The 140,730-nt window shown below is 51.5% G+C and overlaps 3 protein-coding genes across 9 annotated transcripts; 1 reads left to right on the top strand and 2 right to left on the bottom strand.

Moving 5' to 3' along the window:
* Positions 1 to 4,336: 4,336 nt before the first annotated feature.
* On the bottom strand, positions 4,337 to 19,321 carry LOC119103125 (nischarin). The gene is made up of 5 exons (XM_037226577.1): positions 19,050 to 19,321; positions 13,172 to 13,426; positions 8,497 to 8,587; positions 8,056 to 8,151; positions 4,337 to 6,521 (listed from the first exon to the last, which is right to left on the bottom strand). Exon 5 carries the CDS (start codon positions 6,415 to 6,417, stop codon positions 5,014 to 5,016), a length of 1,404 nt encoding a protein of 467 aa, XP_037082472.1. The 5' UTR covers positions 6,418 to 6,521; positions 8,056 to 8,151; positions 8,497 to 8,587; positions 13,172 to 13,426; positions 19,050 to 19,321; the 3' UTR covers positions 4,337 to 5,013.
* Positions 19,322 to 26,861: 7,540 nt separating this feature from the next.
* Positions 26,862 to 39,830, top strand: LOC119103753 (citramalyl-CoA lyase, mitochondrial). 7 transcript variants are annotated; one of them, XM_037227393.1, is made up of 8 exons: positions 26,862 to 26,883; positions 27,828 to 27,955; positions 29,135 to 29,263; positions 30,020 to 30,214; positions 30,657 to 30,849; positions 33,339 to 33,452; positions 38,828 to 39,006; positions 39,647 to 39,830. In XM_037227393.1, exons 2-8 carry the CDS (start codon positions 27,851 to 27,853, stop codon positions 39,743 to 39,745), a joined length of 1,014 nt encoding a protein of 337 aa, XP_037083288.1. In that variant the 5' UTR covers positions 26,862 to 26,883; positions 27,828 to 27,850; the 3' UTR covers positions 39,746 to 39,830. The 7 variants fall into 7 exon arrangements, with proteins under 7 accessions (XP_037083288.1, XP_037083285.1, XP_037083283.1 ...); XM_037227390.1 differs by lacking the exon at positions 26,862 to 26,883 and adding an exon at positions 27,031 to 27,112; XM_037227388.1 differs by lacking the exon at positions 26,862 to 26,883 and adding an exon at positions 27,049 to 27,122.
* Positions 39,831 to 43,357: 3,527 nt separating this feature from the next.
* Positions 43,358 to 103,237, bottom strand: LOC119103127 (low-density lipoprotein receptor-like). The gene is made up of 6 exons (XM_037226578.1): positions 103,186 to 103,237; positions 90,527 to 90,712; positions 49,730 to 49,901; positions 49,365 to 49,460; positions 47,162 to 47,246; positions 43,358 to 43,405 (listed from the first exon to the last, which is right to left on the bottom strand). Exons 1-6 carry the CDS (start codon positions 103,235 to 103,237, stop codon positions 43,358 to 43,360), a joined length of 639 nt encoding a protein of 212 aa, XP_037082473.1.
* Between the last annotated feature and the right edge of the window lie 37,493 nt (positions 103,238 to 140,730).

A 140,730-nucleotide genomic window follows, 5' to 3' on the forward strand; every position in this document is an offset into this window, starting at 1 on the left:
AGGTCGCCGCGGAGGCGGGCAGCGATCGATCTCGCCTGGTGAGGGGCGGGATCAGGGACGGCCACGGCTGGTGACCAGGGACCGGGACGTGTGGTGAACAGGGGACGGACGCGCCTGGTGACCAGGGACCGGAACGTGCGGTGAACAGGGGACGGCCACGTCTGGTGCTGGGAATGGTAGCCTCTGGGTTGAGACTGAAGCCGCACCTTGAGTACGCGTGGATCAATTCACAGTTATTTATTTCGAGTCGCTGTCAGCGCTACAGGTCTATCGAACATTCATGTACGATCAGAATGTAACGGGGCGGAAGACAACAATATCTTTGGATCTTGTGAACATGCACATCTACCTATGGACCTGTTGCAACACCAACTGTGATACATATTACGCATCCTGATCTACAGCGTGAGTATGCTGCCACGGTTTAAGGGCTCGATGCCTTCGGCGATGGAGTGTACGGCGGGCTGGGAGCCGCCGCCAGCCGCCGGTTGGTCGCTGACGTGCGCCTCCCGCGCTGACTGGGCACCTCCCCCGCTGACCGTGCGCCTCTCCCGCTGACGGGGCGCCTCCCGCCGACCGGTGTCTTCCCTCTGACTGTGCGCCTCCCCTCTGACCGTGCGCCTCCCCGCTGACCGGGCGGCTCCCCCGCTGACCGGGTGTCTTCCCCTCTGACTGTGCGCTCCCTCTGACTGTGCGCCTCCCCGCTGACCGGGCGCCTCCCCCGCTGATCGGGCACCTCCCCCGTTGACCGTGGGCCTCCCCGCCGACTGCCCCCCCCCCCCCTCTGACCGTGCGCCTCCCCGCTGACCGGGCACCTCCTCCGCTGACCGTGCGCCTCCCCCGCTGATCGCCCCCCCCCTCTGACCGTGCGACTCCCCGCCGACCGGGCGCCTCCTCCGCCGACCAGGTGCCTCCCCACTGACCGTGCGCCTCCCCGCTAGCCGTGCGCCTTCCCCGCTGACCATGCGCCTCTCTCGCCGGTAGGATGTTCGACGAGGCGAGCCACAGCCCCCTGAACAGCACCGAGGTGCCGCGCGCCTTCCGCCAGAGCATCCAGCCGATGCGCGCGCCTTTAGGGGGGGGGGGGGGGGGGAGAGAGCCGCCGCCGCCCCGCACGCTCGTCGCGACAGCGGACGCCCGAACGCCGGGTGGGGTCGGCTGGGCCAGCACCGCTCAGCTGTAGCGGGCGGAGCGCCGCGCCCCGCGCTCGTCGCGACGGCGGACGCCCGAACGCCGGTGGCGGTCGGCTCGGGCCAGCACCGCCTCAGCCGTGAGACGCTGGACGGTGGGGCGGGCCGGCCTGTGGGTAGTGGTCAGATGCTGGGTGGTGGCCAGCGTTGTAAAGTGCCTTTATTAACGGGACAGGGCCGTGGTGTAGGTAAACGGCTACCGGATAGCATCGGTCGATTAGTGTCGATTACTGTCCACATCGGGTTCGTGAGAGTGAATGCGGTGGTGATTTGTTACGCGATAACTTGTTAAAGTTCGTAACGTGCAGAGCAACATGACTCGCTATGTGCAATTGTGTTGCTGGCGATGTTTCCAGTGTCAGTGACAGACCATACGGAACCAAAGCGATAGGTTAGGCTCAATACCTGTCGTCGATCAGCCGATTCTGTTCGGTTAGTGAGTGTGGTAGGATCAGTCGATCACTGGCCTTCGCGGCTTCCCTGGTGTGTACCAAAGGACCACGTGTACCCAGCATGCCTCAGTGGAACCGTCGTGGTGCTTGTATACGAGCTTGACCTTTGTCACCCGTGAACCTTTGGTGACCCCTCGAGGTGGGGGATAGTGAGTCCGAGAGGCTCACGCGTAACTCTGATTGCAGTTTGGTGGATTGCGCGAAGCATGTTATGCTCGTGCCCCGGAATACGATGACGGTGATAGTGGTACCCATGTAAGCAATATATTGGTATGATCTGGTGCCGCTTCGTGGCAGTCAAAGAATGCGGACTGGGCTAATGATGATGCGTGCGCTACTCTGGAAGACCACTTATGGTTCGCATGTCCCGCGGTATATCGATCAGTATCTGGGCAATGGACGAGTGCCGATCACGTCAGTAACTGTGACTGATGTCGTCGGCGCAGGGCACCAGCGGGTAGACTATGGCGCGCGGCGGCCCGGGTGCCGTCTACGTGAGGGAACGGCGCGCGCCTCTGCTCGGGCGCAAAATGATCACAGTAGTCGACGCGCCCTAAAACTCCAAATAACAACAACAGCACCTCTCCTCGGGCTGCTGGCGCCGTAGGACAATTAATCGGACGTATCGTGCGTTGATTCGAAGCTAACCCGACATAGTAGCTGTGAAACCAGGCTACGACATAGCAGCTACAAACACACATCTGGCTAGCTTCCTTGCATGCCGGTATGCTGCCCATAGATGCAGATGCTTGACTTAACGATGAGTAAAGCCAGGTCACCGGGGTCACGTCGGCGAGTTCAGTTCTCATTTTATCCACAGAAGCACGCGATCTACGACCCTGGGAAGCGCAGTTTTGTGCAGTCCTCTACATCGGATCATATCATGATAGTAATTCACAAGTGCATATCTCCTATGTAATGTCCGATCGGGTCATGTGGGTCAACCCGCGGGTGCGTAAGCCCATTCCGTTCTCATGTTCTGAGCATGGTTCTTACGCAATATAAACAACGCTAAACAGCACGCGAAGAACTGCATGAGATGTTATTTACGTCAAACCCGACTAAAAAGTGAGTAGTGGTCCCGTACGATGTGTCTTCATTTTGCGCAACTGACAATTCCGCCTCATATGTCGCGATGCCACGCAGGAAATCAATTTCAGCCAGTGACGTATCCAGGATGTCGTCCGAGGCGCGAAATCGCGGAATTGATGCACCTGAGTGGGACCTGTGCCTAAAGCACCTAATCCAACAATAGGGGTCCTATAGCGATGGACTGGAGAGACGAGCCTTTGGCTGAAGCGAATGCCCGTCATCCCCGCCATTGTTTCGTGCATTCACGGCTCTGCCGCCGTGCATTGTCTCTGGCGCGGAGCGGTCTCGATTGGTGATGAGAGCAGCTGACGGCTCTGGATGTTTGAGAGAGCAGCTGACGGCTCTGGATGTCGGAGAGAGCAGGCGACGGCTCTGGATGTCTGAGAGAGCAGGTGACGGCCCTGGATGTCTGAGAGCAAGTGACGGCTCTGGATGTCTGGAGAGAGCAGGTGACGGCCCTGGATGTCTGAGAGAGCAGGTAACGGCTCTGGATGTCAGAGAGCAGGTGACGGCTCTGGATGTCTGAGAGAGCAGGTGACGGCTCTGGATGTCTGAGAGAGCAGGTGACGGCTCTGGATGTCGGAGACCGGTACAATGTCTCGTCACCAGCTCAAAGACCGGCAGAATGTCTCGTCACCAGCTCTAAGACCGGTAGAATGCCTTGCCACCAGCTTGAAGACCGGCACAATATCCCGTCACGACCTCGAAGACCGGTACAACGTCCCCCACCAACTTGAAGACCGGTACAATGTCCCGTCACCAACTCGAAGACCGGTACAATGCCCCTACACCATCGTTTGACAGTAGTGAGGTCGTGGCGGGGCCATCCACGCTGGCGTCGCCGCCAGGACAGCACCGAGGGGGCGGCTTTCCCGCCTCGTACCACGCCTGTGCGTGGCTCGAGGCGTCACTGTTCTGGGTGGCAGATAGCAGTATACCTATCTAAGTCTGCCCCTGGTCGACACGCAGCTGATGCGAGCTGCGTTTCGCGGAAGTGGGACACGGTATGTTCATGTCAAGTGTGGAGACACTTGAAGGGCATGCGTTTGTATTGAGCGGCGCCCATCGTCGTGCGCACTCCCAAACGCACCTCAGAGGCGCGGTTGCCGCGAGCGTGCCTTGTATGGACACAATCGAGATTGTAAACAGAGATCTCTGCTGCCAGTACGCCCACTTCTCTACAGCCAGTCCGCCTCACTTCTCTACAGTCAGTCCACCAACTTCTCTATAGCCAGTCCGCCAACTTATCCATAGCCATTCCGCCTCACTTCTCTACAGCGTCCACCACACTTCTGACGACCGGAATGGTGTACGGGTCACTGATATGTATATTCGCTTTTAATGCCAACAGCCACATGACAAGGCCATGCACAGTTTGGGATCGGCTACCGTGACGGAATGCAGAATGGGAGCTGAAAGACAAAAGCCTTTAAATTCTCGACACGTGCTCCAGCTATACAATGGACGAAGCCAGCGGCGCAGCTTTCTACCCCGTACCGCCCCCTCTCCAGACACATGCTCCATGCTCCAGCTATACGCTGGACGAAGCCAGCAGCGCAGCCTTCTCGCCCCCCCCCCCCCCCCCCCCCCCCCCGATGCCGCCTGACAGACCGCGCAGTACGGGACACCCCGTGCACCACGCGATATACACATGTGTAAAGTTGGATACATTCGGGTCTAGGGAGCCGATCCACACACATCGATCGATGATTCGGGCTCCATTGGGCCGCGCCGACGGTCGAGACCATTTGACGCCCAGATCCCTGCAGATCACCACTTCTGCTCACGTTGCGTTGGCACCGCTCAAATCTCACCAGACGACGCCCTATAATATTAGTTTTCACACGATGCGTGCCTTATCATCGGCGAACATAAAACCTCACGCCGGAAGCCCTATGCGAAAAGGCATAGTTGTCGGAAGAGACAGCTTCATACCGCTCGCGATCGCAGGCTTGGCAGGTTCGCCCTAACAAGCTAGCGGTCCGGAACAACGCGCTCTGCGGGACCCGGCTATACATGGGCATCGCCCGGGCAACCTCGCGAGCGCACGTGTAAAACCAATGTACAAAGCGCACCAATCACCACGTCCGAAACAGTCACCGGCCGCCGAAGCCGGAACAGGCAGCTGCACCTGGCTGACCGACTGGCGGAGCGCAGACAGCCGACGTCCGCACGCCCAGCGCGGCTTTGTTGGCGGCACGACATCGGTAGTGTTCGGCCACCGCCGCAGACAGGCCCTTCGCGCCGACTCCGGCGTCCCACGACCCTGGCCCGGCCGCTCAGACGATGGTGACGACGCGGCCGTGCCAGCCGCGGCGCAGGAACTCGGGCCCGCCCTCGCGCGCCGTGCGCAGCGCCTGCATCACCAGCACGCGATCCAGCTGGGCCTGCGAGCTCTGTTCGTTGTCGAGGGTCACGTGCGGCGCGCGCGGCCCCAGTCGCTCCAGCGCGCGCGCCCGGTAGTCGATGGCCGTCGTTACCGGGTTGCCGACCAGGCTGAGGTCCTCGAGGCAGGGCAGGCCGCGCAGCCGGCCCACCTCTTCCACCTCCTGCACCTGGTTGAAGCTGAGATCGAGCTGCACGAGCGAGAAGAGGCGCGCGAACGGCGCCAGCGAGCCGATCCGGTTCTGCGAGAGTCGCAGACGTGCCACGTTGCCCAGCCGCGTGTGCAGGTCCGGCACGTCGGTCAGGCAGTTGTTGGAGAGGTTGAGCTGCCGCAGCGCTGGCAGCTCGGCCAGGTAGCCGATGTGCTCCACGGCGTTGGTGCTGACATCCAGCGAGGTGAGCTGCGGCGCCAGCGCCGCCGCCGTCTCGTCCACGCTGCGGATGTGGTTGTCGCGCAGCGCCAGGTGGCGCAGGCACGTCCAGAGCGGGCGCGCGTCGGCGGCGGGCGCGTCGCGGTGCAGCTCGCCGCACAGCAGCACGTCGCGCACGTCGCGCACGGCGCCGCCGCTGACGCTCAGCTCCACCAGCCGGTCGCGCAGCGCTGCCAGCGAGGCCAGGCTCGACACGGGCACGTCGTGCAGTGACAGTTTGCGCAGCGAACGGAACAACTCCAGCGAGAAGGCGTACGTGTGCGGCCGCACGTTGGAGCGTGCCAGCGGCTGCCATGATCCGGCCACGCGTAGGCTGGGCGTCTGCGAGGCCACGTCCACCACCTGGCTGGGCGCCGTGCTCAGCTTGCTCTCGTGGAAGAACGAGTCGGCGCGCCCCTCGCGCACCAGCCGCGTCAGCCCCTGCACCTCCATCGGCGTCATCTGCAGCTGCCGCTGGCCGCCGACGTAGGCACCCTCGTGCACGAAGCAGAAGAACGCCTGGCGGCGTAGCATCCAGCCGATGTCGTACGTCTCCAGCTCGAGGAACTTGGCCAGCACATCTGGCATGTTGAGCTGCAGCAGTGCCACCACCCGCTTGATATATGTGTTCAGATCCTGGCGCCGCCGGTCCACAAACGCTGGCTCCCGGTTGCCGATTATCTTCTTGCCGGGAAGGAGGTCCAGTGGGATCAACTTGTCAGAGACAAGCTGTGAGTTGAGGTCAGCAAATGCAGAATACCTGTGCTCCACCAGCCACTGGCATGCATCCACTGTCACCTGGACATGATAGAATGTGGTGCTGGTGGTGGTGGTGGAGGATGTTATCTCCACACACAGGTTTCCCTGGTCAGGTTCATGGAATGCCATCTTCCCAACTGGTTGTGTTGGTAAATTGTGCTAGGCAGTCTTCAAACCCTCCTAATATTGAAAGTGGCCCATTTCACTGAATCTTGAATATAGTGGTACCTTTCCTGCAAGGAAATGGCATGTCATGAATATACCAGCAACAAGGCAGAGTGCAATGTCTCAGTAAGATACATTTCAGACCTAGTTGTGTAAAACTAAGCAGCATTATGAATGACCAATCTCAAAGTAAGGTTACCTTAATGCCACAAATGCTACAACTATGGTGACTGAATAAACCATCTTCAGCTACCTTAAAATTGGTAATACATTTTACAAAGAAACTGTGAGGATATATGCATCACAACATGGCATTACAAAAGGTATCTCTGAGGTGTAAATTTGCAGCATCAAACTAAACTAATGACATGGAGCAGTTGAAAAATCATCACCTAGATATATCACACCCAAGCCACAGCCATCAGACATGACATAATTCCTGGTTGACTATGGTCATTAAATAAAGTAATGCAGTGCATAGATGACACTATGCATTTGTGCCTGCCATGCCTGGTAATGGTGGTTTATTGAGTCACAAAAGGTTGGAGTGGTAACTGGCTGGAGGTCAGATTACTAAATGTTAGAGGGTTTCTCACTCCTGCATTAAGCTAGACGGACATTGATTTTTGAGTGGCCTCTGCCCAAAACATTGTTCAGCCCAATGACAGAAGACGGGTGCCTAGAGAGCCCCACACAGAAGACTCCTAAGTACAGACTACATTTCAAAACTAGTCGATGTTTATTGTGATTGCTTCCAATTTCAAGATATTAATGATTTCTGCCTTTAATAAGTCCATGCAGCACAACAAATGAATGACACATGAATAACTAACAATGTTTACCAATATTTTAACAAGTTGACCTAAGCTTATGTCGGACTATACCAAGTCTCACATGCAGACTTGGTCCTCATGCTTATAAAAAAGTAGATAGGCTGGAAAGAGCACCATGAAAAGCTACTGGTACGACAAGTGGGATTAGTGCCTTAGAATATCAGGATAGGCTTGGACCCTTGGGTTTGTATCCATTACAATATTGTAGAATAGAGGGGGCTGAAAGAAGCATTCAAGATATTATAGAAGGATAGGCAAGGTAGGTTTACATGGAGCACTGGAAATTAGGCAGAGACTTGGAGACCAGTTTCATGGTAAAATATAGGAGTAAAACTTTCAAGAGGCAGATGCTATTTAGTCACACAGAAATGAATCACTGGAATGGACTGACCAACAAAGTGGTAGTAAATCACTCTCCGGTACCATTCCAACATCGCGTGGACAAAACATCTTTCTGTCTGAAGTTCTTATTTAAAGCCAAATCAAGGCATTAATTCAGGCAAAAATCCAGGGTAGGTGGTAAGATTAGTTTTGCAGATAGTTTTGCATTACTTGTGTGCAGAACCCGAGGCAGACCAGCCTCGATGGGCCCTTGTGGTGTTGTAATGGTTGGATGCCTTTATGTCTTAACGCCGTGATAGAAAGAAGCATCTTAACATTTCCAAAACATAATGAAGTATAAGCATCAGCTCCAGCACTGGATGGGTGCCCCAAAAACGCTAGGGTACATTCCGATAAATGAATGCATTTAAAACCTAAACCGACTTACCAGTTGCAGGATATGCCTTCCATCACAGACGGGCGACCACCCCCCACGTCTGCGCACTGACTTGACTGATCCGTTGTCATGGGTTCCTGTTTGATACTAAATGGAACAAAATTAGTTACATAACCATAACAGCCACTGATCTCACCAAAATACGTAGCGTGATCACCAGCCGTAGTAATGAGACAAAATAACCAATTTAAGACCAGAAATGTCGATACGCCACCAATTTGACTTCAAATCTGGTAGTGTACACATCAACCACGCATGAGGGCATGAGCAATTACTTCTGACCCCTGCAGTCCCATCCTGCTCGTGACGTTCCTTTTGGTCACGTCACTTGCCGTCTCATCGCGCCACGTAACGTGTTATCCTGCCTGACCCGGACGGGCTCCATCCAGTCCCATCCAGTCCCAGGTCTCGTCCAGTTCCATCCGATCTCACCAGGTCTCGTGCCGGTCCCATCTGGTACCATCTGGTTTCATCCGGTCCCGTCTGACCTCGTCCCATTCCATTCTGTTCCGGCTGGCCACGTCTGTAGCATCCCAGCCAGCATGTCCAATTGGGACCCATATGGGCACCAGTTGGACAGTCATATGGGCCCACCTGGGCTGTCCATTTCGGTCCCATGTGGGCATGTCATGGGCAAACACCTGGGTCCCATATGGGTGACCCTTGTTGGGCCCATTTGGGGCCTAACTGGGGTAAACACGGGGCACATCCAACGTTTACAACCGGGACCCATGATGAGATGGGCAACCGAATAGGGCCCATCTGGGTATGCTATCTCGGGCCCATGCGGGGAGGTCATGGGCGACCAACTGGGTCCCACATGGAAGCCCATGTGGGCCCTTATGGGGCTTAGCTGGGACAAACATGAGACTCACCTGGGCAGCCCAGTTGGGACCCACCTGGGTAACTCAGTTGGGACCCATACGGGCCTGTCCAGCCAGAACCTATGTGACCAGCCAAGATGGGATCCATATAGCTAGCCCAGATGAAACCTTTTTAGCCACCCTAGATGGGCCTCAGCTGGGCTTCACCGATCTGCCATTTCAAATTCCATCTGATTGATTGACCGCCGTGATTCCAGGCAGACCGCTTCATATCATCCATAATAAGTCAGATAAAGTTTATTCACCATGCATTTTACCGAAATTGCCTCGACAACAGCAGCTTTGCGCAGGACATACACTTCCCTGTTATCATGCCCGATGCGACAATCACTAAACCATTCAACAGATTTAAGGTGTTGCCGTTGCCACCGTTGTCAGCGCAATGTTTCCTGCTGTCGTCGCAGTCTCTCCCGCCGAATCCATTTTCCTGGTTGTAGTGTACGCGAATGCACCAGCGGTGATTTCGTAACGCTGACCTTTCTGTATATTAGTTCACCACTACGACGCACCAGCGTCCTCAGCACTACGCGAAATACAGTCTTCCGGTGAACCTTCCCTTGTGCCTTCCTGACGCCTGACGGCCTCATGAGGTACACAAGAGTCCCATTCGGCCTGGTCTCCAGCGGCAGCGCCTTCCAGAAACTGCTCAGCAGCCTGCTAGAGGGTATTCCTGGCTGTGGACACTACCTGGACGACATCCTCGTGTCCGGGAAAGACCATCAGGAACACGGCGCCCGCCTCCGACAGGTCCTGGACCGCCTCGCCCGGTCCAACGTCACCATAAACCAGGCCAAATCCGTCTTCAGGCAGACCACCACCGAGTTCTGCGGCCATAAGCTGTCCAGCGCCGGGGTCGTCCCCGTAACGTCAACCGTCCGCGCCGTGGTTGAGGCGCCGCCTCCCACCAACGTTAGGGAGCTACGCAGCTTCCTGGGGACCAATGGATGGTTCAGCCGGTTCGTGCCAGGACACGCCACGGTCGTCCGACCGATGGCCGACCTCCTCAAGAAAGGCACGACCTTCCAGTGGACCCAGGAACAACAGTTCGCCTTCAGCAACGTGAAACAGCTGACCTCGACCAGCCCCGTCATGCGGCCGTTCGACCCGCACCTGCCGACGGTCGTCACTTCGGACGCGAGTGACCGCGGCGCCGGCGCTGTCCTCACGCAGATCCAGTACAGCAGTGAGGAGCGCCCAGTCGCATACTGGTCGCGGTCATTCACGGAGGCCGAGTCCAGACACTCCGTCTCAGAAAAAGAAGCCCACAGCGCCGTGAACGCGATCGAGCACTGGCGGATCTACCTCTGGGGACGTTTCTTCAAGCTCAAAACCGATCACTCGGCACTCACGACCCTGCTCTCGCCGAAGTCGTCCAACCGAGCAGTGGCACGGATCGCCAGGTGGCAGTCATGCCTACCGCCCTACGCGTACTCCGTCGAGTACAAACCGCGACACACCATCCCTGTCGCAGACGCGCTGTCCCGGCTCCCCCTGCCGGACACGGCCGGCGCCGAGCCCGACGACGATGACATCATCGCCCTCGTCACGGACGCCGCCGCAGACGTGCTTCCCGACGCCGAGATCCAGGCAGCATCGGAAGCCGATCCAGCACTGAAGGAAGTACGTGAAGCCATCCGTACCGGCTGGCCAGAATCGGCGCGCAGGTGCTCGGCGACGCTCCGCCGGTTCTTCGGCGTCCGTCATGAACTCCAGCTGCGCGATGACGACATTATCCTGCGAGGTCCCGACCGTGTCGTCGTACCGGTCGCCCTGACCGACAAGTACTTACAGGTGGCCCACCAATCGCACGAGGGAATCGTGCGCACGAAACAGCTGCTCAGAAATCTCGCGTGGTGGCCCGGCATGACGCGAGCCATCACCGACCTCAGCCGCGACTGCCAGACCTGCCGGACCAAGGAGGCCGTCCTCTCCCAGAGTGCGCGCCCTGCCTCGCTGCAGCCGGACCGAGACCGAGCCTGGACCTCTTCCGGACCGAGCCTGGTCCAAGCTCGGCACCGACGTCGTTGGACCGATTGCAGGTGCGCCACCGTCAGCTCGCTACGCCATCACCGTGATCGACTACGCCAGCAAGTGGCCGGAGGTCGCCCTGACGCCGTCCGTCGAGACAGATGACGTCATCAGCCTTCTCGGCACCATGTGGTCCCGTGAGGGATACTGTGACGAAGTCGTGAGCGACAACGGCCCCCAGTTCACGAGTGCCAAGTTCGAGAAGTACCTGAGCCACCGCGGCATCCAACACCGGAAATCGTCCCTCTACTGGCCCCGGGGGAATGCAGCCATTGAGCGGTTTAACCGCACGCTTAAGACGTGGCTGCTGGAGGCCACCCAGCAACCGTCGCGGACGGCGCAGGCCTTCGCTGCGCACATTAAGCGCCGCCTGGCGCTGTACCGCGCAGCCCCCATTGCACCACCGGCATCTCGCCCTCTGAGAGTCTGTACGGCCGCCGCATGCGCCTTGACCTGCCGGTGATGTCGGCCAACGCGACAGACGCTGACATGCGCACGTGCGTCCAGAAACAACAGCGACGGAACGCGCACAACTACAACAGGCGCCGCGGTGTGAAGAAATCGACCATCCGACCAGGAGACATGGTCCGAGTTCGTCGACCTGGACACACGCCCAAGAACCTGTCGCGGTTCGGGGCGACACAGACGGCGGTCCGGCGCGTCGGCAGCGCGACGTTTCTCCTGTCGGACGGAACGCGATGGAGCGCGGCACACCTGGCGGCCGTACCCGCAACCAGTCCGGCCGTGACGCCTGACGGAGACTCATCTGCCTCCGGAGCCGACAGTCCGCCGCCGACAGTCCGCCGCCGACTTCAGTGGACCAGCACGAGGCTCAGCACGCAGCACCAGCGGCTCGGCCAACCCCGCCCCCGCTTGAGGCTTCACGAGCGGCTCAACCCGTCGCACCAAGGTCCCCTGCTCCAGATGGACTTCAGTCGCCCATTCGAGCCCGGGCGGGCACACCGCGTGGCGCCGGCAAAGAGCTGCCTCCGTCCTCCTTCGACCGGCGACGGTTCCAGCCGCGAAAGCTAGGCAGCTAGGCCGCTGCCGAGCCCCGCTCAGACCCGCGAACCGGTGTATCATTTGCCGTCAAAATTGTTGTCATTCCTTGTTTAAGTGCCGTACGTGCTTCAGCTTAATGTGTCGGGATATGTAGTGTACACGAGTGCAGCAGCGATGATTTCGTAACACTGACCTTTCTGTATATTATTTTACCACTACGGCGCACCAGCGTCCTCAGCACTACGCGAAATACAGTCTTCCGGTGAACCTTCCCTTGTGTTGTTTTGTACACCGCTGTCGCGAGCAAACCGCGTATGACGAACATTACACTGGTGCCTATTCCTTTCTGTTGCGGGAGACGCCGCAGCGCAGTGTGCTGCGCAGGATTGCCCCTGAAAATGGCAATATTCAGTGCCTCAGATCAGTGTCCAGCGGCCTGAGTGTGAGTGATTATTCATGTGCACCGATTTTGATACTGAAAGAGCCGACCTTTTGTTAGATCGTTTACTGAGGTTGAAATAATGAGAACATCTATGCCGAATAGCAGTCCAGAAATGCACAACACATGCACTCTTTCGGGGCATATGTATGGAAAAACTTAACGAGAGGGCACTTACATGGAGTACTTGCATGAAAGACGGCTTGAGTCATATCTTCTTGCGGTCACGATAACGAAATAAAACTCTTCATTACTAGACTGGAGCGCAGTAACTGTCAGATGTCTATATGGGAATGTGATATTGTATCGATAGATCATTTTTTGGAGTGGCTACTTTCCAATCCACTCACTAAAGGATGGGTTTGGGTCGTTTTAGGCACTTAGGCACTCTGCTCCTACAATGGATGGCCTGCGGCTGATAGCAATGAAAGCAGTCGTCGATGATTAATAGCTGCACTTGTTAAGAATGTCTGAAATAAATAATAAAACAGCAAGCTCCCCAAAAACACTGCCAGCCCACTTTCAAAAAACAATTCTGCCACTTCTTTCCTAAGTCACGATTCCAAAACTTGGTTTGCTAATATTCACCCGCGAAGGTGTTCAGAGAAATGAAATATGTAAAATGGGGTTGTCTTTCGTCATGTTAATGTTGTGGAATTACCAATAATCGTGGTAAGGAAATCCTCGCTGTAAATTTCGGCAGAAATGTACGTTAAGTGCGAGCTGAACACAACAAACCAATATGGTACAATACCTGCTTTCCTAAGCATGACGATTCTGGAACAGCACCAGTTGTCTTTGACGGAAGCGTCTGACTGCTGTGCCAGCTGGCTGGCAGACATACTGCTTCCGGGCGACCAGGAGCAGCCTCAAGCAGCGTTCCATAGAAGGGCAGCCGCAGTTCTCAGCAGCATCTCAGGAATACAACAGTAGAACTTTTTTCATCTAGTCAAGTGCTGGGGCTGATACTCATCCCTTCCCCTCGAAATCCACAGCAGCGAACCTCATCCTGCCGGAAAAACACGCAAAAGGGGCGTAAACTGAAAAATACCAATAGCACGTCGCTCGCGTATTGCAAGCAAGCGCATTAGGAGAAACGGGCGATGAGATGTCGCAAATGTATTGTCGCATATGAAAGAAGTCATGCAGGCCCAGGGCCTCGTCTAAGACCTTTCGAATGAGCGTGGGTGGGGGGGGGGGGGGGGAGACATTTCCTATCCATGCACAATGAGCCTCACATGACACTACACCATGGCGGGAAAGGAGTTCATTTAATTAAGGTTCTTTAACTAGGGTTGGGGTTTTCCACGCCACTGGGTGGGAAGGGATGCATAACACTGGAGGGATTTTCGCCCCCTATTCAACATGGGTGCACGGCACCCTGCGCGGCGCAGCACAGCCCTGCGAGTGCACCGGTCGTATCAAACACGCCAAATCAATAAAAAGGAATCCTGCCACACAAAGGCACAATGCACCAAACGGAAATGATTTTGCACAACGCACACGCACCGGTGCGCCCAGCACGCGAACGAAAACACTTCCAGGGTCCGTCCTCCCTACGTGCCAACCTGTCTGGGGAATGCAGCCACCCTTCCCGAGGTGCGCACCGGAACGGGCCCGACGCCCCCCCCCCCCCCCCCCCCCGGCCGCCAGCCGCCATCATAACGACGAGAACGCTGGCCCGTTTGTCAAGCTAGAACGATATTACACATTCACATTCGCGTGTCACATTCCATCTATTCACCAATTACAAGTGAACTTAGCTCACAGATAGAGCTAATTATACCATTGATAAATATACAAGTCATCAAGTGTGACATCCAAAAACGAACGAGTTATTAAAGATTAACATTCAATGTCATTCGAGGCGATTGCTAAGTGAACCTTCCTGGACTCGACAGATTTTAACGAAATTTTGTTTGTTGATAAAACAAAGCATTCCAATTGATAAAGTCACATTTTCCAAATGTGACATTTAAAATCACGCCCGTCAAAAACCATAGAAGTTCAAGGTCACTCAAAATCGGACGCTTTCGATTGCTTTCAAATTCGGCACAAGCATTCACATCGCCTTGCTCTACCTAGCCGCCAGATATTATAGTATGAAATTCAAACGCTCGCCTTCCAGAGGCATTCAAAACTTGAAAATGACAGCCTCGTACGTATTAACATATACACATGGTATGTGAACTAATTGGACGAGAGACTTCTTCGATCACCTTGAAATTTGGCAAAAATGTGTACCATGTACGTATACAGTTTTTCATTAAGTGAAAATTTGTGACATTTGAGTTAACGCATTCCAGAGGCTCTCAAACAACAGAATATATGACGCATCTCTAGAACGACACAGACAGCGTCGTAATATGCCACCAAGACCAAGGAATGCCTAACAATGCATCTCCTATCATGTAATTAGCCGTTGCCTCTCATATGATGTGCCATATGACGATACGGCATGCAAAATGTGACGTACAAATCAAAGATGTCACATTTGATGTCGGGTTTCACACATTGGCGGACTTCTCTGATTCCTTTGAAATTCGCCACAAATATTCACCTTACATGGTTCCACCTATCCACCAAATTTTATAGTATGACGTTCAAACTTTCGCCTTCCAGAGGCATTCAAATCTTGAAAATGACAGTTTCGAACGTGTTAACATATACAGATTGCGTAGCAGCTAAATGGACGAGAGACTCCTTCAATCACCTTTAAATTTGGCACAAATGTGTACCATATACAGTTACATATATATTTACATGCAATATACAGTTATATATTATATAATATACAGTTACATATAATGTGTATACCCACAGTTTTTCACCAGGTGGAGATCTGTGAAACCTACATTCACGCATTCCAGAAGCATTAAAATCTTGGAAATGATAGCTTCGCACGTGTTAGCATATATACATTGCATGTCAGCTAAATGAACAAGGGACTCCTTCGATCACCTTGAAATTTGGCAAAAATGTGTGCCATGTATGTATACAGTTTTTGCCAAGTGGAAATTTGCGACATTTGAATTCATGCATTCCAGAGGCTGTCAAATAATGGGATATATCACTAAAACGACACAAACAGCGTCGTAGGGTGCCACAAAGACCAGGAAAGTTGGCCAAGGTGGTCGAAGGAGTCTCTCGTCCATTTAGCTGCCACGCAATCTGTATATGTTAACACGTTCGAAGCTGTCATTCGCAAGGTTTGAATGCCCGTAGAAGACGAAGTTTTAATGTCATACTATAAGATTTGGTGGCTAGGTGAAGCCATGTGAGATAATTATTGGGGGCGAATTTCAAAGCAATCAGAGGAGTTCGCGAATGTGTGAAAACCGACATCGAATGTGACATCTTTGATTTGTACGTCACATTTTACATGCCGTACCGTCATATGGCGCATCATATGAAAGGTAACGGCTAATTACATGATATGAGATGCATTGTTAAGCATTCCCTGGTCTTGGTGAAATATTACGACGCTGTTTACGTTGTTTTAGAGATATGTCATATATCCTACTGTTTGAGCGTCTGTGGAATGCGTGAATGGAGCTGTCACAAGTTGCCACTTCATGAAAAACTGTATACGTACATAGTGCATATATGTGCAAGATTTCAAGGTGATAGAAGGAGTCTCTCTGCCATTTTAGTGACATGAAATGCATATATGTTAACACGTGCGAGGCTGTCAGTTTCAAGATTTGAATGGCTCTGGAAGGCGAACATTTGAGTGTTGCGATCTAATATTTGGAGGCTAGGTGGGGTGGCGTGATATGAATGTTTATGCCAAGTTTCAAAGCCATCAAAAGTGTCCGATTTAGGGTGACCTCGAACTTCTATGTTTTTCTGCGGGCGTGGTGTTAAATGTCACATTTGGAAAATGTGATTTTATTAATTGGAATGCTTTGTTCTATCAGCAAACCAAATTTGGTCGAAATCTTTCGAGTGCAGGAAGGTTTACTAAGCAATGACCTTGAACGACCGTAAACTTTGATCCTTAATAACTCCTTTGTTTTTGAATGTCACTTAGTGGCTGGTATATTCGTCAATGGCATAATTGGCTCTATCTGTGAGCTACATTTCATTGTAATTGGCGAGTAGATGGAATGTGACACGCGAATGTGAATGTGTAATATCGATCTAACTTGACGAACGTGACGCTGGAGCGGCGGGGACAAATGTTACCAAGCATGGGCGAGGGAACGATCGCGTTATTTGGAGGAGGGCTTAGGGGATCGAGTTCATCCCCCAACAACCGAGATAATTTAGCACTACGCTTGCGACGGTACATGGAATGAGATACTTCAAATGCTTTTGCCCCCCCCCCCCAATTCTTGACAACTTCCGTCGCTCCTGTGAACAGGAAGCGGCAGGGGATGGGTCAGCGCGGCAGAAGCGAGGGCCAAGGTCCGGCGGTGTCAGGCACAGCGGGGCGCATTGGGTGGGAGGGCGGCCTGGACAGGTGGACTGCCGGCGTCGCCGGTGTGGTGTCAGCGAGCGGCACCGTTCGCCGCTCTCGTGGTCCGGCGCAAGGAACATGCCTTGTTTATGTGGAAATCCCCATACTCAATAGCATGCATGCATAAGGCATCGCCGCTGAGCTCCAGGTTAAAATCACGGCTTAAGTGCAGTAGTTTCGAATTAAGCGACAACAGTACGAACTAGCAGGCACTGATCGCCGGTGCTGTGCTGCTGCTGCAGGCAACACTGACGTTGGAAGCATGCTATCGTTCACCGCCAAAACAAGGATTTTAGGGCAAAAAGGGTCTTGGAAAAAGGACTTGCGGATTTAGCAAATTCATACACAGATTTCTCCCAACAAATGTGCGCAATACGCATGATGAAAAGCGCATATGGTAAAAGAACGTGCGACAAGGCTATTACCAAAGATCTCGTAAGGGGATGTTTGTATGGTTTAAAGAACGCTTGCAAAATATTTGGTATGACAAAACGTTGAAGGGGAGGCAAAAGCTACTAGGAAAAGGTTCTGCATGCGTAGAGTGAAGTATAAAATTTATATCAGACAATCTTAAGCACGTTTATGCTGGGAACACAAACTTGCTTGATAAAAGCACGCACGTAAGAAGCACTAGGCGTCAGTGACGCAGCATCGACTATCTGCGTGCAAAGCACTCCTATGATGACGTTTCAGAACAAAAAAATAGATCACCCGGTTAGCAAATTATTCACGCCACCCCTCCGATGCCGCCTGAATACTGTGTGTGAGGGATGGGTTCGTCTCTTAGTCATAGAACTGCGGCCTGGGTTTTTTAAAGAAGCGTGCCTAATGTTTTTGATTTTCTCACTATACGCGTAAGGAAAGTTTGCAATTATATATAGCTAATTTTGGTTGCTTAATGCGTATTTGGGTCTTGCAACATTCTTTATCTATTCATTTTTATCGATCCCGTCGATGCCTGTGCGTGAGCAAATACAATCCTAAAAGACAAACCAATCAGCGGGCAGGAAGGGACGAACGCACTGACTTAAATGTGGCGAGTAACCGCGCGCCAGAGACATGGCCATTACTTTGGTTGCTAGAACTGACTAGAACTAACGATACCTGCTCAATGATGTCGATGTGTTAAGTAGTGTCTATTGCTTGGGGCTACCCGATGACATCGTTATTCCCTACAACCCAAAGAAAATTTGGGGCTGTAGCTATATTTCGTCAGTGGAGACGAATTTGTAGAACCCATTGCCACCAAAATTTGTAAATCAACATTCACTACCATCCTACGTGCACAGTCAAAAATCCTAACTTGACTAGCCGCACTCCCTTTAACTATCCGGTGTTCCGTTGAAACATTATAGTTTGGGAAATTTTCGTCGGCCTAATAATTATAATAAAAACCTCTGAAAGCCGAAAAACGTTCGTCAGAACGTCATTTAAGTACAAATATGAGCTTGGCAACGGCAAAGAACTGTAAATTCCTGGACTTAGTATCGCACATAACATGAAGCGGTACTTTTTTATCTTCCTTCACCGTTACACAACGATTTAAAGTTTCCTGTCGATTCTATTCTTCGAAACACGAAGTAGGCGTTCATGTGCTTTAACACGCTATCTATACTTTGCTGTGGTTTTGAGCCGTAGCAAACCTATTACATTCTGGTGCGACTATGTTAGGGGTTTCATGGAAAATGAAGTAACATGCATTTTTAACGTTATCAGGATACATGGCATGTGACATGCAACCATAGGATGCAATAATTTAAGTTAAAATACACTTTTCCCATTGTCAGGCGACGGCGTCAGTATTCCTTTGGGACGCATTGCATCCTAGATGACTGTTTGACCTGAACATGATCATGCACACATCAGGCATCTGAATTCCAATTTGTGCGTACTCATGTGAAACTGGCTTTGTCGATGAAAAAGATTCGAGGACAAGTGTTCGTGTATCCATATCATACATCTACAAAAAACTTAGGCGCAAGTAGTTTTTTGTAGACAAGCTTCATCCCTGGCAAATAAACAAACGGACGTATCCATCCGAACGTTTACGATGCATACAGTGTCGTGCTGAGCTTTTTTAGACTCCTGCTCTGCCAAGCAAGATTTTGACATAACGGTCTTTTCACACTGCGAAACTGATACCGCACGCAGCCTATCTTGACGGACTTACCGCGTGCAAACCTGTAACTTGCAAACAGTTGTCACTTGGCCTTTTCTCTGCGTACTTTTGTCCATGAGCAGAAGACACTCCTCCGGTGTCATCTGGTGGCTGTGCCATTATCTCCGCTTAGGTCAAAGGTGCGCCTAGAAGAAAATCGTGCAGCAGTTTTTCTTGAGGTAAAATTTGTAAACCTATGTACAGTAAACCAGCATAGACATGCTGAATATCTCGTCATGCAATAAGTTAATCATGCAAAGACTACAAAAGATGCAGCTTGTGTAACAAAATACTCGCCGGGAAACGGTCGCAGCGAACATATGCTGGGCGGTAAGTTAATGGAAAAGTCGCACGAGTTGTGTGTAGGCTAATCCCTTCAGCGGCAAAAATTCGCTGTAAGTATCCACACCTTGGCATGTAAAGTTGTAATGATAGTAGTATGTTTGTACGTAAATATTCATACATCTGAGCCCCTCAGGGACATAGTGTGTGATGTCCGTATTTTCCTTCAGCAAAATACGGACATCACGCACCACGTATCATGCATCACCCATATATTCAAACGATTTCAAATTAGCACGCATCATACATTAAGGCACTAATGACATATGCATAATCGGCCATGATAAGCCCTGCACGGTTAGGTCTGGTCGCCGACTTTTTTTATGAATGGGCTCACTAATTTCCCTTTCTGGGTGGTCCTGTGTTCTGTGTATGACTGAGTTCTAAAACTGACAGGGTCTGTAGCTTTCTGGATTTCAGCCTCAGTGTGTTCTTTAATGGTAGAGAATACACTACGAAATTTTCTTGTATCTTTTTTGCTCTCTCCTGGTTATTTGACGAGGAATAAGGCTATCAGCGCTGTCTCATACATGTGCAATGCTCCTCAGAGCTGCGCCCGACAAATTCCGAACTTTAAAGGTCTCTATAATACTCAACAAATGTTTATAGCGTAGAAAACGTAACACGCATGTGAATAAAGGCCACGTGAAGATGGATTGCACATAAACACATCTAAAACAGCACAGGCTTCAGAAAAAACGACTATCACAGATGTTCGGCGGCGATTTGGCTCAGGCGGCGCTCTCCCCCCCCCCCCCGCACACACGCGCACACACACAACCGCTTTTGTGAAATGGCTTCTGACTGCCCTCCTGCCGAATGGTACACGAAAAATACAGCACCGTTTATTCCTGGTGGGTCTGGATTGTACGTGAATGCATACGAATTAAGAGCATACGATAAATGAAATAAAGGCAACCCTTTGGCGGTGACAACCGATGACATATATTTTCACTCTTTGACTTCGCGGATCACTTTTTAAATGTAATGGTTTTAGCGTCGTCTGCAAAAATCCCCTTGCTCAAGAATGACTTCTAGTTGCAAGATAATATTGAAAGTTTGGCTCCAAACCTATAATAATGCACCAGCACCCTTTCAGAACAACAGCTTTAAAGTGGCAAACACTTAAAGCCATGGTTTATCATCCCTTTTTGTTTTCTTTGAATTATGCCGCATGGGAACTACCAATAAATGCTTTTCGATACGTCCATGTCAATCGCACAGTTTCATATGGATTCACAGTTATACGCTTTAACCCTCTCCTTGCTAAGGGGCACCCTTAACCCCTCCCAAAGTTTCTGAGGATAGCTCTCTGGAACATGCAATCGCGCCGAATGTTTCGTGATCGGATAGCTGTTCGTTGTGGGTGTTTTGACACCAGAAACGCTTCTCTATCAGTCTGATTTCTGAAAGGCGAAGTTTTTGTCGGAATACTGCATGGCGATTCACGGCCGGCGGGGACGGCGGGCGGCGTCTGACGGATCCGCCGATGGTGCACGGCGGCCAACACTGTTACGTCAACAGAGCCAGGCATTGTAAACGTATGCTCAAAACACATCCAACTCTTATATATATATATATATATATATATATATATATATATATATATATATATATATATCTACGATGGTAGTCAAAATCAAACAAAAGCAACGTTTCTATTAAGCTGTATTGTTACGCGCACATGCGCATGCCAAGCTGACGTCGTTCGTCGTTCTCAAGAAAAATTGACATTTGATCTATCCTAGTGGGGTAAAGTATGGACCAAGAGACATCAAACTGGCTGCCAATCGTGAGATTGGTCAATCCACTGAGGCCAAGAGAGTCGGGGTCAATCCGCTGGATTTTTCGCGGTGTCACAACGACCGCTCCCTATCTTCATGGAAAAACGGCGAACTTGGGGCGAACGTGAAACGATGCAATGTGATGCGGTGTCCGAGTACACTCCTGGCTTACAAATCCCGTTGCATACAAGTAAATCGCTTAGCTCATAAAAACTGACGGGACGGTTCAATCGTAAGGAACAAAATGATCAGGCAGCCTTCGTTAGCTAGGAGCACTGATTCCAGGCGTATGACATTGAGGAGACACAGCGCCCAATCGAATACTGTCAAGAGCCGGCTAACCAACCGCACCATCCAACCGCCAATGCCATGAACGTACAACAGCTCTCCACATGCTGAAAGTCTTAGCAGACGGTTGGTAACTGGAATATTAGCTTCCATATAGTGAAACAATTGCGTCGAGTCGCCCATGTCGGACTCCTGACACTAAAGCTGTCGATAAGTCCAAGCATGATCCTCTGGTTCTGTGTTCTTTGAATGCCAGGCAGCTGAAAGAAACTGCATCTGATCAGTTGCATGCAACCGCGAGAAACTCCGATCAACCTTATAGAATACAGTGGTTAGACAGTTAGCGGTGTGCTCGGCGCTGCCGGCCCACTTGGCCAGACGGCCCCCTGACCAGCACCTCCGCACCCCTGAAGGGGGCGCGGAGGTGCGGATCAGCGGACCGGTCATGCCAAACTCCCACTCGCCACTGCTGAGATCTCAGCCGGCGACCGGTCAGCGGGCCGGTCATGCCAAACTCCCACTCGCCACTGCTGAGAACTCAGCGGGCGACCGGTCAGCGGGACACCCGTAATTACCGGGGGAGCTCCAGACGCGAGCAACGATCCATCAACCGGCGAAACATAACAAGGGGGCTCACTCCATTCCCTTAGCGCACAAACTTTCCGCACGGAACACACCAACTGCCTCAAGTGACATGGCAGTGAATCGGTCAATGTTGACGTGAGCTAAGTTCGCCCACGTGCAGTCCATGCGGATGAGATCCAGTCCCTCTTCTTGGTACATGACATGGCAAAAACGGGCCAGGAAGCACACGGTACGAAAATTATTACACACAGTCAATATGATAGCATATGGGCAGCCAATCTGGGTCCCAGATGAGGCCAAGGCACCAACCCGCTGCATCCCATGCTGGCCTGTGACCAGAACGCCCACCCGCGGCCCGTTTGGATCTGAGTCTATGTCGCTCACCCTTCTTACAAACTAGCTTATGCACGATCAGAAAATATCAAACCATGGAGAGCAAAGTCTGAAACTAATGCACTGATGTAAAACATGTCAGCATATGGGCAGCCCATCCGGGTCCGACATGAAGCCCGAAGACCAGCCCACCTGCAGCCCATGTCGACATGAACCCAACTTGCCCACATGCATCCCATGTGAACCTCAACTTGTGTTACTCGCCTTTGCCATGTACTCATTTACACACGATAAGGAAAAATCCAGCGTATGAGCACAAGGTAGCAGGCCTTATGCACCTGCACCAAATATGGTAACGTATGGGCACCCCATCTGAGCCCCACATGGCGGGCAAACACCAGCCCACCCGCAACCTACATGGACGTGAGCATGGAGTTAGCACATGTAAGATAATTATACACCATATGATAAAAACCTGAAAACAATGAATGCAATTGATGTACACGTAACTGTGGATATGACAACTCTATTGTGTATGCAGCATATGGGCAGACCATCTGGGTTCAACATGAAGCCCAAAGACTAGCTCATCTGCGGCCCATGTTGACGTAAGCCCAACTTACCCACGTACATCCCATATAAGCCCTAACCCGTGTTGTTCTCCTTTGCTATGTACTCATTTGTATATGATACGGAAAAATCCAACGGAGCACAAGGCAACAAGCGTAATGCACCTGCACCAAACATAGTAGCATGTGGGCAACCCATCTGGGTACCAGATGGAGCCCACATACCAGCCCGCCCGCGACCTATATGGACATGAGCCCAGCTAGCCCGTGCTCAGTCCATGTGGACCCCAGTCTAAGCAGCAGTCCCGTGTTTTGGAATAACTGTATACAGGATGGTAAACCCAGACAATAAAAACGATTGGTACACACATCAATATTGAGTGTGTGGTTACTTAGTTGCGCATGTAGCATATGCTCAGTCCGTCTGGGCCCCATATTAAGCCTGGATATCAGCCCACCGGCAGCCCATGTTGACATAGGCCCAGCTTGCCCACATATGGCCCACATAGATCCCACCAATGCCAGCATTCCCTCCTGGTGAGTTATTTCTTCTTGACGTGATACATTTCGCCGGAACAGTGCAAGGCACGAACAGATCTGGTGCATACAAAAATATGAAACGATGTGGGCGTCGCGTGTGGGACCCAGCTGGAGCCCAGTTAAGAGCCCACCGGCAGCCCATGCCCACATTAACCCAGTTGCCCCACGTTTAGCTCATGTGGATCCTATTTGGGAATGCTGGCTGGGATCAGACGTTAGTCGGTAGCGTCCGGTACCCTCCGACTCCATCTGACCTTGTTCTGTGTCCTCCCATTCTATCTGATCCCCTCCAGTCACGTCTAACCCCGTCCAATTCCGTCCGGAAAGTGCAGGTCCATTTCGGTTCCGGTCCGGTTCTGTTCCACTCGGTTCCTTTCGGTCCCGTCCGCCCCGTAGCGGCCACGTAGGTGACGGCAAGCGCCCCGATGTTATCATGGCCATGGTTACTTCGATGATTATTGCATGATAACTTTTGGAACTTGCCGGACTCAGACGCCCTTAGTTGGCTATGATTTTGTGGCTCTATGACACCATGGTCTAATCAACATGTATGTGAAATTGGCGGTTTATTCGGCAATTTATTCAGTAACGAGTTCCCATTTCTCTGAAAGGTGTCAAGGTCAATTATGGCACGAGAACATCGAAAATTACCTATATTTTGCAATATCATGTGGCCGTCTAGGTCAAAAGCTGGGTCAAAGGACCGGGAACTCAATATCGCTAAAAAAAACTGCCGGCTGATTTAAAAAACTGCAAGCAATAAATTATGCACAAGCGCAAGATCTTAAGTCCGCCAAACAGTTCAGACTTCTCAAGGTCACAATTCAAAGTCAAAGGCGTGCTCAAAGGACGGAAAACTCAATATCACTCAAAAATTCCCGCTGATTTTAAGCTTGCGAACATCAGAGTATTCACTATAAAAGGAACTGGCGACCTCCAAAAAGTCCTGATCTCTTAAGGTCAAGTGCAGGCTCAAAGGGCAAGGAACTTAATATTGCCCAAAATTTACCGGCCTATTTTAGACTTAAAAATGTCAAAATATTCACCGTACAAAGAACTAGCGTCTACCAAAAAGTTTTGACCTCTCTAGGTGACCCTTCAAGGTGAAATGCGTTTTCATAGGACGGCGAACTCGATATTATCCCAAAATTACCAGCCAATTGTAAACTAGCAAACATCAGAATATTTACCGCAGAAAGAACTAGCGTCCGTCAAAAATTATTGACCTCTCAATTTCATCCTTTAAGATCAAACGCAGGCTCGAAGGACGGGAACTCAATATCACCCAAAAATTTCCGGTCAATTTCGAGCTTGCAAACGTCAGAATATTCACTACGGAAAGAACTAGCGTCCCTCAAAAGTCCTGACCTCTCAAGGTCATCTTTCAAGGTTAAACATGGGCTCAAAAGACGAGGAACTCAATATCATCCCTAAATTACTGGCCGATCTTAAACTTGCAAATGTCAAAATATTAACCATACAAAGAACTAACGTCCAACATAAAGTCCTGACCTCTCAAGGTGACCCTTCAAGGTCAAACGCGGGCTTAAACAACGGGGAACTTTATGCCACCCAAAAATTACCGGCCGGTTAAAAACTTCTTAACACTTGAATATTCACCACAGAGAGAACTAGCATCCGTCAAGAAGTTTTGGCCTCTCAGGGTCATCCTTCAGCATCAAACGCGGGCTCGAAGGACGGGGAACCCAATATGACCCAAAAATTACCGGCAGATTGCAAACTGGCAAACATCAGAATATTCAGCACGGAAAGAACTAGTGTCCGTCAAAAATTATTGACCTCTCAATTTCATCATTTAAAGTCAAACGCGGGCTCAAAGGACGGGGAACTTACTATCGGCGGGTAATTTTTGGGCGATATTGAGTTCCCCGTCCTTTAAACCCGCGTTTAAGCTCTAAGGGTGACCTTGAGAGGTCAGGATGTTTTAGCAGACACTAGCTCGTGCGTCTGTAAATATTTTGATGCTTGCAGTTCTCAAATCGGCCGGTAATTTTTGGGTGATATGATGTTTCCCGTCCTTTGGCCCATCTTTTGACATCGTAGGTTACATGATATCGCAGCACAAAGGCTTTTTTTGATGTCCTCTTGCCATAACTGTCGTTGGAACCTTTTTTAGAGAAATGGAAACTCATCGCTGAATAAGAAGCCGAATAAATCGGTAACTTCACGGGCATCTAATCAGCTGGAATTGTTTGCTACCCTTCAGCATCTTCGCATAATCAGATGACAGCCACAACGATGTCCTTGAAGTTAGCGATTTATTCAGCGATTTTTTTCAGTGACGAGTTCCGATTTCCGTGAAAATGGTTTCAACGTCAATTGTGGCATGAGAACACTAAACATAACCCTTATTTTGCAACATCATGTGACCTTTAAGGTCAAAAGCTGGGTCAAAGGACGGGGAACTCGATATCACCCAAGAATAACCGGCCGATTTTCAACTTACGAACGTCCGAATATTCAACACAGAAAGAATTAGCGTCCGTCAAAAATCCTGACCTCTGGAGGTCACCCTTCAAGGTCAAACGCGGGCTCAAAGGACGGGGAACTTTATTTCACCCAAAAATTACCGGCCAATTTTTGACTTACAAAGATCAAAACATCCCCAACAGAAAGAGCTGGCATCCGTCAAAAAATCTGGACCTCTCAAGGTCATCCGTCAAGGTCAAACGCGGGCTCAAAGGACGGAGAACTCCATATCACCCAAAAATTGCCAGCCGATTTAAACTAACAAGCATCAGGATATTCAACAAAGAAAGAACTAGCGTCCGTCAAAAAGTCATGTCCCCTCAAGGTCGTCCTTCAAGGCCAAACGTGGGCTCAAAGCATGGGGGGCTCAATATCATCCCAAAATCACCGGCCAGATTTAAACTTGCATGCACTATGATATTCACCACGGAATGGTGGAGCGTCCGTCAAGAAGTTCTGCCCTCTGAAGGTCATTCTTCAAGGTCAAACGTGCGCTCAAAGGACGGGAACCCTTTCTATGGTGAATGTTTTGATCTTTGTAAGTTGAAAATGGGCCGGGAACTTTTGGGTGATAAGGAGTTCCCCGTCCTTCGAGCCCGCGTTTGACCTTGAAGGGTGACCTTGAGAGGTCAGGACTTTTTGACGGACGCTAGTTCTTTCTGTGGTGAATGTTGTGATCTTTGTTAAATACAAATCGGCCGGTAATTTTTGAGAGACATGGAGTTCCCCGTCTTTTGAGCCCGCGTTTGACTTTGAAGGGTGATCTTGAGAGGGCAGGACTTTTTGAAGCTCTTTCTGTGTTGAATATTCTCACGTTTGCAAGTCGAAGATCGGCCGGTAATTCTTGGGTGATATCGAGTTCCCCATCTCTTTCTGTGTTGAATATTCTCACGTTTGCAAGTCGAAGATCGGCCGGTAATTCTTGGGTGATATCGAGTTCCCCATCCTTTGACCCAGCTTTTGACCTTGAATGTCACGTGATATTGCAAAATAAGGGCCATATTTAGTGTTTTCATGCCACAACTGACCTTGAAATCATTTTTTTTCAGGGAAATCGGAACTCGTCGCCGAAAAAAAAATCGCTGAATAAATCGCTAACTTAACGGACATGCCACAACGCTGGTTGGCGCGTCCGATGCTAGCTGTGAGGCCATGTAAGGCGTCGTTTGTTGTCGTTATGTGACACGTAAAGTGAACTAAAGGTACTAGAGGTATCGATTTGTGTCTGATGAATTTATCGTAATCGGTTTGTGTGCGCATCGCACGGCTTACATGCAAGATTTGATTTATTCAGGCCGTTCTAGGAAGTATGAGGCATACGCTGGCGGTGCCAGTAGTACAATATCCCCATTTTCTGATTTCTTTGAGCGCGTGTTCCATGTTTAGGGCAATTTCTCTAGAACATGTTCGTTAGTGAGGTAAAAGCCTTATTCATGGCTGTGGTTTTTTGCAGATTGATATAATGGGGTGACATTGAATGGATGGATAGATGTTTAGTTGAACAGCTTGAACCTTTAGTTGAATTCATGCTCAATCCTTTTAGAAAATGTCTATATGCTATTCATATTTTAAAGCTTGGTATGCAAGAATGCAATAACAAAAGGAGCTCCAGAGTGACATTACTACAGTGAGGATGATCATCTAAATCAATATTCTCTTCAGGTTTTGTGCTTTGTGTTACATGAGGTGTTTTTATTTAGAAAAAACTTTGGTTTTGTGCCAGGGGCAGCTGCAGATCCCTTTGGTGAGGATCGGTGTATTCATGAATTGGGGTTGTGTTTCAAGACTACATATATTGCATGACATAGTTGACTGTTGTAATGTGCTGTGTGTCTCACTGTGATTTTTGTTTTTTTCAGATACACATCAAATTGTTCCTGCCATGGAGAGATTACAGCATTTGACAAAGCTTACCTCCAGCAAGTGGTTTGCCACCCTAATGCAAACTAGGCATTATTCAAACAAAGGTCTTCAATCAGATCAGAAGGTATTAATTAGGTAATAAGTGATAAGTTGATGTTGCAACATATTTTCATCTTTTGGTGATGTGTACCTCACTTTTTGGTTTGTTTCAATTGAGTTGTTGGACAAATCCTTAGCACCATGCAGCAGTGAGGTATGGGAAATCTTGAGACACATTTTTATTTAACTATTTCAAAGCTGCTACTTGTTTTGCTTTTTCCAGCACATTGCTAGTCAATCTGCATTAACACTTAACCTGTTTGTCTTCATTTTAGTTGTGCAATAATGTTGGGTCATAATTAAGAATGACACAAATGACAGATTGCTGCCATTATGTGTCACATGTTAGATGGAAGCCTTGGACTTGTGCTGTGTGTGCCCAAAAAGTGCCAAACAGATGCAGGTAAAATGAGGTATAAGCAGCATAAGTCACTACCTTTTCTGATTTTGTCCAGCACTTCTTGTGTAAAGATTCCAGCAGCACTGACCTAACACTCCAATCCCACTGATATGCTCAGCATAGGATGATTGCACCCAATGGTGTTTTCATTGTGTTTGTTACACCCACACATATGCATGTTCCTGCAGGGTAAAAAGCTGGCTGCTTGCTCCTGGACTGGACTGAGAAGGTGTTGCTGTGCAGTGCTGTCAGACCTCTGCTCACTCCTGGACTGGACTGAGCTGCTGCTGCTGTGCAGTGCTGTCAGACCTTTGCCCACTCATGGACTGGGCTGAGTGGCTGCTGCTGTGCAGTGCAGCCAGACCTCTGCTCACTCCTGGACTGGATGGAGTGGCCTCTGCTGTGCAGTGCAGTGAGACCTCTGCTTACTCCTGGACTGGACTGAGCAGCTGATGCTGTGCAGTTTAGTCAGACCTCTGCTCACTCCTGGACTGGACTGAGTGGCCACTGCTGTGCAGTACAGTGGGACCTCTGCTCACTCCCGGACTGGACGGAGAGGCCGCTGCTGTGCAGTGCTGTCAGACCTCTGCTCGCTCCTGGACTGGACTGAACAGCCAATGCCATGCAGTGCAGTCAGACCTCTGCTCACTCCTGAACTGGACCAAGCAGCCACTGCTGTGCAGTGCTGTCAGACCTCTGTTCACTCCTGGGCTGGCCCGAGCAGCCACTGCTATGCAGTGCAGTCAGACCTCTGTCTGGCGTGGTCCGCACCTGTTGTCGTGACGCTCTGTCGGCCTGCGCCAGGCCTACACGCCGCGCCGTGCCGTGCTGTACGTGCCGGGCAGCGACCGGCGCAAGATAGCCAAGGCGGCGTCGGTGCCTGCCGACTGCGTGGTGCTGGACTGCGAGGACGGCGTGGCGCTGAGCCGCAAGGTGCGGCAACACCAGCGCTCGCCGCTGCCGCCGCCGCCACCCACGCCGGCCCCGGCCCGACCGGCGGGCCTGTCACTCAGAGGCGGAGTGCCACTCCCTCTGCTGTGCATGTGTGGGTTTGGGCGTGAATGTGGATGTGGGGGTGAGTGAGATGGGCAGCACTGGGTAGCTGGGCGTCAGTCGGCTTGCCTTCAAAACGGTCCGCGCGGTAGGTGGTAGCATCAGCAGACATGACTATGGTGACGTCATCTAACCGGCAATCTTGTGGTGCTGGCGCCATCCGCGCTCATAGTTTAGCTCTGACTGGTGAGACGTCTCATTCAGGTGCAGGACCACCATTGTGGCTTGCTATCAGCAGCTCGTTCATGCACGTTTGGTCAGTGCAGGGCCCGCCCTGTGACGCATTCATCCGGCGAGACACACTGCTGCGCCGTGCCCGTCGAGGCTCGTTAATTATAATTTTCTTGGCCTTGATCACATGGCTAATGAAATAACAGGATTTGAGTGATCATTGTGGTGTCTAGGTGCTTGGTGACCTCGAAACAATCTCCTCAAAAAAGCCTGCTTATCTTCGCGAGTGGGCAGCACAGAAACTAGAGGGATTTAGACCTCAAGAAAGGCAGGGCCGTGAACTGCACTGAATGATCTTCAAGAGGGCTTATCAGTTCAAAACCCCATACAAATGTGGAAAACTCTCTTTAAGTGCGTTTCTGCTTGACTATTTGTGCCAGTCACCCAGAGTTGTTTGCTTCGCAGGAGGAGGCACGTCGGACAATCCGCGACGTCCTTGATTCTGGCTCCGATGGCTTATCCGGCAAAGACTGCTCGGTGCGCGTCAACTCGGTCGACAGCGGCCTCTGTCACCTTGACCTAGAGCACGTGCTCTCCGGACAGCGGCTGCCCGACACGGTGCATCTGCCTAAAGTGGACACCGTCGATCACGTGACCTGGGTGAGTCGAGAAGTTGTCATCTGTGCATGCGTCCCCCCGCCCCAACGATTTTGGAAATTTTTTTGATAGTTGTATAGTGCTGACAGTGTGATTTCAACTGCAAAAAGAATGTATGGTTCTTTGCTTTCCTTTGGCACAGCTTGGGTTTTTAATGCTTTCTGCTTCAAACTGTCAGCTCTATCGTCATTTAATTTGTGATAGTATGTCTTATACAGTAGCACGCACCACCTAGCAACTATGTAGTGAATGATGATGGGTGTACTCGGTGTGTGGCTTTATCAGCGATGGAGTTGTTTGAACGGTTGGCAGAGAGCTGAATGGTTCGTCTGGATGTACTGATGAGGCGACTGGCAATTTGTTAGTGTAGCTTGGTGCTAAGGGCGGCCCTGCTTACTCTTGGGTTTGTGACTGAGTGCACTCACTCCCGAATTTGTTTCCCCAGTTCATTGAACGGGTCCGGCATCACGTTTCAAGTACCATGTCGCGTCCCCTCAATATCATCCTCTTCACTGAATCTGCGCTGGGCCTTCTGAACCTCAGAGCCATCTGCGAACGGGCACAGGAACTGGTGGCTGGCACGGCGCTGTCGCTAGATGGCCTCGTGTTTGGGTCGGATGACTACTGCGCTGATATTGGTAAGCCAGGGTGCTGATATTATTGTCGCGTGCTTGCCAGTCGGTCTTCAGGCGTAAGACAAAACGTGCGCGCACCGTCGCCGAATGCGTAATTTAGGCATGGATCCAGATGTAATCAATTTGATCAGATGATCCAGATTCAAATCAGTTTTGCTGAAAAGGTAACCAGGAACGTGGCGTTGTTCTGTACCGCAACGGGTGAGACACCCACACATCCCAGAGGATGTGATGTGTGCCAGAGTACTGGAGACACTGCTGGACGACAGACCCGTCGCACTGACGGGAGACCGCCCCGCATGAGTGCTGTTTTGTGATGTGTGCTGGAGTGCTGGAGACACTGCTAGACGACAGACCCGTCGCACTGACGGGAGACCGCCCCGCATGAGTGCTGTTTTGCAGTCGGGTCCCAAATCGATGGCAAAGAACCTTGCGGTCAGGACAACTCGGCGTGGATGTTAAGGTCCGGCGCAAGAAGGGCATGCTGCTCATCATGACTCCGTCCTTTTAAGCACCATTGTAGCCGAGCTTAAATCTGCGGGATAGGTACGATCGTAGCCCCGTTTGTTGAGCACGGATGCTGCTCTCAGTGAGCGCCGTTTTGATATCCAACTGCGATCAGAATATCGTATTGTGCTATATGTGTTGGGTGATAAGTCCAGACAATCTGTGGGGTTTTAGCGCAACCCGTTTTGATTCAAGGTGTGTTAGTGTGAAATTTTGTGAGATACATGCTAGGGAAACGGCAGTGGGTAGGAATGTACCAACTAATAAGTTGAAATGCGTGCAGGATGCTGAACATATAGAATACTGTGTATCGAGGAGTTTCAAACCACCTACATAGGTTTCATGCCAATTCGGTGATCATGTCACGCATGAAGCATGTCTTCCTCTGAATTTTAAATGGGAGAATGTTTTGATTTCATTTGTGTCCTTACTTTTTGGAAGATTCTGTTTAAACGCTGCCTTTTCAAGGTCGTACCGATAATTGCTGCTCCTGGAAAGGTGGTGATTGTCTCGGCTGTAAGCTTTTTACATCGCCGGCATACTGTAGTTGCCTATTGAATGTTCATCTGTGATAGCGTTTTAATACATCAGTACATTTGTGCCCGCGGCGAAACATTGAGAAGTGAGATAGCGGGGTTGCATTGTACACTTAGTCGAACGCTCCCGATTCAGGCGGGCCGTATCGAATCAGCTGCCATTTGTAATGTGCTGCATGCTTAGCTGTTTGAGTCATGCCTGACTCATACGGGTTTTGGACAATTTCTTTTGCCATTCTAAATCGAATTTAAATGAAGCACGAGGTGACTGATACGTGGACTCCAGACCGCGGCTGGCCGTCAGCAGGGCCGCGTGTCACGTGGTCGTTCGTAGTGGCTCTGAAGGCCAGTGACCCGCGCCTGTCTGTGACTGCCATCATCACGGTGTCTGCTCTCCTGCCGGTGTGAGAAGCTCCTTGTCTTCTTCTTCCGTCGCCTCCGTTCCGCAGTGTGACAGAACTGGCAGATAAACGGGCCATGTGGCGCGCCAATATATCTGGGGGTCTACAGGCTACTACAGGCTACTCAGCAGTTATGCTGTAAATGTTAATATCGGGCATTTCGTCGCCTTTCCAAGAAATGTCAGCAAGAAGTGCCGCGCCATGGTTGTACCGAATGTTTGGGACAAGCTTTTAATGCAGATGGGATTTTTCCCATCCTCCCGGTCATTCAAATCGAATGTTTTGTTTGTGCACTGTCAGCCAGTTTCTTCTCCGGCCGTCGCCATGTGTTGTTGGTTGTGAGCAGGGAACTGACGATGTTTGCCTTTAGCCACGTATGTATCACAGCCTTGAATTTTGGCAGTTCCAAGTATTGAACCTTGTGCAAATAACGCCTCCATTGACGAGGCCAAGTCTACCAATGATCGTTCCAAGTGTGACGCTACTACTTATGTGTAACGCCGCAACACACGCAACAGTTGTGTTGTGTAGCGGTGTGTTGGACTTGTACTACGCCACCCGCGCTGCGTGGCCGTACTTTGTGTTGGAGTGCCAGCAGCATGCGTCAGTGTCGGCTTGCTGGAATCTGTTCAGACACGCCGTGCACTAACAAGGTCGCCGCGAGACTGGCGTACCTGCGTCTCCCGATGCGACCTGTCGTGTGTCTGTGTCGTGGCCCCTCTGACACTGGCCGGCCGGCCTGTGTCTGGTCTGAGCTGTGTCCGGTGTCTGCCGGGCATCACCAGCTCGGAGCCGAGTAGCCGCTGTCGTCTCAGCAGTCAGCCCGCCTGTGTCTGGTGTCTGCCGGGCGTCACCAGCTCGGAGCCGGGTGGCCGCTGTCGTCGCAGCAGTCAGCCGGCCCGTGCCTGACAGCAGTCTGTCTCGCGTCGCCCGGCCGGCGGTCGCCTCCTTTGTGTCGCCGCGCCTGCCTGCCGGCCGCCGCCGGGCCCGCCGCCGACAAAGGCCCGTATTTTGGCGCCAAAGCTGACGCGGAACGGCCGTTCGGCAGGTGCCACGCGAACTTCCGCCGCCGGGGAGCTGCTCTTCGCGCGCCAGAACTTCGTCATGATCGCCAGGGCGTTCAAACTTCAGGCGATTGACGCGGTGTACATCGATTACAAAGGTACGGGGCGCGCCGTGACGGGCGGCCTGCAATCTGTGTAACTCGCCGGCCGGCTCGGTAACGGCCCCATTTCCCCGGGCCCACCCGTGATTGGTCCTCGACCAGAGAGAGTCGGTGACGTCACGCGTCAACCCCGTCCCTCCAGAGGTCTCTGGGAAATGACGCGACCTGCAGGAGATGTTTACAGATGTGTGATGTGGTCAAGGAGATAATGTGATCACATCAACTTTGAGCAGAGCAGCGACGAAATTGGCGGGTGATTTGCCACTGCATACCACAAGACGTAGCTGTTTTTCTGTGTACGTGTGTTTCTGATCCATTTTGCTGACCAGAGGAAACAGCGTTTGATAGTGTTTGGCTTTTCAAGATCATAGATCCAGTTTTTCATTGGGAATCGCATGTACGTCTCACTTACGGCGTTACCTTTTAGTTTGAGCGGGCATCGACATGGCGTTATCTTACGTAATGCATTGTGTTGTCGGCTTTTCGCACGCACATTTGGATATATTTTCGCCATTGTAAATGTGTCCTCACAACGCAATCTCCGTGACGTTGTGGGTGAGCGTCTTACGTTGCATTGTCTCAAAGCACATCTTCCTCGCCAAGTAGGGCTGGCATTACAATTTAAAAGACGTCTTTATGTTTCTTTGGGGGTCCATGTTAACCCTGACGCTACTTGGTTCAGTAGGGCGCGGTCCGTGACAGGCGTGGTGACGAAGCCAGCTTCCGGTTCCGCGTTAGCTTTGTGAAGTCGCGGTTTTTCTCCATGTCTTTGGACTTGGTTAGAGTTTTTAGTCATTTTCCGCAACTGTAGTCCGCTTCGGCCTCGTGCCATTTGAAACGTTAGTTTCGGATTTGGCTTTGTTTTATTTTGAACAGTTGGCTTCAGCTTCGTCTTCGAATATTTATGTTGTATTCTTCAGGCTTCGCTTCATGTGATCTTGAATTGCTGGCCTCGGTTTGGTCGTGGTGACTTTCTCGATGCAGTTACGACTTATTTTGAAAAAGCAGTCTTGCAAATCTTGTCACCCTTATGTATTATTAGATGTGTTATGTGTTCTTATATATTTTCGAGGCTGAGATGCATGCATGGATGGGAGCCAGTAAACCAGCTAGTTATTCTCAGTTCTGATCTGATTCTGATCGATTTGACTTTGGCTTCGCGTTTCGTAGCTTCGCAGCCTATGGCCTCGGTGCAGATTTCAGGGCCGCTGCCTTCCGATTCGGCCGCACGTGTTTTCCAAAAATATGAACCTTCTGGATTTAATGTCGACTTTACACTTCCAACCTTCAAGGCCATCGACTTCGACTTTGACGTCGACTTCGGATTCATCGCACCGTCTTGGCCTCGGATCGGGCTGCGGAACCAGAGGCCTGACTTTGTCCCCATGTCTGATCTGTGGGTAGAACTGTAGGCATCCCTCTGCCGAGTTGGACCGGACCGGACCCGTCGGGGCGCCGCACGAAACGCGGACGTCTGGTCCCGGGGCGGCTCGTGTCTGGCCTGCTAAGCCCAAATAACGTTTCCATGGTGAGTGTGCAGGGTTTGCAGGTCTGCAGGTTTCGACTTTGGCGGCAGAGCTAGTGACGTAGAAAAGCACGGCAGGTGCGGAGGTGAACGTTTATGGCACGCCGCCCCATCGATGAAGTTCGCCCGATTTCGACGTCTGTTTTGGCGCCATCCCCGACAGGACGGCTCGGTGCGACCCGCCCGACTGCGCGCCGGCCGCTGCGGGGCGCTATACGCGAGACACATACGTGACGAGCTCTGGTTGTAGCCGCCGTGTTTAGGCTACGTCCGGTGACGGGTCACCGACCACAGCTCCTGCTAATGCCCCGGTCTGACCCCACCGACCTGGTGGCGGCTGAACGTGATACGCAGCACTGCGGTGCGCAGGGACCACCACGTATTTGTCGCGCGCCGGACGCGCTGGTGCGTCACTTCAGTTGCGCGGTATCGCGCCGCTGTGGCACAGGCTGTCGGCCGCTCCGTGCCAGGCGTGTTACAGAAGCAGGCGGCCAAACGGTCCCCACTGTCAAGCTTGCGACTGGGGTAACAGCTGATAATCAGCTAGGCCGAGCTCGCGCTGATGTCACGCACTGGCGCTGATCTCTCCAGTCCCTGGGTCACGCGAGCGGACTGGGTCAGTTTGTACTGAGGTCACGCACTGGCGCTGATCTGTCCAGTCCCTGGGGCACGCGAGCGGACTGGGTCAGTTTGTACTGAGGTCACACACACTGGCGCTGATCTGTCCAGTCCCTGGGGCACGCCAGCGGACTGGGTCAGTTTGTACTGAGGTCACACACACTGGTGCTGATCTGTCCAGTTCCTGGGGCACGCGAGCGGACTGGGTCAGTTTGTACTGAGGTCACACACACTGGCGCTGATCTGTCCAGTCCCTGGGGCACGCGAGCGGACTGGGTCAGTTTGTACTGAGGTCACACACACTGGTGCTGATCTGTCCAGTCCCTGGGTCACGCGAGCGGCCTGGGTCAGTTTGTACTGAGGTCACACACACTGGCGCTGATCTCTCCAGTCCCTGGGGCACGCCAGCGGACTGGGTCAGTTTGTACTGAGGTCACACACACTGGCGCTGATCTCTCCAGTCCCTGGGGCACGCCAGCGGACTGGGTCAGTTTGTACTGAGGTCACACACACTGGTGCTGATCTGTCCAGTCCCAGGGTCACGCGAGCGGCCGGGGTCACTTTGTACTGAGGTCACACACTGGTGCTGATCTGTCCAGTCCCTGGGCCACGCGAGCGGACTGGGTCAGTTTGTACTGAGGTCACACACACTGGTACTGATCTGTCCAGTCCCTGGGGCACGCGAGCGGACTGGGTCAGTTTGTACTGAGGTCACACACACTGGTGCTGATCTGTCCAGTTCCTGGGGCACGCCAGCGGACTGGGTCAGTTTGTACTGAGGTCACACACACTGGCGCTGATCTGTCCAGTCCCTGGGTCACGCGAGCGGACTGGGTCAGTTTGTACTGAGGTCACACACACTGGTGCTGATCTGTCCAGTCCCTGGGCCACGCGAGCGGACCGGGTCAGTTTGTACTGAGGTCACACACACTGGTGCTGATCTGTCCAGTCCTTGGGGCACGCCGAGCGGACTGGGTCAGTCTGTACCGAGGTCACGCACTGGCGCTGATCTGTCCAGTCCGTGAGGCACGCGAGCGGACTGGGTCAGTCTGTACCGAGGTCACGCACTGGCGCTGATCTGTCCAGTCCTTGAGGCACGCCAGCCGACTGGGTCAGTTTGTACTGAGGTCACACACACTGGTGCTGATCTGTCCAGTTCCTGGGTCACGCGAGCGGACCGGGTCAGTCTGTACTGAGGTCACGCACTGGTGCTGATCTGTCCAGCCCCTGCGTCACAGAAGTGGACCAGGCCAGTTTCGAACGCGCGCCACTCAATCATCGCCAGTGCTGGGAAGTCTCGCCCTTCTTCAGTTCTAGCATACAGGCAGTTCCGAAGGGTTTCCGTCCACTTTATCGCCGTCCGTAGCGTCACCGATGCTCCTTATCAGTTTGTGATTTGTGCGGTTGACGTTGTGCGGTTAACGTCAGCTGCACAAGCTCCGTCCGTTTCTTCCAGATGGAGTTTGCGTGTCATCCTGTGTCTCAATGTGGAACGCGTACACTTCTGCTTTCCAGGGTGCCTGGATAATGAGAGAAGCACCGGTCTGCGTTATCAGAGGAGGGTGCCGCGTTCTTTGACTGGTCGACGGGCCTGGATTGCTTATTTTAGTTTGGTTCAGACAGCAAGCGAATCACTGCGTGCTGCCAACGGTCCCATGCGTCCTACGAGGGCTTGGGAAAAGGCACAGCGCAAAATCGTGGATCAGCGGGCTTGCAGCACGCGGACCACTCACTGGGTGAACGCACCCTCGCTTACACTTGAACACTGCTGCCAGCCGTTGTTTGTTGGCCTGATCCAAGCTCTCGCGAGCCACAGCGTTGCGCGAGAGTAGCATGCGCAAGGGACCTGCTGCTCGTGGTACCGGGCTCTATTCTGCCTCCACCTTGGTATGATGGTATCCTATTTCAAAATTCTAGTTGGCATTCTTCTGCTGTTTTCCTTGGCGCCAATGTGACTCCATTGGTACTAACTGATTGCTGTATTCTGGCCACAGGCTGCTAATGCGTCCGGATGTTTCGAGATTGCGCCACCTCTTATGATGATCACAGTGTTCATGCTGAACACTCGCAGTCTTACAGGCATATGCCCACTGTCCATCGCCGTCCAGGGGCTGCGGGGACTAATGGCACCTGCAGTGTGGAGCGACCTAAAGTTAGCGTAAATGACAACCGCAGTCTTATCTTCTTTTGCATAGTGGTTAAAGCGTATGAGAATTCGACGTCTAAATCGCTTTCAGAAGACATCAGTGTGTCCTATCTGTGTTATTTTTGATAATTTGTTGCCCAGATTTCCATGTATGCAGATCTTCGTACATGCTTTTCCATCATCCAAGTTTGACGAAGTAGCTTTTATTCCGCCCTTCTGTTCAGAACACCTACTTGGAACGGAACTCTCACGAGCTACTGGCGGTGGTATTGTGTTTTAGTCTATTCTTTTTTAAAAGGTGGTATGCCACCTTTGTGTATATTTCGCTTATTATTAGGTTATACGCGTGCGCTTTGATCAGTTATGCCAGTTTTGTCGAAGTCGTTCTGAACATACTTCGGGATATATCACTGTCAAATTGTGGTTAAGATGCGGGGGACCCTCTTTTTTGGGACAACGGATGTTAACTGATATTAACAGATACCAACAGATATTAACGGAGTGACCACCACCCTGTCTGCAGACCTGGACGGCCAGCTGGTCACTGGCCGCCACCCTGTCGGCAGACCTGGACGGCCAGCGGGTCACTGACCGCCGCCCTGTCTGCAGACCTGGACGGCCAGCGGGTCACTGACCGCCGGCCTGTCTGCAGACCTGGACGGCCAGCGGGTCACTGACCGCCGCCCTGTCTGCAGACCGGACGGCCAGCGGGTCACTGACCGCCGCCCTGTCTGCAGACCTGGACGGCAGCGGGTCACTGACCGCCGCCCTGTCTGCAGACCTGGACGGCCAGCGGGTCACTGACCGCCGCCCTGTCTGCAGACCTGGACGGCCAGCGGGTCACTGACCGCCGCCCTGTCTGCCAGGAGCTCTGGACGGCCAGGGGTCACTGACCGCCGCCCTGTCTGCGACCTGGACGGCCAGCGGGTCACTGACCGCCGCCTGTATGCAGACCTCGACGGCCCTGCGGGTCACTGACCGCCGCCCTGTCTGCAGACCCGGACGGCCAGCGGGTCACTGACCGCCGCCCTGTCTGCAGACCCGGACGGCCAGCGGGGTCACTGACCGCCGCCCTGTCTGCAGACCTGGACGGCCTGCGCCGTCAAGCGGAGGAGGGGTGCCCAGTTCGGCTTCACCGGGAGCAGGTGATCCATCCGGACCAGGTGCCCGTCGTGCAGCGTGCCTTCTCGCCGTCGGCGCAGCGCGCTGAGTGGGCCGCCCAGTTGGTGGAGGCGTTCGAGCAGCACCAGCGCTCGGGCCAGGTGAGCCGGCCACCGGCGGACCGTGGGGGCCCAGCCAGGGCTGGCGGCGGATGGGAGGTGGGGCGTCTCCACCGCATGCTCTCTGGGACCAGGGAGCATGCTCCATGAACATGTGACGTCAACGACTTAAGGTGACGTAGCAACGACGCATTTCAGCCAGCACGCGCTCAGAAGACGTTGTGCCGGTTAGGCGGCGGACATGCCGCTCGTGTACCCGATTCCGCGCTGTACGCATGTTTTCCGGCCCCGCCTGCGGTGTTCGCCGGCTCTCCGCCCGGTCGCATCGCGCCCCTCCGCACCGTCGGTGCGCGGCGTCGTCCTGCGTCACAGCTCGGTGCGCTCCGGTGTGTCCGGCGCGTCAGGCCCAATAGCCCGGGCTCTGGCCGAGGAGCCGGAGGCGGCTGGGTGCCGGCTCACCTCTCACATCCTCCCCGTACGCTGCAAGAGCTGGCGGAGGCGTGTCGGGGCTGATCCACGTTCAGCCCACCGCCTGCGTCCTCCGAGAGCGGGCGGTAGGGTGTTTGGGTGCCCCGAGTCCAGTCGAGTGCGGCTCCCCCATGAGCGGCCGCTAGGGTGTCTGGGTGCCCTCCGCCCAGCCGAGTGCGGCTCCTGCTGAGCGAATGTGGCGTGTGTCCGGCAGGGCGCCTTCACGTTCCGGGGACACATGGTGGACCGGCCGTTGCTGCTGCAGGCCCACAATGTGCTGCGGCTGGCGTCAGTCGGCGGCGGTGAGCGGTGACGCGTCGTCGTCGCCAGACTCCACAGCGGTGACGCGTCGCCGCCCCGCCGTCGCCAGACCCCACAGCGGTGACGCGTCGCCGCCCCGTCGCCGCCAGACTCCACAGCGGTGACGCGTCGCCGCCCCGCCGTCGCCAGACCCCACAGCGGTGACGCGTCGCCGCCCCGCCGCCACCAGACTCCACAGCGGTGACGCGTCGCCGCTGCCGCCGCCGTCAGACTCGGCGGCGGGGCGGCTGTTCGTGGCACCCGCCGGCCGCCGGCGCCACGCTGTGGAGCTTGACCGTAGCCCGGTGGCTCGTCACCCGGCTGACGTAGTCAGGCGCGCGTGGGGGAGGGGTAGGGCGTGTGGACGGTGTCGGACTGCCGTCTCGTGCACGTGGCATCGGCGGATGGGTGACGACGGTGTGGCCAACAACGCCCGGCCTGTGATGCCATGTGTGGGTGTGGCGGCCCGCGCTGAGGGACGTCTCAGATGGCTGGCCCGGCGGCCTTGCGGGGCCTTAACACTTCTGCTGTGCTGTCCAGTCGCATCATGGCAGGTGGCTTGGAGGTGACATAGGATGTGGCGTAGGACGTGACGCATCGGAAGCGCCATTTGTTGTTGATCGTAGTCATGAGGTACACTGGATGCTGCTCATATTTAGTGAAAAGGCATGTCCGGATTTCCGTGCAATAAAATATCAAGTACCCTTCTTTTCCACGCAAGTTATCCCCAAAGGTCTGTGGACAGATCGTGCGATAGGAGATGCGCGGGGCATGTTCGAAGCGCCGTTTACGGGTGATCTCATGATCGGCGGTGACGGGCCTTCGCAGCAAACGGATGACGTAAGGTTCGCTTATAGCAATGAACGAAGATGCGCTGGTAAGCAGCTTCGTTCATTGTGTGAACATGAGCCTAGTGCGGGCAGCTGACTTGCGCTACGCTCTCTCCAGCGCGCCAAGTGGTGAAACGAGACCTGATGGGCCTCAGATCGCGCGTGGCGGTGGGGCTGCTGCTGGCCACCGCTGTCATGTCGGGCTTTTGTGTTTGATGTACGTGACTTCAGTGTGCCCGCGATTTTTCCCCAAGACGATAATAAAGCATGTGGGATATGTTTATTGACAAGAGGCGAAGTTCACACCAATACCATAAAGCACACAAACACCACGGAAATCGGCTAGCACCTGCCTGCCGCGATGGCGACACCCGCCTATATCGCCTGCGCAGCTGCGCTCACAGGTGGCGTTTGCCGTGTCTAAAACAGTAGTTTTGCTCGACACAGGTTACGTACAAATCATGCATGGACATCTACGCACATTCACTGTATACATGAACCCGTAGACGATGACAACACCACGCTGTACAGATAGGTGACAAGACACTACAACCGATTCCTGGACCTAATTTGTACATAGCCGGCCGAGCGCCCGCGGAGCCTCACGCGCACCACGGAGCGGGGACTGGCGTCGGAGGCGGGCGGTGCGCCTCCCCAGTTGCCGGACACCGGGCGTAGCCACCAAGTGAGCGGGCGGCGTCGGTGGTGCTGTTACCGAGGCCAACCAGAGGAACGCGAACGTTAGCCGTCCCGCTCGCCGCGGGGGCGGCGCTAAAACTCTAAAAACTAAAGCTAAAACGCTCGAACACGATGGACCGGGTTCCATGCCCCGTGCACGGTCCCGATCTGTGCAAGCATGCCATCGAAGTAAAAAATATTTATAAAAATATGTGCATGGCAAAGAGCCGCTCGTTCACATTATACGAAATGGGCTACTGTGTGCTGAGTGTATTTGCTAAGGCTGCGGAAAGGCGCTAGACAAACCGGCATCGGTTTCTGTTTTCAGGTTCCGCCGCAGCTCCGGCGCTCTGTCGTCCGTAACTCAAACTTGTGGAACTCCGACGCACTCATTCGTCCACGCAACCCCCTGTGATCTGACTGCTTCCTTTTCCTCGTTCTTTACCCCGCTCCGATCCTCAGCATACCCGCTCCCGCTCAACATGCACGCAAAGGCAACTCCGAATGCATTTTCAATCTAGCAAGCGCTAGTAAGCAACTCACTGGGGTCCACTTGGGCCATCTCTACAGCACCGCTCTTGGGCTTCACTACGCTGCCGTCCCTGGGCACGGTAGCCTGGACTGAAAGTGGCCCGCCACTAGCTAGCGGGACTGGCTTCCGACGAGAGGGATGGGCAGGGTCCACCACAGCGTGGCTCCTGGTGTACCACGCAGGCACGGAGGCTGGTACAGATCTGACGTTTCGCACATCACAGCCAGATGAGCCAATTCAGTCGCCGTCAAACAACAGTTTGCCAGCGCATGCAATCCCCTCTCAGGAGTGGATGGGTTTCAAACCTGGGGACTTTTCAATGTCACACCAGTTACACGAAAGACCAACCCAACAAAAGACGCAAGCTCTATTGTTCACCGTCTTTGCAGGTCATCTTCCGTTATCTCTCTTCTGCGGCTGAATCCGCGATCAACACTCTGACACCTGAATAATTATTCATTTGAGGGCGTCTGCAACTAGTTATGAAACCCAACTCCATCAAGAGCTTTTGCTACACATGTCAAGTGCTGCCCCCCCCCCCCCCCACACCACACACATACACACGATTGCTACCTTAACATGTCATGCTCTATAGCTTCTGGTCGTACTCTCAACTCATTGCTTACAGGTGCAGTGTTTACCACTTCATTTTCCATACCTCATACTTCTCCTCATCTAAAGCCACCATGAAGCCATGCCAAAAGCCTTGTCTTTTCCCATTGAGACAGATGAGTGACCCCTCGGAGGTCCTCCTTTCGGCGCTGCCCGCCAGCCGCGCGGCTGAAGTCGCCACCTCAGCCGACACTACTGCTATCAGGTCCCATCGTGCGCTCTGGTCGCCGCGCTTCCACGGGCCATGGCCGCTCGGCGCAGCGCCGCGCTACTTGACAACGGCCAGCCCACACTTCGTCAAAGCCTGCTGCACCAACAGCGAACGCACTAGCACTACGCCGACACGCGCCTGGATATACTCGCGTGGCCGAAACCATGCCATACAGCTTGGGGCCATGTACTCGGAACACTCCTGATGGCGTCCAAACAAGGTGGAGCGGATTGAGGAAGCATTGCCTCCGCAACGAATGCAACGGCGTGCCCTTGGAGTAAGCACAGTGCTGTAAGCAGCTGATCATTAGGCAGCGGACAGGTGCCCCACCCGCCGCGTTCAATGAAGTCGTCGACACCCTGGATCTAAGCATTCTGACTTTTATCGCCACTCCCAACGCTGCAAATCAAGATCGCTTGCATGTAGAAAAGTCGGGGAACACTGCCGGCGCGCGCGACCGCGCCTATGGCCCGTCGCCCTCCGCCCAGGGCCGGCCCGGCCCCGTCCAGTTGTTTCCTCCGCTCAGGGCCGGCCCCGTCTAGCGGGGACGGCAGCTGGTGTCCCCTCCACTCAGGGCTGGCCCCGTCCAGCGGGGACGGCAGCTGGTGTCCCCTCCGCTCAGGGCCGGCCCCGTCCAGCGGGGACGGCAGCTGGTGTCCCCTCCGCTCAGGGCTGGTCCCGTCCAGCGGGGTCGGCAGCTGGTATCCCCTCCGCTCAGGGCTGGTCCCGTCCAGCGGGGACGGCAGCTGGTGTCCCCTCCGCTCAGGGCCGGCCCCGTCTAGCGGGGGACGGCAGCTGGTACTCGTCTCCCTGGTTCACCCATGGGCCGCGAGGATCGGGTGGCGAGCGGCCTGAGCTGGCCTGAGTGGACGGCTCGCCGGCGGAGCAGGCTCCCACGGCCACGACTTGTGCCGCTGCCCGTGGGCGGCGGGGACGCGGCTTTGGACGCTTGGTGCAGATACTGAAGAAATAACGAAAGTACTACAAAACAAGAAATAACGGCAATTGTTTATCGGAAATCAGGGATCTAGCGGTACAAGGCCGGAGTTTCACTTCTGCACTCTTATAGATGCCCTCTTCTCGCACGCGACTTTTCCTACATGGGAAGTTACGAGCAAAAGCGTACCGACAAACATACAATGAGATTTGTGATTTTCTGCCCAGTTTGCCTCGTGTTATGTCACGCATTTAAGCTGCGTATCTCAGAAATATATGTTATTGCCCGTTCAGTGTGTGATTCCAGGCAGCAGGGTGGCTGTGTTCACCCGTTCCTTGGTACAACGAACCTGAATTGCCCAGCAGCTCTGGTTTCAAGCTGAAAAAAGATCAGAATGACTGACTTTGGCACTGACTGGATGGCATGCGTTTATTCACGTGTAGAATCTGCAAAAACTGCTAACTATCCGTACATGTTTAAAACGGGGCCCTTTAGTAAAACATGGGAATGATTCAGTCATGCAACAGAGCTGTTTCCGGCACGCTTGGAGCTTTCGTTTGGACCGGGAGTGTGTCCGAAGTTTGCCCTACGGCGGTGCTGGGCAGGGTTAACCAAGACCATAAAGATACCTTAATCTATGGTCAGGGCCATAGATTAAGCCCATCGTACCCCCGCCCACTAAGCCGCCTAGAAAGCGAATGTCTACATTGTCTGTCACCACGCGCCACTCGCCGCACCCTCCTATAACGCTACGCAGCTTACAATCAATACCGTCCAGGTCCCCCAAATACTGCCACCTGTGCATCATCATCACCTCACGTCCGCCCTCCCACCCTCAACATCATTTAGAACCCCTCCTCATCCGCCTTTCTAGCGTGGTCACCCAACGCATCGTGCAATGGACCCCACACCATCGTACACAGCATATCTTACCCCACCCGGGCTCCGAAAAAAAACGCCTCACTTCCCCTAAGCAGCCGGAGTCAGCGGCAAATTCAATCAGCTCATAAATGGGAGACCGCAGTTGAGAAACAAACTTAGGCTTGAGAGCCCAAAATCGTCCCTTAAACGTGACATATCCCACTCAACGTCTTGAATTTAGCCACGCTGCACTCCATCTCATGCAAAGGTGTATCACTCCCATTCGTTCGCACACGCACCCACCAGACGCACTGAGCGTTCCTTTGTACTGGCATCAGCCCTGCTCGCGCAGCCGCGCCCTAGCCCAATCTCCTCTACAATACCGTTTGGAAATCACTTCATCTGTTCAATGGGATGTGGTTACTTGTGTGTATGTTTATATAGCTGTTACGGCTTTTCAAGTGAATTTCATCGCGGTTGTGATCTTCCAGCACTGGTGGCGTAATGGTTTTGTTTTTTATGTTGTAATGGTGCAATTGTTGGTCTAGGACTGAAAGGCATCCACTTTAACGAGTGGCGCCACTGACATGTGCCAGGCTATTCGTGGAAATTGTGGAAGCAAAACTGAATTCCACTCCATTGAGGAGGGAGTCAATGATTTTTTTTGTGTGCAAAACACGAGCACCAGACTGCGGGCATGGATTTTGTTCTTCGGCTCCGTGGTCACGGGCTGTAACTCACGCGGTAATCTGCTTGACGGACAGAATGTTTTCACAGGTTAGTTTTTTTGACGACACTGAGCCTTTTGTGATAAACTAGGCATCACCATTGTACTATTTCGCTGCCCGCTCTACGTTAATGCCTCTTCGCTTGTGCCAACAAGCGGTAATGTAACGAGGAATAAGATAAAGCATATCGTTAGCGTTGCGCAATACTTCCCAATCATGTTACGTGATGATATTGAGGTGTCGGAGATGGAATTGTTTCAAAATGTACGCGTGGGCGTATTGGGATTGAAAATAAGCCTTTTTTTAACAACGCCCTTGGACTCCATGTTAAGGTCAAGAGAAGCCGAGCCTGGAGTCCCCAAATACATGATTGGTTCAGCAAACATATGAGTATATAGTTTGCATACGTACATTCCAGGGAAAAATCAACGACCACGTTAAAACCGTTGAATCAGTACGTCAATTCGTTGTGCAGATTCTTAAAATGTCTTTGGGTTATTGCGGAATGAAAGGGAGGCATTTCGGAGTTTTCAAGTTTATGGAAGTGCCGGCGTTCCGTCTACAAGCAGCTCCAAGATCTTGTCGTGCCGCTCTTCCAGGAGCCTGTCATTCGTCAGGAATCTCACAGTGACCCCAGTGACTCATCTGTTACAACATTCAGGGCGTGGAATAACGGGCTTAAGTGTCCCGTATCGCCTAAACACAATGAATGATTCCAAATTACCTTAAGTAAACGGACGCCACTTTGTCTTAGCTTATCGCGCGAGGTTAACATGTGCACCAAGACTGGACAACATTTACCTATACAATCCGTACGCTGGACATTATGTACACACACATGCACACACACACACGCACACACGCACACTGCACGCTTGACAATGCATTTCTCCGAACCCACAAAAGGGAAACGCTGAATCAAGCACCATTTTGAACTGGCCGTTAACCTCTTAATCTTGACGAAGACGGTAGAGGCAAGCATATAAATCGAAACCAATCGCACGCGTGTCCAGTGAATTAGCCGCTGCATCACCACTGGGTCTTGTGTTTCTTAATGGACATGCTGCGCGCTTTGTTATATGGGGACTAAGTTTACGTCCGGCAACACCATCCCACAATGCCAAGTCACTGTGGCGCAACACTTCTCCAGGCACGGCTGTTCAATTAACAACACCAGAAGGAAACAGCCGCTCGGAATATCGAGGGAAATCTTCTCCTCCGTTTCCTTATTCGTGAGTTTTCATGTAAATGACGAGCCACCCGGCCAAGCCAGGCAGTTCGTGAGCTGAGCCTCCAGCCGTGCGCACCGCACCGCCCCGCGGCTGGCCGTCTGGCCGGAGAGCGTGTCTCGCGGGCGGCGCCACAGGTCAGTGTTGCACCAGCCGTCAACGCCGAGCCGGCAGCCCGGCACCGGGCAGCCCAGGCGCCCACCGACCGGCCGCCCCACCCACCGGCAGTTGTACACTGGTTTTGTATCTCGGACCGCGCGCTGCAGAGAGGCGCAAACAAAGACGCCGTCCGCCGGCCGTCGGCTGGCGCGGCAAACTCATTGGTGCGGGCGGGGAGCGCGCCGGGCCGTCCGACGGCTGCCGAGGCGCCCCGACGCCCGGCGGGTGGCCCCGCGCCCGGTGGCGGTTACGGCCGGCGCCGACGCATGCGACATGTACTTGCTGTTCTCAACCACGGATGTGTCTCAGAAGCGCTCCGCCGACAGAGCGGCCGCTTGTCAGGAAGCGGGTAAGAGCCGGAGAATCACGTCGGGTGCAGGGCAGGCCGTAGCCCGTATGTTGTGCTCGCGCGACGCTGGCAGCCCGGCGGCGAAGCGGGGGATTCAGGAACGGACCAGGAACGCTCGATGGGATCCAGGGATGCAGGAGGCTCGGTGGGATCTGGAGGGCAAGACCTGGGCGGCGGTGCGCCTGCATCAACGTCGCTTGCCTAACGCCGGTGGAGCAGAGTGAGCGCCAGCGCAGCGGCCAGCAGGCGGCCTGGCAGCGCCGTGCCGATGGCGGCGCGGCAGGGCGCGGTCGGGTGGCGTGCCTGCCGGCCCTGGTTGCTCGTCACCAGCTCGCCGGCGCAGTCGGCCTCGTCCTCGCCGCCATCGCAGTCCTGCACCCCATCGCACCTGTCGACAGAGCATCACCGGTCACGCCGCGCACTGGCCGAGGACCGGAACCCCGGAGATGACTACGCTAGCATTGACCACCGCTGAGGGTCTATGGCACTGGCACGGCTGTTGGAATTCTGAGTGAGCTGCCGTGGTTTGCGTGGGCGCGTCTTTACACCGATGAGTTCTCGGGCGCCACACGCTCCCTCTGGGCGCACCCTTGCATTTCATTTCCGATGATGTCGTCGCTGTCGATTCTGCTGCGCGTCGAGTTCAGCGCGGAGGAGCCATTTCATCTCCGTTCGGGCGAGCGGGAGGTAAGCCGGCCGTCTGATATTGCTCAACTTGTGGCCGACCGCCGCGGGCACCTCCGCGCCGATGTCACGCGAGTCCAACAAAGAGCGCGCGGGGATGTCCCAGCCACTTGGCGTTCTGCGGCGCGACTCGGCTCTATGAAATATCAAATCCGGCGTTAAAACGCGCCGTAAATCTCTCGCGACGGCAGCCGCAAAATTTTATTATTTGACCTGTTTGAATATTCTAGTTGCCGCAGTTTTATTGCCGGCGGCGGCGGGCGGCGCTGCAATATGAGGAGAAGCCGCTCTAAATACAGCCGGCCGTTCACTGCTGATCACGGACGGATCGGATGGGGATGCGGTGCGCGTGCCGAGAGGGCCGCCCCGCCGGCGGTGCGCGCCGGCCGCTCACGATAACCGGCCGTGAACACTGCGCGGCTGACGACCGGCGCCTCTAATGGTGTTGGCCATTTGGCCCGCGGCTATATTTTATCCGCCGCGAGTTGGTCGGCAGCGGAGCCGACTATTATTGCGCCCCACCGGGGTGCTCTTTGTGTGATGCACTGCCGGCTGACCTGTTGCGTGCCGGCGGCGTGCGGCACGCTCCCGCCGGTGATGACGTCAGCGGTAGTGACGTCACCGGCGCCTGAGAAGAGCGGCGGCGGCCACCCGAGCCGATGCCGGTGATCTACAGGGGCCGTTCAGGTGGTCTGACGCACGCAAGCCGGCGAACAAAGAGAGTGGCTGATGGCGTCGTCCGTTGCCAGTGATATCCTTCTCTTTCCCGCGAAAAGTGCGCTGATTGAAGCCTGTTATCTGCATTGGATCCAACTGGCAAACCTGTTTATCAAATTGGTGGACGTCAGCGTCCCATTCTAAGGCCAAGAGCGTTACAGCCGCCTCGACTCCGGGCAATGGGTGGGAGATACGGCTTCCCAGTCGCCTGCAGTAAATAACGGCTTCGATAAACAATTATGGGGCTTTGAGCGGCGAGCACTGGCGAGGGAATGGCGTCGACAATGGTCTCTTAGTGGTCGTATCTCGGCGCCCGCGGCTGGAAACTGTCTGCCGTGCTGCGCGGGGAGCTCAGCACCACCGCCAGACGGCGCGAGTTCAGCACCGCTGTCAGACGGCGCGGGGAGCTCTCCATCGCCGCCAGACGGCGCGGGGAACTCAGCACCGCTGCCAGACGGCGCGGGGAGCTCCGTACCGCCGCCAGACGGCGCGAGAAGTTCAGCACCGCCGCCAGACGGCGCGGGAGCTCAGCGCCGCTGCCAGACGGCGCCGGAAGCTCAGCACCGCCGCCAGACGACGCGGGAGCTCAGCACCGCTATCAGACGGCGCGGGAGCTCAGCGCCGCTGCCAGACGGCGCGGGAAGCTCCCTATCGCCGCCAGACGGCGCGGGGAGCTTAGCACCGTTGCCAGACGACGCGTGGCGCGCCACCGCACCAGTAGACCAAGGTACCGGGGTGACTAGGCAGACTTCAGTCCAGCGGACGAAAAAGTGAACCCCCGCCCACTCAACCCTCGCAATGCGGCAATAGCTGTCAACCGCCAATGTGCAAGACAGGGTGGCAGTCTCAGTTGTGAGGGAACCTGCCCTCGCCTTTCCTTCCGAACACCAGCGCTTAACAGATGGCACATGAGAGTCCGGCTTGCACCTGTGCGCGGAATCCGGCAGGACAGAGCGTGCCTCACCTGCGGTCGGCCTGAATGCAGAGGCCGGAGGCGGAGAGCCGGCAGCGGTAGGCGCCGGCCCGGCAGACGCGGCACACCCGCTCGTCCTCGCCGTGTGTGCAGTCGGGCCGGCCGTCGCAGCGCGCCGTCGCCGGCATGCACCGCGGCCGGCCCTCGTCCAGCCAGCACCGGAACTCGTCCGGCCGGCAGCAATCGTGCTCGTCCGAGCCGTCGGAGCACACCGCCACGCCGTCACACCTGCGGCCAGGGCACGCGGCCGTACGTCGAGCTCCCCCGACGACAACATACGCCGGCGCCGTCAGTGTACACCTGGCGAGAGCTGACGCCTCCAGTATCTACTCATCACGCATGCCGAAGTCCCGCACGTCACGCCTCCCACAGCTACAACACGACCACAGGCCACTGCGAGTGGCGCCGAGCACCGCAGCGAGACGACCCCCGGTCGGAGGTGACCCGGGTCGCCCAGTGGCGGTCCGTCGGCCGCCCCCGGTGCCGCCGGTGCGCACCTCTCGAACCGGTGGACGCACTCGCCGTTGGCGCACTTGAAGCGGCTCTGGCCCGGGCAGGCGTCGTCCAGGCAGCGGGCCGGCTCCTCGTCGCTGGCGTCCTCGCAGTCGGGCACGCCGTTGCACTTGCCAAGCTCGGGGATGCAGCGCCGGCTGGTGACGCATTTCCAAGCTGCGGCAGCGGCCGTTCGTTGGTCGCTGTACGCGGTCCCAGGGGCGCGCACGAGCGGCACAGCGGGGGCACGGAACACTCCACCAGATGCAAGCTGCGGCAGCGGCCGTTCGTCGGTCGCTGTACTCGGCTCCAGGGGCGTGCACGAGCGGCACAGCGGGGGCACGGAACACTCCACCAGATGCGAGCTGCGGCAGCGGCCGTTCGTCGGTCGCTGTACGCGGCCCCAGGGGCGCGCACGAGCGGCACAGCGAGGGTACGGAACACTCCACCAGATGCGAGTCCAGCTGGCAGACACGAGACACGAGGCACGAGGCACGAGTCCAGCTGGCAGAGTGTGCACATTGTAAGCTGGAGACGCGCGGCCCTAATGTCGTCTGTGGCTTGTATTTTAGTGTGGCAGTGCTGCAATGTATTTTAAGTGGTGTTACAGGCCTGTCTTGCAGGAGACGAGGCGCCAATCGCTGGAATTCAATTAAACTTCTGACACATGGCTTCACTGCAGGGCGGGTCTAGCTTGTCAGAACGCGACCAGAGCCTAAGGCGTCTCCGAGGTCGCCCTCGCCGCTCGCTAGGCCCCTGGCGCATTGCTGGACCCGATCGATGGACATCGGGTCATTTTGACTTTTTTGGTGGCCGGTAAACGCGCAAAGCGTGGCATTAAATGCCTAGCAGCATGTTAAGCGGTGGTTAGCTGAAAGTGGCCCGGTTGTCGCAGCGTCTGTGGGTCGCAGTGGGTCGCTGGGTGGGTCGCAGCGTCGTTGGCGCCCAATCTAGGCTCCTGTTACATAAATTGACCGCCGCAAGGTGTCCCGATTCTGATTTACGTCTGTACGTACCCCCGTATTTTGCGTACCATAAGCTTCATGGTTCCTCCGCGTCAAAGTGAGCCAGCTCTGAGTGGTGTTCTGCTCAAGGCTAGCTAACGGTTTTTACAGTTGTTTTACAAGGTAAAAGTCTGTCTAGCAAAGGCGCGCCTATTGTGGCCTACGTATGCTCTAAGTACCTTTACTGTTATCTGCCAATCGTCAGACTACAATAAAGAGATAGTTCCACCTCTTGGTCTATTCCAAAACCCCACTGAGGGGAAAAGTTTATGGCCACAGTCCCTTGCGATTCCACCGAAATGTGCGCCGGCATCGTGCACGGCAAGGCATAAGCAACAACAAAAAGCAAACAAAATACCACTTTTCGCTTGCATAAGGCTGGACCATGCCCGGGGCATTTCACCACAAGACAGCCAAAACTTAAAACCCTCGTATCTTAAATCGCATTCGGGTCGGCTTATAGGGTGAACACAGGCGCAGAGCCAGCTATGACAGCGAAAACATATCCGAGCAACGTCTCTCGAGATATAGCCCCGCGCAATTGTCATAGGTCACATTGAAAGTACAATTTTGGCAATGCCATTCATAAACTATCATTCTGGTCATAGTAAGCCCCATCCGATTTCAGTTGTAATGAGTCAAAGAGCACGTTGGTCATCTTAGATTTTCACGTTCTATCAAGATTTGATCACATGACCATGTGCCCTAATGTTTTCACAGGGATTTTACCTGCTGACAAGTAAATGTTGAATTCTGTCTGAGGGCAATCTAAGCTTTACCAACGCCTTTTCGGATCAGAAAACAAAAAAAGGCTTTCGTCCTACGAACATATTTTTAAGCTTCACGAAGTTGACTGTAGGTCGCGCTGGTGGTCCAATGGTTTATCTCCGAGCTGAGGGAAGAACAGGGATGCAGTAAGCGAAGTTTAGTGAACCTGGACACTGCAGGGGTAAATTTATTTAAATTAAGGTTACGTGACCTAAGGTCAGGACCAAGGTTATATTCAGCCCAACATTTCCATCCGACAGGTTTTGCGAAGAACATTCATACCTGCTGATATTAAGATGCCGACAAGACTGTTGACTTTATTCTTGTTAGCTCTGTGTGCTATCTCCTGCTCTGCATGCATACAAGCATGGTATGGTGCGTCACGCTCTGATCATGGCCGGGTGCGGAGAGCGTCGGCCGGCGGTTCGGCCGCGCTCTCCAGTGCTCCAGATTATAGTGTCCGCACACTTCGGGTGTGTTCGAAACAACCCAGACGACGCAGAATCTATGCTGTCGACGATACTTATGACGTCATGCTTCATAGATCCCGCGCCGTTTGGTGTTTACAGCGACCCGAACCGCAAAGATTCTATGTGACGTGACGTAGAATCCTTGTCGGACACGCATGATCCTTTCCTGATGTTTTGTATTTGTTGTTTATTGGGGTTTTAGGGCACGTCGAATACATTGCCATTTTGCTCCCAAATCCCTTCCTACAACTCGATCGGAGTGAGACATAAACGACACGACAGATGCAATTATAAATAGGTCAGTTTGCGTAACCAGGACCGACCTCAAGTGATGAAAAGGTGCTTTAAACGTTACAAGGAGCATAATTTGCGGCCTCCATTCTTAGGAGCCCTGAAACTACCTGGACACGAAAATCGTTTGTCTTTGCATCTGCATTTTTATCACGACAGTTACGAAGACGCAAACAAAAAAATTGGTCGAGCCGCGAACACACTCGGCCAAGATTCTACGCGACGACACGTAGAAAAGAACACTCTTGGTGCGCTAAGACCAACCCTTGAGCTAAGTCGTGTGGGTCATGTGACAGGCGAGTGCGGCGACAGTGTCCACCGGGCCGCGGGCACAGAGCGGATCGGAGACAGGGATGGAGAGCGGACCGGGGAGCGGGGACAGAGAGCGGACCGGGGATGGGGACAGAGAGCGGACCGGGGATGGGGACAGAGAGCGGACCGGGCCGCGGGGACAGAGAGGAAACCGGTAATGGGGACAGACAGCGGACCGGGGATGGGGACAGAGAGCGGACCGGGGAGCGGGGACAGACAGCGGACCGGGCCGCGGGGACAGAGAGCGGTTCGGGGAGCGGGGACAGAGAGCGGACCGGGGATGGGGACAGAGAGCGGACCGGGGATGGGGACAGAGAGCGGGCCGGGCCGCGGGGACAGAGAGCGGACCGGACCGCGGGGACAGAGAACGGTTCGGGGAGCGGGGACAGAGAGCGGACCGGGGAGCGGGGACAGAGAGCGGACCGGGCCGCGGGGACAGAAAGCGGACCGGACCGCGAGGACAGAGAGCGGTTCGGGGAGCGGGGACAGAGAGCGGACCGGGGAGCGGGGACAGAGAGCGGACCGGGCCGCGGGGACAGAGAGCGGACCGGACCGCGGGGACAGAGAACGGTTCGGGGAGCGGGGACAGAGAGCGGACCGGGGAGCGGGGACAGAGAGCGGGACGGGGAACGGGGGATAGAGAGCGGACCGGGGATGGGGACAGAGAGCGGACCGGGGATGGGGACAGAGAGCGGGCCGGGCCGCGGGGACAGAGAGCGGACCGGACCGCGGGGACAGAGAACGGTTCGGGGAGCGGGGACAGACAGCGGACCGGGGAGCGGGGACAGAGAGCGGACCGGACCGCGGGGACAGAGAACGGTTCGGGGAGCGGGGACAGAGAGCGGACCGGGGAGCGGGGACAGAGAGCGGGCCGGGCCGCGGGGACAGAGAGCGGACCGGACCGCGGGGACAGAGAACGGTTCGGGGAGCGGGGACAGAGAGCGGACCGGGGAGCGGGGACAGAGAGCGGGACGGGGAACGGGGGATAGAGAGCGGACCGGGGATGGGGACAGAGAGCGGACCGGGGATGGGGACAGAGAGCGGGCCGGGCCGCGGGGACAGAGAGCGGACCGGACCGCGGGGACAGAGAACGGTTCGGGGAGCGGGGACAGACAGCGGACCGGGGAGCGGGGACAGAGAGCGGACCGGACCGCGGGGACAGAGAACGGTTCGGGGAGCGGGGACAGAGAGCGGACCGGGGAGCGGGGACAGAGAGCGGGCCGGGCCGCGGGGACAGAGAGCGGACCGGACCGCGGGGACAGAGAACGGTTCGGGGAGCGGGGACAGAGAGCGGACCGGGGAGCGGGGGACAGACAGCGGACCGGGGAGCGGGGACAGAGAGCGGACCGGGGAGCGGGGGACAGACAGCGGACCGGGGATGGGGACAGACAGCGGACCGGGGATGGGGACAGACAGCGGACCGGGGAGCGGGGGACAGACAGCGGACCGGGGATGGGGACAGACAGCGGACCGGGGAGCGGGGACAGAGAGCGGACCGGGGAGCGGGGACAGAGAGCGGACCGGGGAGCGGGGGACAGACAGCGGGACGGGGAACGGGGGATAGAGAGCGGACCTGAGTGCCGTATGGGTACAATGATGCTGAGAATGTCACAGTGTTCAGTGATCAGTGTATTGGTACAGCCAGCAAGGGTCACTTTATTTCCAGCAATAGCAAGAAAAACAGCAGGTTCCGATATGCATGCGTTTCCTGGGTTTGTGTGTGTGTTGGATGGTTGATTTTACATGAGCACGTTTTATGTTGATTTTATATGCGTGTTTCAGAGGTTGTTTTTGGCCGTGAAGTCCAGTTGAATGGACAGTTTAAGTTATATGCTTATAATGGTTATGATTATCATTCAAGTTCAAAAGATTGCACGATGTTGCGCAGCCGATATGGGGTACATAAAAAAACACATGATCAAGCTATGAGGATGGGCATCGGGAGACTCGGTCAAGCGTGTGAATGGCCCCCAGCTCGGCATCGGCTGGTTCTCTGCGATCGCTGCCGAAATAAACTGGTTAAGGACCGAAGCAGTCTGCCACCAGAAGGAAGATGTGTGAGTACATGTGAGGTTGATCCGAGCCCCGAACGAGCGCGGCTTACATCTGGATTGGCCGATCAACGACACTGCGTCAGACGTCGAAGTGCACCAGACACTAATGAGGCGAACTTCAAACATCTCTGATGATGGATAATTATAGAGGGGTTGACAACCGATCGGAAGCGTTTCGTCGACACTGACCAGCTGTGGAAGGTGGCCGGCGCTGTCAAGAGAAAGCTGGAACAAACCGTGGACGTCGACATCCCGACAACAAGCACCATCCAAAGAGACATCGTAAGAACCCATTGACGACCAGGCTAGGTATGTTCCTGCATTTTGCCGTCGTCCTTACCGACATGTTCCCTGCCAGGCACAACCGGGGAAGGGATTTGCCCCCTCTCCTATGATTGACCTCAAAGTGCAGTGAACTGGCCTGACCGAAAGTTGCGGTTGGCCTCAGGTGCGTAATGAAATGTTGCTCACGCCTGTCGTTTAGCAGCGCGCTCGCTCTCCTCTCGATTTTGCCGAGATTGGAAAACCTTAGACGGGTATGCACCGCCCCTCCCCTCCAGGTCGGGCTCGGATTAAGTTATTCTATCACGTATAAATTATTTCATGGGGTTTAGTGGTATCTTTACTAATTTTTACGTTTCAGACACGAGACCCCAATGGCTGAGCCCAAGCTAGCCTTTGGTAGCACCATACACCCACTGCAAGAGGCGGTTAGTTATCCCGACGCCATCACCCGATCAACAGGAGCGCCCGATGGCTGCGCCCAAGCTAGCCTTTGGTAACACTATACACCCACTGCAAGAGGCGGCTAGTTATTCCGACGCCATCACCCGATCAACAGGAGCGCCCGATGGCTGCGCCCAAGCTAGCCTTTGGTAGCACTATACACCCACTGCAAGAGGCGGCTAGTTATTCCGACGCCACCACTCGACCAGCAGGAGCGCATTGTGAGTACTTCGAAACAGCGGCGTACATGATCAAAAGAGCCGGGAGCTGGAGCGATAGCATGGCTCCCTACCGGAGGGTACGGAGTATGAACCGAGGCCGGCGTCGGATCCCAGAGGAGTATGAACCGAGGCCGGTGTCGCATCCCAGAGGAGTGAGGCAAAGGGCCCGCTTTTTACGAGTGTGACCATGTGAGCTGTATGTGACCCGGCCAAACAGACCGCATCGCTGTACGTAACGGGGATGGCAAATAGTAAGTACTTTTCACCAGAGCCCCACTCCCCTTATCGCCGCCCTGAACTTGCCTGACCTTAAATGTGAAGAGTTGGTTTATACGACAGTGTGCAGCTCCTATCGTTGAGACCGCATGCTGGGTGAGTGTGACGAGTGTTCCGGTGGGGAGGGAGTGGTGGAGTTTCTATCAATTTTAGTGCATGTTGATGCAGGCGAGGATGGGACTGATGACGTTGAGATGCAATACATAGGTGGGAGAACACCGATCGATGTACCGTGTAGGATATGGTGCCGGGCCTGGATGAATGCCTCAGAAAGCTCATTCAACATATTTTAAAACTATCTTGCCACCATCATCGGGCCAAAGCGCAGTCAGTGCTTTCTGCCCATCTCATGCAGACGTGGAGGAGGGTGAAATGGCGGTAGAGGGAGACTTTTCGGAGAACTCGTTGGTCGTGGTGCAAGACGCCGTCCAGGGCCTCCACAGGGACGCGGATCGGTGCACAGTGCACCCGTTCACAGAGAACTGGGGGAAGCGCAGCGAGGGGCACCATTAGAGCTAATGTGTCACGTCAGACTGCACCGAGCACAGTGCCATTACGGTGCGTATATCTCCGCGATGTCTGGAGCCGGCAGCCAGGAACCAGGCGTCAGAACTGAACAAGACCTACTACTTCAGCGACGAGAGCGGACCCCGGTACAAAAACAGGCATAGCCGTGCGCATGCGTGTTGCAGTTATAGCGGTGACTTCCCCGATGCGACATGCGGTTGAAACTTTTTCGCAGCTTCATACGGAAGGGTGCACGCGTGGGATTGGTGGGACGATGAAACGCGCCGCTTACCGGGCGCACCGCAACAAACCAGATTCTCACTGCCGTAGACATGTTCACGTTTGAGAAGGCCAGGTTTGTATTCGCGATCAAATGTTTGCGCATGTTAAAGGAAGATGCTGCAAAGACGGCGGCCTACTTCAGCGGTCCCTTCGCCAACGCGGTGGTCGTAAAAGCGACACTGAGATTCCACAGATTCTGCACGGCGGGCAGTGTCACAATCAGAATGCATCAAGTGTCAAAAGATCGCGAACAACCTTTCGTTTCGTCAGCGACATTTTGGTTTGAACAACAAAAGCATAAGGTTTGAAGCGCATTATGTCTACGAGGTTACTTTCTAGAAAAATGCTGTTGTGGACCGCCCGCCCAAAAGAAGCCAGTTTGAGCTGGTGGTCTTGGAGCTCACATCTCTCCAATTAGCAAGTGCATCTCGTCTAGATGCAGGTATGGTAGATTTTCTCCACCAGCAAACCGTCGGAAATTACTCACCTTTTGGTTTCAAGACATTTCTCAGTCTCTATGTTGTCTCCTCGAATAAGGCTTTGACCAAGCGTATGCTAAGCTGCCCCACTAAAAGTAGTAAATATGATGTACAAAAAATGAACTAAAAATATAAATCACCAGATGTCCTATGTTTAGGACATCTCGGGATCTTCCAGCAAGGAGTGCAATTCCGTATTTTATGTTGTCGTTAGCACACGGAAGGATCACTTTGCCAAGGACAACAATTTGCATTTAACGTCTCTGAAAGCGTGCTCAACAAGTTGATTTTCGCCTAACATCAAACAATCTTCAGTTATTTAAATTCACGTGTAAAATATCTAGATTTATGATCTGGCGCAGACTACATCCCGATATCGTCTTTCGATTCGGAGATATGCCATCAGGTATCGCCAGCGCCACCTACAATTTTGTTAGCTGGAAAACAATGCTTGCAGGACCAAAGCCATCTGCCAGGACTTCATAAAACTAAAGTCGCCTTCGAAAAGGCTGCATCTTTTGCTCGTCAACAAGTTAAAGTCACTCTTACGTAGTAGATCACAAAGTCACGTGATCGAATTTTGTAAAAGTGAAATTATGAGATGACTCAAATCTCGCTTGGTTCATTGCACTCTCAATGATATAGGGGTTTAAATGCGGTGATACTGAGTGCTTACCAATGACTACCAAAAAGTTGTTTTCAATGTGGTCCATGTTAAGTGCCCGCGACTATAGCTTGGCAGCCATTTCTCGGAATTTAGTTTTTGTTGTCAAAGCTGGCTTGCTGGCCTACATTATAAACATATAACCCAAATATTATGCGATTAAAAATACGAGTTTTACTAGGCCAAATTTGGGCTTTCTGGTGAAATGCCCGAAAATGTAGACTCAACTCAAACCATCAGGCGATGGCGTGTTCCTGATGGCTTGAGTGTATTTGCCACGGTCTGTACGTGCATATATGCTCTGCTGAAATTGCTTTCTTAACAACAATCACATCCTGCCCAGCGGCTTCCACCCCAAGAAATGCCTTCGTTCACCGCACTAAAACAATGAGGCCTTTACCACCCGCATTGATGGTGGCGTTACTCTCCAGCGATTTGAGCCATTGCCAGAGTGACTGTGACGGTTTGTGTGCCGTAGTGTTGCGAATGCGGCTTTGGGCTGCTTTCGTCTATGTTTGCCGGCTACCATGGCCTGTCGTTTGTCGAGATTGCAACTTTGGACCCAGCTACCTGAAAAGATAATTCGCGGAGTTTAACTGAGAATGGCATCAAATAAGTAAATGTATTGATTTCAAATGACCATGAGTACAATCCATACGGCATAGAGAAGGAAGTTCGTTATTTTCAAAGATAATCTTGCTTTTACTTTATGTAATGCATTTTGAGAAACCAATTTCACATTTTAATCCGGATACGTCTGTTGCCGCCGTATGAGTACAGTCACGTTTTGGCCTTATAAGTGGAATATCTTTCTAGCCTAGTGCGATTTGCATTAAGTGTCTAACACGTTGAAAGATAATGTCAAGCCCAGGCTGTTTTTATTTCCTGCCATACCACATTAGGTGTCAAATCGGCATAGGCGTAGTACAAATATTCTGCACGGTAGTGGCCCAACCACCGAAGCTCCTGAATGGCTAGCGTACACCAGCACTGGTTTGAAGCGCAGAAAGTTTCTGGAATCTACCATTGATAGCTTGCGCCCACTCATGGAAATGCCATGCGAATACAGCAGATGCGCCGATGTACGGCAGATATGCCGGTGTACGGCAGATGCGCCGGCATAAGGCAGATGCGCCGGCATAAGGCAGATTCGCCGGTATGCGGCAGCGTGTTCACGTCACGCCTGTGGTGTCCACTGTCCACGCCTGTGGGTCCTCTGTCTGTGCCGGAGCCGGCCCTGGGCCGCCCCGCCTAGCCCGTGCCTGGTCGTGCCTTGCTGTCCACGCTGCAGCGTGAGTCCTCTGTCTGTGCCGGAGCCGGCCCTGGGCCGCCCCGCCTAGCCCGTGCCTGGTCGTGCCTCGCTGAGCACCCCGGTGCCCGGCTGGCACGGCTTGCGTCCGAGGCGGGACCCTGCGGCCTGGCGGCGGACGACGAGCGGCCGTAAACGCCGCGTGAGGCTGACGCAGCCGCGACGAGCCGCGTCGACGGGTGGCCCTGCACCGCGGCGGCTGGCACCCCTGTCCGGCCGGCCGGGCCGCCCACCGGTCCGGGCTGGAGCTTCTACGGCTAGGGACCACCTCGAAGTGATCGCTTCGCAAGATTTGATCTTCGCAAGGGAAGCTTTCTTTTCAAACCTGGACTATTGCAATGTGTGCTGCGGTATCTTGTCGAGAAAATACGCCATGCTTGAAGTAACCACGCGGCCGAACAGGTGGCGGAGCTCGTGCCTCAGTTTTCATTGTTGCCTTGACGGTGCCTGCACGATATGAGCCGGCTTCCCGGTGCAGTACTCTCCGGTACATAAGGCGCATAACGCGCCAGTGGCGCCATAATGAAGAGCGCTGTGCCGTTCGTGACATTCATCGGGCACCATCAGATCTAATAACCTAACCACTTCAGGCTCAGCTCTCATTTGGCCCAGGCCGCTGTAATGAGAAATATAAAAGTTACTGTCAACCCCCGACCTGGCGTTATGAAGTTTCAGATTAATCCGAGCCCATCAAATTAGCCAGGGAGCCTGGAGAGGGCCGTCCCGGCCGGCCTCCCGGCAGCACGTCAGCCGAGGCCCGCCGCGCCTCCCATGGGAGCGCGCGCCGATCACCGCCGCCACTCTGCAGAGCTCATCGCCGCCGGGCCGCCGCACGGCTTGTTACCGAAATTTATTCAAAGGCCGAGCGACGTCGAGGCCGGCGGGAGTGCTGCTCGAGCGCGACCGGAAGCTGCCGCCTCGTCACAGCGGAGCCTGCGCCCCCGCCAGCGTGACGCGAGTCACGTGACCCAGCGGCCAGGAAGGCTCTCGGGTCGGGGTTGGAACACTGGTCGCCTCTCGCGCCCGACGCCATTTTGTAGACAAAGCCGGCGCATGGAGACGATCCGCCTTCGACTTCTCATTCACCGCAAATTATGCATGCAGTTTATGCACTTGACCACAGGGCAAACGTCCAAATCAGTCCTGCTGCACCCCCGCATGTCCTCAACCCACTGACAGCTCACTTTCGCACTGCACCAATGAGGTCAGGAGCTGCGACTAAACACATTACGGACGACTATACCGGAGTGCGCTGCGTTCACACAGCTAGCTATGCAGCGTGCCAGGACGGTCGTGATCTCAGTATATTAAGGCGGTCGCAGCCGGGTCGCGATGCATCGTGTGGCGATTTATCACCGTCGTCAATGTCCCACGGCCGACGCAGCACCTTATTTATGGTAATTGGAAATGTACTTGCACGGCAATCCTATAGATGTACGCATTCCCGCGCCTCCCTGCGGGCCTTTGTCGCATCAATAAACAGACAGGCTCGAAAGCCACAGCAGGATCAGCACGCCATTGGGGAATCCATGCTATAGGGAGAAGGATGGGTAGCAGGTGCAAAATACTATAGTGCCTTCTTAAAACCCAATATGTCCTCCACCCCCTCCTCCTGAATTTGGGCACGTGGCAGTTAAATCCTGAGATGACCTGCGGTAAATCTATGCACACGATACTAACTGAGGAAACGGAAAGTCTGTGTGTGCAATTCGATCAATTCCAATTGAGAACAATTCCGTCACCATGGCGTGATCTGTTTGCTTTGATGTTAAGTGGCACACCTGGAGTTTTTGACGTTTAAACCGCAAACATTTCCCGGCCTCTATTTGTCGACGATCATCCCGGCATCTTCGACTTCGTCGGCAAGAGGCAGCTCCAGCTGTGTCTCTTGAAACTCTCTGAATGGACTGTAAGACGCGTGTTCATTTCCCCTACCAGCAGAGCCGAGTGTATACACTCTTATTCACGTACTAGGGAATGCAGAGACCCTGTACTACGACTGTACAGTTCAATCATCCCGGTATGTGCCAAAACAAAGTTTCTTGAAATGACACTTGGCCGGCAGCTGTCTTTTGAACCCCATATCAAGCAGTTCAAAGTCCGGTATATAAAGCGCATGAACAATTTCAAAGTGACATATTGCATGACATATTGAGCGGATCGGTGTGCATCGCTGCGACTGTACAGAGCACTGGTATGTTCGATGCTTGGCTCTGCCTAAGGCAGTGCTCCAGCATCCTCAAAAGCGGTCCTTGAAAAGTCCACGACGCGTGTGTTCGCATTGCCACCTGGGCATCCTGCACCAGCCGCGCTGCGAACTTACTAACGGATGCAAACGAGCTTTAAAAAACAAGCTTAAAACAAACGTTATGTTCGGAAAGGAAATCTTACTCTCAATAACCAATAGCACATCGCAATTTCCTCAACAAACAGCCTGTCGGTTTTTTTCAAATGGATTGATCCAGTCGTTAATGAGAGGATAAATGACGTCACCGAGACCCATGGGCTTGAAGATGCATGTTCGGTTAGACGAAGTAGGTATTCATGTTGGTAAAATCACGCAACGAATGTTTGATGACGTGGCGCCCTAGCGCCGCGTAACTCTCCAGCCTGATCCTGGCTAGAGGCACGATTTTTCAACACGCAAACCCGCCAATTTCTGACCCGCAAGAATCCGCAGGCATTTGTCTGGATTATGAGGTAGACTTGGAGGGCTTTTGCAAGTCAAAAAGTTTAGCAGGCGAAATAATGTCTATTTTGTATTTCCCAAGCATCTCAAAGCCAAAAATCCATCCCAATACCAGGGTGTTGTGGCAAACATAAAACAATCATGAAGCAACATATCTTTATTTTTACAGCAAGAGCACCAGTGACAAAAAAATCCATGGCACACATAACACGCCCGTAAATCAGGTTGCACAAACTTAACAGCATAAAGTCAGCATCCCACTGGAACATCCAGTAGCAACAATCCAAATTTTTAAGACTACAGCCTGATTTCATTGAGTACCAGTTAGGTAGATTCTCGATATGAATACAGCTACACACTGCCTTTGGCTCTTAATTTGAGAGTGTGGTGTACTTAGACCTTCTTGATTCACACAAAAATCATAGTTTACAAATGTCAATCAATATCCATGATTAGACAGTAGTAAAAGCCTTATTTTCCGGAGAAAAGCCAGGAGAATGAAGATTTAGATGCGTTGATATTTCGGCAACACGCCTTTTCCAAGCGAGTAGCAGAAATGACTTCAAAACTGTCTGCCGATCACGATTACGGGACCTACAGGTGATGTGAACATGGCAACCAGTGACGTGCTCGCGGGGGACTAGATCTTCTACGGGGTACGGCGTCTCATCGCCTAGATTGCTGAGCTAATGCAGCTTTTCTCAATAATACAGTCTCTTATGAAAAGTAAGTGTGATTAAACCAAAAAATTTAGTGCGTACTGCAGGCCTTCGCACTTTTACGAGTTGCCGAAACGTTCACCAGCGACGGCTACCGAGTTAGTCAGGTTAGGCAAAACTATTCTTTTATTGTAACAGTGAGTTGTGAAGCAGAGGATTAGAGCTGTTTGCATTACCCATTAACGATTGAGCTTGCACCATGGACAGAAATACGTAAGACGCCCCCTCCGATTTGTGTTTTTAATGTTCAGCCTGGTTGTCAGATAGTCTGTGTCAGCTTCACTGACTGTAACAGCGATTTTGTGGGAGAAAGATTTATGTTGACGTTTGCTTAACCACTGGTGGGAACAAATGGTGGGAGTGGGGGCCTCCAATTTTCACCCGTTATTTGGTCTGCACCTAGTTAGCCATGGATGCATGCTAGTCATGTAGATGTTGAGAGTTAATCAAAGCCTTATTTCTTTCAAAACTTTATTCTCAGGTCAACTTGCCCTCTCTGTAATTGAGTTGCCGCCCAGGGTTTGTTTATTCCCCAGTTTCAGAGGCATTGTTATACACTATATCTGTGATACAAATTTATGCATTTTGATTTGTTTGCAAATATCATAACACTTGATTGGAATGCTTCACTCCAAGTGTACATTCATCCAAGCTGGAATCTGGTTCCATTCCAAGACCGATTGAGACCAGCATGACAACTGTTGGTAACTGTATTATCAAGTAAGCTCATTTTAAACAATTGTTGAAGCTCTCTTCCAGCCACATTAAACGTATCAGTGTAGGCTTGGTGTTTCATTGATGCGTGGCAATGGCGCATATTAAATTTAGTTTTCTCAACATCTACATGACTCTTTCACATGTTTTGCATCAAGGGGTGGACTTTTAAATGATCTGACGCTCAAATGAGACTTCCAAATATTGCTTGTCTGTTTGACCATGGTACCCACTATTTATGTTAATTGGAAAGGTTATCCTTCATAAAGAATAAACGCAATTTCTAACTACTGCCCAGACAATTTTAAGTGATAATCTATATACACATGCTCAGAGTTTCATTAATTTTAAAAGCTGCTGGGTGCATATGTTTTTTCTGAGGAGCCAGACTGGTGCTAAGTGTGAGCTGTAAAATTAAGCGTAACTAATATCGTGAGTAGCTAACATTTTTTTGACTGACTGGGATTTTTTTTGTCATGAAAAGAAAGTTCCCTGCGGCAAGTGGCCCTGGAATAATCTGGTAAAAAGCGGGCAATCTTATAACTGTTTTGTCTCCATGTTCTCTGCATGAGTTATGAAATTATATCGCTGTGGCAGCTATGTGCTGTGGTTGATGTGATATCCATTCTGATCAGTTTTCCGCTTCTGTTCATTCCACCCTATAGCTTTCAACAGCAGGAAATATCGCCTTTATGTGTATTTTTTATGACATTCATATCACATTTCAAGGCCCTCGCATGTCATCTGCAAGCGAAGTCCTGTTGGCCCAATGCACTGGGTAAAGAATAAATGAGTACTAGGGAATATAATATTTCAATATTTCACAATGACCGACACACGAACAGGGTATCGAGGAAAGATAGCGAACATATGAGGGTCTTCAGGTGCTGCTGCCCAGAGGAGCCATGAGAGCTCTTCCAGATACACCCCAAGGTCGGACCGCTGCTCAAGAAATCCATTGTGCGCTCCTGGTCACTGCACGAAAATGGGGCAATGGACCAGCTATTTTAAAGCTGTCTGGTCTCCCTGCTCTGTGCGTTCGTTTGTTGTCACCCCTCTGCACACATGTAAAGGCCTGTAGACGCCTGGCAATGAACCAGCTGTTTCGCAAGTAAACTGAAAGTGAGCATGCATGCTTAGGAAGCTATGCTGAGATATGGGGCAGATTGTGATCTCGTGAGCTTTCAACGGTCGGCGTGCGTCTGGTTGCGGGAGCATGATCACAAGCTGCACCGCCTGGTCGGTCTGGCTCTGGTTGGCCCAGTTTGGCCGGGGGCAACGGTAGCTGTCTTGTCCTGTTTTACCAACGCGCTTTACCAGCGCGCCGTCGGCTCGCCGAGTTGGCGTAGCTGGTGCGCCCCGCGGACGCCAGCTGGCTGCCGCCCTCGCCGCCGCCGCCACCTGGCAGACCGGCCGCTGCCCGTCGCCTCGGTGGCGATGTAGCGCCTTTAGACTGCTGCTGCCGCTGCTGCCCCTGACTTGGTGTGCGGCGACCGAAGGGCCTACGAGGTGTGCCAGCGCATGCTGCGTGGCCACCTTGATACGTTTCACGTCCAGCTCGACTCGGAGTGCACTGGCGTCTGCATGCGCCGCGGCCGGCGAGCCGTTGCTGCCCGGTGTCTTCTATCCCTTCATCGAGTGCCGTACATCCATTGCCGCGGCTCAGTGTCCCGACCGGGCTGGTGAAAGTGCTCGCACGGAACAGTAGCGTTACGTGCGACTAGGACGGCCTGGTGGCTCATCGCGCCTGCCAGCACGGGCTGTTGCGTAGATGCCCGGAGCCAGCGGACTGCTGCATGGACGGTCATATGGCCACCCATAACGAATGAGTAGCTGGCTGGCCGTTCCTTGCTGTATGATCCTAACCGATGGTGCTGGAATGTGCTCTAGACATTTAGTGTGATATCCTTTGTTGACACGCTGATACACTTTGTTGTTCAGTGCATTAGCGAGGAACTGTCTGATCTTTCTTTCAAACAGGCTGTTCACAACTTGTGTTCCGGGATTATCAAGCATTTTATGCAGACGCTTACCCTACGCCGAACAATGTGGACCAGCATACCCTCAGATTACGTTAAAAGTTGGTATCTTACATTGCTGAATGCATCAGTGAACAGGAGCTCAGGAACTGTGGATGAAGAGTGAGGAACAGGGACCAGGGCATTCAAGCCCCAATTTTAAGAACATGTAGCATTACTGTTATGATGTTGACTGTAAATGAATGACCAAAGGCCACCCACCCTCCAGCCTGGGAACAATTCGGCAGCACATTTCAGGTGCATGATCCCTGCCGTTTGACAGAGCGCGTTGGACTGCGGTCACAAGGGACGCCTGGGCTTGGCTCAGCTATCGACAACCGCTGACCAGTTGAGGCAGTGTTCGTCTGCGACGCTCTGTAACATTGTTATCAGGTCTAGTGGTGACCAGGTCCAATGCCTGATTGGATGGCTGTGTACACTGAGAAGCGTAGCATAGCACGATCAGTTGCGGATGCTATTCACGCGGATGATCAATTTTGTGTGATTTTACAATACAGCATATTAAAGGGAGTGTTCCGCCTTTATATGGAGTTTTGAATTTAAATGCCCATCATGAGGACCTTGTGATGCAGTTCACGGCCATGTCCTTTTTAAGACCCAACACCCTCTGGTTTCTGAGTTACACGCCCACAAAAGTGTGAAAAATTTATTGGGAGACATTTCAAAGTCACTTTGGCATTAATTCCGTCAAGGAAACGCCATGCGATCGCCGTCATATTACTGGCTGTTTTCTGCTAATGGTCAAAAAGAGCACGGCGTCTGATATGTTCGCGAAAGCGATGATGCGATACATATGATACAATCCACAGAAGAGTATTGACTGTTAGTAAGATTTCGCTGCTGAATGGGTGTCGCGGACGTAAGCGTGCGCACTTTCGGCTTGTGCGACACTCGTCAACACGGCACTTTGCTTTATTTCTAGGTCATGGGCCAATGCTATAAAAAACACCAATGCTTGCAAAAAAGTGCGGCACCCAAAAAAACGGGCACCGTACCAACAGTTATAAAAAAGAAGGCGCGACGGCAAAACTTCTTCTACTAACGAATGCCTTAATGCCTTCGTGCCGAATACCGAAAAATACGGTTCTCTCCCGAATGACATAAAAAGAAGACGCGACGGCAAATCTGTCTTTTTCCCCTGCTGGCGATGTTTTTTCTTCTACTTACGCATTTCTCACGACAGCCTGGTTAGTGCTTTGCGCACCGGTGCAAAGAACCTTACGCGGGTTAGCATGGCATTTTGGAATAAGGAGAATATGAGAGTTATTACACACACACACCCACCACACACCACACGCACACACCACACACACCACACACACACACCCACACACCAACACACACACACACACACACACACACCACACAACACACACACACACACCCACACACCCACCCACACACCCACACACCACACACACACACACACACACACACACACACACACACACACACACACACACACACATACGCATATTATTAATATATATTATATATATATATATATATATATATATATCCTGATGTGTTGAGGCGTGTGCGTGCGTGGATGTTCTTCTGGGAGGAGAACATTGTTTTGGTATTCTTCAATTTTAATGACTCGATACCATGTTGATATATCGATATATAATATATTATAATATTATATAATATATAATATATATATATATATATAATTATGTATTATATATAATCACCGTGAGTTCCGTCCAAAGCAAAGTCTCAAGTGGGGTTCATTGGTAATGCAATTCACGAGGTTTGACTTGTTAAGATGGCAATTGATTTCGTTCCCAAAATTTAATATATACATATATATATATATATATATATATATATATATATATATTGCTAAATATCCAACGCATCTTGTATCACAAATTTAAATTTTGAACGAATCAATTGCATCTTACAAGTAAAACCTCCTGAATTGCGTTACCATGAACCCCCATTGAGACATGCTTGGACGGAACTCCACGGTGAATGCGGTGTTATAACCAAAACCTGTGCGGAAATTTGAGAAAGCCTGCAAATTTGATACTCCTGCGGGCTGTACAGGTGTGGGATCACGCTTATTTGACATCAGTGCGTGAACCAGACGCTTTAAATGGGTGTGATCACTGCCGGTGCGTGCTAGTGGTTTGTGTTGATCCTAATGTGTTGAGGCGTGTGCGTGCGTGGATAGTTCTTCTGGGAGAGAACATTGTTTTGGTATTCTTCAATTTTAATGACTCGATACCATGTGATATATCGATACCCGTTTGCGCTTCAACATGACAAGGTAGTGACGCCAGCAAACCAAAAATAACACAAGCATTTCCTATGTTCCAGGGATGAAAAAGACAATTCTTTACTTCACTATGATCTTGCTAGTATTGTGAACCTATCGAGGTATCTCACCATGTATCTAATAATCCATTGCATGCCATCATATCAGCAATTCATTTTGGCAGTAGAGGCAGGTCCATGCGGCTCATTAATGCACTTCCTCGGTAAAAGCTCACATGATACGGCTTCGTAAAATTGTCTCTCCTTTAAGAATTCTGAAAATATAGTACTGCATTGTTATGGGTGCACATGTTACACTCCTAGCAAATGTCGTATGCAGGCAAGCATTGCTTGTAAGTCATCAATGTCATAGTTGCTGCAACTCGTGTGAGATGCTGGTTGCTAGGAAAGGTGGTTAAGTGTTGCTGTTGGTTTCTCAGATGACACTAAACAACATTTTATCACGGGCCTTGTGCGCACTGGCGGCTTTGTCACTTTCTTGCATTTCGCCATCTAACCATAACTACGTACATTTGTCATGTCTGCAGCGTTGTGGAAGGTCAGCAGGTACGCAGTGCCATTTCACTACATAATATATTTTCTTGTTATACATGTGTTATTACCTGTGTTAACAATACTTTTGAGTGAAATAGCCTGTTGGCCGCAGCATGCTGCATGGCTGTGGAAGCAGGAGACGCGTTTGCGTCTTTGTCACCCATGTTTTGTGGATTCGCAGAACAGGCTGAGCAAGTGATGTCACTTATTGGTTGTATGCTTTACTGAAAGTGATTTGTATATTGTATCCCGTGTTTTTGGTCAATTATATGTCAGATGCAGAGTTAATACAAGAATGCACGCTTGACCCATCTTCTCATGGTGGAATTCATTATAAAAGCGGTAGGAATTACGGTACAAAAACGTATCATTGTTGAGTATGCCCTGCCAAAGTACAGCGCTGAGGTAGTGTCACAATGGCACAGTTTGCCCGTGCCATTACACAATGTACCGCACTGGTTGGTTACTCTATGCCAAGCCTTTGAGGTAGCAGTTTATATTTTACGAATGACTGGCAACAACTGATTTAACACTGCCAATGACTATCACCAGCGAGGATGTTGTTGGACCGCAATGGCTTTATCAGGGTTAACTAGTGGTTGCATTAATAATCCGGAGCAAGAAAAGCATTCTTGGTACCTCAACCTTGCCATCTTCACCACAGTAATAACACTGCCTTGGGAATCCATTCATAGCAATGTAACAGATGTATTGCTAACTTTTGCGTGTGGCTGCATTTTCAGTTACAAAAAAGAAAGTACTACTGTGCACATCACAAGATATCAATGTCAGGACTACAGCACTGCAGGCAAGGCTATGTCGACAATACATTATTGACATTCTCAACAGTCCTTGGAAGGTTTCGGTAAGAGATCATGGGACTATATGCCCTGCCACTATGTGTCAACGGCAGAATTTAATGGCAGAAAGTTAAGCGTGCCACGATGCTTGGCACGGCCCGTCCTGCTCTCTACCGTAACCTGATCTTTCGCGTGGCCGCTGCCACCGGCCACCGGCCGTAGGCCATACCTGTCAAGGAGAAATGCGAACGCCAAAACCGACTCAAACCCAACCCGCCATAGGTGGGTGGATCAGAAGGCATGCGTTCTAACCAGCTGAGCCATCGGGACGGACTAAGTGATACAGGGTCAGTTAGACGCTTGATAATCTTCAAGGAGTGGCTTAGCACATCCACCTTTGTAATATTCTCACACCTTGCAACAAAAATGAGCTCATTGGTCTTATTGCAAACCAGGTGTTTATTTCCTTTTTAATTGAGCGAGGCGAGACTTTGGTTCCCAACTTAGTCACCATCTCCCTACCCCAATTTAAGAAGAAGCTGGGCGAAATCTGGGGAGAAACCCATTTGTTGGAATATCTTGAGGGAAGACTCTGTTCTTTTTGGTGCTCAGCTCCCCAAAATTTAACAGGGACATAGTCTTATGAAACTATATCCTTGTTGTAGGTACATCATCTTGCATCACGTCAGCCCGCGAAGAATGCCAACAACGGCTGAAGGCTGCTGAACTCTTTTCTTAAATATTTTCGGTTCGATGCAAAACAAGAGGATTGGTGATGATTTGTATGTCGTTTCCACATTTCAGGTTACAACACTACCAAGTAGACAATTTGGGAAATCCCCTCTTCAATTGGCAAAGCTGTTGCTAAATTAGGCTTGTTTATTACAAATCAAGGCTAATTCTGGCATAAACTCCGTACAGAAACAGAGCACTATCAGTCCTGTTTCTCACTTTTAATATCTGTATCACGCAGGCATTTAACATGCCCAAACTTAGTGATGCCAAAAAATGAGAACCGCTGAACTCAGGGGTGGAAACAGTAATTCCTTTGAAAGAGGATTGGCAAACAAGTCTGGCCCAACCAACCAAGATCGATAAAAATATGCACATATGTTCACTAACACGTTTCCTTCATTTACTCATCACTCAATGCTTGGTTCATAAACACCACTAATGGCGCTGTCATTTCAACGTTAACAGCACTGTTGACGGGTCACCCAGGCGTGAGGTAAAGTTTTGAAGGTGTTTGGAAAAGCGAGCAGCATAACTGCGTGCGAGCATTTTCAACCATGCTCCTTTACCATCACACACTGTAGTACTCTGCTGCTGCGTTCATCGGCTCTTTGCTACGAATGCGACAAAGAAATCCATGGCAAGTCTAGGGATTTTGTGGTGCATATCAATGCATGGTTTTATCTACGTCGTCAATAAATTACGTCAATTATGCGCTATAACTGAACATGTATCAAGTCCTCCTTGTGTTGGTTTCCTTTCTTACGGTGTCTGTGGAAACATTTATAAACGGTCTCGAGCGGCAGGCTAATGGGAAAGGTTTAACCGCACCTCTTTCACTGTCCTAGCTTAACCCACTTGTCAATACAGCCAGCAGCTTCTGGCGTATCAAATGAGCAGCGGTTGTCGAAGCTGAAAAGGCGATGGCATATACTTGACATACGTCTGCAGAAGATTCAATTTGCGGCCTCAACTACAGGACATTTACACAATATGGTTTTCCCTTATTACGATTGTCACGTTTTTTAAATGTATATATCACGAATGCTTTTGTTCTGTCTGATTTGTTCATGTTTTTCAGTATGGCATCTGTATGCATTTGTGTGAAAAATCATCTCAACACATCACCTCAATGAAACATTCGATAAAGATCGAAAGCTGTAGCCTGCAGGCTGGGCAAACTCTAAAAAGAATTCCTGAAAATTGTTTTGACAACCTTTATTTGTTTTTTATAGGAAACTTCTGCAGCATGCAACAATATGTCACGAATCATGATGATATCGCTAAATGTCAATTATGTCACTGGAGGGGCAAAGATTCGTGCTCAAAACATCATTGTCATCCTCGTTTCACGTGGTTTTTACGCAACTCGCATATTTGTTTCCAAGTCGCTATAAATTTTTCCTGATAAAAAATTTCAAGATGCAGCTGGGGGTTCTAGTTAACTGGGACCCACCAACGATGTTGCTAACGCAGAAGACATAATGCTGCTAAATGCGAGGGCATGCTGCATGCAAAAATGGCACATTGTACACTAGCGTTTTTCCAGCTGTGAGGAAGCAAAAACTGTCCCCTGCCGGCTACGTAGAGGCAGTTTTGGATATTAAAACAAATGATGCAGCAGATTTTTTCGGACCAGAACGATGCTAAACATGATTGCTCTCCGCAGTGTGCAAAGGGCAGGCAGGGTGAGCAGGGAGGAAGTTCTTTCATTCCCCTGCAGCCGACCTCTGTGTGGCAAATATACACAGTTCAGAGAGTTCACGGGATCAGCCTCAGCCACCAAGCACCCTAACCTATGGTTTCCGTTAGGCGCCAGTAGCGCAGGCAGAGGAGCGCGGCGAACACGTGGTGTTCGCACACGAACACGCTTAGTGTTCGAGCCGCCCTTCGGGCCTCTCAGGACCTACAAAAAAGCGGCCCAAAAAGCCGGTCAGATGTCGTATTGAGAAGACCAGCCCGTAGGGACGGGCACTTAAATGCTACCTAGTGGGCCCTGCGCGCTGATCATGCCCCCCCCCCCCCCCCAGGCAATAAGGGCCTGTAGGTCGGTCAGGCACCACCAATAACACACAGTCGGCTCCGTGACGGCATGGCCCTGAGGGTCCATTTGCCAAGCAGGGACGAAGTAGAAGCCAGCGACATACGTTGGTCCGGCCTCAGCGTCTGTCAGGGACCCCCAGCGCCTAGCAGGGGCCCTGTGTTCCACCGATCAGCGGCCCGGTTGGAGAAAGAGCACCAAGTCAACCAAGCCCAAGCCCTCAAAAGGCACCAGTACCGCACAGCCGGCTCCATCTCAGCATGGACATGAGGGCTCACTCCCTTATCAGCTAAAAATCTGGTGCCAGCAATTTATGTTGGTCGGGCCCCTGTATCTGCAAGGGGCCCACAATGCCTAACAGGGGGTCCAGTGTTCACAAGGGGCCCCGAGCCGGCCAAGGGCAGTGTTCAATGAGGTCCGAGGAGGGGCCTGGATGACCCACTGGAACTGACGGTCAATGACTCGGTTGGAGGGCATAAGGGCCCGAAGGACTGGCTGCAGATTATCACAACCCGTAGGGTCGTGGCCTGAAACATCAGTCAGAGGTCTCCTTACACTGTTTGAGGACCCCTTGAGACAATCCGGGTGTCTCAGTCGGCCAAAGACCGCGAACACTGAACAGTTGGCTCCTCGTCAGTCTGAACGCTGGTGGTCCATTTCCCAAGCAGGAGCAGGGCCGGAAGCCACGATTTTCATTGGTCTGGGTCCCTGTGCCTAACAGAGGGTCCTGAGGGCCTGCTATGCTCTTAATCGGAGGTCACAGGCTCGAAGAACTGACCGTAGGACACATTAGAGATGCCCTCCCACCAGTAAGACAATGCCCTCAAATCCCGGTTAAAGAGCTTTTTGCATTGATTGGGAGCCCCTGGTGCGGTGCGGGCCCCTATTTGGATCAGAGACCGTCAACACCGAACAGTCGGCTACGTGTCGGTCTGCGCCCTGGGGGCCATTTTCCAAGGACGAGCAAGGCCGAGACCACGATTTGCAGCAGCTGGGGTTACTGAAACCATGACGGTGTCGGTCAGGAGCTCACAGTACCTAACAGGGGGTCATGTGTCAGCAAGTGACCCGAGTCGCCACGAGCCGTGCTTTCGGGAATCCGGAGAAGGACCCGAAGATCCATTTGGGACTAAACATCAAGAGCCCGGTTGGAATCGGGCCCGGTCCTCCAGCCGCGGTACCGTGACCTCAAATGTCAGCCCGAGGGTTTCTATTAGTGCCCTCCTATTAGAGTTTCCTATCCCTATCATATATGACCTTAACACGGAGCCAAAAAGTCGGCTCCATGAACAGCCCAAGGGAACCAATTCACAAGTGGCAACGTGACCACGGCGCACGATTTGCAATGTTCGAGATCCTGACACAATGAGGGTCTCTTGTTTCTGTCAGGGGCCACAGTGCCTAACAGGGGCCCTGTGGCGGCAAGTGGCCCCGAGTCGGTCAGAAGCGGTGTTTAAGGGGGCTTGAAGGGGCACCGAAGGGTCTCTCGAGACCGAAGATTGATGGCGCGATTGGCTTCATGTTGGCCGCGGTCCGACGCTGCGCGGCCTGTGGAGATTGCAATGCCTGACGTCAAGCTTTTTGTTTCCAAACATTTGCGAGCGCGCATGTTTAAAGCTACGTTGCATAATTTGTATCACATATCGATTTTGACTGAATGTTGAACCTTTCCAGACAAACATGACTTGTCCACGTTAATCTCAATATTGTTGACCCAATTTGATTTACAATCTACATTCGCCGGGTCGCTGATCTCTCTGCAGAACCTAACCCAACCCAGAACCCCGATAAAAACTCCGACCGAGCTTCTGAGGTCTATCGGCTTAGAAGGAGTTCACTGCACCGTTGTAAAATGGAGAGCGCCGGCGATTTATTTCATGCAATCTTTTGACATATGATCTTTTGACTTTATTGACCATAAGATTCAAACAGAAGTAATCTGGCAGTAGCTTCTGGCCTCTATTCCAGGCATAGAAGGAACAAATTAGCAATATCGAAGAAAAACACACCCTGATTAACAAATGGACCGCATCCGGCAATTTCTTTTTGTGGGGGGAGGGAGTTTCACCATCAAGGAGCTCTTCTTGACTCTGTGCCCCCCCCCCCCTTGTCATGGCTCTGGCTGCGTGTCTGCTGGGCGGGTACCTTACCATTTGTTCAGGGGCTCCGCATTCCGTGGCTATCTCTCCATGGGCTGCAAGGCAGTACAGCGCAGCCACCCACTTTGTGGTAACTCGCACATCCATATCGTAATCAACCTGGTGGATAGATATCAGCATCGAAAGCTGAAACAAGGCAGAGCGAGAGAGAGAGAGAGAGAGAGAGAGAGAGAGAAGCAGAAGAGAGAGAGAGAGAGGAGAGAGAGAGGAGAGAGAATCGAGAGAAGAGAGAGAGAGAGAGAGAACGAGAGAAGCGGAGGAGAGAGAGAGAGAGAGAAGAGAGAGAGAGAGCGATTAGCAGATAGAGACCTATGAGAGAGCTAGAGAGAGGAGGAGATCGCAGGAGCGATCTCGAGAGAGAGCGAGAGAAGATCTCGTAGATAGAGAGAGCGGGACGCTAGAATGGCTCCTCGCCAGCGCGAGTCGAGGAGCTGCGAGCAGGAGTGCATGCAATCCATCTCGGCATCTTCCACTCTCAGACCTCTGAAGTTACTCGAAGATAGCAGAAGCCAATCACCCGGCAATCGTTCCACTCATCACCACCCTGAAGTTACCACCGAAAGCAGAAGCCCAGTTCCATACCCGCCCTGTTCGCCGAAGTCTTAGCAAAATAAACTAGATTTCTAAAACCGCAGGACACCACCAAACAACCACAGAATTATCTACGCAAAATGTCTCTAGCGATTTAGAAACAAATATACGCTTTTACAGCATAGCATAAAACCGCGCGGCAATGGTTATGGGCAGACACGTGGAAAGTGGTAAGAGAAAAATATGGATCATTTCAAAGATTCCATGTGGTGTTGGTGTGGTGTGGTTGCATGATGTATCCACTTAAGGACTGCAAAAAATGTATGGGGGCTGGCCCTCCTCCTTAAATGATAAGTTTAAATTTATGGCAATTGTGACACAGTGGAGTGGCGATCATGCTTATGTACATTGTATGGAACATACACTTCCTTTTCGTTTGTCGTTAAAAACTGTTATCAGTGTTTATGGTGCATTATAACTTTCATTGGGCGGGTACTCTCATTGCTGGTCTTTGAGTAAGATCACTAGTGTCGGCAAAACAATGCTATGTATTAGATGATGCATGCCATTTTATGCACACTGTAATGTGTAGGCCTGAAATTAGGATGCAATGGTAAAATGCATACCGCGATACATTAGTGTTCGCAGGTTCATGGTGAGTCAGCATGGTAGCATAGCGGGCTTTTGCGAGCGGCATCACTGACTTGGCGGGCGAGCTGGATCGCGAGGTGATATTTTGGAGGAAGCTGCGTCTCTAATCTGGACCTCCGCCGGACTAAAAAGAGTGACACCACCGCGCATGAGTTTGCCAGCCTGGAGGTGAAGCGGATTTCGCAATACCAGCGCCAAGTGAAGATCTTGACTAACGTGTCGAGAGAGGTCCCACGGCACTGGTTGCGCTTTCGTCTGCGGAAATGTGGAGCAGGGTCTCTGCTTATCTCGACCCTATGAGAGCGCTCTGTACTAAGGTCTTTGAAATCCTATCAGCCCTGCAGCAAATCCAAGGCCGTACTAATGGTGACTTCCTGATTTTAACAGGCTCATTAGGTGACCTCCTATAATAAAAATAAGACCCAGCCTCAGGTTCTCAGCTTATAGTACCCCCCCCCCCTGGGATCTCCCTGCATGACTCAGGGCAGCGTACACGAAAAACTATTTGATAGATGAAGCAAACACTAAAACTATGAATTGCCTTTTACCAAAATAAAGTAGGCTAAATCCGTTGTGAAAAAAATGGAGAAAAGATCATGTCGTCGGACACTGAGCTGCCTCTCCCCCCTCACATCCTTTAAAAAATCGACATCTCTCGTCGTCCATCTTTTTTACAGAATGTCTTAAGACTTACCTATATCAAGACTTGTCGAATATGATCCCCAGCCCTAGTTGTTCGTTTGGCGAATTCTGGTAAGTTTTATCGTCATATATTTGATGCGGCGAACAATGCATACTGAGCCTCCAAGCACGTCAGCCGTGTCGGGTGAATAATTCAGTCCGTAAATCGATTAATGTGACATGAGTTTTAAAGCATCCTTTTCCAATATCGAGCCTGGATGACATTAATTCAAGACATGCATGTGTGCCTTTCATGAAATTGTAAGCTAATTTGCATTTGAATTTAGTATAAGGTATGACACGTCACTTTGATGAACGCTACCCAGCTTTTCAGCTGCGTACTAGTCGCCAATAATTTACTGCGTGCTACTACCAGCGCGATATGGGTAATTCACTAATCAGTACCGGCCAACGAATTGCATTGGACGTTGAGCTGACCGAAACGTCGGATGCTCATCAAAGTGCAATAAAGAAATAACAGAATCTAAATTATAACGACAAACTATGACAATAATATAAAGCACATACAGCTGGCGCATAATAATACGAATATGATATAGCTAATCTATGGTTTTTATTTATTTGCGGAAATCATGACAACCAGGATTGGCGACGCCGGCATCGCCAATATAACACGGTAGAGACACAGATGTTATGGATATTGACACCGCATGTCACATGTAAACTGCTTTCAACTTGCGCTTTGAAGTTTGGAATAAGTTAAATGGGAGCAACTTGTGTTGAATAAACAAACAGATTGACAAACACAATGGAGAAAGAGCAAAGGAGCTTAGACGCAAAATAAAAGCAGTTGACATGGTTAGCTGTGCTATGTTCAGACCGAAAAAAGTTGATCGCATCCCCAATTTTTTCTGATGAGAATGTGTACGTGAATGACGATGGTAAGGTCGTTATTACATTATGATGCGAACAGCGTGCTCTTTTGGTTGTTCAGAAATCTGCGCTGGACTTAATCAAATTTTTTGAAATGCAGCCAAGATGGCTAAAACGAAGGCTCCTTAAGTTTGCTCGTCTAATTCTGCCACGCCTAAAATGAACGACATCGATCTAACATAATTTTACGAAGCGCGGCAGGCAGGAACAGCTACCGACCATCAGCAGACTTCGGGCGAACAGTTCGTCAATGTCATCATCTGCGGTGCCGCTCCCCCGACCTGCCAAAGCCACGGCCGCGGCCGTCTGGCGCCCGGCTCCGAGGCTCTGGCTCCCATCACTGGAGCTGTCTGCGCCGCCCACCCGAGCGTCCCGAAGGCGCTGGCCGGCCCCTGTCGGGACACGGGCCGCGGGCGCGCGCGCGGCGCGGGTACGCACACGGGGAAGGGGCAGACGTCAGGCAGCGACGGACTCGGAGCAGGGGCGGACGTGGCGCAGGGATGGGCGTGGAGCGGGGGCGGGTGACGCGGCACTGGACAGGACGTGGGAAACCAGACGCTCGGCTGGGGCGGCAGGTACCGCGCTGAGGCAGCTGCAGGTCCGGCCGGAACGGACCCGGGTTCACGGTCGGCGCGGCGGGACCGACGGAACCGACGCCGGCTCGGCGTGCGCTGACGGCCGCGTTTCGGACGGGATGACGCTCTAGCAACGCAAGCTGAATGGGAAATCCGTGCGGCTTGGCAGACGCAGCAGAAGCGACCAGAAGCTTTTGGTCGCTTCTGCCGGAGCAAAGATCACCTCTGGCTGCTGTTGTCATTTCCAAACTGCGATGCTCTTTCGGCCAAGCGTACGGATATGAACGCCACATCGGCGTCGGGTTTTTACGTTCTATCTGTTGTTGTTGCTCACCTTGCTCCAAGACATAATCAAGGCAAGGCAAGTATCTCCATACGCGTTTCAAACGAGTGAAGAAATTGCATTGAACACGACGACCAGGCACACCAGCCCTTTTGATGCTCAAACTGGCATGCACTACACCTCTGCCTAATTCTGGGACCTAACAGCCGCCTACTAGTAAGTGCCAGAACTTTAAACGAATCGTTCGTGTCGTACAATAAATCCACCGAGTGGCCTTCCACAGGCGGGCAGGGTTGCTTATGTCCCCTCATACATTCACCTCCAATCTTCATTTGAAGCAGATTCCAACGCTAAATGGCTGCCGGAAGTGTTCCCAAGCCGCGCTCCCTAAATGCGACCATCCAGCAGTGAACGGCTAATGGTCCGGGCCGACTCGGCGGGGTGGCTTCTCGAGAGGATCGCCACGCGGACTGTCGGAGCAGGCGTGACGTCAGGCCCTCGGGAGCGGGCCGCTCAGCCCCGGCGCACTGCGCGGGGGCGCAACAGGCGCGCTATCAAGCACGGATAGCCTTGTCCGCGCATTGCCATGCAACGAGAGCCTTGAATGGCAGGTAGTTGCTTCATTTGCTCTGTGCTCAGCGGGAACTGCGTGTACACATGTGCTCCGACGAGTTAGCTGAAAGGCTCACAAACAACGGCACTCATCTAGACGGCTCTTGGAAAGGCGGATAGCAAAAGAAATCCTGGTACTTCAACTCCCACGATCGGCCAGTAAGGTCAGCAGGCGGAATCACATCTTGAGGTACTTCCTAGTTTCTTCCTAGCCAATGCTTTCAGGTCATAGGCCGTGCAGTGATTCGTTGACCGATATCTGGATGACCACTCGGGGACAGTTCCTTGGTCCATGCTGCTAAAGAAAGCATCCTGGCGATGGGGCGATGGTCTCGGACGCCAGCAAGGATTTTGGCGCTCCATAAGGTGCCTTATTGTATGCCTTATGATGGGCGCCAAAAGCCTTCCTGGCGCCCAATTGAGCCCCGTCGGTGATGTCTCGTTGCCGGGTTCCCCTAGTGATTCCTCGTATTGTTGACGATGATTGTCTTCAAGGCTCTGCTGCAGTTTCGCCTCCAGCATTTCCGTAAGGTTCAAAGGATCGAAATATGATATGCCGCTGCTAAAACGTCTTTGTTTGATTCCTCCGATAAGACAGTTCAAGAGACTAAGGGAAATTTGTCATTTTGCCATACACATTTAGCGCCTTTGTGGCCAATGGGAATCCAAATCGGGTCTGGTTGGAGGCCCGAAATCCGTTCGCGTTTTCTGATCTGACATTTGCAGGCGATTCGTCCCATATCGACTGGGACAGTCTGTCTGTTTTTGTTGTTCCGTGCGATAAGTGCATAACCCTGTAAAGCAGTCAGATCAGCCATACATATATTTTTATATATCTTATCAAGCCTGCAGATATTCTGATATATTTGAATGTACGACATAATGCATACATGTATGCAGCTTTGTGCGTGGCTTCCAACGTTTCTTCCTGAGAACTGGTTGCTGGTTTCTGGTTCCGGTACCGGGAAGGACCAAGGAACCAATCTGGTATTAGGTCGAGGGATCTAGCAGGAACCAGCATCCAGCATCCAGCCTCATATTTGGCCGAAAGATCCAGCAAGAGCCAGAATACAGCCTCACATTCAGTCGAAAGAGCCAGCAAGAGCCAAGATCCAGTCTGATACCACGCAAAGAAAACTAGCAGAAAAACAACAACAAAATCTAGCTCGGTCTTATGTCGAAGGATCCAGCAAGGACCAAGATCCAGCCAAGAGCACGTCGAGATCCAGCAATAACCAAAACACAGCTAAGGATTAAGTTGAGATTCGGCAAGAAGCAGTCTCTACTGGAGTGATGCCAACGTTAGCAGCAAAAACCAGAACCTTACCAGACACTTTTGTCAGTTTTGATTTCTGAGGGGTATTTCCACCTTTTTGCATTAAAGCTGGAACGGCTGAGGTGACCTAACAATCAAAACTATACCCCTGGCGTTCCTTACAATTGATACAAATGAATACAATGTGCATTTACCATTTCAGAAAGCTCCCCAAATTTCAGTTGTTTCATGCATCCCTGCCACAACGAGATCTTACGAAAATCTGCTTAAGGTTACAGAATGGAGCAAAGTCAACGAATTCTGTGCATTGGGCCCTTTCATTATTCTGCATGCATGTATTCTCGTATATATGGTTCAAACTACCCACTTTTGACACTTGCAACATTAGCTGTCCTCCAAAGCTGGTTAGTGGAATGCCTGCTGGCATGGGGCATTGCTGCTTCACCAGAATAAACCCAGATTCACTGAAGCTATTTTTTCTTCGCTTTACATTCCGCTGGCAACATGTTACCGGCGACTATCATGGAAACCTCCTTCTATCCCGACAAACCCTCCGCAGCAACACAGGTGATTGCAACATTCCATGACACCATTCCATGACACCACATCAGCAACAAGGTCAGACACCACATACCATAGCACATCAAATAACGGCGGTATCTGACCTTGCTTGAACTGATCTATTCCGCCACCCGATCTGTTTATATCCGTTTTGGCTAAGGTAATAGAAATTAGGCGGCACCGAACCGAGCCAAAAGTACAGACTCCGATGGATGACCCTGGTCAAATGGTGTTTTTCAAATAACCATTTTGGAAGCAGGTAATCTACAGACAATTACAGTCATGAAAGACGAATTACTGGAATGCATCAGTATAGAATCAAGATGCTGACCTGCAAGGGAAATGAGCTGACAATTGTTTTACATTTGCTAATAGGCTGAATGGGTTCATAGACATAGGATGAGGACCGATTACCAGCTGACCGACCCACACCAGCGACGCCACTCTGGTTGTGCCAGTATCTGATTTCTGACCTGTGTCTTATCCATTTCAGCTGTTGTGCAGCCGTGGGTTCTGACCATATCTTGTTCCGATATCATCAAGAAGGGTAATTGTTCATGGGATTTGCAAGTTTGACAAGCAAGAAGGACATCGACACAGCATAGACAAATTACACAGGGTGTTTCACTTTTTGCTGACATCAAACAGCAGGCACAACGGAAGTACTTCCAATATGGGGCCCAGGATTTCGTTTCTGATTTCTTTTCAGGGAAGGCAAAGGCAAGATTGGCCCTTTGTTGAAAGGGCCAATACTGATGTTTTCCAAAGTCAGGGGCCTCGGCCTCTTCTAGTACGCCCACTCGCCACACCCCTGTCAGAGGAAAGAACAAAAAACTACAAAGAAAAACCGCTGCAACTCTGGCACCTGTAGCTCTGGCAGCGTTTTAGGGAGGCCCTGATGGTTAAGTAGTTGAAATTCTAACATTATTTTGATAACCTTAAAATTTAGTGCAAGATCCTGATGTGGTTGATTTGTGTGTCATTCGCAATCAACATCCCTATTCTTAAACAACGATGAACACGTTATTTTATCTGTCAGGTGCCCATTTGTGAATGTTAGGCAATCCTCCTCAGGTGACAACAATGCTGTATTAGTTGCAGTGGTGGTATCAGTACATGCCGATTGTTTGACATGTCTGTAGTGTGTGACTTTCAACATTTTTATTGCAAATATGTGAACCATTCAGATGACACTCTCAAATGGCAGGCATTCACGTTTGGATTGTGGGCAGTGATTGGAGGGGATAAATTGGGGGAAGGACCGATAGCGTGACAGCCTTCCCTCGCCAACCACCCCTGACCCAAAGTGCTCCTGTTTGGATTTAGCCTCCTTTGTGTTGAGACAACAAACATTGATGAAATAGTGTTTTGTTTTAGGATCATGCTAGTAATAGCATCAAACAATGCCCATGCGTTGTAGGCTTTTTTGTGATCCGAGTTCCTATTGTAATGCATTCCAACAAAAAGTATTCGCGGGCTGAATCCACATTGGAGGGAAATCAGCATTGGGAGGAGGAAGGCGCTTACAGAAATTAATATAGACACCAATGATTAGACACATCAGATTATAGACACATCTGTTTAAGAAGCAATCATAAAAATTGACTAATCAACCTAATTATAAATCAAAATAAACACCCAAAATTACACACATGGACACAATCCAAACAGACTGTAGACAGATCTGCTAAGAAGCTAACCATAAAACCAAAGAGATCTGGTGGGAACGAGGATCCAGAGTCGTGTTTTGTCGAAAGAGCCAGACAAAACTAAGGCCCAGGGCATTGCTTTGACGACAGAATTAGTGGAAATGAGGAATCAGGAAATGAGGTTTAGGATTTTTGCCGAAAGAATTAGCAAGAATCAAGATCCAGGATCTCCTTTTACGAAAGAGTAATTGGGAACCAGCCACATGTCTGTGCAAGATAAAGGTACGCGACGACTTCCGTCATTATGAACTATGCATGCCATCAACACACATGCAGCGTTCTTATTTTGCTCCGTTTTATGGTTGTGAGGTAAATATATGAGACCACTTTTATTCTCAGAAACTATGCTGTTTATCTGGCGAAATGGGCAAAATCATTGCTTATTAGTTTTTAGAGTTTTCTTGGCGGCGTGCACCCTAAATAACATAGTGCCGGTTACGTGCGGACCCGAAATCTGAGCTCTCCACTCCGACATCGCTGCTTGCTTCAAGAAGTGTCATGTGATGGCTCCGCTCGGCTACATAAACCTAAGCAAATCAAGGCAGGAGCAAATGTGTCTGAGTAATTTGCATGCTAAATGACGTTTTCAATGATTCAGTATTGAAGACTTCTGAAACTAAAACAAGACATTTTCGGTTTATATACTCATGAAATGGACGTACTCACTCACATACCACCAAGTGAGTGGCCGCATTTCGCCGGGTTCAGTGTCCCTATGACTGAGAAAACAGAGAAACCACGTCTCATGCAGCGAGGAGGTATGCCGGGCTCATTCTGAGGCCGCGCCGCCGCCGCTCGCCGCGCGGCGGTCGCCTGCGGACGGGCTCGCCTGACGCGGCGCCTCCCCCGCCGACGGTTTACAGCCGCCTTTGATGGCCGACGCTGGCGGCGCGCATGTGTGCTTTTATGTGCGCCCTGGTGAGCAGCCGGCGTCACTGCACGCCACGCGGCGGCGCTGACTCACGCGGTGTCGGGTCGGCCGGCCGTGCATTAGGCGAGCAGCCCGGCTAGGCACGCCGCCCTCACGCCATGGGCTGATGCCGGCTGGTCTGGGGCCGGCGTAGCGTCCGTTCGGATCAGGATCGCAAGTGCCGTTTTCTGGAAGTTCCTGTCCAAAGTCCAGTCCAAAGTCCAAGAATGGATCAGGTGCTTGTACAAAAAGTGCCCAAAAATTAGGATGCCCCAAAATTTCAAATTCTTGTATTAGATAGCTACCACATACAATCAATAACTACAGTCACTAATTGCGCCACTCCACTCTCTCGCTCAAGCCAAATGAAAAGAAGGAAAACGATCGTAGCTTGCAAGGTGTGCCTGAAATAAATCACTTGAGATGCATATCTATTCGCGGCATTACATGACGATATCAGCTGTCCAAAAAATTCGAAATATTTTTTTTCTCTGTCCGTCCAATTTCCAGCTTAGACAAATAAAATTTTTGGAATTTCAAAAAAGTTGGAACCAGTTGGCACATTTAGCTACACCATGACCTGATGTGGGCTGGTCGGGAGCATGTGAGAGACCTGTCAGCGTCAGGGCGTCACGCAAAGGACCAGTCCGGGCTGGTCGGGGTCTGTAAGAGCCGGAGTGGACAGGAACCGGCCTGCAGGAGCAGGAATGGACAGACCGGTAACATCCAGCATGATCCACCGAGGTCAGGTCAGAGCCGCGCGTGCGTGCGTGCATGCGTGTGTGTAGCACAGGGGCATGGTGTCGACCCTATGGTAGCTGCGCGTTGTGTCCAGCAGAGATGCTCTAGGTACTGGTAGGGTCTGGCAATAGACTGTGGGGCCTACAGGATTTGATAGCGGCCTCTGATCGGATGAGGTTTCAATGAACCTGCTGTCTTCCTGTGGGGGGCAATGTGTTTTTCTCTTGGCATCCACGTTTTATCGAAAACAAGGAGCATGGGTGACGTAGTCTATGTACATCTATCTATCTATATACCTATCTATCTATCTATCTATCTATCTATCTATCTATCTATCTATCTATCTATCTATCTATCTATCTATCTATCTATCTATCTATCTATCTATCTATCTATCTATCTATCTATCTATCTATCTATCTATCTATCTATATATATATATATATATATATATATATATATATATATATGTGTGTGTGTGTGTGTGTGTGTGTGTGTGTGTGTGTGTGTGTGTGTGTGTGTGTGTGTGTGTGTGTGTGTGTGGTGTGTGTGTGTGTGTGTGTGTGGTATGTATGTGTGCGTATGTATGCATGTATGCATGTATATACGTTATAATTTTTATCTGATATGACCGAAATAAGGCTAGAGGCCACCGCGAGACCAATCCTGCATAAAGTTTATAATCAATAAACTGAAAAAAATCATGCGTAAACGGCTGAATGACATAAATCCTCGGCGTTCTTCATTTTACAATGATCCAGTCGATAAAACTCAAAGGTGTCGTCAGAATTTTAATCTGGGTTGTACAGAGATATCAAGAATCGCGCAAATGTAGATTGGCGATAAAATGGGTCTACAATTCGTGTTAACATAGGTAACCCATTTTTGTTTTGAGGTGTTTAAAATTCAGTCAAAAAAGATGAGTGATGCAACTTATTTTGAGCATGTGCGCTCGCATTTCTTGGCAACAAAAACTTGGCGCCAGGCGTTGCAGTCTTCATAGGCCGCGCACCGTCGACCTCACGGCTAACATTAAGCTGTGGAGACAGCTGGACGAAAATGATGACGCATTTGAAAGAAGCACCTTTGAATGATTTAGGACATCAAATAATACATGCAAGATATTCCAGGTGTATATTTTATCCGCGAGATTTTTAGATTGATAATAATGGAATGACCTTACAGCGCCGCGAGGCGGTGCTGGAATTATCTGGTGGAGCTGAAGAAGTAAAGATAGAATCTCCATTTTCGTGTTGCTGTAACTGTTAATCTGCTCGCAGTACAACCTCAAACTTGTAACACGGATACGCCTAGTTTTATCTTTGAACGGTACGAATGAATTTAGAAAGATATTCGGATTCGGAAGCATTACTTTACGACGATCATTCTCGCGCACACGACGCCCGCACCCAGCTGCTAAGGCCATGTGGCGCCGCCTGCCTCTCATCTTGGCAGGAACGGCGGGTACCGCAAAGAATCGAACCCCGTACTTCTGGTTTCTCAGACGCGCAGTGGTTGACACGGTACGCGAGTAAATTTAAACAAACCTGGAACGTGCAATGTCGTTTTAAGCCACGCAAGTATTTTCGCTCATTCGCAGCCACTAAGCATGTTCTAAATGGATTTGTTTTTGGGATTCGCCCCCCTCCCCCTGGCATTGCCGGTGCATGCGTAAGCCCCTGGATGTACACATGCGACCACCACGCGAGCAATGCTCACGCATCGGAGTTTGTTTTCGTGCGCATCTGTACTCTGGCAGGTGAGGGCGCATCCGTTGGCCGCTGAACACGATGGACATGCTGTCCAGCGATGTAAAAAATAATGCCCAGCGGCCGCGGTTTCGTGTGTTCCTATGCCGCAATCAAGACGCGTTCAGCATCACGCACGCGGCTGTGGCACCTGGCCATCGCTACTCATGGTTCGGCTCCGCCACGCATGGTGGAATAACACACAATAGAGGTCTTGCGACAACCACTCTGCTATGATTTCATTCGGTTCTGACGAGAAGACCATTGGTTTCGAACATGCATCGCACGATATTGATACCAACGCAATGAAAACAAATCGACAGCAGCCAATCATCCAATCTGACCCTACCTTATGCCACCAGTGACCTGACCCGCCGCCGGTTCCGGTAACATGACCTGGCCTGACTCGCCCGCTCCCGGCGTCCGGTGCTCAGCACGTGCTCAGGTTCCGCTGCAGCTTAGCAGCAGGCGCCGATCAGACCATCACAGCGACAAGTGCGCCAATCAATGGACGGCATCGACGGCGACCGACCGGAGTCGGAGCCGGCAGCCGCGAGCTGGCGCCGAGCCGCCGCCGACCCCTCTCGCACCGCTCTCGGCCGTCGGCGCGTTAGACGGACACCAGCACTCTCGCAGCGTCCGCCCGGCCACTTCTGACCGACGCGGGAACGCTGACTGCGGCCGGGCCTGAACGGCAGCCCGCGGCGGAACCAATGGCCAACGTTCGCAATGCTCATAAAATCGCCCGTGGTTCACAACGACGCACATAGCGGTGGTAAGTATTCAGCGGCACTTACTGGGCCGCCTAGCCGAGCGCCGTGGATATGTTAGTCTCGCGAGCTTCTCCAAATTGTTTTTCGCCACCATCCTTTGCTTGCTTTTCATCCATGAGGATAGAGCTTACACCTGACCTGAACAGTTTGAGGCGCGAAAGGGCACGCGTAGCGTGCGCTTCATGGTCCCGTGGCCATCTGAGCGCCAGTTAGCCTGCCTCACATGCCTACAAATCATGGAACAGAATCTAAATGAAACCAGATTGCAAAGAAAGGCAAATCATAACTTGCTTGCAACCCACACTCACGAGAACAGATGGCAGCAGCTATGTCGAAACCGCGGGCCCTGCAGCATCTCCCAGGCCGATAGCACTGGTTCATACCAAACTCAGCCCAGCCACTGCACGCCGCAAAACTCCATCACCGCCACCTTCGTCGGGCTCTGACGCGGGATAACGTGCTAATCAGGTCCATATTTCAGCATTCCGCGCGGCGCGACGCGCGGAGGACCCCGGCTAACCCGCGCGCCTCGCGCCGCGTCGCCCCCGTTATCGACGGCGACGGCAACAGCTGAATTGTGGCCGCCAGCTTCGCGCTGATTTGACGCTTAAAGAAGGGATCAGCCTTAGGGGCGCCGTCTAATCAAGTCATTCGGCGAATATGCGGCCCGGTTATGGGGCGGTCGGCCACTTAGAGGGGACGCAGCGGCGGCCGATGTGGCGCCGGCGCCTCCACAAAGGGGTCGGGCCGGCGCCCGGGCGTCGGGCACGGCCCGCCACACCGTGTGACGTCACCAGGGACAGCGCCGGAACACACCTAATGGCCGGCGGGCGCATAAATTCGGCCCGGGCGCCACGCAGCGAGCGGGCGTCTGGACGCGGCGGTCGTGCAGCCGGTCTGGCGGCGACCTCCCGCCGCTCCCCGCGGACGCCGACAGCACAATACGCCGCCGGGGCCGGCCGCAACTTATGGCCGCGGCCGTAATCACGTTGACACAGCTGATTACGCACGGCCGGTGCTGGGCCGGGATGGCTTCCGACGGTGCGCGCCGGGGAAAGGACGCCCCGCACACCTCCTGCCCCGCTCGGTGCCGGAGGCTCGCTCGGCGCCGCGCAGGGCCGGTTAGCAGGCATTTGGAGGCGGCGCGGCCGACCGGTGCCGGCGGGGCGAGTTACGACCGCCGCCGCGCTCCCTTCAACAGTTAAAGCAAATGGAACAGAAGCCGTGGATCTGCAGGCGATCTTTGCAAAATTGAATGAATAAAACAAATTGGCTCCGGTCAAGAGAGCGAGCGTCGTGGCCGTGGCGGCGCGCCGCCTTTATTCGGCCGTATTTCCGCCGGACTGCGCGGCGCCTGCGGAAAGACCCAGCTCAAAACGATACACTTCCATGATGCGAGTGGCTGGTTATCCTGGGTCCATAAATCCGAGACGTGGCGCAAATTTTCGAAGGGCTTAATGCAGAAACTGGGTGGTCGCACCTGGCGGCGATCTGGGTGCTTGATTTAGTGAGAGGGTAAGTAAATTTGGTCGGTCGGAAATTACTCAAGTAGAAAAGAAGAAATGCACCGCATCTTTCGGTTAGAGCGGTATTGTTATTCCAGCCTCCAAGCGCTCAATTGGTGCCGGCACGTATGCGTCCAAGGCTGTTTATCAGTTATTCTTTCGTTGTATAACCACTAGCATGCGTGCCGGGTATATATATATATATATATATATATATATATATATATATATACAGATACCAGGATGGTGTACATGTGTAAAAGGCAATGTGTAAGCGGGCTAACCGACGGCATTCGCAATTCGTAAATGATAGATATCCACAAAAGTACTTAAAGCTCTGTCATTTGTACAACCCTGGTAATGAAAATAATTGCTAGTCTTAGCGTTAGATGCACGTCGTTGAATACTGTACGCGCATCAAACTAGCACCGTCTCATAGGACTGTTATGGTTGAATACACAATCTGGCCACTTGGTTATTAGAAATAATACGACCATTGCCACAGCGATAGCGACATGGTAATGTATCCTCCTGCGTGAGGTCCACTTGTTGAAGAGGCTTTCCTTTCGTTAAAGTGTTCCCGAATGTGCCAAGAGGGGAATCGCGGCCTTCCCTGGCATGACAGCTGACAGCTGCACGATGCAAATCAGCTCGCGAAACACGCACCATTGAATGAGTACCAACACCCCGCAGAAGTTCCGTGGCGATGATAAGCTTAGCGTTCTCTCAAAATCGACCAGTGCATATGACATGGGCAGCACCACTCTTGACAATCCCGTGCAGATCCTGAGTGCGGGCATCAACACTTCCTTACCTACTTCCAACCGGAGGGATTTGACAAAATCCTTGCAAACCTTTCTTTGAGTTGTTAAACGGGGCTCTCCTTCCAGATAATGACCGCGAAAGCGCGGCGTATCAGACTCGGGGCTGCATTGTCCGTTCTTCCTCTTCCTTGTCGGGTGGCTGGGTAAGTCGACCAGGGGGTGCGCTGGAGGCTGAGACAACTGAGGCGATACTGGATCTTTCGGTCGGCTCGCATGGCTACGTGGTGAAGCCTTGTGCTGCAGTTTCGTTGGACCAGACTGGGGGCCGAGTGAGCGGCACATGACCGAGCACTCCTACGTCCCGGGGTAAACATGACCGAACGCTTTATGGCCCCGGGGTAAACATGGCCGAGCGCTCCTACGCCCCGGGGTAAACATGGCCGAGCGCTCCTACGCCCTGGGGTACACACAACCAAGCGCTCTTACGGCCCCGGGGTAAACATGACTGAGCCCTCTTACGGCTCCGGGCTCATCCCGAGCCGGGTTTGCTCGTGGATTTGACCAGCTCGGAGTTCGACCAGTTGGGCGTGGCTATCTGAACAGCTGGCGCGAGGATGAGCATAGCTGAGCTGCTGTCCGTCGATGCTACTGCGAGCGACGAGGTGCCGCGACGCCACATTAGTACAGATAACTGAGCCCCCGGTGCGGCCGCGCCCACCTGCTGCACAGCTTGCATCACGAGCGGCGTCGCAGCCCCAGCGGAGGCCTGCCTGCAGCTCACCTGCCCGTTGTTTATGCAGCCAACTGCAGTTTGCCACATGTCGCCGCTCGATTGTGTGATGGGCGGCAGACGGGGCAGGGGGATGTGATGGGAGGGGAGCGGACGGGACAGGGTAATGTGATGGGGGGGGGGGGGGCGGACAGGGCAGGGTGATGTGATGGGCGGCGGAAGAGGCAGGGGGGGGGGGGGGGTCTGGAGCTCGGGTGCTCCCCAGGTGCGTGCAGGCGGGGCAGGCTGCTGCGCCAGCCACCAGCTGCTGTCGATACGCGACAGGGGTCGTTGCATACGTATTGCAAAAAGGGTCGTTTAAATGTTGGTGTTCGCAAATGCAACCTTCTGAAAGTATGCAATTTTACGGCCAAACAGCCAAAGAGCATACATCCATCGTTCGAAAACACGTTCGTTAATTCTCTCCAAACCTAACATTGCATAACAATGTGGTCGTGGATGTGTGGTGTAGCCATGTCCTCTCCTCGAGGGAACAGATGTGATCTTCGCCCTTGCCAGCCGGCAAAGCGTACGCGAAACCTGCTGCTATTATTGCTGCTGCTATTAATGCTGCTGTTATTGGCTATCGCGGCAAATATGGGGAAACCAATGGGATCGTCAGACTTGCCACCGCTTTCAACCCAAAGTGTCACACTGAACATAACCCTGAAGAAACGAAAACACTGAATGCAGTGCAACATCAGATCAACGGGGATCTTGGGCACACTCGCAAATACGGGAGCACGGCCAACCACTTCGGCTTCATCAGTTTGGAAAGTATATAGTAAAATAAACAAAAATGTGCATGTTTGGGACACAGGCGTGGTACACCATTGCAGGTTAAACTAGTCATTGCTAAGTCTAAATTTGGCGTTATACCGAATATTCTTGAATATGTTTTAAATCCCCGCCTGCGGTTTTGGTTGTCGATGTTGATTATCAGCTATATTTTCTATAGTTACTTTTTATGCTTAGAACTGATCCCTGTTTTAAATACCCTGAAAAGGTGGCACGGGGATACAGGGGTTTGTGTAAGGCTTAATGTTTTGGTTTCAGTCGTCATTTATTGGCTTTGGTTGCTGCGTCTCGTGTTCAACACCAACTTATAGATGCCGCCATGCATGTCATGGTGCTCAAAGGTGAATGGCTATAACTTTCAATGAAACATGATGCTTGTTTGTCCATATTCGTTCACAGTTTTCGTGAACAAATACTAATGTAACTGTTTCTAGTTCTGGATCATCTTTGTCGGCGACACGTGCCCTACTCTGTGTAAACTTGATCCGGCTAACAGCCGCAGCGACTGTAAGCCATTCTATCGAGCAGCATCCAGCGGCTGCTGCCAGCCAAGCAGAGCTGCTCCGACGTTTGACCGCCTGACCCCAGGGGTGGAGTTCCATAGAAATCACTGGACACCACTAGCTTTGGGAAAACACAGAATGCTTTCTAACGATGTTTTTATGATTTCCGTTTAACAGCGAGAGGGTTGATGTAAATATTCAAGAGGGGGCGAGAGCGGGCGAGCGAGCGAGCGAGCGAGCGAGCGAGAGAGAGAGGGAGAGAGAGAGAGAGAGAGAGAGAGAGAGAGAGAGAGAGAGAGAGAGAGAGAGAGAGAGAGAGAGAGAGAGAGAGAGAGAGAGAGAGAGAGAGGGGGGGGGAGAGAGAGATGGAAAATCCACCAAAGAGAACAGCGTTAAACACACCCATGCGCTTGGCCACTACTGGTCGGCCGCGACTGCTGACCTCCTCGCCCGCAGGCAGTGCAGTTGGTCTCGTCCACGTCGCCCAGGCAGTCAAACAAGCCATCGCAGAGCCGACTGGCGGGCAGCAGCAGGTCGCGCCGGCTCGGGTCCTGACAGAGGAACGGGTCTCCGGCGGTCGGGCCGGACTCGGCGTTCAGGCCGCGACCCGCGAGCGGCAGCAGCGTCCCTGCAGACGGACGGCGACGTCAGGGGTGCCGGAGTCCGGCTGGTAGACGGCGTCAGGAGCGCCGGAGTCCGGCTGACAGACGCCAACAGGGGTGCCGGAGTCCGGCCGATAGACGTCACCAGGGGCGCCGGAGTCCGGCCGACAGACGTCACCAGGGGCGCCGGAGTCCGGCCGACAGACGTCACCAGGTGCGCCGGAGTCCTGCTGACAGACGTCAACAGGGGCGCCAGAATCCGGCCGACAGACGTCAACAGGGGCGCCGGAGCCCGGCCGACAGACGTCACCAGGGGCGCCGGAGTCCGGCCGACAGACGACAAACGAAGACAACATTATTAAAGGGAGTCTGGGATGTTAACGCATTTAGCAGATACGTGAATGTAAACCGTAATTCAAACATCAGTTTGATGTTTGTTATGCATAACTTGTTTGTATACTTGTGTATGCTATACAAACATGTATACTTGTTTTGCATGACCAGGAAACGCCCCTGCGTGATTTCTACGCTAAATGAACAGGACCAGAATGAATGGCGACATCAGTGTAGTGTGTGCAAATGCTTCGGTAGAAAAGCAAGTTCTGTAAACTACCAGTGTGGCCCGAGCGCATCTCATGTTTCTCAAACTACCCCATCCGAATTTCTGCACGCATTTTACGTGCCTGACATTTGTTGAACTGCTTAGATAACTCTGTGGGCTGCAGCCTTCCAAACTGCATGCGTGAAGGTACCTCATTATACTTTGGTGCCGGCCTGCGACGCGAGGTCAATGCTGTGCGACCTAAACGAATTCTGCCATTCCACCGCGAGGCGTCAGACATTGGCGACTACATGGTCCGTTAGGAGCGAAAGACTCCCTTGCACGACCAGTGGAGCGCTGGACGGTACACCGCATGGGACCACGCGGCCGGATCATGCCTAGTTCGAAACCCACCAGCGGCGGGAAGCGACGAAGTCTTGCCCGTCGTGGCCTTCTGGCATCCAGGATACTGCTCCCGCATGCGGTGGGAACTGACCCTGGACAACGCAACCATACCGGGAGAATGTTTACACCCTCGAGGGTGTGAATGGTTCAAAGGATGGTGTCGGGACTGTAGTGTGACCCATGGCCCCGTTCTGCAGCGCCGCCCGTGCAGCGCCCCAGCGGCGCCCCGCCGTCGCCCGCCACCGCAGGGGCGCCTGTTGTGAGCCACGCTTCCTGCAGCCGGCGGCGCCGGGCGCTGAGCTAAGCAGCGTGCCAGCCCGCCGCCGCCGCCGCCGCCGCCGCCGGCCCGCCGCAAACCGCCGACGCAGCGGCACCTCGCCCGGCCGGGCCGGCGCCCCGGCGGCGCGCCGCTGCACATGTGGCGAAACACGGCGGCCGGCAGTGTGGCGATCGTGCCCGGCCGGCAGGACCGACCGAAAACACCGGACCGGGGACCGCACTGACGGCGGGCGCTGGGAAGGCTTAGCAGCCGGATTTCAGCCGGCACTGGAACTGGCTGGAAGAGAATGGCTGGTCCAGGGCACGCACGTGGCGAGAGTTTTCTTCGGGGACAAAGGGAGGGGGCAAATGTCAAATTTTCTCCGAACTCCAGCATCAAACATAATCCTCTTGGCTTAGCGCAAGGGGCATACCTCGTGCCTCCTTCCCCCTTCTGACTCACTCCTTAGTCGAGAAGCACAGAGCAGACGATAAACAGATAAACAGATAAACGGACACCTGGTCCACAGTGGCTGGGACACGGTTGGCCAAGAACGAGAATGTTTCATAGAAGTCTGTTGTGTCGTGGAAGGCGTTTAGTTTTAGAAACCTACCTTTGACGGTACGGCGTGCATCAATTTTGGTGATTAGAGGTGGTGACAACGGCTAATGATTGCAGGAACGGAGATATTTCTGTTCCATTCTTCCCGTGCAGCGTCACAGCTCGCACTCAAATTTGAGATATTGGGGACGGGTACCTCCCCCCCCCCCCCCACCCACGGTGACTCCGGTCACGTGGGTTGGGAAACCTTCAGAGAGGCAACGGAATCTAAGACACAACGAAGGTCGCGCGACCAGCTCTCCACTTAGCGGATGGTGGCAGGCGAAGAAGTTTGATCTACCCTTGTATTTTTACCTGCCCTCCTTTATCTGTTCTTGTGTTTAATTCCACAACTGGCATATGAAGGGCCCTAAAAGCATGACCCAACAACTTCTGAATCGAAGAGATGAGCTGCGTTGCGGTCAGTCATCCGGCTGTTTCTGCGACCGCCCGCTACAAGCACATAAAACTTCGTAACGGGGTCCAGATAAACTTCAAAGAAGGAATGTGTTGTACCCAGCTCATTTAATAAAAAGCTCATCGTACACTGCAGTAAGTCGTATGAACTGAGGATATCAGCCAAGACAAGATATCATGATATCATATATGATATCATCATATCATATGATATCACATCCATGATACCATGATATCATCCAAGATATCATGCAGTGGTCGTATTAGATCTACCGAAGCCTTTCCACTTTAATAGTGGTGTTGTCATACCAAGCGCCTTAAAAACACTTCACGTTGTAACATAATATGTACCTTATTCCTTTTTTAGAAAAGCGCCTGGACGTCCTTTCTTTGGTCCGTCAGATTACCGCATACAAGACTGACTCGTAAATGCAGGTGGGTTGGAGGTGACTGTCGCCAGCCATTTCACAGAGCTGTCACCACTCCCAGCGTGGCTGAGCCTCCAGGATACTGGAAAAGATTCGCCGGTGGTGCGAGAACGCCTGCTGAAATAGCAAGAGGAATGCCCTCACAGAATGGTGGGGAGACATCCACTCGCTAAATAAGAGAATCCGACTGGGTTTGCCGAGTCTCGGGGACACTGCTCTCTCGCGCCTCTTACGCCGTCTTCGGCGAGGCGCGTTCCGTCCTCGGCGTGTCAGTCTGTGGCGCGTCGGCTCTTTTTCTCGACCCGTCTCCATGCACTCTAGAGACGCCCCATCTCACCGGGCCGTCTTGGTGGAGAAGGCCGCCCGAGCCCGCGCACCCCTGGTTTGTACTCCCTGTACAGTAGAGGGTTCGATGTGAAGCTGGTCCAGACTGACTGCAGTATTGACCACTTCATCGATCTCATGAGTCTCACGACTTTGAAATGATCAATGCTGGCCAACCCAAGAATTCAATTACCAAAACAGGATCTGTGGCGTGTATCTGCCGTGTTTTCCTAATAAACCGGTTCAGCCTACATCGTCGCAGCGTCCCACCTCACCGGCACAAACTGTGACCATCAACCATGAATCGATCTCACGGCTCTCATTATTTTTCCCTGAAAATCGAACTATTTCAGACGTGCACGTCAACATTTACGACACCACGCCCTGTAGCAACAAATAACTTGTGGAGATGGTCTTCTCATCTAATGTGGAGCATATCGACACGTGGTTTTGTGTGCTTTGAGCAGATATTGATGATATAGAGCTCGGTTAATGAAACGGTGTTTCCACGCCGCCCGCTATCAGCGGATTCATCGGTTACCGCCAGTGGCTTGCTCACAAACTAAAGTCTTAATTTCTTCGAATATTCCTCTGAAAAATTCATTTCCAGCCATCCTGGTTGCTATCGGCCCAGAAAATATAGCTCCGTAACTCACGTGCAATAATTTATTGGCACTATCGTTGTTAACGAGCACGCACTCCTTCATGCCGCGATAACCGAGCGTGAACATTTCAGACGGCATCATGTCCGTATTAGACCGCCCCCTGCTGCTTATCGTTTTCTCTTCGCAGGTCTCTGACGTCAGGGAGCTGCGGAGATGAGGGCCGGTGGTCAGGTCTCCTCGCAGGTCTCTGACCCCGCGGCCATCTCTGGACACCTCCGCTGCCCTCAGCTCCACAGCGCGACGTCAGGGGGCCGGTGGTGTCAAGGAGCTTTGCTTGACGTCTTTAATACCGGCCAAAAGTTAAACAAATGCGTTCCATTTCGGAGAACGTATGGGTTTCCCACTAGCTGTGGGTGCGCGGATCAGATCGCACGCATGCGGCAAAGAGCAGAAAATGTGATTACTTAGTTTGATTTTTCAGAGGACAGCGATCATCACTGCAAAAAACAAAACAAAAACTGGGAGCTGTCATCCAGAAATCAATTGAATTTGCTTGCAAGTGGGAACTGTACGACGTCAAAGTTCCAACCTACCCACGCAAAGATTGGAATCTATTTCAATCTACTTGAACCTCAAATCCTAATGCTCATCCGAAGCCCTCCTCCCATAGCCCTAGCGCCCGCGCCCGGCGCTTCCATCGGCTGTGGCACCCGGCCTTCACAGCTGCCGCGGTCAGTGACTATCAGTGACGGTCACCTCAAGCTCACCCCGGCGCGTCCATCGGCGGTGGCGCCCGGCCCTCACAGCTGTCGCGGTCAGTGACTGTCAGTGACGGTCACCTCAAGCTCACCCCGGCGCTTCCATCGGCGGTGGCGCCCGGCCTTCAGAGCTGCCGCGGTCAGTGACTGTCAGTGACGGTCACCTCAAGCTCACCCCGGCGCTTCCATCGGCGGTGGCACCCGGCCTTCACAGCTGCCGTGGTCAGTGACTGTCGGCGACGGTCACCTCAAGCTCATCCCGGTGCTTCCATCGGCGGTGGCACCACGCCCTCACAGCTGCCGCGGTCAGTGACTGTCAGTGACGGTCACCTCAAGCTCACCCCGGCGCTTCCATCGGCGGTGGCACCCGGCCTTCACAGCTGCCGCGGTCAGTAACTGTCGGCGACGGTCACCTCAAGCTCATCCCGGTGCTTCCATCGGCGGTGGCACCCGGCCTTCACAGCTGCCGCGGTCAGTGACTGTCAGTGACGGTCACCTCAAGCTCACCCCGGTGCTTCCATCGGCGGTGGCACCACGCCTTCACAGCTGCCGCGGTCAGTGACTGTCGGCGACGGCCACCTCAGGCTCATCTCGGTGCTTCCATCGGCGGTGGCACCACGCCTTCACAGCTGCCGCGGTCAGTGACTGTCAGTGACGGTCACCTCAAGCTCACTTCACCACGGCAGCCGCTGTTCCCGTGAACATCAATGATCGTGTAAGCCATGAGTTGTACGGAAATCCCAAAGGGCGCGATTTGAAACCACAACGCTTAAAATGGCTTTTAGATTTGTGATACTTCAACATTTGACACGATTTCATCGCATCATACACGGCGACCGAGCAGACGTCTATCTCTCTCTCTATCTGTGTTCACTGCTTCCTCCGGTACGCTAGGCCCATCTCGCACCAGCATCACGCCGTCGCCGTCAGCTGGGAGTCCTGGCGGCCGTTCCGACTGGGAATCCGACTGGGAATCCGACTGGGAGTCCTCAGGCACACTAGGCCCATCTCGCACCAGCATCACGCCGTCGCCGTCAGCTGGGAGTCCTGGCGGCCATTCCGGCTGCCAATCCTGCCCGAGCATTCGCCCATGGACGGCGTGGGGTTACCTGCGCCCGGTACGTACCGGTGGAACGATCAACTAACGCTGTCAAAGTAGCATCCCATCTGTCGTTTATCTCTATGGCCCTAACATAGTGCTTTCAACTTGAACAAACTATTGTATCTTCCTGATCAAACCCCTAAAAGCACAGCGTGCCACATCACTTAACCATGTACCAAATTGCCTATTTGGAATGCAGACGAAAATCGGTGAATTCACTGCATTGAAAAAACCATGGCATCAATTGGAGATCATGCTCATCCGAATCAGCGGCCATGGCACGTGGCATCAACTTCAATCTCGTGAGACAGTTTCGGCGTCATGCGTGTGTCGGCCGGCCACCTGGCCGTCAGTAACGTCGCACGTCACGTGATCCACCCGGCCACCTGGCCGTCAGTAACGTCGCGCGCCACGTGATCCAGCTGGTCACCTGGCCGTCAGTGACGTCGCGCGCCACGTGATCCAGCCGGTCACCTGGCAGTCAGTAACGTCCCACGCCACGTGATCCAGGGACGCCTGTTCAGTTGACCGCTGCAGCTGAACCAATGTTCCCTTATTTTGGATCGGAGCGGTAGGTGCGCTCTGTAGAGCCGCGTGCTGTCCTGGACCGCACTGCCCGCTGATGCCGTGCTGTCGGTGCTCTGGGACCTCTCCTTGCTGCCCGCCACCTGCTGCGCAGTTCTGTGCTCATTTCGGGTGCTGCACGGGCTCCACTCGGCAGCCCCGCCCCCTGCAGCGTCGCAGCGAGACGTGAAATACGGACGGCGCGAGTCTGGGAAACGGGGGTGGAGGTTCCTGCTTCAATTGCGGGAGGGGGGCGTGAATTTTTCATGTCACCACCCCTTCCCCCTCCCAATAGGGACCAGCCTCTCAACTTAAAGGAAGTGTTCGAAATCGGAGGATAAACTCTGTTGGCATATTTTGAGCGTTGGTTGCATCATTTTTCACTGTTCAGCACTCAGTTCATTTCGCGAAACCACGCGCTGCTGGGAAGAACTCCAGTGAAGAGTAACGCACATAACGCTTTTCCTTCGTCCAGTTTTCGCATCACCATGTCCCGATGTGAAGTTTGTGCCCACGGGTTGTACCGACTTTACGCTGTGGTACGTGCACAACAGATCGTTATACACGACGTAAATGAAGCTTCCATTGCGCAGTTGGTAATTGCACCATAGTTGCCTACCCTAGCTGTGGCTAAAGACTGTTTTTGAAAGCGGGCGTCACCTTTGGATGGTATCGCAAACATATTCGGCAATGAAGACACGGTCTGGCTTCCGTTGTACCTTGCATCCATCTATTGTATATGTCGTATTACGTGCATGATACTTGTTCTGCAAAGCGTGCGATCTTGTGGCGTGAATAGCTATTCAAATTTCAAAAACATTCACGTACCAATTTTTTGCTAAAGATGGAACGTCATCTTGCGCCAGGGGACCAGCAATTCTATCGCCGATTTTGACATGCGAATGTGATGTAAAATGAAATGCATACGTGTTTGTAGAACATGCTGTTTTTTACTCGTTGAGTAAGCTGTGACGAATGGCGCCTTACAGGGAATTGCAACGTAATTGCCTCTAATATTGCACTGGGATCGCTCGGACTGCGATCGCTGGGACTGGGATTGCCCGTCTGGGGTTGGTGGGACTGGGATTGCCCGTCTGGGGTTGGTGGGACTGGCGTTGCCCGTCTGGGGTTGGTGGGACTGGGATTGCCCGTCTGGGGTTGGTGGGACTGGCATTGCCCGTCTGGGGTTGGTGGGACTGGCATTGCCCGTCTGGGGTTGGTGGGACTGGGATTGCCCGTCTGGGGTTGGTGGGACTGGGATTGCCCGTCTGGGGTTGGTGGGACTGGCGTTGCCCGTCTGGGGTTGGCGGGACTGGCATTGCCCGTTTGGAGTGGGTGGGACTGGGATTGCCGTCTGGGGTTGGTGGGACTGGGATTGCCGTCTGAGGTTGGTGGGACTGGGATTGCTCGTACTGGGATTGCTCGTATTGTGATGGTTTGGACTGGAATGACTTTGACTGGGATGGTTTGGACTGGAATGGCTTTGACTGGGATGGGTCAAACTAGGATTTCTGGGTCTGGTATTGGTGGGGGTGGTGATGAAAGTTTGTCATCATATGTCTGACATGAACGGAGAGGTGAGGGCGCTAAATCAAAGAAAGCAGCAGCTTTATTCAGCCTGACATCGCCGGGATACAAATCCAGCTGTGATCGACGGGACAATGAGGCCAGCTTCGCCATAGTCAGGCCCGGTGAGCGGAGACGTGGTCGGTTTGAAAGACTGGTAGTCGACGAAAATGAGCCGAATATTTAAAGCAGAACTAAACGAAGAGGCCATCAACTCGCCGCTCATCAGACCAGTCACCGCTCAAAACTGGCCATTAGTTCACCGCTCATCAGACCAGTCACCGCTCAAAACTGGCCATCAGTGCACCGCTCATCAAACCAGTCACCGCTCAAAACTGGCCATCAGTTCACCGCTCATCAGACCAGCCACTGCTCAGCAGGGAAACATAAGCAATATGTGAAAGCATTTTGGCTATGCTGTGGCAGTGTGGAGAGTGAAGTAAGGAGCGGCTCATTAACATATGTGGACGCTAACAAAGCCTGGAAGGGTGTGGGAAACCCAGTCTTAATGAGCTCTTCGCCGCATTGCACTTCTGAAAGCTGTTCGTCGTTGAAGAGTTTAAGCGCCGTGATTTCAGATTGCAAATGTCGCTCTCAAGATTCATTATTTGGAGCACCCTTTCCATTGGGATCATAGGGACGAAGAACACTTATTTTAGTTCTGTGCAGCATCAACAGAAAAGAGTCTGTCAAACGACGGAGTAATGCACTAAGCGGACTGCAGAGGAAAGGAGGTTGGTACAAGAATACAGAAGCAATGTGGCTGATAAAGGTCCAGCAACCGCCGCAGCTCCGATTCTTGCGCCCGGAACGACGTGGAATCTTTGTTAGACGCGACACAGAGCCTCGCGCAGGCGCTTAAATGGCGTGGTCACGGCATCTGTCGCATGTGCATGGTGTTCTGCAATAGGTGACACGTACCGTGCATGCCGCTGTAAAGTCCATCTAGGTTACCCAAAGCATGCTGCCGTTTAGTCATATATATATACAAACACATATTCGTAAGATTCGTAATGGTCAAAGCTGTCTGTAGACAGCACTGTTCCACTTTAAAGTATGGCGGCGATCATAAGTTTACACGGCTTGAACGGCCCTGCGCGGCTTTGCCGCATGTGTACCGGAGAGGCCTGGGCTCTGCTGACAGTCAGTGGGGCCGATGCGGTCATGGCATGCACTGAAGCCGAAGTCGCAAGGGCTCCGCTAAATCGAAACGCTAATATTGAACCACACACGTTTTCCGAACTAAAGCATGATGAACTCTCATGAGATTAATAACAAGATTAGTTTAGCCGCGAAGTCTACTAAACAATTCTTTGGCTACAAGTGAGCAAAAAACGTAGAAAAAGTGTTGTGCGAGAACACGCATTTGTGATAGTGACGGACAGGGATGGCAGCCTTTCACAAAAGTAGCCGCTTCAACTGGAAGTCTGGCCGTCTGGGGAAGAACCTAAAATCTGGCTCTACAAGCCGAATCGAGCATGTTTAATTTTCACATGAGAACGAAAGGATTTCAGCTCCCGGTTTTTCGGCATTATGAGTTCAAAGTTCCTATGCTCAGCTAACGACCATCAATGTACCGGAAGGTATTGGTTAAACGACGTCAAAGTGCTAAACGACGAGCGCATCAAATGCATGTAGTCCATTTGTTTGTTTGTTTTTTTTCTTTGGGATAGGGGAGAATTCATATGCTTTACTCTTGCTTTTCCAGTGCTACATTTTGTTTACCCTGTCTGAACCCTTGTCACTCTTGAGGATAAGCGCAGCTCTAAATGTTTAGCAACACCAATACGATCGTTGTTTATCACTATAACCCTGTTAAACCAATACCTCCTGGTATAGTGAGGGTAGTTAATACGGCATAAGAGGTTTGAACTCAGCATGCTTAATTTAGTTAATCACATGAGCAAAGAAACGTCACTCGAAAGGTGACAAGCTTTTCATATGTTGAAAACCCCACTGTAAATAAAAAGCGAGTAACATTCAAAAACGTGTTTGGAAAGCTCGCCCACATCAACAGGGACAAGGTCTCCATAGGCTCGGTCCTTCGACAGGGACAGGGTCTCCGTAGGCTCGGCCCCTTCAACAGGGACGGTGTCTCGGTGGGCTCGGCCCCTTCAACAAGGACAGGGCCTCGGTAGGCTCGGCCGCTTCAACAGGGACAGGGTATCGGTACGCTCGACCCTTCAACAAGGACAGGGCCTCGTCTGAGGACCCAGAGCGCCTAAGGCCTCCGAAGTAAACCCCAGAGCCAGATCACTGCGCTCTCGGCGATGGAGCGTAATGAACGAGAACTTCTGTGCCATGAATAGATCTGAGTGGTTTCAGCACGGCATCTGAAGACTGATGGAATTACGAGGAAGGGAATGGTGCTTGTTTAATCGGCTTAACACAACTTAAGCTCTGAACCTGAGCAATCGCCCATCTCCCGCCTGTGAACCTGAACAATCCCTCATCTCCTGCCTCGTTGCTCGGTGCCGGGCAGCGACCCGAGAACGGATTTTTAAAGTTAAATCTAAGGCTTTCAGATAGGGTGAGTTGTTGAACATAGCCGCTGGGCTGAACTTGACACAGAACGTCGCTTATCTTAGCATGCTGCTATCTAGTTATGTAGTTCTCTTGCACGTTGATAGGTTTATGTATCTGACTTATCGTATCTTCTCTTGTCTGGCGTAACTTAAATAGAGGATGCGTAGTTGCTCAGTTGTGCTATAATGTTTCCAAAACAGCTGCGTGAAAGCCGACTGACTGAGGTAGTCCTCTTGCATCACTGCACAAATAACAAATGCATTGAGGCATTGATTCGCGCATCAAACAGCAGAATTACGCGGCAGTGTACACTGCACTTCAATTATGATGCGTTGGTTTCGGTCTATTCGGTAATATTTGCCATAATGCGACGTTCACGGAGAACGGTTACATGTTGAAATGGTTGCAGCATTTAAAATGTTGCGTAAGTGCATTCATGTTCCTATTCAATGCGCATGCTATGTGAATCATGATCCACCTGCATGTTCGTAACTTTGCATACTTTCAGGACATCACACATCTTAGCTGCTCCTGTAAAGGTGATTCTCACCAAATGCTTAGCCTATTAGGCCTGCTAGCTGCTGTTGAAGCTGCTACTTGTCACATGTTTACCTGAAAAACGACGTTTACATGGTCCCTGCACCACGTGCTTTACCTTTAAGTAATTGAGACCATGGACACGAGGCGGATTCAGCACGGCATCTGCCAATGTGACAACAGACTTAACGCAATGCTGCGCCACGCCTCAAAAGCTGAGAGGGACTCCGAGGTTTTCGATGTACTTTTCCATGATCGCCCATTCACGCCTGATGATTAATCCCACGAAGGTGTCCGGACCTTGCCCAGTATACTCCCCCCCCCCCCCCCGAGGCCAAGCCTGTTGGTTAAGTCCATAGGACCTGCCCGAAAACTAGCCAGCCGCGACGAGAATAAGCGCACGCCCCAGCGCAGGGTGGTCTTGTAGCTACAGCGGTGTGCGGCGCTAAGCCTGCTGCTGACGTTCACGGCCAGGCGGCGGGTTTACGCGCGTCACTTGCGATGTCGGCGCGCTCGCGCAGCAGGGTCGCTAAGTTGGAGCGGTCGTGGCTGGACTGTTAATCTCCCAATTGAGCTGGTTAGTGCTGAGGACTTCATGACGCTGGTCCCAGACGCTGGTCGCAGAGACGACCGCCAGCATGGCTCGGATCGTGATTGGGCATTATGACACCAGAGCGTGGTCAAAACACTTACCCATGTGCATTCATGGCATTATCCAAGCGTTGGCATCACCGTGCATTATATGCTTTACATGCATGCATTGTATTCATGCGTATCACAGTGTTAGGCCACGCAAAGCTAAACGTACAGGAGATGTAATGAACGCAGTGGGACACCTGTGTATGGTTCCATTGTGTGCTAAACAAAAAGCTAGAATTTACCGGCATGTTTGTGTTATCAATGCATGACCCCGTCCAGGACTTGGAGGAGGGGGTGGAGACAATTCGATTTTATTTGACGTATACCACAACACTGCTGGGAGCAGGCTGAGCGTGGAAAAACACCCAAAGCTACCCACAAAATAAAGAAAAAAACGTGCCCTCCCCAGATTTGATCTACTTTCTTTTCAAGGTTGGGGGGCTGCAGCCCCCTTCCCCTTTAAATGAATCGGAAACTACACTCCCGGGTGTACCACCAAAAGCTGCACGTGTTAAATTTCTCAAAACGTTGGGCCCTTGACCTGCCAAAGTTCTTGCCACGATGGCTTCCGCGCCCATGCATGCACTGGTACAGGTCGCCAGGATCTAGTGACCGCTAGCGTTGGCATGCTTACAGCGGCAGGCCAGCAGCTGGCACCAGAGCGATTCCGCCCAATGCTTGAAGGCTGCAACATAAACTGTGCGGCATACCCGCACTACCAGCGAAGCCCTGCTCTCGATCATTGGCTGTTTGGGCAAAACTTATGACGCTGTTGATTTATTTGCTGATGTCACTAAGTTTACTCACTTGCGTGGCTGGGGCAGGAATATCTTATTCAAGGCAAACATAAAGCTCTGTTCATCTCCCCGATTGCTGTATAAAATGCATAAGTTACACAAACATTATAACTTAAAACGTGCACACTTAAGTCCATAATAAGTCCCCACCAACGTCCGGTGCCGTCGAAGGCGCAACACAAAGACGAAACGGCGGCTTGTGTTACCATGGTGAGGCATGGACAATGGTATGCACAAAGTGGAGTTTTTTGGGAGCACATGGGGTAAATCGGAAATTCAAGTTAATTATCATTACGGCTTTCGGGAGTATACAAAAGTTCGTATAGGTGGTGGAGGGTCAAGCCCATTTTAAAGCTTGGAACACCCCATCCCCCGTTTATACGTACGAATCGCCTGGCGCCCTCCTCGCGGCCCTATACTGGCGTACTCACCAAGCAGCAGCGCCAGCAGGGAGCAGCCGGCTGGGAGCGCGCCAGTCGCCATGGTTACGCGTCGGTCGCGCGGCGCGCCGTTCTGCCGCGGCTGGCACCGGTGCATCTCTGACCCAGTCAACCGGGCCGCCGGGGCGTTTCATTGGCCGGCCGGTGGGGGCTCTGCGCCCGCGTAAGTGCGGCGTCGCGGCCGCCTTCGCCGCCGGCCACGAACAAAGGACAAATTGAAATTCTCTGTGCAACAGTCAATGTCCTCGCCCGAGATTGAAAAATACATCAGCTGGGCCAGTGGTGACTCCTTTAACAGCCGTGTTTGAAGAGATCGGTAATGGCTGGACAACAGGGCGCTATGTTTGACGGAGGACCGCCCCAGGTCAGTCACGTCCGCGAAAATTCTAGCCCCCGGGGCCATAAAATGAAATTTGACGCTTAGGGGATTGACGAACAGAAATGAAGTGGATGTGGAGATTCGATTCCATTTGAGCCAAGGGAGCCGCCTCGAATGCTAAGCGGCACCGGTGATGCGGACGTGACCTCTGAGCCGGTTCACTGACGCCGCTTTGGCGTGATTGCTGGGCCTGCTGGGAGGAACACATGATCTGCAGGTGGTTGTGGATGTACTGGTAGGTGTAATCTAACGGGGAAGTGCGACACCTCAGTGCGGTCCCAGCCGGTGCCTCATACCACCGCCCGTCTGCCGTGTCATGACTTCATCATCCGCTGTAGCGGACCGGTCCTGCGAAAGCACGCCCACTATTTCACTTTTGCTGGACCCAGCGGACAGTATAGCATTATCCAGCATTTTCTGTCACCGCGTGGGGGCTGATATCCAACATTTTATGACTTATGCCATGCGTCTAGATTTAAAAAAGGCGTAGGAGGGAAGTGGCATGTACAAAAACTCACCAATAGTAGTCGTTGGTGAATACAGCCGATTGTCTGCAGGGTTTCCAGGCCAGCTCTCTCTCTCTCTCTCTCTCTCTCTCTCTCTCTCTCTCTCTCCTCTCTCTCTCTCTCTCTCTCTCTCTCTTCTTCTCTCTCTCTCTCTCTCTCTCTCGTGCATCTCCTCTGCCTCTCATCTCTCATCTCTCGTCTCTCTCTACTCTCTCTCTCTCCTCTCTCTTCTCTCTCTCTCTCTCTCTTCTCGTCTCTCTCTCTCTCTCTCTCTCTCTCTCTTCTCTCTCTCTCTCTCTCTCTCTCTCTCTCTTCTCTCCTCCTCTCTCTCTCTCCTCTCTTCTCTCCCTCCTCTCTCTCTATCCTCTCCTCTCTCTCTCTCTCTCTCTCTCTCTCTCTCTCTCTCTCTCTCTGTCTCTCTCTCTCTCTCTCTCTCTCTCTTCTCTCTCTCTCTCTTCTCTCTCTCTCTCTCTCTTCCACGCCGTTCTTCTCTTAAATGCTTGCCAATGTTGTGCTTTACGAAAAAATGGGCAGATTTCTTAGCTCCTTGCAAGACTTGGAAGATAGCATGGACATGTGGTGGCCCTTACGTAATGCGCAGTGCAAAGGGCATTGTGAGGAACCACAACTCGACGGGATCTTTATCCACATATCAACTGCCTTACGATTGCTACTTTTGTAAATGCTTTTAGAAGAGTTTGCTGTTAGTGTGACTGAACAGCATCAGTGGGCTAAGTCACAGATCAGCTGTTTCAGTTGATTATCGTTCGAAAATGTTAGCTATGCGCTCTTGCAGGTACAACAATCACTGATAACGAACTATCGTCAATGACCAATGGCACATCTGGGGACAAAAAATGGTCCGGCTGCATCAGACTGTGTGTCCGCCTGCGAAGCCATTACCACCCTAACTGCATTAAAGACTTAACAGTGAAAACATAGTACCGCTCAGGAAGTGCAGAATGTGGTTATATTGAGCCAGGTTATCAGTGTTATCAGTGTTGTCTGTGGCTGTCGCAAAGGCTAAGAAACTGCACGCGCGGCGATTTCTCGTCTTGGGGGATGGCCTCAAGAAGTGGCTTTGAACTAATCCATTCAAAAATCGTGCCCTAAAAAGGCCCTTGATCCATTACATTTACTCTATAAAGCAACACGAGCATCACACAAAACTCCATAGTTCTATAGAATAAATCATCAAGGTAGAAATTGCAACTAAAACTTAAAGCATACCTTCTTTGTGATGCCCATTCGAAATTGCTCAAATGCGCAAGAAATGGATGCAAGTGTTGTAGAAATGCAGCAATCGTATGACTTAATCATGGCAAACATCCCAATGGATGGGACTCAGGGTCTCAGGTCACCATGGTATCCGACGCTGGCGTGCCATTCATGCCGTGGCGCAGTGGACTGTGTGCCGCATGTCTGTCACCATAGACAAGGCCCATTGATCAACCACTTGGTTGGAAGACATCCACCGGTGGCTCAATCAAATGCATGCTACTCAAAAAACGTACATTGGTTGCATGAATGTACCTCGCGAACCAACTCCGTCTTCCTGTACAAACTTTGGAAAATGCCCACAGATATTCCTGCCACCATTAGCCCAGGCTCAGTTGGAGCATGTGTTTGACTTTCGTAGCGTAAAGGCCTTTGGTGACTTTGCACTCCACTAGTTTGGTGAGTGTCTTCATGTTCACGTCCTTTGGGTGTCGGGCTCTACACATGCTCGGTTAGCATTCCCGGGGTTTGTGTTGCTGTTCACGGAGTGCATGCTGAGGGTGCGGTATAGTGACGCAGAAGAACGGATGCACAAAGTTTGTTCAGGCACCAAAGAAGTCAATGTTTGTTCCATTTGGGGGCTATCGCATAAAATATTATGGGGCTGCATGTAGTACAAGAATGGAGCCGGCCATAAGTCTAGGCAATCAATTCGAAAGCCGCAATAGATTCACCACATGCATAACGCAATGCTTTGGCGCTGTTGGCAGCTCACTGAACTTTTCTCAAGAACCAAAGCCTAGATCACCAGGTTCACACTCGACTAGTGTGCTTCTAATATAGTGTTCTCATCAAAATAAGGCATAATTTGGTCTAAACGGTTTATGAGAAAAAAATCAGTTAAGTTGAAAAGTCGACCGAAGACCAGCTGCCTTAACTGCAAATGAATAGAATGCAAGTAAGTGTCAATATACAGGTTTGTAAAATATAGAACCTTGTGCGCAGCCGATGCGCAGTGGGCCAGATCGTCTACAAAACCACCAATAACGCAAATGAATGGTCAAGTTGGACAATTCCGTGTTTCTTAGTGACTTTTTCTAGTGTCCAATGCGATCACGTGCTTATTTTGGCATACAGGTAGACATGTATGACAAAGCAAGCAACGGGTGATTACGCCTCCTACTGTTGTTTTGCCATCTGAATTAGGCTAGAGCCGCAAAACAAGAAACCGGTGAGCTGCTAGTCATGGAGGGAGGATTTCTTCAATTGAGTGATAACCTTGGACGTTCGGGTAAAACATCCTATAATGTGATCGGTATTTGCTTTGGCCATTAAATATAATCACAGAAGCTTTTTCCTGCAACTACACATGATATTGATGACACTCATTCTTCAGTCTCGCGGAGACTTTGATCCCAAGTGACAGTTGGTCTGTTACCAATAGCGAGCTACGGACCTAACATTGTTTTACTTACAGTTTAGCCACGAATTGCTTGAAGTGTCATGAGAAAACGAAATTAGGTAACAAAGTATTTTTTCGGGGGGCTGCATCGTTAGTCCAGATAGAAATGCCCAGTTCATGTACGAGATGAGAAACAATACAGAAAGCAAAAATTTTACCCGGACAGATTTTCTATCTGATTCGGTGCTGAACATACCATCTCACTCTGAACCCACCATCCCATTATTGTAATACATCTGCAGCAGATCAATTTTACATTGATCGCTTTCCAAATAGCACGAAGGGACCTTTACCGAGTCATGCGACTACACGACTGTTGGTCGCTCTGGAACCTGGATGACACTGTCAAGCCAGCAGCCAAATAGCCCTTGCTGACGAGCCATGAATGAACGCTTATTCTGAAAGGCGAATCTACCATTATGCGTTTCTCCGCATCACGGTTATGGTCAGTGGCATGCATGTGGTGATTCTCTGGACAGCAAACGCATTTTCGACACCACAGTTACAGCAAACTCATCCTTACCGTTGTGCTTACAGCGCATTGTTATGTTCCCAATTGAACTAGCCTTTGAGCCTAAATTAATAAGTTCCAATCCGTTAATTTGTGTTGATCTCTTAGCCTCAATCTCACAGAACTATTGGTCGATGTGAATTGTGTATTATGAGTTGCTGAACACTATTGAGTATGGCTGAGCATTGTTGATTATGATCTTGGTATTGATTAAAATTACTGGTGCCATGCATAGCTGAATTGAAAAGTGTGGTGCGACGTCAAATTCAGGTACAAAATTTTGCGCGCCGCTCGCTCGCTCGTCACTTTACATGGGGCGGGCTGCGACATAAATGCAAGCGGAAAAAATAGAATTGAAGCAGACTTGTGTGACTTGGCCAAATTGTTTGGCCCCCAAACCTCATAACTGGGTCCGATAATTTAGCCTGATGGGTACTGCCCCATGAAAACGAAATATATATGTTTTCCGTACAGAGCAGTGCACGTACCAGGGGCGTAGTTCCACAAAACGAGTTGGGGGGGAGGGGCTGAACAGTTGGGAGGCTGGACCCCCCCCCCCTCCCCAGCTGCATAGGAAACTACGCCCCTGTCACACATCAACACTAGAAGACCCCCTAACCTCGTAATATAAAGTCGTCTGCTCTCACCGCCGGAAAACACGCACTAGTTGAGCGCAAGAACGATGCGAATCGACTTACACAGCTAGGGCCACAAACACGTAAAGGTCTAAAGGGTTAAACTAAAACACTCTGGAGTACGGGAATGACCAAAGGCCTTCATGATTAGCCCTGTCCCTGTCCCCAACAACAAAAATACGTGCCGCCAACCATAGCCGCCATAAAAGTGTGTCTTCGGCTCCCTAAGGCGGCCTCTAGAGGGGCGCCTTTACTTTCCGATCAGGGGGAGCATGTCCCTCCCCTAAGCCGCCAGATTCGTCCACGCAGGGCTGCTACGCTGCTTATAAGTTGGCTTAATCCGTTTAGACGAAAATAGGGGGCGGGGTTAGCTCGTCGGTCCTTTGGTTGGCTCCCAAATAGTTTTAAAAATTGGCACTTCTGATTCCTGGCGAAATGATCAGGTCAGGTCGGTCAAATTGGATAGCAGGTCTGAGTGGCGTGGGAGCATTTTAATGACATGACATTGAATTGTCTTTATCGGACACATTTGAGGTAATTTATGGAGATGATCTATCATTTTAGGTGAGTATGATAGTATTTTATGTCCAACTGGTGACCTCGGTTCACTTTGGAGGGGGTGCGTCATGATATACAGCATAATACTTTCAGCGTGCATCTCTTTTTACAACAGTTGTATTCCTTTGCCTTTCGCTGTCGTGGACCGAGGCTTTTGACAATCGTCTCTGCATGAAAGCGAAAACCAAAATGCACTCCTTGTACTGCATCGCCAATTGTTACAGTTGGATGAATTAAAGTCTGCGGTGGGGTAGTGTAGATCATGGTCTTCATTGCATGCAAAGAAGCCGCATTTTGATTAAAACTCGGCAGTGAGTGCCCAGGTAAATGTCAGTTATTGTATGCCTATATGTCACGTCACGTCACATGTCACGTGCTATACGTTACGGTCAGGCTATCGCACGTGTCCGGTGTTCACCTCCCGTCTAAGGCAGACCTTGCGTGAAGTTACCTGAACATATGTTACCAACCAACCATAGTCGACGGCGCATGCCAGGCAAGGCTCAGAAAAGCATCGTAGCTTTTACCCGCGTCCTGCACTGACTTGACGCCGCTCACTGACGCACAGGACACGTCTGCTGCCTTGCCACCCGCATTCTCCGGTGCCTCGACTCGCCACGTCCAGTGGCGACTCGGCCGTCTGGCAGGTGGGCGGCCGGCGCGGCCGGAGCGGGGCCGTGGAGGCGCGGACACTCAGCTGACTGGCGGTCGGCGCCATCACGGCAACACCTCACTGAAACACCAACATGTGCAATTGGCGCAAATGTGCGCAGCTTTCGCTTCAGATCTGTGGTTCAGGGAGCGGAAGGTGTCGCTGAGCGCAAAATTTGCGCCGGATTCGGTGAGACTTTTGTTGTATCTCTGCAGCACCACTGGAAGCCTTTTGTTAAGTGCTCAGTTGGTCCTATCACGATATATTCTACAAACCAGGTTCAACACTTCAACTGCATATTTTTGGCGGAATACATAACCAGATGAATCCATGAATGTCACGGCGTGCTCATGTTTGTGATGCGATCACTATGGACACACAGCTATATTAACGATAGCTATCACGCGTCACAGATTGAAAGCGGTTGTCTAACGTCACACCATTGGATGAATTTCGAGCAGCATTTCGCCAAGAATGCTTTCGCCGAGAAGGTGTTTTGTCGAGAACGAAAAATGAACATCTTCATATTGAATGCACCGCTAGTTTTCCCTTCATATCCACTTTTTGAAGATGCAGAACTGAAACCTGACGTTTTCCAGACCGCGTTTTACAGCGCGGTCTGACCCATCGTGCGAGCGGAGAATTTCGCAAAAATAACGATTTCGACTGGAAAATATGAGCTATCTAAGCAGGAATCGATAGAATGACCGTTCGGTGCCACATGTAGGCATCCCTAACCTAGTTGTGCATGCACACAATTATATTTTGCTGCGAAAAATCCCACTCACCCTTAAAGACTACGGTGCGCCCGGCTGCGACGGCCGTGTGTGTTTCGCTGAATTCAGGTGGTGCATTGTCTGTCCCAGCGGCACCAATGGACCCTGCTGGTGTCGAAGAACATTATGCTCATAAAAGCTGAACCATGGCACATGTCATCTTTGTTGCATCTACCAAGGTACAGTCCGATTTTCTTCCCTGTTAGCCGGAATTACACACTGTAGTTGTCCCATGCGCTAGGGCGGCGCCACGGATTTGGAGTGGGGGCATGATTTTCCTGGGAGCTTAATCTTTGCCGCATCTTTCAAGGCACACTGACTTTCAATCTTGTTCAGATGGCATTGCATGCTGCAATTGTCCCATTTGCAAGGGTGGCGCCACGGACTTCGAGTAGGGGGAAGGCCATTAGTTTCCAGGGAGCCTGGTGAACAAAACGGGGCTTCTCACAGGGGTGAGGGATGTACTCCGGGGCAGTACTGTGTTCAAGGGGGATGAGCACTGAGCACATGTGGCCCCATAGCACGTCGCTACATGCATCATAGTCCAAGTTAATAAATGTATACAGTCGACAAAATTCAGAATGGGGTCCTCCTGATCATCCAGTCAAGGATCTCCCTATCCTAAGACAGGACGTCCTCGTTCCAGAAAAGGATCTGCCGATGCATAGCGGGGCTTCTTAATCCAGAGTAGGATGATTCCGATTTACAAAGGGGCCTTCAAATCTAGCCAAGGGGCTTTGTTATTCCAAAACAGGGCATTCTTATCCGGAACCTTGCCATGTTATGCATGATTGGCGCCTCCCGCTGCAGAAATGGGTCTTCCTGAGTATAGAGGGTGCCTCCTAACCAAAATCAGGGCTCCTAGGTCGTAACGGGGGCTTCCGATCCAGCAAAGGGGCCACCTTAGCACATTATTGGTCCTACTGATCTAGAGCATGGTTTACTTTTTCATATTGGTGGCATTATGGCCCAGGAAACGGACCACTTGATGCACGAAAGGTCTTTTGAACACGATTTATTGCTTTATGGTTCAGTTATAGGGGCCTCCTTGATCGGGACTTAGTAGTCTACGGGTTGCTACAATGCCTTAAGTTTGGGGAAAGTGGCCACCCAAAATTTTGAGGGGCTACAAACATACTCTTGCCCCCCTGCCTGCCGGTAGGGGCAGCTACTCTCTGTGCTCCCCCCCCCCCCCCCCCCCCCCCCCCCAACACCTCCTTACTGCGCCGCCTCTACCCATGTGTGGATTGAAAACCAACATAGGAAGTGCATGAGGCCTAAACTATCGTCAGTCTGCGTTCTGTTACAGTAGTATAGTCTAAAAGTAACGAATAACTCAGCCTCCGTCCACACACCATCGCAGCTTTAGGCAGTCAGATATTCAAGCCCATCAAGAAATTGACGTGAAATGCTACATTTTGAAAAACCAAGCCCATTTCTGGCCATGTGCTCTCCCAAAAATATGAATTTGGAATGCCTTTCAACCAACTCCCCATATAATGCAAAGCCCATATATTACGTGATATATTGACAGGGAAGGGGGGATGCAATATACCGGAAGTGTTATAAAAGGTAGGGGAATAGCGTAGCGTTATGCTCAAGTGTGTTAGCTGCAAATCATGTTGAGGTATTTAAAAAAGGTTGTAAAAATCCTGACGTCTGATGCCATTGGCTTCATCTCATGATAAGCAGCACACCCGCCCTTGCGTTGCACCCCTAGCTGCATAAGGGACCAACAGACATAACATTTTGGGGCGTTACGCTAGGAACGGCATAACTGGGAGAGGGGAGAGGAGTTCACCCGCGTAGCCCTTGCGTAACCATGGGGTAGAGGGATTGCAAATTATCAAAAGTGCACACTGTTATCTATGGGCAGCTCATCATGTTTATACAGCAGCATTTGGTCACCTTTTGCTGAGCTTGTTTTAAAGCCAGCCAAGATCAGTGCCAAGCTAGGTTTGCTTTTGTTTTTGAGTCGAGGTTCGCTGCCCGATTTGTTTCCTATTTAACTGCCCTATTTAAGCCAGCCCAGACTGGCCTACCCATGACGATGGTTGGGTATAAAACATTTGATAAGCGAGCATTGGGAAGAAGCTGAGAGAACACCCAGGAAATAAGCATGCAATTATGAACATAGTTATGCCGCCGCTGTCACATGCTGCACTGTGTTTTCCGCGTGAGGGACAATAATACAAATCGGCAACTTTCTTCCCCATATTTCTAACTCTAAATGACTTTTCTAAGCATCCGATTCTGTTTAAGAATGCGCCATCTTGCACATCTCGACGCGCGCCGTGAGCGAAATGGAACGTGAACGCTCAAGAAGCATACCGTCGTGATCAGCAGGGTTCCCTTCTCTCTTGTGGAGTGACTATCTCATAATGTGCAAACTGCATATTGGGCACGGAATCTGGCAGAACAGAGGTCGAGCAGAGGCCAAGCTTGGTCATGCATGTCTAAGTATGTTGGCATGCGACATTTATGCCACCTTCATCCTCAAGAATTATTGTATCAAGATTCACCACTTCAAAATCAATTTGACAAACACCATGCGACCAATCAGTAGTGAACTACTTGGCCCACAGTCACGCCGGGTCGAAGATATAAGGCAGGGAAGACATAAGACGAGTAAATACCGACGAATACTTGATATAGGCAAACGAGGCTCCTGGTTGTTTGGCATTATGAGTGAGTTACTGACCTTCGGTGTACCAGGAGGATTCTAGTTCACAGAGGTTCCGGTGGCCGGTCGAGTGTGGCACCTTCAGGTGGGTGGGCATCCTGAGATTCCCAAACTAAAAATGTTAGAAACGCACAATTCACCAGGTAAGTAGGGCTCTATATGAATCACTTGTTGCAAATTTTGAAGTTTCTAGATTGTGACCCTCGGGTCGAATAGAGCCAAACAAGGTCAAACGTCAGATACGCCCTACCATCCTTTCGCAACCAGCATTGACACGCGCCCGGGTGGCCGGCTAAATACCCTTCGCTTGGGTGGGGGGGGGGAAGGGGGGCCTATTTGACCCCACTGAGATCTCGGGAACTAAAAAAGCTAAAGATACCAAATTTACAGGACGTGTTGATCTGTACTGTAAACTCTCTTAGGTCAAAGCTTGAGGTTCCTGGATTGTGATCCTTCGTGTCAAATAAGGCCAAACAAGATGACATTGCGGGTTGGTCCTCAAAGTGCCCCCAGAACCTAGATAGCTGTTTTTAAGCGAAGGGTCGCAAGCCTATTTCAGGTCAATGACCTCGTTTGCGCTTTTAAAGGCATGGTCACCAAAATCATACAAGACTGCTCTGAGTTTTGCGTTTGAATAAGCCACAGATATTACGCTAGACAGTACGTTCCTAAAAAAATGTCGACCTGGGTCATCTTAGGCCAATGATCTATTCTGACCTCTTAGAAGTCAATAGAAGATGTATAATGCGGCTCCTGCTATCAATAAATTCGAAATGAGCACCAGAAGCTATCCGATACAGCAAGGCATAGAGTAATAAAACAGGTTGGTTTTCACCTTGGTATAACCTTCATACCTGACCTCAGGCCAACGCAATTTACTCATTCAATATTTTTGTTGCCTAAGAAAGCATCTCAGAGATGAATGGTTTCGTCAAACACTCCGTTGTTGCATCAGATTGAACGATTCCCTAGAAATTGCCTTCGCTGAAACCATGGTCTGATTTTTACCTGCCATAGGTCAGCGGCCTTACAAGGTACATCTAAATCTATATATCAAATAATCCGGTATTTAATTGTCTACAGCTATACAAAATTTGGCGTGGCTGCGCCGCACCGTTCGAAACCATTCTGGAAAAACCTTGGGGGGGGTCAATTTCATCCCCCTACCAGAACGCGTGTTAATCTAGATATGCGGAAAAGGTCAGTAGTAGTCATATTAGCACAGTGACACTGCCTGAGCTTTAGAGGGTAAACAACCATGTTCACCCTTTCCTTCCGGTTTATTTTCCTATTTCAATATCAAATTGGCGCCGAGCACTGGCCGTAGGTGGCTCACTCCTCAACAAAAAGGCTCATAAAGGCCATTTTAGGTCAGTGACCCCCCTGGCCCTCATGGATTCAAACAAATTCATCTTTAGACGACGTTGTAATCCAAAACTCCTAGATGAGCGTAAAAATCGCCTAACTACTGTGGATTTTTCAGTGATAAAGTGGTTTGGTTATGACCTTAGTCTGACCTTTACATCTAGATAAATGGAGCTAGTCGTGTTACTAATCACTATCTTGTTGTCTAAGGAACCATGTTTTGCCTAGGAACCAGGAACCAACCATCCATTTGTGTAACATTCATTTAGCTCACTATATTGAATGACTCCCTAAGAACTGAATCCGCTGACAGCCATGGCCTGACTTTGATCCTGCTATAGATCAGCCATCTTGCAAGGCATGTTTAATGTTTTACGCCAAAAGATCGCCCATTGAATTGCCTACAGTTACTGAAAGTTTGTAGCAGCTGTGCTGTGCCGTTCGGAAATAATTCTGACAAATTAGAAATGATCAAATTTACTCCACGCTAGCGTGTGTTTTAAATGACGTCATGACGCAAACATTGGCCATATTAATAGCGCTCGATGTTATCGCAGTTGGTGCGATGATAGATACAGAAGTGATGTATTGGCGACTGATTAGACGAGCTTTCATGTTAGTAGCTCAGATCTTACAAAGGTCCAGCAAAGGTATTAAACCTCATATATAATTTGAGATCATTGCACCTTACAATTTGCTGCATGCAGCATCTGGGCTCACACTGCCATCATCTGTGAATAAATTGTTTGTCCAGTGCAACTTAAGGGCGTTCAACAATGAAAAGGGGTTCCGAAGGGTTGGTTCCAAAGGATGGAACCTATGTAGGAGCCCCACACGATGCAAAACAAAACACATATGACAGCCAGGCAGCATTTAAGTAAGATATCTTTATGTCTAAAGAAGGAACCTAATGAGAAGGAATTCACCAGAACAGTCTCAGGTTCTATGAAGTTAATACAATTTTCGATAACAGGTTGGCGTACTCACGTTTGAGGTCTCAGAATCTGAGCCAGAGTATGGCAGAACAAAATGCGTTTTGAGTTTCGGAGCGTCAAGGCGTCGAGACAAGGAAAAAAAGATGCCTACACTCGCAGAGCCTACGAATTAATAAATAATTGATACTCAAGAGGAGACCATGGTTCCGTAAATGCCACTTTGAATACTCGATTTCAGCACGGAAAAATTGATAAGAAGAGATGAGACATTCTCTCAAGATGGCTGACCATATGGAACTAAGCTCGAAAAAATCCGGAATAAACTTGAAAAAAACTCGTGCTCAGCCCAGTAGAAGGAAGCTTTCGGTACACCAAAAAGCTTAAACAACCACCTTCCTTGTGGATGAGGACGTTCATAATGAAAATTTTGCTGTCTGGCTCCTCTTTTCCAAAGGGAATCCGAGCCGGTGTGCCACATCTCTACCGTTCCGCCTGAAGATGGCGGCTGAGAAAGGGCGAGATACCGCAGGCGCTTCTCTTCTCTGTTGGCTTGCCAGTTGGTACGGCCAGCCTCCTCTGCTCCGGCATGGAATCGCTCCATTTGGTGACTGCGACTCTTGCGGGTCGCTGATGTACCCCATGTCGAGGAGATCGCGCCAACCACCATTGTTTTCCTCGAGCCCACTCCTGCACGCGGACGACAGCAAATTCTAGAGGCGCTGTCGCACAGACGCTGTCGTAGCCACGAGTTTATGATGCATGCTCTAGTGTAAATATATACCTGTATCGATACAGATGCATAGTTGGGGCATTGTGCTTCCTGTGATCGCAGCCAGCAGTCTGATCTTTACTGCCGACGAACATATTTGTTTTGGACGCAATAGTGATTTAGGAATGTGAGGGGTTTGGCAGATCGCAAGCATGAATGCATTTCAACCGGGTTGCAGAATAAAACCCCTGAAATGCTGCAGTCTGTGAGTGTCCGTGGCTCAACTGTGCCTGCGTGACTCACCGAAGGTATTGATTATACATAAACTAACACTGCCGTTACCATTGCATTTCAGGGAGGGCAATTTGTTATGCCCTTCACACATAAGCTACGAGTAATGACCGATAAAATAGGTGCTAAACAAAATCATTTTACGTAATATGCGATGCAAAATACGTATAATATGCTCGCGAAAACGAGAGAGTGCTAGCAAGCACCAATGTTCTGTTAGATCCACTCATTATTGATGGTCCCTGGCATGCTGGAATGCTGCACGACACGGAAACAACATTTGAAAACACTCGCGTAATTTGATGAACGAAGTGGTCCATGGTTTTTCGTTGCTATTGATTGTCTGACCTCGAGCCGTCAGTCCCCAAGGGGAACCACATGTTCCATCGCCGGTCGGGTCGAGTCAGGTCACTCATTCAAATAGAACGCCCGCTTACATTTTGTGAAGCCCAAAAGACGCTTTGCAGCTCGCTCATGGCCCGTTCCTTTCATCGCCAGCCTGTTGTATCGCCATCGCCAGCCGTTGCATCGCCAGCCGAGTATCGACGTATGACAGGACGCCATGTACGCAAACCGGTCTCCGATGTCGTGCTTCCGGCCGGAGCCTCAAATCTGGGCTCGGTAGGCGACACGAGCAGCTGGTGCGAAGACGCTCGGGTCTTTGGAGAACGGACTGTTCAGAGGCGCCCCCACACCGATCTCCGCACATCTCTCGTTATGTTGTGCAGGTGTGCTGATTGGTGTTCTCGCCCGATGTTGATGCGATTTATCGCGACGCAGTAGGTGTGCTTGCTGGAATGAAACTAAGACTATCCGGAAGCAATCCTAACAAGTTATAACTTGGTCACATGTTTAGAGCGGTCATTCATGGGGCATTCCACAAATTACCAATGTCGTGCACCCTTATGCCCTAAAAAATCTGAAAATGAAATTGTACCACCGTTCTACGTCGTCATTTTATACTATATATTATATAAACCGTTAATTACTTGTGCTTTTTATATTTTCCCCACGATGTAGTAGGTTCTCGAAACGTCAGAATGCACAGATCGACGAATATGTGAGTGATTTAGAGCGCACGATCTTTTATCTTAACGATACTGCTAAGTCAAAAGGACGGAAGCTTCAACGATGCGTCAAAAAGCTTGTCAGTTCGGAAACAGCGGTCGTTTGTAATCCAAACACGCATAAATGAAAATATTCTGCCAGGCTGACAAGGCAAAATATACTGACAAGGCAAAAACATGGTTTTCCACACATGCTTGTTTTTTCTTGAGGCGGGCATTTTCCCATTTCGACCACATCCTGGTTCCGCCTCTGTTGTAACTGGAGCAGTTGTCCGTGCGGAACGCAAATGTGCTTTATATATTAACAAAGTGGTACGTAAATACAGCATGTAGCTTTTTCCCCCGCTATAAAACTAGTTACACATTTGATGACGATCGTCGAGTTCTTGTCTTTAATGCTATCAGATTCGGGGATGGCCTTTTGGGCTAATGTGGGCCAAGGATGTCGCCGATTCCGGAGCTAAACTGGAGCTTTCAGAAGGCCGCTGGGACTTCGCTTGAAGATGGCGTCCCAGCTGTGATGGGAAAAGCACATTAGCGTGAATTTATCGGCGATGGTGCATCCCACTATCCCATCCTGGACCAACGCTGGCAAACATACGCGGCGGTCAATATTCCGTCTCGGAACACTCCCAGCTTTCTAGCCGTCACCGGCAGGGCTGCTGACAGCTGCCGGATAGCAAGACAACCGTTACAAGCGAACCCAGGTAAACACCAGACATTTGAACCGATCGTTCACGTAACCTGGGCACAGACTCAAAGGATGCCTACATTGCAGTCCATGTACAACTACCTCCGTCGCTCCCGCTTCCCGTCTGCTCCGGACCAAACGTCCAAGCTTAACGGTAATGTTCCACATTTCAAGTTATTGAAACAAGCATCAAACATGATGAAATTGAAATGAAATGAAATCAAACAAATGAAAAAAAAAGCTTGGAGGAAATGCTTCACATCTAAAGGTGCTGGAGCAAGGATCAGATATAATGATGCAAACTCACCTATACTTATTGGTACACTTTTCAACTGGAAAAGACTACGTTAGACAGCATGATTCTCTGTTTAGTAAATATGCTCCTCAATGCGTCATGGTTTGATTACGTCATTGTGCACTGCACACCATTGATTGAGAGTCAATTGACGGCCGTAACATCTGGAAGTCGTGCTCACGAACGCCCGGTGTAAACGACTCGACAATTATGCTTTTCTTTTTGTTTTTTGTTTTGCTTTGATCACTGCTTAGCCAATGGAATGACAAGATTTGAATTACAATTTATGACATCGTGGATGTCCGGAAGACTCTTGAAGTAGTGTCCACGGAAAAGTCTGCACGTCTTCGCGGACGTATAGCTCAGAAACTAGAGATGTTTAAGTCTTTAAACGGGCAGGACTGAGAACTGCACCAAATGATCTTCAAGAGGGCTATTTCAGTTCAAAACTGCATACAAATGTGGAGCCTTCCATTTGAGTGAACAGGTGACGTGATTTCACGCCTCACCGCCCTGCAGCGAAAGGTCTCAGCAGCAGCCCGCCTCCGACGGCCCTGCCCGGCGCCCGGCTCTCGGCCGATTCCGCTCCTCTCGACGGACGGGTCTCTCCGGCGCCCGGGGCGTCACGTCCGTCACGGCCGCCGCCGCCGGCGGCTCCGGGCAGGGCCGCGCCGTCCCGGCTCTCAGCACCCCCGCGGGACGCATAACCGACGCCGGCTCACTCCAACTGATTATGACAGCTCCCCGGAAAGATTTGACGCACTCGCGGAAGGCCCGGAGGCCGGCTGTTATGCGCCGGGTGATCACTTACGCCTGTGGCAGAGCGCTAATTGACAGCCGGCGGGCGTTTAAGCACCGCTCGAACGACCGCACCGGCTGCTCAGCGCTGAGCAGAGGCAGCTGCGGTGCCCGGCGCTAGGCCAGGGTGCCGCCGCTGGCTGCCGTCGCTGGGCCAGGGCAGTGGCCAAGGGCAGGAATGCAAGCAAGGCGCAGGCTGGCTGTGCTACTGTTACCGACTCGGCTGTGGCACCAGTGCTGCTAGAGCAAACAGCTGCTGAAATGTCTCGTGGGCCGGTATTCAGCGTGTTCCTCACACGTAATGGTCGCCGTATGACGGCGATGAGAGGAAAGTTCGAGTTGTTACCTGTCACGATTATACGATAGCATAGCCGACGGCCGCCGCTCCAGCGTGTCCCAGCGTCGGCCACCAATGCTGCCGGCATCTTCATCCAGCATGTGCTGTGAAGAGGCTGCTCCGCGCCGGCTCGCCACCCGCCTGCGGTAGCCGAGGATGGCGGCACCGCTGACATGCGGCGCTGACGCGCGGACCACCGCCGCGGACATCGGCCTCGACAGGCGGCGGGGCGCGGCTGTGGCGACCTCCGACTGCTGCGGCGTGTGCCGATGGCACCCACTGGTGGGACGGGCCACCGCTGACGACCGGCAGTGACCCGTCCGACCAGCGACCGGCGACCGGCGCGTCCGGCCGACGCTTCCCGTGGTGTTCGATGAGCGGCCCTGCCCTGTTCGATGAGCGGCCCCCCTGTTGCTGCTGTATGCCTCCACGGAGATGCGTCGTGTGGATATTCTGTATTGAGACACTTCACCTACCTCTGTTTTATGGGGTCATAGCTGCTAGACATTGCTCAACTGCCTTATGTCCTTTGAACAATAGCTTCTATTCCTTCTAAATAATTATATACTCTAAGAAGAAATATTCAATACAAATAGCCAGACAGTCATATTCCATACTCTCCATATAGACATGTTTCCATTCTCCTCATGGTCATATTTCCACACTCCCATATAGTAACCTTACCATAATATTTGTATAGTTTTCCCATTCCAAGGGCTATTTTGTCACTTGGTTGCCCGACCAAAATGTGTGGTGTGCTAAGTCCCAAAACATGCGCCTGCAAAACCTGTGCGCATATTTTCTACCACTCATCTAACGTTTCCACGATTCTGCTCATTTTTGAATACCCCACTGGTTACCTCCGACCGAAAGTGGAACACTCATCACCAAGACGTTTTCATAAGCGATAATGATTTCGATTTACTACCGGAAGTTTTACTTCATTTCATTCTAGACCATCAACCAGTGATCCTAGCGCTCGTCATCCGTTCAACTGAATCGGGAAAACGCGTTTGCTAGGTCGAAAAAAGGTTTATTGTACAGCGTCAACCTTAAATTTACCGTCCCCGCAGTACCGCCTGAAGTGTCACGGTGGTTCGAGTCGGTGACCACGCCGCACTGGTTGCTGTGGTCCTTGGTCATCTTGGTGTAGCTGTCCTGGCCCCAGTATTCGCCCCACGAGTTCTTGACCAGCCATTAGGCCATGCCGTTCTCAGTGCCGCAGCCCACTGCCAACACGCCGTGGTCCGGGTTACGGCTGCTGCGGCGCGGCTCTTGGAGATGTGGCTGGCGTTGATGTCAGTGGCAACGGGCCGACATTGGCTACGGCGTTCTCATGCCCGACTGGGACTCGGCGACCTCCATCCAGGACGAGATGGAGGCGACCACGGCCGACTCGTCGAAGCGTCAGTGAAAGCGGCTCCTCTCCTCGCTCGGGTATTCGGCCTCAGACATCATGCCGTCGGCGTCCTGGACTAAAACGCCCAAGATCACAGCGTCCAGTGTTAATGATATTATCCAATTTTGCAACATCCAGCGTTCACAACATCCATTATGCCTCCAATTTCGTGCCCATTGGGCGCTCATAGCATCTAAATGAGCAGCGTCCAAAATCGTAACATCAAATACTCATAGCATCCGGCGATCAAGGCATTCATAATCAGTTTTTGGTTCCTGCCATTAGAAGACACTATAGCAGCATACTTCCCTCGACTCCTGCTGCTAGGTGTCAAGACAATGCCACATTTCCCTCTCTTGTCATCAGATGGCATAGTCAACCTGGCGTTCCACCGATGACCACGGAATAGGTATTGTGGACATGGTTACCACGAATTACTTGGAGAACCTGGCGGACGTACCCAGCCTAGGCAAGGCCGCGTCCCGTGGCTCGTCGGTGAGCTGAGCGCAGACGCGCCGGGCGGCGCCGCAGCCCGAGACGTGGCGGTCGTCTGGCGGTCGCAACTCCCGGTGCAGCTCGGCCAGCGAAAGTGAACGTTAGGCCTCCGCAGCACGGGGCCACCCTTGGCTGGTGCCTCGCCAGAGGAGATGACAACTCTTTGTCTTCGCAGCTTTTTTCGTGGCATGGAAAATGTGCTGGAAAACACATTGGCTATCCAGTTGTGACTGGGGAAATGCCGACGCATACCCCGCTTCCGATTCATCAAAAGATACAACTTAAGCCATATTTACCTAATATTCGCAGCAGCGTCGCCGCGGTGCCGTTTAGCCATGCGTAGCTACATATAGTAGAGTTTACACACACACACACACACACACACACACACACACACACACACACACACACACACACACACACACACACACACACACACGCATATATATATATATATATATATATATATATATATATATATATAGTTATAGTTATACATTGATAAATGTTTGTTCCATATTACTGTTTCGTTTTACCACAATAAGAATTATCTTTAATTGTGCCGGAAGACGCATCTTCTCATCCAATGATACGCCCGACCACGATGGCTTTTGCTTCAGCAATCTTACGTCACGTACACATATTACGACTGAGTAGGATTATAACTATCGCGAAAACAGTCACGCATGCCTAGTTTGGAATGAATATGTAGCTTTTTTAAAACGACGCATTTCATAGTTCTGTCTCTGGTAGAACAATTACTGTTTTTAGTTTTTCTATTAGGAAACAGCAATGTGATTGTCTAAAAATTCAAAATAGGTCACAAGACTTTGGTCACGCTTTCGCGTTTTTGAAAATAAAACCAGGAAAAATTTAGAAATAGCTAAAAGATGCACCGTCTCGTTGGAAATTCACCGGTATGAAGATCTCGCAAAATTGCACAGTTCAATTCAGGGCATAAGATAACTCTCTGCACGAATTTTGATACAAACATGAACTGTTGATTGTTATGCCACTGCCGATTTGTCACGGACTGCCCTGATTATGCTCTTGCACAGCCAACCTTTTCATAAGCCGAAATGTTTATCATGGTTTTTGCTTTGTACATGAAGTGTTCAACGATTTACCACGGCTGCCATGAGTGTAACCACTAGAGGGGTGAAGGGGGCAGAGCAAACAGCCCCCTGGTTGATGCCTCTTCCCATGTTGACCCCCCCCCCCCCACCCCACCCCCACCCATATTGTGCGCAGGATGCAAGTTTGTCACATCTTGCCACGAACAAATAGCAGTTTTAGGTTTACCTGTCTACAACTCAGATTCAATCCCAGCCCCAATTATGATTTGTCACTTTATTCTCAGACACATAGCTCAAGATTGCCGCTCATCATTTAATGTCAGGCGAATCTGGTCTCATCAAGATAGGACTATTTGGCGGCACATGGGAGCTGTTCATTTACATTGTGTGTCACTCCCAGCCACCACGATTACTGGGTAGGGGACTTACATTTGCGTTTGTGCTGGCTGTGAATGACGTGAGTGAAATGTACGTTTCTGATTATCATAGCGGGCGGTATAATTATTTACCGATAAATTCATTGGTGGGAGTTTGAACAGGTGCTTCACTGGGCCATGTGATGCCTGGCTGGTATATACCTGTGTTGTAAGCGCAGCCTTGCATCCAGCTGAGCACCCAAGTAAATGTTTTTTTTTCCAAATTCCAAAGCCAAAGCACCATTTGAAAGGAGTCACTGTACTAGGTAACGTAGGAAAAAATCAAAACCATAGCATAACGTTTCGTTGCACTTGCGTCATAACGACCTAGCATCCCCATATATTTCCACTAAATATGGTGTTTAAGCTCTCATGCCATTTATTGCACAAGCATGTTGGCTGATCAGTTTATAGCGATCATTGCAAACCCGACATGGTGGGAAAAGTAAGGCGAACGAAACTATGGCGTTGATATATGCATATATATATATATATATATATATATATATATATGCATGTATGTATGTATGCATGCCGCCTGGTGCTGGAGGGGTTGACGCAGAGGCGGAACGGCTATCGGTTAATTATCGGTTATGATTATGTTATATATCGGTAAATGAACGGTTAATATCACCTTTGATGGGGTGTGTTGCGATAATGCACGCCCTTTTGGCGCTATCATTCGCTGCTGTGACAGGTCCTGAGATGTGTGCGACCGCTCGCGCCCGGCTCGGCTCAGCTCAGCTGTTGGCCCCATCATTCGCTGCTGTGACAGGTCCTGAGATGTGTGCGACCGCTCGCGCTCGGCTCGGCTCAGCTCAGCTTTTGGCGCTATCATTCGCTGCTGTGACAGGTCCCGAGATGTGTGCGACCGCTCGCGCTCGGCTCGGCTCAGCTCAGCTTTTGGCCCCATCATTCGCTGCTGTGACAGGTCCTGAGATGTGTGTGACCGCTCGCGCTCGGCTCAGCTCAGCTCAGCTTTTGGCGCTATCATTCGCTGCTGTGACAGGTCCTGAGATGTGTGTGACCGCTCGCGCCCGGCTCGGCTCAGCTCAGCTGCTCCGGGGCTAGATCCAGCTGAGTAGCTTCAATGCGGTCAGCGCTGAGATGCAGCGGCTGCTGGGCTTTCACCGGTTGGTGACGGCAAAATTTGCGTTTGGCCAATTAGTGCTGTAAACTTGTGGCCGAGGTGGTATTATGACCCTTATTGCTCATGTGGCAGCGCCAGCCCAATTCTTTCCAAAGAGCTGATAACTTGCACCAGTGCCGCCACCGGTAAATACTCTGACTCCGCATCTACCACATTTGTGCGCTCTTGTTTTGAATAAGGAGCGGCGTGCAGAGGCCAGTGTAGGTGTGTATCCTGAAGTTGTTCAGGTGCGCGTCACGTCCAACTGGTCATGCATCGCCTGTCGCGATGTATGTCGAAGTGACCTGGCCGAGTGGCTTGACAGCTCCTGGCCTTTCTTCAGCGCTGATCAGATGGCTTGTGCGCTAACACCGGCGATCCATGCAACAGCCTACGGGGCCGGTTGTTCTAGACGCTGGCGGAGGCCGAAGCCTTGGCGGACTCCGTCCTGCGCGACTGCTCGTGACGGAGCGCGGCTCTGGCTTCATCTCTGGACGTCAGCTGGCCGGCCTCACCGAGCGGTGCCGCACATCTGGCTCAGAAATACGTGGAGAGTCTATCGGTGTGCACATAGGAAGGGTGCCTGTGCACGCCCGGACCGGGACGTGCGACTTCTAGCCGCGCTATGTCGTGGCTGGCGACCGCGCGCCTTTTGGATGCGCGTGGACCAGCCGTGCCGTGGCCTGCGGTGTTCGCAGTCACCGTTCACAGCCGGTGATTTCGCGGCCCACTTTGGCTCCATTCATTGCAGCGGGGAGCATGTACGTCCTGAACAGTTTGAGGTGACGCAGCATGTTGCCGTGCTCAGAGCCGCTCCTGAGACTGAGCCCGGTCCTTCTCGCATAGTCCGTCCTGATGAGATTGCTCGTCTGAATGCGCTCCGAGACGCGGCGCAGCGCGCGGGTCGGATGGGCTTGCTACTGAGCACCTTCTGTATGCGGCTCTTCCAGCCCTTTTACGGGCCTTGGTACAGCTCTTGACCACCCGATTTTATGAACTGCGGGTGCCGGCCAACTTTGCCCGCAGCACGTTTATGCTCCTCATCAAAATACGTGGGTCTAGTCCTGGTGTCTAAGATATTATCGGTCGATCTCGCCCGTTTCAGCGATCTTCGATATTCTTCTTTTTTGTAGAGACGGTGAGCTTAAGTCGACACCTGTACCAAGAGGACTGCAATTCGATTCTGTGAAGAGATGAGGGACGCCTGAAGCAACCAGGCTCGTGGAGGTCTGCGCAGTGGTATGCTAGTCGGGCTTGCCAGTCTTCACCCCCGATCTAGATGCTCGGAGATGCGTCGTCAGTCTCTGGCACGCTGGCCTGCTGCGTGCTACTGAACATGCAGCAGAAGGGGGCGGAGCTGTCTGTGTGGAGCGGACTCTCCTGGCAGCATGGTATTCATCTCGGTCAGCACGCGTCATATTTCGCGGTCAGCACTCGCTAACTTTCCCGCTTCACAGCAGTTTGAGGTGAACAGTTGGAGTGGTGTTCGTCAGGGAACGATTTTGAAGCCGCAGCTTGGGGCTGTTTTCCCGTTTCCACTCATTAGACAGCTGGACTTCAGCAGTTATGGAGCACGTCTCATGGTTTTCACGCCCCAGTAGTGTTTATTGCCGACGGCCCGCTCATCCTCTCCAGCAACGCACGCCATTTGGATCACATCCGTAGGATTGCTGAAGAGTTCGTTACCCGGTGGCGCCTGGAATTTGCGCACCCCGATCCCGCCAACACCAAATGCCATTGATTTGTTTTGAGAGACAGGTTCTTACCAGACGTGCCGAAATGGCGCCTGCACAGACGACGATCAGTCGTGCGTACCCAGACCGTGCATCTGGGTGTCGTGCTTGATCAGAAGCTGTTCAGCGGGCCCGCGTGAACGCTCGTCTGCGGGGATACGCGGCAGGTCCCGCGTGAACGCTCGTCTGCGGGGATACGCAGCAGGTCCGGCGTGAGCGCATGTCTGCGGGGCTGCGCAGCCGGCCCGCGTGCACGCACGTGTGCGCCGTGTGCATAATTCATGTTACGCTCTGACACCAACCGGTATGCCGAGTCTTTGCCTTCCGGCACAAGAGGGAGTTTTCCTGTCGCGTATCATCCCGCCTCTTCGTATTGGGAGTGCACAGTGCAGCACACCATACAGCCCTTCTCGGGGCTCTGCGTGTCCCACGGATATAGGATACAGGCTCTGCACATCGCTTCCGCCACGCCCTATTGAGGGCCCTATCCGTGCTTGCCGACCGCTCAGGTGAGCTTGCTGGAAGTTTTGCCGGATCTGCGTATTTTGCTTTGCGAAGAAGACTGGGGGCAGCTGGTTAACTTGCCCTGCAGGAGGATGGACAACTGCCTTCTTTCTCCAGCACGGCCCCAGTGTGGTATGGCTCAGATGGCTCTTGATGAGAACCGGCCCGGAGGCCAGAACGCCAGAGTCTTTCATGTGCGGATTGGTGAGACGACCACGTATATTGAATGCGTATCAAGTGTATGTACATAATTGCATATTCTTCCATTATTTGTTGTCCCACAGAAAGTTAACCGAATAATGGTGATGATGACTGATGGCAGTAGTTAGCAGAGTCCAACAGCATTCCTCCTGTCGGAGCGACTACTTAAGATCAAAATTCGGAGCTATTCAAAAAGAAAGCAATAAAATTGGTCAAGTCAACGATATCGGACGCGTCTGATCTAACAATGAGCAAACGCGCTAAAAGGCGGGCTATTCTATTAACTATTTCTATTCTATTCCTGTTAACGATCCACTCATATTTCGCTCCTGAGCACTGATTACATCAGATGACGACTGGAACAGGGGAGCCACTTCCTAAATTCGGTTAGGGGAAGGGGGAGGGGGGGGGGGAGGTAGCCGATAGCCGATAGCCGGTACTGGAAGAAGCACCTAACACGACTGTGGCTTTTCCGAGCGGGAGTACGACGAAATGTCCCTTTAACACTGACGGCGACGGGCGAGGATACGAGCGTCTTGGCTACCGGGTCCGCGGCCCTCAGCGGCACACTTGCAGTGAGTCTTGCCAGCCCCCTCCCCACCTACATGGCAGGGCCACGAGCGGCCACCTTGCCAGCCCTCTCCCCATCTACATGGCAGGGCTACGAGCGGCCACCTTGCCAGCCCTCTCCCCATCTACATGGCAGGGCTACGAGCGGCCACCTACGCGGTGACCATCGCTCTTGCAAAACAAAAACAAAACACCATCTGAATCGACAATATGGTGGCCCTCACCGGTGTGCACAAGGAACAAAGCCCTCCCCTCGCCCAACACCGTTTGGATGGGCCACCCCTGTGTACAAGAAGCAAGCATCAGGTATTCGTTTCGCGCCATCAAGGCTTGATCTGGCGGACAGGTCGTCCCGGCCTCCTTTAATAGCTACACGGGTGTCAAACGAGCTCCGTTCCCTTAGAAACGTCACAAGTGTTACCCTCAGCATGTCAGCTGGCTCAGCCTATCATGGTCTACTACGTCAGTGTAGAAAACGGCAGCGCATAGCTCTAGAAAAACTGTATGAGATGGGCACCATTGTGCGTATCTGTCTGCACGCCGTATGACTGCACTAGCCACCAAGCTATATCAAGTATCAAAAAAGCTACATCAGTTGAGAAAATAATATAGGAAAGGCTTTAGAAAGCTGCAAGATGTGTGCCATTAAGATTCAAATTGTAGGTCCTGAAACGGTCAGATATGGTGATAAAGGTCAAATTCTGATCTAACTTGACCTGGGTGTAGCTGACATTGAAAAATGAACTAAAACGATCGTAATGTACCTCAGAATGGGGCGGTCCACCAACCAAGTCTAGAAGACCTGTTTAGAGCGATTGCCCTGCGATAAACAGCTTCTCCTAGTTTTAATGTCCCTGATATGACCTCGATAAAAGGCTGACCAAAACAACACTCTGACGTTTGCCACGGTCCGCCACCAGCGGTTCGTTCGCACCGCTCAACACCAGCCTGGCAGCCAGGCGCGAACTGACTGCGCACCGTGTGACCAGGGACAAGCGTTCCAACCAATCAAAAGCTGCCTTGCTCATCGTGCCCTGTGCTCGTCGCTCACATCCGTCTTGTTCGAGCTGGAGCGCTTTGCTTGCCACCGAGATAAAGCAGACAAATGAGAGCAGCCATCTTCGGCAGGCCCTTGGCGTAGGCCAGAGGGACTTCCGAGCGTTCGTCTTCTTTAGACTGGAGCGCAACATGGCGCTGCCCTGGAGCCGCCACTGTCACGGATGCACGCGGTCCGCCGCACGTGAGGGGCTCGGCTCGCCTAGGCCAAGCACGGACGACTGTGACGTCCCCAGCTGACTTTCTGACCCTACAATGACGTCATCCGGCCGCGGGGCGTGCCAGCGGGGGCGGTGTGCCGAGCCCCGCGACCTTCAACCTGTGGCCCCCTGCCGGAGCAGCTCAGACGGCTCAGCAGGTGGGCTCGGTGACGGTCACGTGGTCGGGGGGGGGGGGGGGGGGCTGACTGGAGAAGAGCTGCTGGACGGGAGCTCACTGTGGGTGGTGTGTACAGAGTCGGCCGGTGTTACCTGACGGCGTGCATTGGCCCGCATGTGTGTCAGAGCGGGAGATGTGTGTCATTTTCGTCTTCTTTTTTGTTGGTGTAATTTTCTCTTCTCTCTGACATTGGACTGATTTTGAAGAAGCTGCGTGGCAATAAAGAGTTAAAGCGAGGTTTATCCTGTCGGCTCAACATGGTATGGCATAGCTGCCCAGCAAATCAACCTGGCAATGCACAGGCTGCTGAGCAATGATTCGCCAGAGGGAATCCTAGCTGTGAGTCGTTTCAAAGCGGAAGGCGATGCACATTTACGGAATTCGGTAATGGGCTCCAGAAATCACATTGCAAATGGAAGCTCCAAATTACATTTTTATTAGACGGCAGCCTTATGTCGGTCCGGCGCCGCGGGGCCGTGCTTCAGTTGATGTCAGTTTTATGATGCGTATCTCATTACGGGCCAGCACGCGCGGTGGCCGGCCATTGGCAGAGAGCAGGCGCAGTGCATGATTAGCCACGCCCCCACCCAAGCGCTGACCAATCATGGCACTCATCGATACGGCCGGGGCTGTTGCCAGGCGCGCCGGCGGCCGGCCGGGTGGCGGCACAAAGGCTCCGCGAAAGGGAGCTCTTTTTCCGAAAACAATTGTAATAAAGTAGCGAGTGGCTGGCGTGAATCACTCGGCGTCTGGATTAGTTGGCTGGGCCGGCAGCGGCGCAATTCCGGAGAGGAGGCCGATGAAGCTGCCCGGCGTCAGTGATGACGCAGCACGCCATGCTACGCCGCCTGGGCGACCGGACGCGGCCGGGCAGAAGACACACACGGCCTCCACGTGTCGCCGCGTCATGTGCCACCACAGCAAGCAGTGCTCACTAGCCCCGACGTCGTGTCCACTGGCGCCGGCTGTCAAACACGTCAGCCAAACGCAGCGTTACGGCCCGAGTCTTAAGCCAGGAACTGCTGCTGCCCGGCCCTGTCCGTCAGTGCCAGTCTCCTGACCACGCGTGTGGGGGGGGGGGGGGGGGGGGAGGAATAAGGTTGGGTGCTTCATTGAAGTGGAAGGGTACGCCATAGGGGCCGGGGGATGGGGGTGTAGAACGGCCTCGACCGCTTTCCAGTGCGCACCCTATTGCCCCGAGATGGGCCAAGTGTCTATTCCGGACGAGGGGGACTCCAGAAGTTAATCTTCCTCCCCCGCCTGAAGATGTGCTCTCTGTTGTTTGAATGCAACACGCGATCTGACGGGGCTGGAGCAATGCAACGAGCATGCTGCACTGCAGCGGGCGTTCTCAGTCTCGTTCGATTCCCGGCAACTCAAGCTTTCCCCCAATCTTGTAGCGAGATTTGTAGCAAGCATTGGGCAAATTGGGAATTGGGAATTGGGCAGACTGAGCCAAAGCCGAAGCCCAAGCCCAAGCCCAAGCCGCTTCTCGTAGCCAGTTTCCATGCCTACTCGCCACCTTCCTCAGGTTGGAAAACCTCTGGGTGGGTCCATAAATTACGCTTTCCATTTTTTGACCATTTTCAATCTCCTCCTTCCCGTTACGCACTGGTTATGCTGATCAAGCCCCATCCCCCTGGTCACACAGTTATTTTAAATATGTCATAGCTGACAGCATTGCTCCATTCCCTTTGCTGCGCTTCAGTTATCTTCTATCAAAATCCCCTTTGCCCTCCTTGCATAACCTGCTCTATCAACCAAACGTTTGTGCTTCTACGTAGCTCCGCTGTCAGCGGAGTGAGGTTAAGACAAACCAGTGCCTTGCTGCTTTGCAAAATGACCATGGCAGCTGATGCGCCGCTAAACCCAAATATCGTCATGAACTCGGGTAATGAGAAATCTCCTGAGGATATTCCAAGACATCCTTGAAAAAGAGCTTGGATAGCCTGACACGCACGATCTTCAGGCACAACGATGACATCGATACACTGCAAAACGTCCGCTTACAATACTTTGAGCGCTAATTAAGGACTCGACCTGACGTGACCTTGATCCGAAGTAACCGTGTCTCCCTCACTGGCACATTGCAGTTACACTTGGCTCAAGGTATCACAAGTTGCATGACAAATGTCACGCAATTTTGGAGGCCTGGCCTATTGTGGTATTGACCTAGCATGACTGGATGAAAGGCTGCTGATAACGCTCCTGGCGGAACACCTTCACACCTCCAGAGCACCTGGATAGCAACATGCAGTGCATGCAAAGCAAACATTGAGACAAACTCACAGGTTTTACACATTTTCAGCGTACAGAGTTTCAGGTGCACACATTGGCTTGCTGTGGTATTGAGAGTCGGAACTTGCAGGCTAGGGATTCAAAGCTGCCCTACTACCCGGAGCTTTAGTGGAACGCCTCAAACAGCTCGGACGGGATCCTCCCAGAATAAAAGAAATAATAGTGGGCTTACCTCGGGGCGATGGCAGCTCTCCAAGTTGGGGGCGGGGCGAGAAAACGATAGCCATGTTTTGTCGTTCCTGTTTCAATTAACGCCCGCAGAGCCAATTTTAGACTCTCGGACAGGAATGTGTTGGGGAGGGCTAAGCTCCTCCCCGTCCATCCCAGTTCCACGCACTTGGTTGTTAGACTCTCGGACAGGAATGTGTTGGGGAGGGCTAAGCCCCCCCCCCCCCCGTCCATCCCAGTTCCACGCACTTGGTTGTTAGACTCTCGGACAGGAATGTGTTGGGGAGGGCTAAGCTCCTCCCCGTCCATCCCAGTTCCGCGCACTTGGTTGCATCCCTGTCGGGCGATGATCAATTGTGTTCGGGGTCAGGATTCGTTGTATGGTATCACATTTATAGCAACGTTTCCATCGTAGTGTTCATGAATCGGTCTCTATTAAATGTTCTTTAAAGGGAGTGTCCCATCTTAACGCATGATCACTTGCCGTCAACACTCCTACAACTCCGATTCCTTTGAGGCATGCCTCGAAAACATAATCTATTGAAACCCCTTGACTAGTCAGTCTAAAATAGCACTGGCTGGTGCCACTGCACCACTATCAAGACATAATGAGCATATAAATCATAATCCTTTTCAAGGCCAAATTACGCTGATAGCGCCCTGTTATAACTCTACACGTCTTCACTGTAGCCGCGACAGCCGTCGTTATAACGGCAGAATCTTCTGAGCAGGGGGGGGGGGGGGGAGGGAGGGGCGCTGCCAGCTGTTTCTGAATGACATCAGCACAAACAAACGTTTGTGATTGGCACAGCGGACGGCGAGGGTCAGTTACCGAAAAGCGCATTTGTTGATGTTCGCACCAGTGTGTCACCATAGACCATATGATAATCCGTTTCCGAAAGCCAAAGCGCGATTCGCGTTTTGTCTCGCGCGATTCGCGAGCGTTTCACATCCGGCAAACGGTGGACAGACTACGCCTCAAAATTGTGTGATGGCAGTTATACAACTAGCACTGCGACTGCACGGGGTCCAGAAGCATAAGCTTCCCAGCTTCAACCAGCTTCAGCAGACGGTGCAGCAGCACCATCAGGACTGGCGAACGCACCTTGTGACCTCGGTGGAGCGGACGCAGAGGATCGCAACGAAGATCCGCCTCATCGAGGTCACGCCTCGACTCTGTCATTTTGATTTCCAGCTATCGGTAAGAATTTTCCGGAACCTTCCAACACTGATGTAGAAGTCAGCGTACAGAAATGGAAGCATGACGTACTGCGCACGTTCAAAAACCATAAAGAAGGCAAACTACATGTCACTGCAGATCAGCGGAATTTTATCAGAGACCTTAGCAGAAATGATGATATCTTACTTATGTTAACAAGGCTCAGGCTAAACATAGCGACAGAGGCAAGTATGAAAAGCTGAATATGAACCTAGTCCCTCAGGTGAAGGTGAAAACAAAAAGAACACTAAAGAGCACAGTTAAAATAAAGCTTTCTGACAGAACCATCAAAGATCCAACACCTAAATACAGTAGAACACCTGCGCTCTATGGGCTGCCTAAAGATCACTAACCTGCAGTGTCCCTTAGATTCGCCACATCTGCGTGCGGTGGTCATACGGATAAACTACGTGTCGTGTAGAGAAAATACTCACCTAACTATTGAGGTTTGTTCCCATTGATCCACGGGACACCATAGACTTTTTAAAGAGGCTTCCAGTCAATCACAGACAGAAGAGTTACCAGAGCACAGTATTTTTCAGTGTCGATGTTGTCAAACTATATGACAATATACTAATCAATGAGGCCATCGCTGCCTTAAAAGCTAAGGTAGACAAACATTTTCATGAAATTGATGCTCTCGGTCTATCAAAAGAGGGCATCTGCGGTCTTTTAGAACAGTGTCTCCAGGATAATGTTTCCCGCTCGGAGATGACTGCTGTCGACAGAAATTGGGCAAAACAATAGGGAACCCAACCCATGTGCACCTCCTCTGGCAATAATATTTTTAGACCAATTTGAAACGAGGGTCTTGCCACTAGCCCATTCAAACCAACGTTCTTAGCTGAATGCATCGGTGATTCATGATGGAGTATGGACGCAGGGACAGCGTGCCCTTGAATAATTTTAGAGTGCATGGGCAAACAGCATCCAAGTTTAGCCTTTATGATGGAGCGTACGGGGTCGGAGGGGTCCCATATTTGGACATACCAGTGACGGCGGAAAGGAGGAAGAATCGCACAACGTTAGAAACAGAACTCTCTATCAAGCCCAGCTATGGTATAATTCTGCATTACGAATCTGCGCATCCAGCTTCCACAAGCACAATCTCATTCGTAACATGTTCCATACGGGTCTAAACAACTCATCAAGTAGTGAAAAGGAAAGAAAAAGCATAAACAAAAGATGGACTGCTTTGGCAATGGATATTCTCCGTGAATTTTAGATAGAATGTTGAAAGAAGTAAACAATCTAGATCCCGTGGGGATGGATGGTAGGAGGCGGGAACACGTGCAATTGGACGACGAATTCTTAACGCTATCTTACATAGATAAGCACTTGCTTTGGAAAATCAAACATATCGTTAGAAAATCCAAACTGTGCGTACGTATAGCTTGAAAGAACGACAATAACCTAAAAAATGTTCCTGGCGAAATCTTCTATCTCGGAGTCTAATTGCCGGGTGGCAACAAATACAATTTATGTGAGCATGGGTATCAAGGGGTTTGCACGCAAAAAAACGTGGTTTACGAAATTAGGTGTAAACTGTGTAAAAAAACATTGGAGGGACATAGTCTATGTTGGGGAGTCCACGCACCCCGTCCGTTTGAGATGTAGTGAACACATACGAGGCGTCAAAAATGAAACAGGGAAGACCCATTTCGGTGACCATTTCTTTGGCAAAACACGCGCAGGCTGAGATCCAAGGAGGTATGGACTCTATGCCCCTTTTGGAGCTCAAAGTCATCTACAGAGCACAGGATCACTCAGACAGGGAAATAAGTGGATATATTCTTATTAAAAGTTGGCGACCGAAGCTTATCGTACATGGCTCATGGCTGATTATGCGAACGTGATATGTGCTTTGATGTGTGGAGTGTGCTAGTTTGAAATCGTTTACACGAATACGTGATGTCTGATGTGTGACGCGCGATACCCGTTTATTTGAAATTGTTTGCATGTATAAATGATGCGTGATGTGTGATGCCTGCTTGCTTGAAATCACTTGCATGTTTAAATGGAACGTGATGTGTGATGCCTGTGTACTTGAATTCGTTTGCGTGTACCCGTGGGCTACGAGCATTTTGATTCTTAGTTAGATATGTACTGTATCGTAGTAATGGTTGGCAATTGCTCCTTGCCTAATCCTCTAAATGTTGGTGACCTGCAAAAACTGTGGCTTGCTGTTTCAAACAACAGCAAAAAAAAAGAAAAAATCGAGTAGGATCATCGGCAGGTAATATAGATGAGACGGACAAGACAGTAGTAATGACTTATTCCTCTTAGAAAAAAAAACAGTACAATGGAGATATAAATGCGTTGATATTTCGGCAATATGCCTTTATCGAAACGAATAGCTGTTGACTACCTAGAGCATTCAAACATGCGAGCGAGCTCAACTAAACAGGCATCACACATCACGCATCAATTACACTTTATAACAGAAGGACAGAAATAGCAGACTACTGCTATTCGTTTCGCCAAAGGCATGTTGCCGAAATATAGACGCATCTGTATCTCCATTATCCCGGTTTTTCTTCAAGGAATAAAGCTATTACTACTTTCGTATCTATATGACCAATGCCCCCAGTATATGCACTTAACTTACATCGGCAGGCAATTTTGAATTTACTTCTGCTATTCGTTTCGATAAAGGCACATCGCCGAAACATCAAGGCATCTATACCCCCACTCTCCCGTTGCTTTTTCTTCGAGGAATAATGTTATTACAACTGTCTTATTCATGTGCATAATGTTCCTCGCGTTGGCGCTGCATGACCTACAGCAGTCGATGCGCCCCAAACCCCAAATCATTATCATCATCATCATCATAATCAATGTTCCTCGCGAATGCACTTGACAACTTACATTTGGTTAACACATAGAAACTGGCGAAGGATTAAAATCTGAAGCATGAAATTCGTATATTAGCACCCTCGATATCCTAAGAATATGAATGAATATCCCAATGTTACAGTTCTGGTGCTGTGACGACACAACAAAACTGCAGTGGTTCTGCTGGTAACATGTGGAGCAGCATAGGCATTTTACCCCGTTGATCGCCAACTAATTCCGATGAAAATTTACGTACGAATACCCGCTATGGCACTATCCTGACGTTCATGTGATCATGATTCCTGAATTGTGTCCTAAAGAAGCCACCAAACAAATGAAACTTATAGCTTTTAGACCATGCACCACAGTTACATTCAACTTTGTCATGGAAGGCTTAGGAAGGTAAGTGGGGTGTGCATGCAAACGTGATTTTATTTAACTTGATTCCCGCTTTAAAAATTTCATTCTGACAAATTATATAAATAGTCATAGTTGTTACAGTCTGACAAAGTTCGCAGAGTATCTGATATGCTTATACATTGCAATAAGAGCATGTATGATCAATTGCATGTCAATATTCATATTTCAAACATAGTAAGGTGACATATTCCTTGAGCTTTCAGCATCACTCCACGTACATGCATTATCAGTTACATGTCAAGATTAATATTTCAAGCATAAAAAGGTGACATTAAGCTTTCAGCACTACACCATGTGCTGGTTGTCTACTGGTTGTCATCTACCATGTTTTCATGTTTAAGATATGAGCGTTGGCATGCAGTCAATCAGAATGTTTCCTACTTCATATTACAATAATCATAGTGTAACTGCATTCTTGTAAATGCTGCACCAGTGGTCAGTGGAAAGCGGTGCCAAATGAGTTGAGACTCTCAATTCATACTCTACTCTACTCCCTCAACTCAGGTCCGGGGAGCTGAGCAGTGAAAAATGATGTAACCCGCTCCCTCAAAAGACGCCAACAAGCAGGTTTGTTTCGTTCTAAATTTGACTCATTCCTTCTCAAAGTTGGGCCGGAGACCGAATATTTTTGAGGGATTGGCTTCCCCGACTAAATAGGAAACTGCACCCCTAGCGAATGCCAACCAGTGCTAGATATGGCTTACAAACTTCCTGGGGTCAAGTGTGACCCATCACACATATGATGGACATCCACGTAGGTTTCGCTGGTACAGTTACAGAAATATGTCATAGGGCATATCATTTGCTGCCCATCAGTGACGCAACTTAGCATTTGATCATTACCAGTGGCATACCCAAGGCATTCTGCATGGGGAAGGGCTGATCAGTATGCTACTCTTTCAAACCCTTCTTTAATGCCTCAGATATTGCACTTGCCCATATTTGTTTGCTTTAGGTAGCATAAGGTGAACACTGGGGGTTTCAGGTTCAGTACTTTCGCAATGAGTTGTCATGTTTCGTTCTAGGGGATTCGGTCGCTAGCGGTCCCACTTGCCTTCCAGGTATAGTGTTAGGTTAGGTACACTGGGGTCCTCCATTGTCTATTCAAATGCACATCACAGCATTTAGTTGCACTCGATCAACATTCAGACATTTTTAGAGGACTGATGACTTAAAATTATGTTAAGGTACAGCAACTCCTGGGACTCCAACTTGTTTTCAATTCACGCTGTCTCTGTCCTTCACCCAGGCGACCCCTTTTAGTGTTGGAAAACGGCTAGCTGCAGCTATTAGTTCTGCATGATCCATTGAGCAAATACCCTGTCCCTAAATCCTGTTAGGTTCTGTCGAACCAGTTGGCATTGCTTGCTGACTAGAGCAGTTATTTTCCTCTTATTTTTACACTTGGAAATATGGTAGACTGCTCTGCATATCTCAAACCTCGAATCTGTATCAGCTAACCAGGGGGTATCGATTTAATTCCACAAGAAATTCTAGTTGAGCATCTTATTTTTTGCTTTGGAGTGTCCAACTCACAATTTGTGATGCATCAAGCCGATTTGGGAAGGCCCCACAGTGCCAGAGGCGTCCTACATTACGAGAGATGCACAAATTTTCAGGACTATATTGATGTTTAATTTTCATTATTTCTAGGATTTGAAGGCCAGGGGTACGGGAAGAGGCTCAGAAAATTACAGCTGGGCTGATCTTTACTCTATGAGAATGTTGCGTCGTTCCTATGGGCATTGAGTGGACATTAACTATCAGAACTTTATTGTAGAATTTCTGTTGGCCCTGCTCATAATATAAGCCTGTAGCGCACCAATTTCTTGCCAGAACAATTTGCAGATGCCCGGTTGTCGTTTTTGACCTGCCCTTGAGTCTGCACGGGTGTAACTTAAGTCTTAATTTGTGGTCATGAATGCACCGGCCCAAGACTGGAAACGGGTAGGGCTATGACGGTGCACAGAAGAAGCAGTCCAACAATGGGTATATGCACTCTTAACCTTTGTTGGCAAGGTTCAGTTGCGAGCATGTGGGCATGAGCATGATCATGCGCTCAAAAGAGGTTCATGCGTTGCTATTGCGCACATTATGGGAAATCAGATTACATCTGTCTTCCCGACCCATCCGCCCAAGAAAATTCCCAGTGTTTATCTTAACATTGATTGCAGCCGTTGCCGGCTTCTTAGTGGTTGCACACTGGTATACTTTATTTCCATCGAACTGCCCGTTCGTTTACGCCTGTGACCGGTTTGAAGTAACCCACATCGGGACCGCAAGTACGAAACAGTCTGTGACAGTCAGGATAATACTCATCTCAAACGGCGGTAAAAGTAGCCCTTATTCGATGCAAAACATTGCGTGGGAATATGGCCTGGGGTTGGAATATTTGACCAGCCAGTCACAGCTGTAGTGTTTTAACTCCGATAATAGCTAGGAGACGTACTAACAAACGTCTCGAGGCCCATTGTATGGGAGAAAGCGGCTTAGAAGTGTACAAGAACTATTGTTAAAAACCCGTATTATGATACCCTCCAACACGCAAATGCCCTGGGGCGTCTCCCGTGACGTCACCGTTGGATTACCAGACCTAGTCGAGCTTTGACGGTGTTTGGCTCCGCCAATGGCACAAATTGAAAGCATTTTTAATGTTATGAACCTGGATGCTGCGATTTTGGGTGATATGAGCACTGGACGCTACATTCTTGGACGTTTCTATGGCTTCCGCTTCCCCACCACCTCCATTCCACATAATGCTGGACTTGAATACGTGGCTTATATCTAGGCCACCACCGTGTAGAGACAGCTGGCTTCATCTATAATTCCACTAGCTGAATGATTTTAAAGCTTTATGTCTTTACCGCCTGCTAAAAGATTTCCTTTATGGTAACCGCATCCATCTGTTTAACATTGGTCACCTCTACTTCTACCACCTCTACTCCACATTATTCTAGATGCAAACACGTGGCCTTTAGGCAACATGTAGGAACAGTCAGGGACATATGTTACTCACTAGCCTGATAATATGAAAGTTGTTCTGGCTTTATCATTGGATAAAACATTTCATCTGTGGTCACCTGATCCATCAGTTTGACACTGAACCGTAGGGGTGTCCACTGCAGCGTCAGTCCAGTCCGCTTGCCGACAGCAGAGTGGCAATCGACAGTGAGCGTGTCCACCTCAGCGTCAGTCCAGTCCGCTCGCCGGCAGCAGCAGTGGCAATTGACAGTGAGCCGTGTCCACTGCAGCGGCAGTCCAGTCCGCTCGCCGACAGCAGAGTGGCAATTGACCAGTGACCGTGTCCACTGCAGCGGCAGTCCAGTCCGCTCGCCGGCAGCAGAGTGGCAATCGACAGTGAGCGTGTCCACCTCAGCGTCAGTCCAGTCCGCTCGCCGCAGCACAGTGGCAATTGACAGTGACCGTGTCCACTGCAGCGGCAGTCCAGTCCGCTCGCCGGCAGCAGAGTGGCAATTGACAGTAACCAGGTGTCCACTGCATGCGGCAGTCCAGTCCGCTCGCCGGGAGCAGAGTGGCAATTGACGGTGAAGCGGGTCCACGGCAGCGTCAGTCCAGTCCGCTCGCCGGCAGCAGAGTGGCAATTGACAGTGAGCGTGTCCACTGCAAGCGTCATCCAGTCCGCTCGCCGACGCAGAGTGACAATTGACAGTGACGCGTGTCTACTGCAAGCGGCAGTCCAGTGCCAGCGGAGATGTTTCCGAGCAGCGGGTGACAAATGGATGGTTAGAACGTTCAACGTGCAGGTGCCAGTCCAGCCCGGATAGGGTCACCAGGCAGAGGGGTGACACTGGGCAGGGAGAATGACCGCGGCCAGTCCAGCGCGGTGACACGGACAGGGGAAGTGTCGGCCGCGCCTCGGCTGTCGGCCGTGTACCTTTCTATTGAGACGGCCACCGGCCGGCGTCAGCTTTATTGCTGGGACTCTACCACATGGGCTCGTCGCAGTGTCGCCGTTATGCAAATAAACGGCGCAAGTTGGCCGGTCGGGCCGCCTAATGTCGTATTATAGACCGCAACTGGCGACAGGCCCAAACTTTTACCATCACGTCTGCCACGCTGCGCCGGGCGAGATTTCGCCGCTACTGGAGAGGCGCAGCGAGTGGATAGGCAAGGCTCGTTCAACTAACACGCACCAGCCAGCGGTGCGCCAGGCCGCCAACCCGCCCGGCATGTTCAGCTGGTGCTTGTCGAGCCTCAACAGCGCACCAGCCAGCGGTGCGCCAGGCCGAGGACCCGCCCGGCATGTCCAGCTGTGTGCTTGTCCAGGCTCAACAGAGCGCCCCGCCCGTGAGGCACCACCTTTCCGTGGTGGGGGGATTGCGTGTCCCAATGATCCTGCGGGTGGTTGGGGAGGCTTGTAAAGCCCCATTCCGGCCAATGGGAAGGGGCCAGACGAAACGTGCCTCCTGCAAGAGCTCTGACTCGTCGAGGGGGAGCTGCCGGGTGCAGTGCCTGCCTCCTGACACCATTAAGGGGCCGTACCTCGGTTTGTTACCAGGGAGCCTGGTTAGCCCCTGGGAACCGACGCACTGGCGCCCGCAGACTCGTGGCTGGCGGCTCTCGCAGCAACTCTTTTGGTGTACTGGTCTGCGTATAGCGTGCTGGTAGCCCTGGCGACTCCTCTCTTAGGAGTGGACCGTCCCCGTGTTACATGGCTCCATGGTGGGCGTGGAGCCAGCGCGCCGAAAATAAACACATACTCATGGGCACTATATCATCAACCAACCTCCTCAAACCTCGACCGTCGTCCTGTGCCACTGCCCCAGTTTCTGGTCGTAAGATCCGCCAAGGTAGATGACCAATGAAAACAGTTCCGCTCCGACTGAATCCATTTCAGCGCCAACAGCATTTTCCAAGATCGGAACACCCAGGATGTCTTTTCATATACGGTTGGGGGCAAAAAGTGCATTTAACGGACGAACGCGAGGTCCAGTGCATGCTCAAGATGACCACACTAGTCTACAAAGTACGAGGACAGGGAGAGGTTAGGGTGCCCGTATCGATGCACCCTCACCCCTCTAAGAACTACTCCAAGGGTGTGATTACTTGCTGGGACCCTCGCGGTGTGAGTGGTGAGGATGTTGCTGAGGGCTTGTGTGAGGAAGGGGTAACGGCGGTGGGACGTATTAAGAGGAGAGAGAGAGAGAGAGAGAGAGAGAGAGAGAGAGAGAGAGAGAGAGAGAGAGATAGAGAGAGAGAGAGAGAGAGAGAGAGAGAGAGAGAGAGAGAGAGAGGAGAGAGAGAGAAGAGAGAGAGAGGAGAGAGAGAGAGAGAGAAGAGAGAGAGAAGAGAGAGGAGAGAGAGAGAGAGAGAGAAGAGATAGAGAGAGAGAGAGAGAGAGAGAGAGAGAGAGATAGAGAGAGAGAGAGAGAGAGATAGAGAGAGAGAGAGAGAGAGAGAAGAGAGAGAGAGAGAGAGAGAGAGAGAGAGAGAGAGGAGAGAGAGAGAGAGAGAGAGAGAGAGAGAGAGAGAGAGAGAGAGAGAGAGAGAGAGAGAGAGAGAGAGAGAGAGAGAGAGAGAGAGAGAGAGAGAGAAGAGAGAGAGAGAGAGAGAGAGAGAGAGAGATAGAGAGAGAGAGAGAGAGAGAGAGAGGAGAGAGAGAGAGAGGAGAGAGAGAGAGAGAGAGAGAGAGAGAGGAAGAGAGAGAGAGAGAAGAGGAGAGAGAGAGAGAGAGAGAGAGAAGAGAGAGATAGAGAGAGAGAGAGAGAGAGAGAGAGAGAGAGAGAGAAGAGAGAGAGAGAGGAGAGAGA

This window comes from Pollicipes pollicipes, unplaced genomic scaffold (assembly GCF_011947565.3).
Source record: "Pollicipes pollicipes isolate AB1234 unplaced genomic scaffold, Ppol_2.1 Scaffold_5724;HRSCAF=6776_pilon_pilon_pilon, whole genome shotgun sequence".
Lineage (NCBI taxonomy): Eukaryota > Metazoa > Arthropoda > Thecostraca > Pollicipedomorpha > Pollicipedidae > Pollicipes > Pollicipes pollicipes.

Coding starts and splice junctions, on each gene's coding strand:
- LOC119103127 (XM_037226578.1), bottom strand. CDS start 103,237: ATGGCGACTGGCGCGCTCCCAGCCGGCTGCTCCCTGCTGGCGCTGCTG. Junction 49,902..90,526: donor CACTGCCTGCGGGCGAGGAG/GTCAGCAGTCGC, acceptor CCGCTGCCGCAG/CTTGGAAATGCGTCACCAGC. Junction 47,247..49,364: donor CTGGACGAGGGCCGGCCGCG/GTGCATGCCGGC, acceptor CTCTGTCGACAG/GTGCGATGGGGTGCAGGACT.
- LOC119103125 (XM_037226577.1), bottom strand. CDS start 6,417: ATGGCATTCCATGAACCTGACCAGGGAAACCTGTGTGTGGAGATAACA.
- LOC119103753 (XM_037227388.1), top strand. CDS start 27,077: ATGCCACAACGCTGGTTGGCGCGTCCGATGCTAGCTGTGAGGCCAT. Junction 30,215..30,656: donor CCGTCGATCACGTGACCTGG/GTGAGTCGAGAA, acceptor TTGTTTCCCCAG/TTCATTGAACGGGTCCGGCA. Junction 30,850..33,338: donor TGACTACTGCGCTGATATTG/GTAAGCCAGGGT, acceptor GCCGTTCGGCAG/GTGCCACGCGAACTTCCGCC.